This window comes from Hordeum vulgare, chromosome 2H (assembly GCF_904849725.1).
Source record: "Hordeum vulgare subsp. vulgare chromosome 2H, MorexV3_pseudomolecules_assembly, whole genome shotgun sequence".
Classification (NCBI taxonomy): Eukaryota; Viridiplantae; Streptophyta; class Magnoliopsida; order Poales; family Poaceae; genus Hordeum; species Hordeum vulgare.
In genome coordinates this window covers 314436843-314581021 of record NC_058519.1, presented here as the reverse complement: position 1 = coordinate 314581021, position 144179 = coordinate 314436843, and positions in this window count along the sequence as shown.

The window sequence follows — 144179 nt, the reverse complement described above, 5'->3', positions numbered from 1 at the left end:
AGCGGCCGTCCGCCGAGCTCCCATCAGTCCATCATCAGAGCAATCCAAGAACTTCGAGAGGCCTAGGCCGTGCTAGGCGGGGACTGCCCTACACCATCAGTCACAGTCGCTGTCGTCGGCACGGTCGGTCGGCCCCGCATCTCCATCAACACGCTCCCATAAACAAAGCCGCAGCTCAAGGCCCCTTCTTCCCCGCGCACAGTGACCATCAGTGGGTTTGCCTGAGCGCCGACACCCTCATGCACTTCGGGCCAGGGAACGCGACTTCTACCCACCGGCGGCTCCGGTAGGCCCTGCTCATGCCCAGCCTGCTGGGGCGTGGTCAGGAAGAGGAGGAGATGCTCGGGCCAAGTGAAGGTCCCGAGCCTCAAGAGACGGCGGACCCGTGAGGGTCGCGATCGTGGAAGCAGGAGATCGGGCGACGACGGCGCCCTCGGCCCTTCAGCGACATGGCCGTGAGGTGACTTTTTGTTGGCTGCTGCCAGCTAACTTTTTGGCTCACTCTGTGCGAGGGAACCAACAGGGCCATGTGGCCTCCAGGAGTTCAGGGCATTCCCCATCCGCCACTTTCATTTACGCATCCTTCAGTTGTTTCCGTCGAACCCACTTCGAAACCTAACGTTCTACCTTGCTTGCACCTTTGGCCGGTCGGCCCCCTGCTTGGGGGCTCCGGTCGAAGCTTATGCTTGCAGGCCTCGCGAGGCAGCAGGCACACTGTCTCACTCACGTAGAAGAAGAAGTCAGCAGGTTTTACCAATGGCCCAAATGGAATCAGGCGCCTATGCCTCGGGGGTAGGAACAGGCCAAAGTGTCCTCGCGACCTCCCAGATACACCCCCACCGTGACACTCTCACGTAATAACGAGCTGAGGCTGTATACGCTCGGGGCCCCCCGAGGACGCGGAGGGGTCCCTCGTACGCATAGTGGCAGCCTTATGCTCCATGCTGGGGAGAAGACCCTGACCCAAAAGGAATCAGGCGCCTATGCCTCGGAGGTAGGGACACTCGCGAGGCCAAACCGTCCTCGCGACCTACCAAATACACCCCACCATGACACTCTCACGTAACAACGAACTGTGGTTGTATACGCCCAGGGCCCTCGAGGATGAGGAGGGGTCCCTCCCACGCCTAGTGGCAGCCCTACACTCCGCGCTGGGGAGAAGACGAAGGCAATCAACTCAGTCCACCAATGACTATGACCGCAGCTGGCAAGAAAACCAACACAGTCCACCAATGACTATGCCCGCAGCTGACAAGGAAATCAACACAATCCACCAATGACTATATCCATAGCTGGCGAGGAAGTGAACCGAGTCCACCTACGACTACGCCCAAGCCCAGTGCGCGGGACAAACAACTGGAGGTACAGAGCCGCTCGCACATCAAGGGAGACCCCTGAGCATCGCGACTCAGGGGCCTAACTCCGCCCGTAGGCCCTTCCATCTTGTGCCGTCTGGGGAACCGGTCGGTTCAACGGCGGTGGAGGTACGCGCGGGCCGGGCCCTGCCGACGAACAACCTAGTGCGCTCAACAAGCTACTCAAAATTTCTTAGGGAGAACGCTGGAGTCACTCATACGTTAAGGGGGACTCTTGAGCATCACGACTTAGGAGCCTAAAGTGGACCCGTAGCCCCTTCCCTCTTGGGTCGTCCAGGCGGTCCAACAGCGACGGAGGTACGTGCGGGGCGGGCCCTGCTGACGGAGAGTGCTGAAGGAGTTTGGGAGTCTCAAATTGTCATTTTCAGAGGAGTGACAATGGAGTTGCTCGTACGTCAAGGGCGACTCCTGAGTATCACGACTCACGGGCCTAACTCTGCTCGTAGCCCCTTCCCCCTTTGGGTCGTCCTGGAATCCGGTCGGTCCAATCGCGATGGAGGTACGCTCGGGGCGGTCCCTGCCGACGCAAAGTGCTAAAGTTGTTCCGAAGTTTCAAAATCCTTGACATGTTCCCCACATGAGGGTTACTCGCATGTGAAGGCGGACTCCTGAGCATCGCAACTCAGGGGGCTAACTTTGCTCGTAGCCCCTTCCCATTTTGGGTCGTCCTAGTATCCGGTCCGTCCAATCGCGGCGGAGGTACGTGTGTGGCGGGCCCTGCCGACGCAGAGTATCACAACAAACATGAAGGAAACGAGGAGAAGAAAAATCTCAAACAGTCAGCCAGTTATTACAAGCCTTCACGAATTCTTGAAAATGCAAATGAGTTTGACGCCTCCACGACACGATGTGCCTTGCACGAAAAAAACAGGGGGAAGAAATCAGGACGAGCCGCCGCCGGTTGCTCCGTCTTCAGGGGGCTTGTCATTTGCGCCACTGGTGTTGTCTTCCCTACCGTAGGCTTTAGGGGCATCCAGAGATGGGGGAACGGTGACGTGGGCGAACCTCTTCACCAACGCCTCCACGGGGCCCCTCACCACCTCTACAGCGCGGTCGCGGGCCTTAGTGGGGACCGGCAGGATCACGGAGCCGAAGTCAAACCCCGGACCCCGAAGATGAAGGTGACTTAACATGCGTGTCGCGACCTTAGAAAAGAGGTCGCGACACTCACTGTCCAAGACCTTGTCCACCTGGATGACGGTGTCCTCCAATGCCTCAGCGAGCTCCGCCGCGACCACGGGTCAGCCGCTCTATGCGGTGGCCGGAGCCTCGTCCAACCCGTCCCAGCAGAGGGTGTGGAGTGCCGTACGTAGCCTGAGCTCAGCGTGAGGGAAGACGACCAGCTCCGCGGCCTTCTTCTACTTGATCGTGGCGAGGGCTTCCCCCTTAGAATCGAGAAGGAACTTCTTCAACGCGATCTCCATCTCCTGCTCGTCCAAGCACGCCTGCTTCGCGCCCAGGCGAGGTTCCTCCTAGGACAGCACTTCCTCCCGGGCGGTGAGCTTGGTTTTGCGGGAATCGAGTTCTTCCTCCTATAGGTGAATCTGCTCGGCTAGCTTGCCTTGTTCTACTTGCAAGGCCTTCAGGCGAGTCTCCGCCCCTTTGCAGCGAATGACAGCCGCCATGACTCCTTCCATCGCCACTTCGCGAGCGGCGCGAGTGGATTCGGATTCCTTCACCGCCTCCTCATGCGTGGCACGAGCGGATTTGTCTTACTAAAGCGCCTCCTCGCACCTAGCGCGAGCGGCCTTGGCCTCTTTCTCACCCACATCCATCACACCGCGACCTCGCCCATGGCAGCGAAGACTGTGTTCAGGACACCCTGGACATACACCGGAGTCCTCTGGATCTCCCCCTGAGGAGCATCTAGTATTGTCGTGGGCGGTGTCGTGAGAGGCAGCATCACAAGGGACAGGGGGCTCCGAAGGTTGCTTGGAGATTGCGAGCATTGGCGCATCAGCAGACTAAGGGCCCTCAAGAGCCTGCCCCTCGGGAAATGGCACCGCCACTCCGCCTCAGGATGCTTCGGGGGTTTGGGGGCTCGGCGACCAAGGCCTGAGAGGTCGCCCCGCGAGCCTCCACTTCTTTATCGGCTCGCGGCGACTTCTTGGGCAGGGCCAGCGGTGCGTCAGGAGTCTCCTTCGGCTTGATGCCCGCCTTCCCCTTCTTCTCCCCCACCAAGGCAACACCCTTGGACATCAGGCAAAAAGAGAATCAGCCATATGCGGGCGACGGATGAGCAGGGCGTGCCACGATGAGTCACTTACTCTTCGACGACGATCCATTTCCTCTCCCTCTCGGCCCCAGCGATGGCAGGGCGATAGGCCCCCCCCAAAGAGGGGGCGAGCCCGGCGCCTCACGCCATCATCGGCGGAGGCAAGATGAACCAAGGGCGACTCATCCCCGTGCTTCCGGGGGCGAGCACCCACGCGGACCGCGTGGTGCGCGAGGCCGAGGTGGGTCCCCTGGAGGACCTGGTTGGGCTCAGGGAGATCACCGCGGAGACTTCGTCGGTGACATCATCATCTTCAAGCTCGTATAGAAGGACGACCTGTAACAGGAGAGGCACGCTTGTCGGGTAGTCGTCAGCGGTCTTCTCCAAGTCCTCCCCACCAGAGGTGTCGTCCTATGAAACCTCTACCGGACTAGAGCCCTCGATCGGGAGGAGCCCCCACTCATCGAAGATAGGAAGCACGACGATCAGTTCAGCCAGGTTGTCGAGACGGTACACCAGACACAAAGCCTCAGGCAGGTCAGGAGGGTCACCACCCAGCAGGATCGCCACGACCCTGTTCAGCTCCCCAGTAGGAAGGTCCTAGGACCAGAGCTTGAGCTTGTCGTCACTGGGCTGGTAGTCCCATAGTGGCCACTCAAGGCAAGGCCCTTGCGAGGGGCCAAGCCTTGCGAGGGGGAATAGCATCAAGACCCACATGGGGCCTCCTCAGGACCCCTCCGGAGCGGCAGATATTCCGAGGAAGACTCGGCCTCAGGAGTCAAGGATGACGTAGAGAAACGACAGGCGAGCAACACACAGCAGGAAGGGGCACTTTTCACTTTAGTGCAAAGGGGCCAAGGACGTACCGGGGTTCCCAAGGCAATGGTTTCCTTCATGGTGCAACAAGACCATCGCTGCCCGCCAGCAAGACAGACGTCATCCCTGGACCCGTCCCTGCAACATTGGCAGCCACTTTGCAGGCAAAGACCACCTTTGGGCAGGAGAGCATCTTCTCTTGTTACCCTTCAAAATTGGTCGTTGTGGGATCCTTTCCTGCCGAAACGATAAGGGAAGAGGACCAGGGCCGCCACTATATATTGAGGGTAGGTTACTTCATAGAGAGGGGGATTCATTCATTTCCCCATCGGCACCACACAAAAGCCACCCAGCCTGTGGAGGCCATCGAACATTGTACTAGTTCATCCACGAACCTCCGCGAGAGGCAATCCACCAAAGAAGGAGTAGGGTATTATGCTTCTCAGTGGCCCAAACCTAGGTAAACTGTTGTGTTTTGTGTCTTCCTCACCATCGAGTGAGTTTTCTGCCCTCCCCAGCGAGTAGCGAGTTAGGTGCAGCGACCCCGCAAGAGATCTTCGTACACGCCCCTGAGTTCGAATCTTTAGGGTTTTATGGAGCCCGAAATCCGACACTGCACCACCCGCGTTGTTGAGACGGTTCCCGTGGGCCGCCGGCGCACGCCGGTCACCATCGTCCATGGTGAACGCCGCCACGGCCCCCGACGCTCAAGAACATCTAGGTTCGTCCTAGCTGGCTACCGAGCACCCCGACGGCCACTCCGTCGCTCGTCCAGGCTTCCGGGTCGGCCTCACACGCCCGGCCGAAGATGTCGCATTGCTGGCGTGCGCTTGCCATGGCCACCGTGCTGCTCCACTACCGGCCCTCCCCTGACCGCCACAACGACTGGCTCCAACGCATCGTGGAGCTCGTCGCCGCTGCCGGTGATTCCGTGGCGCTCTCCTCCTTGCTTTGACCCAGTAATCCGTGGCGAACGACGAGGAGCAGGATGTGCCACCCCACCTCCGCGGCGTGACGCACGCCCCGAGCCCAGGTAGGAAGCGCATCCCCGCAACCGGCCCCACGAACCCAGGGGTGAGGCCAGGAGATGAAGCAAGCTGTCAGGTGGTTCCTCAGCCACGCGCCGACGCGCGCACGCTGTCACACCCTGTTTTCCACCCTAAGTTTTCTGTATTGCAAAAATTAGAGCTTGTTAAAACTTTTCCAAATAATGTTGTGAGTGCAATGTCAACCCTTGTTTGACTGTATGCTTGCTTGTTTGATGACTCAACCCATGAAAAACGTATTATTTTGCTCTCATCAAAAACCCTTTTTCCTTTACATCAAGATCACCTTCATCATGTTGGGATACACTACTAGCTCATGAAGCCAAGTGGCACTCTCAACTAAAGCTGGTGATCTGATCCTAATATCATTTCATTCATTAAAAACAATATTTAGTGATTTAAAATATTATTTTTCTATTTTATATCTATGTCTATTTCAAAGGCCAGTAATGATATTTCCACAATGAAAATTACTTTCCTGCCTTAGGAAATTCTGAGTAAATTCATGGAAGCTCAGAAGGACATATATTTTCCATACATAAGATTTTCAACCCTATTTTATATTAATATTATTTGAGTAAAACCCTGAAAACCATTTCTATCTGTTTTAGCTTTTTGAGATGTTACCAAAGGAAAGTGTCTCAGTAAATTCGCATAAAATTACAGGAGCCCTCCCAAACCATATTAGGTGCTCACCTAAAATCTCACCTTGATCCAAGGTGGGTAAGTGCACTTAGAATGCCCAAAACCTTGTCTGTCCAAAGTAGAGTTGGAACAACTCAACATTTCAAAGTTTCTCCAATAGAGCTGAACCTTTGCAGAGGTGTTTAACACCCCAAATGAGGACTCCACACCAAAAATGGGATTTGTGAGACTCTGTTTTACCACACTTCCTTTGTAAGGGACAGTACTGGTCACTTTGAGACATTTTCAAGTTTGCAAAGCCAAACCTGTTCAGTGGAGCTCATATTTGGTGGAACCCCATGTTTTTACCCCAAGACCAAACCTGTTAAGTTTCATTTACAATGGTGGATTGGAAGCACCCCAAGTCACTGTCGAACACCTACTGACAGGAAGGTGAAAACCTTCCTAGCCACTGTTTTAACCAATGTGAAGGCCCCAAACTTGGTGGGTTAGAGTACCAGAACACCGTGAGCACCCAGCCAACCAGCCCCTCCCCAATTCCAAGCACAAGTGACAAGAACTCCAATTTGAGCTGCAGGACAGTACTAGCAACACTAGTGTTCCTTGCTCCCTTGACCAGCTCGAGCTCCCACTAAACCACAACGTCTAGGCACACTCCCAGCAACACTCAGGACATGGAGGACACGTCCCAAGTGCACCAGAGCGAGCCAGCATGCCGTGGCATGCCAAAACTGCGCTCTAGGCACGCTGCAGAGAGCAACCCGCAAGGGGCGATGCTCCGGCCGGTCCCAGCCTCCCCAGTAGTGTCCAAGCACTCCCCCGACAGCCCCTCAGTGCAAAGCTACCCCAGGGACCCTCTCCCCCTCACGCAACAGCTCAGGCGACGCGTGCCCGTGCGCGCCCGACGCGGCCGAGCATGCACGATCGCTGCAGCTCGTCCCCACTCACTTTCCCTCTGCGGCGTTGCATCAGGAGGCCCTAAACCACGTCCCGAACCCGTGGTTTCGCGGCCACCACCTCACTGTGCTTGCACGCGTGCCACGGTGAGTCACCGGCGTGCCCGAGTTGGGTCATCGCCGTTGGCCTATAAATAGACCCCCCCGGCACTCCAGCACCCTCCAAGCAGCTTCAGCACAACCAGTAGACACTCCCTAGCCGCTCAATCGAGCTCGCAGAGCCCCGGTGCTCGAGATCGACCGAGGCCCCTCCGCCTCGGAGCTCCGGTCGATCTCCGGCTACACGTCGGCTCCTGTGCTGCCCGACCTCTCATTACACTCCCCTCGACACCAGGAACATTTCCCCTAACTCTCCCGAGCAAATCCATACCTCTAGCCCCTAGTTCAACTCGAACCCGAAACCCTTCCGCCACGAGCACCTCGTCGCCGGCGACCCAAACCACCTCCGGTGACGTCCCGACCACGAGCAGGTAGTCGGAGGCACGAGGAACCCGTTCCCGTTCCTAGCTAGGCCTGAGGACAACGGCAGCCTCGCCGGCGTCCCTCTCCACCTCTCTGGCCAGAGGTAGGAAAAGGACCCGACAGGTGGATCCCACCTGTCGGTGTACTGGGGCAGCCAGCGCGCACAGCCGCTGGCGCTGACCCCAGGGGCCCGCAGGTCAGGTTTGAACCTGGCCCGCGCATGCCTGGTGGCCAGGCCTGCTTGCTGGGCCGGCTCGATCTGTTTCCCTGCCCTTTTTCTTTTGTTTTAATCCAGCAAACTAAATGATTTTTATAAAAAGATTTAGCCAGTAGAAAAATATAATTCTTCCGCCAGTATTTTTTCTAAAAATGAGTAGTATTTGATTTTGTAATAGTTGACATTTATCAATAACAGAAACTATTTTGGTATAATAAAATGATATTAAAAAGCACTTGTTTGCTTCTGTTTGCTTTTAAATAAATATGCTTAGCTAATAAAATAGTAGGGAACATTTTTCAAAATAATAACCTGGATTTATTCAAGCCTTGCAACATTTTTAAAAGCACTTTGTGAACTGTTTTAGTAAAAGCTAGTATTTATTTATTCCTTTCTCGACGGTAGAATTACCGAGTGACGGAGGATCCGGAGCAGAAGACCTCGAAGACCCCAGATACCTAGTTGACCAAGGCAAGCATGCCCTTTTGCCATGACTTAAGTAAAATGATGCATGCTAGAATAGCAAGTATTTTCCGTTGCATGTAATCACGATGTCGGTTCATCATTGATGTGATGGTACCGAAGGCTTCTTCGAAGCCCTTGCATTATAGTAGTGATTTCACATGGCTCCTCGGAGCACAAACATGATGAGCTTGATCCTACCATCTACGAGGATCTTGCTACTGTCATGTTGTCTAGTAGAGTTAATCACGGCATTGAGCTTGACCCTACCCCGTGAGGGTCATGATACTATCATGTTGACAACTAATGTTAAGGCACATCATGTTGACAAGTAATAATAGAGCATTCTATCATGAGCATGATGTGGAGTTAAATAAAGAGTTTATGAAAACCCCGTCGGGTGCCACTAATGCCCGAAGGTGATGATGAGTTGGTGATCACTTTTGGTGAAGTGAGGCACCGGTGATTTTGGTGTGAGTATGGTTTCGGAAATGGATTAGATTTATGATGTGTCGACGGTCCCAACCTTACCCAGTACGACCACGATACCCCTTTATGGGACGGGGCTTTGTTGATTACTCTGGTCGGTGCTAGCAAAGAGCCACATTACTAGTGGCGGGAGTGATTGGTGTCACTCTCGCGATGGGGTCGTGCCAGGTAGGACGACTATGCCATTATTATGAGTTCCAGGCACACCGTTGGTCCCTGCATGGTTGATACAGTCCAGAGTCGGTGCTCGTAAGACGTACAACATGTGGGCTAGGTACCAATCGAGTGGACCTCTTTGTCTAGTATCGTCAGGGGAAAGACGATGATCGGATACTTACCTCGGGTATATGTGATATACCGCGAGTCGTGGATGACACGGAAGTATTCCGTTTCGCGTGGGTCCAGCGTACTACCTCTGCAGAGTGTAAACTATTTGAATAGCCGTGTCCATGGTCAAGGACAGTTCGGTGGTGCTGCTTAAACTACGTCCTGAGTTTCCGCATAAACCAAGTGTGTGCGTGTGGTGTTAAAAATGTGTCGTTATAATCAAGATAATCACAATAATATGATCAAGTTCGGTGACTTGACATATCGGGTAAACCCGGATGGTTTAGCCCTCATTAATACCTTGAGATTATGACAAGTCCGATGACTTGGCATATAGGGTGAACCCAATGTGTTCAACCCTTAGCAGAGATGATGATATCTGTAACCTGTTCTTCAAAAGTAATTCTTTAACCTGATGAATATACATGATCATACCACCACATCGGATTCCACTAAAGATGCATGTTACTGCCATTCATTACCATTTATGTCATGGGCTGTTTGCGAGTACATTCAAAGTACTTATTGGCTTGCCACTGGTTATGTTATTGACCAGACATGGAAGGACCGGAGTTTGGCGATGAGTACGCCGTCGGAGACGGACCTGCGATCTAGGACGCTTCCGAGTCAGAATGCCTGTCGGTGTAGGCTTGATGGCATGGGCACCGCTTAGCCCTTACGAGTTTCCTCTACTCGCTGTATCCCTTTATTTGGATTTAGGCCTTGCTCTTGAACCCGACCTTCTGGTCATTTGATGTAATAATTTGGTACTTGGATGTAAGAAGCTATCATTCAGTATCTTTGTACAGTGAACATTGATCCTTGGGGTCACATGGCACGGCGAACTCGACTTGCTAGTCGGGGTCCCTGCGCTGCAAGCTCCGGGCCACGAGCGTGCCCCGCTTGGAGCAAACCCATTGGGGCAACAAGACCAGGTCGCCCCCCCGCGCGCAACACTCGTCGGGCGGTGGGGTGCCTCCCATCGCCCCTGAGCTCTACTCACGACCTCCGACTAGTCTGTGCCGAGCACTTAAGCACGCGCCCCGAACGGGGAGTCAGAGCTCCTGCTTGAGCTGGTGGTCGCAGTGGAAGCTGCTGGGACGATTGGGAGCCGCGTCTGTGGTGGCCCGAACAGCCTCATGAAGACCATTGGCACGGCCAGCCTCAGGAGGACCGCTGGCACGACCAGGCTCGGGACTACCACTGGCACGACGACCCTCAAGAGGGACAACGATGCGGTCAGCCTCGTGAGGCTCGCCGTCGAAAGGCTGGGCTGCCTCTGCTGTCTCCGCCACCCAGAAGGAGGGATGAAGACAAGCAGAATGATGGGACTAGGGGCTTACAGGAGGCCAGGGCAGTGGCCTCCATTCTGGGCAGCGCCTAGACCCCGACATCGAAACGCGGCTTCAAGGAGTTCGCCTGGGAGGTAAATGCCGCTCTCCCGAAGCCTACAGCGATGCTCCCCCTAAACTGGTCCCAGACCATCATCACCTTCGACCCAAGTGATCAGCACAGGTTCTCGTTAATAGCCGGCAAGCTCCCCATGTTGTGCACCCCGACCATAAGCAATGTCCTCGTCACCAAGACCCTTATCGATAGCGGATTGGGGCTCAATGTCCTCTTGATCCAGACCTTCGACACACTCCAGCTGCCGTTCGAACAGCTCGTGCCAACAGGGCCCTTCTCAGGAGTCATGGAAGGGTTCACCATGCCCATCGGGCAGGTGCGTCTGCCAGTCACCTTGGGCGAGCGCAAGAACTACCACACTGAAATCATCGTCTTCGATGTCGTGCACATCTACCTGCCATACAATGCAATCCTTGGGTACCCGACTCTCGCCAAGTTCATGGCATTGACCCACCATGGCTACAACATCCTCAAGATACCAGGGACCGGTGGAACAATCACCATCGCGTGCAATGAGAAGGATGTCGTCTGTACACTCGAGCACGCCTATCGCACCGCTGCAGCAGAACGCTCGGACGACGAAGAAGACGATCCACCTCATGAGGATCCACCGAAGAAGAAGAACCAGCTCCTCCCAACAGTGCGCCTTGGCACTTCGGACTCTGTGCCCGAGGACGAGGTCATGCCTCCCATCGCATAGGAAGATGTGCTCGGCACCCCCCTTGGGGCAGGCTTGAGGGCTCCCACCAGGGAGATTCCTGGCCTAACCAGTAAGGCGAGGGTGGCGTTCGAGCACAACCCGAGGGTGCACTCCGGCACGCGCCCTCCCAGCTCCCGTGAGTCCGTCATCAGAGCAATCCAAGAACTTTGCGAGGCCCAGGCCGTGCGAGGCACGGGCTGCCCCGCATCAGCAATCTTAGTCGCCATCATCGTAATGGTCGATCGGCCCCGCATCTGCATCAATGTGCTCACAATCGACAAAGCCGTAGCTCAAGGCCCCTTCTAGCCCTCGCACACTGACCATCGATGGGTGTACCCGGGTGCCGGCACCCCCATGCCCTAGTCTCCAGCAGGCCATGCTCATACCTTTCCTGCTGGGGCGTGGTGAGGAAGAGCAGGAGATGCTCGGGCAAGCGAAGGTCCCGAGCCTCAGGAGACGGCGGAGCCGTGAGAGTTGCGATCATGGAACAAGGAGATCGGGCGACGACGGCGCCCTCGGCCCTTCAGCGGCACGACCGCGAGGTGACTTTTTGTTGGCTGCTTCCAGGTAACTTTTTGGCTCACTCTGTCCGAGGGCGTCTATAGGGCCATGTGACCTCCAGGAGTTCAGGGCACTCCCCAGCCACCACTTTCATTTACGCATCCTTCAGTTGTTTCTGTCGCACCCATTTCGAATCTTAAGTTCTACCTTGCTTGCGTCTTTGGGCGGTCGGCCTAGTCCTGGGGGCTCCGGCCGAAGCTTATCCTTGCAGGCCTCCTGAGGCAGCAGAGACCCAATCTCACTCACGAAGAAGAAGAAGTCAGCAGGGTTTACCAATGACCCACAAGGAATGAGGCTATGCCTCAGGGGTAGGGACACTCGCGAGGCCAAAGCGTCCTTGCGACCTCCCAGATACACCCCGCCGTGACACTCTCACGTAACAACGAGCTGCCGCTGTATATGCCCGTGGACCCCTAAGGATGAGGAGGGGTCCCTCCCACGTCGAGTGGATGACCTATGGTCCGCGCTGGGTGAAGACCCAAAAGGAATCAGGCGCCTATGCCTCAGGGGTAGGGACACTCGCGAGGCCAAAGCATCCTCGCGACCTCCCAGATACACCCCCACTGTGACACACTCACGTAATAACGAGCTGCGGCCGTATATGCCCGGCGCCCCCCGAGGATGCGGGGGGGGGGGGGGGGGGGGGTCCATCCCACTCCTAATGGTATCCCTACGCTCTGCGTCGGGGAGAAGACGAAGGCAATCAACACAGTCCACCAATGACTATGCCCAAAACTGGCCAGGAAGTCAACCCAATCCACCAATGACTATGCCCATAGCTGGCAAGGAAATCAACATAGTCCACCAATGACTATGCCCACAGCTGGCCAGGAAGTCAACCCAGTCCACCTACGACTACGCCCACGCCCACTGCGGGGACAGACAACTGGAGGTACGGAGTTGCTCGTACGTCAAGGGGGACCCCTGAGCATCGCGACTGAGGGGCCTAACTATGCCCGTAGCCCCTTCCCTCTTGGGCCACCCAGGCGGTCCAACGGTGGCGGAGTACACGCGGGGTGGGCCATAACGACGCAGAGCCTAGTTCGCTCAACAAGCCACTCAAAATCTCTTAGGGAGAATGCCAGAGTCACTCAAACGCTAAGGGGGACTCCTAGGCATCACAACTCAGGAGCCTGAACTCCGCCCGTTGCCCCTTCCCTCTTGGGCCGCCCATGAGGTCCAACGGTGGGTGAGGTACGCGTGGGGCGGGCCCTGCCGACGTAGAGTGCTGAAGGAGTTCGGGAGTCTCAAATTGTCAGTTTCTTAGGAGGGACATTGGAGCCGCTCGTATGTCAAGGGCGACTTCTAAGCATCGCAACTCAGGGGCCTAACTGTGATCGTAGCCCCTTCCCCCTTTGGGCTGTCCTGGACTCTGGTCGGTCCAATCGTGACGGAGGTACGCGCAGGGCGCGCCCTGCCGACGCAGAGTGCTGAAGGTGTTCTCAAGTTTCAAAATCCTTCCCGTGTTCCCCTCATGAGGGTTGCTCGCACATCAAGGGGGAATCCCGAGCATCGCGACTTAGGAGCCTAACTATACCTGTAGCCCCTCACCACTTGGGCCGTCCAGGAATCCGGTCGGTTCAATGGCGGTTGAGGTATGCACGGGCCGGGCCCTGCCGACGCAGAGTATCAAAGCAAACATGATGGAAACGAGGCAAAGAAAATATTCAAGCAGTCAGCCAGTTATTACAAGCCTTAACAAGTTCTTGAAAACACAAATGATTTTGACGCCTCCACGAGGCACGATGTGCATTGCAAGGAAAAACAGGGGGCCGATATTGGGAGGAGCCGCCGCCGCAAGTCGTTCCATCTTCCAGGGGCTTGTCGTTGGCATCAGTGGCATCGTCTTCCCCGTCGTCGGCTTTAGCGGCATCCGGAGATGGGGGAACTGTGATGCGGGCGAACCTCTTAACGAACGCCTCCACGGGGCCCTTCACCGCCTCTACAGCACTGTCGCGGGCCTCAGTTGGGACTAACACGATCACAGAGCTGAAGTCAAACACCGGCTTGCAAAGATGAAGGTGACTTAAGATGCGTGTCGCGGCCTCGGAAAAGAGGTCGCGGTACACACTGTCCAAGATCTTGTCCACCTGGATGACGACGTCCTCCAACGCCATGGCAAGCTCTGTCGCGAGCACGGTGAAGCCGCTCTCTCGGTTGGCCAGAGGCTCGTCGAAACCGTCCCGACAGAGCGTGTGGAGCGCTGCGCGAAGCTTGAGCTCAACGCCATGGAAGCTGGCCAGCTCCGCGGCCTTCTTCTTCTCAGTCGCGGCGAGGGCTTCCCCCTTGGCATCGACAAGGTTCATCTTTGAGGCGATCTCCTTCTCCTTCTCATCCAAGCGCGCCGGCTTGCCTCCCAAGCGAGTTTCCTCCTCGGACAACTCTTCTTCCAGGGCGGCGATCTTGGTCTTGCGGGCATCGAATTCCCCCCCCCCCCCCCCCCGCAGGTGAAGCTGCTCGGCTAGCTTGGCTTGTTCTTCTTCGAAGATCTTCAGGCGAGCCTTCGCTTCTTCACAGCGTTTCCAGCCACCGCGGCTCCTTCCATAACCTCTTCGCACGCGGAGCGAGCGGATTCGGCTTCCTTGAGCGCCTCCTCGTGCGTGGCGCGAGCTGCCTTGTCCTCCTTCTTGCCCTTCGCCATCACGACTGCAACCTTGCCCAGGGCACCGAAGGCCTCGTTCAGGACACCCTGGATGTATACCGGAGTACTCTGGATCTCCGCTTGAGGAGCCTCTAGTGCTGTCGCGGGTGGTGTCCTCAGGGAGACATCATCACGAGGGAGAGGGGGCTCTGAAGGTTGCCCGGAGATGGCGAGCATTGGCACATCAGAACACTGAGAGCCCTCAAGAGCCTGCCCCTTGGGCAACGACGTTGCGACGACCGCCTCAGGACGCTACGGGGGCTCGGGGAGCTCGGTGACCAAGGCCTGATAGGTCGCCAAGCAAGCCTCCCCTTTTTTATCGGCAGGCAGCGACGCGTTGGGGAGGGCCGATGGTGCGTCAGGAGTCGCCTTCGGCTTGACGCCCGCCTTCTTCTTCCTCACCCCCAACAAAGCAACGCCCCAAGATATCAGGCAAAAACGGAATCAACCATGTCTAGACGATAGACGCACGGGGCGTGCCAAGACGAGCCACTTACTCTTCGACATTGACCCATCTCCTCTTCCTCTCTACCCCGACGCCGGCAGGGGAGGCAAGGCCCCTCATGGAGGGGGCGAGCCCGGCGCATTGGGCTTCCCGCCGGCGGAGGCAGGTGTTGGGTAACGTAGCATAAATTCAAAATTTTCCTACGCATATTCAGATCTTCCTATGGAGAGACCAGCAACGAGAGAGGGGTAAGAGCATCTTCATACCTTTGAAGCTCGTTAAGCGGAAGCGTTGCTAGAACGTGGTTGATGGAGTCGTACTCGCAGCGATTCTGATCTAGTGCCGAACTACGCCACCTCCGCGTTCAACACACGTGCAGCCCGGTGACGTCTCCCGCACCTTGATCCAGCAAGGAAGAGGGAGAGGTTGGGGAAGAACTCCAGCAGCACGACGGCGTGGTGTCGATGGAGAGACGAGGTCTCCCGGCAGGACTTCGCCAAGCACCAGCAGAGAGGAGGAGGAAGAAGGGTAGGGCTGCGCCAAGAGAGAGGCAAAAGTCTGATCTCCAATGGCCAAAAGTGCCCACTATATATAGGAAAAGCGAGGGGCTGCGCCCCCTTGAGGGTTTCCCTCTCCTGGGGGGGGGGCAGCCCTAGATGGGGGCTTGTGCGGCGGCCAAGGGGGGAGGAGGGGTGTGGCGCACCCCTGGTGGGCCTTAGGCCCACCTGGCTTAGGGTTTGCCCCCCCATTTCTCTCCCCCACGCATTGGGCTGTGTGGGGAGGCACACCAGCCCACCTAAGGGCTGGTTCTCTTCCCCACTTGGCCCACCTTACCTCCCGGGGTCGTTGCCCCGCTTCGGTGGACCCCCGGGGCCACCTTCGGTGGTCCCGGTGGTCCTGGTACATTACCGATGATGCCCGAAACACTTCCGGTATCCGAAACCATCCGTCCTATATATCAATCTTTACCTCCGGACTATTCCGGAGCTCCTCGTGACGTCCGGGATCTCATCCGGGACTTCGAAAACTTTCGGTAACCTTGTATAACAATTCCCTATAACCCTAGCGTCATCGAACCTTAAGTGTGTAGACCCTACGGGTTCGGGAGACAGGCAGACATGACCGAGATGCCTCTCCGGCCAATAACCATCAGCGGGATCTGGATACCCATGGTGGCTCCCACATGCTCCACGATGATCTCATCGGATGAACCACTATGTCAAGGATTCAATTAATCCCGTATACGATTCCCTTTGTTTGTCGGTATAGAACTTGCCCGAGATTCGATCATCGGTACACCTATACCTTATTCAATCTCGTTACCGGTAAGTCTCTTTACTCGTTCCGTAGCACGTCATCGTGTGACCAACTCCTTAGTCACATTGAGCTCATGATGATGTTCTACCGAGTGGGCCCAGAGATACCTCTCCGTCACACGGACTGACAAATCCCGATCTCGATTCGTACCAACCCAACACACACTTTCGGAGGTACCCGTAGTGCACCTTTATAGTCACCCAGTTACGTTGTGACGTTTGATACACCCAAAGCACTCCTACGGTGTCCGGGAGTTGCACAATCTCACGGTCGAAGGAAAAGATACTTGACATTAGAAAAGCTTTAGCATACGAACAATACGATCTAGTGCTATGCTTAGGATTGGGTCTTGTCCATCACATCATTATCCCAATGATGTGATCCCGTTATCAATGACATCTAATGCCCATGATCAGGAAACCATGATCATCTATTGACTAACGAGCTAGCCAACTAGAGGCTTGCTAGGGACACATTGTGATCTATTTATTCACACATGTATTACTGTTTCCTGCTAATACAATTATAGCATGAACAATAGACGATTATCATGAACAAGGAAATATGAAAAATAACCATTTTATTATTGCCTCTAGGGCATATTTCCGACAGTCTCCCACTTGCACTAGAGTCAATAATCTAGTTACATTGTGATGTATCGAACATCCATATCATTATGGTGTTGATCATGTTTTGCTCGTGGAAGAGGCTTAGTCAACGGGTCTGCAATATTCAGATCCGTGTGTACTTTACAAATATCTATCACTCCACTCTGGACATGGTCCTGGATGGAGTTGTAGTGGCGTTTGATGTGCTTCGTCTTCCGGTGAAACCTGGGCTCCTTGGCTATGGCAATGGCCCTGGTGTTATCACACAAGAGTGTCATTGGACCCGACGTGCTTGGAACCACTCCAAGGTCGGTGATGAGCTCCTTCATCCAAATTCCTTCATGAGCTGCTTCTGAAGCAGCTATGAACTCCGCTTCACATGTAGATGCTGCCACGACTTCTTGCTTGCTGCTGCACCAGCTCACTGCCCCACCATTCAACACATATACGTATCTGGTCTGTGACTTAGAGTCATCCGTATCTGTGTCGAAGCTAGCGTCAACGTAACCCTTTACGATGAGCTCTTCGTCACCTCCATAAAGGAGAAACATTTCCTTAGTCCTTTTCAGGTACTTAAGGATATTCTTTGCCGCTGTCCAGTGTTCCATACTGGGATCACATTGGTACCTACCTACCAAGATTATGGCAAGGTTTATATCAGGTCTGGTACACAGCATGGCATACATTAGAGAGCCCACGGCTGATGCATAGGGGACAAAACTCATCTTCTCTCTATCTGCTGCCGTGGTCGGCGACTGAGTCTTACTCAATCTCACACCTTACAAAACTGGCAAGAACCCTTTCTTTGAGTTTTCCATATTGAACTTCTTCAATATCTTGTCAAGGTATGTACTTTGCGAAAGACCTATGAGGCATCTTGATCTATCTCTATAGATCTTGATGCCTAATATGTATGCGGCTTCTCCAAGGTCCTTCATTGAAAAACTTTTGTTCAAATAGGCCTTTATGACTCCAACATCTCTATATTATTCCCACTCACTTTCTTGTACAGACAGGCTTCTCCGTAAACCTGTATGAACCCAAACGCTTTAATCACCTCATTAAAGCGAATGTTCCAACTCCGAGATGCTTGCACCAGCCCATAGATGGAGCGCTGGAGCTTGCACACTTTGTTAGGACCCTTAGGGTCGACAAAACCTTCTGGTTGCATCATATACAACTCTTCCTTAAGGTTACCGTTAAGGAACACTGTTTTGACGTCCATTTGCCAAATTTCATAATCATAAAAGGCGGCAATTGCTAACATGATTCAGACTGATTTCAGCTTCGCTACGGGAGAGATAGTCTCTTCGTAGTCAACTCCTTGAATTTTTCGAAAACCCTTTGCGTCAAGTCGAGCTTTGTAAACGCTTACATTACCGTTTGCATTAGTCTTCTTCTTGAAGATCCATTTATTTTCTATGGCTCGCCGGTCATCGGGCAAGTCCACCAAAGTCGATACTTTGTTCTCATACATGGATCCTATCTCGGATTTCATAGCCTCAAGCCATTTGTTGGAATCCGGGCCCGCCATCGCTTCTTCATAGTTCGAAGGTTCACGGTTGTCTAACAACATTATTTCCATCACAGGGTTGCCGTACCACTCTGGTGCGGACCGTGCCCTTGTGGACCTTCGCGGTTCAGTAGTAACTTGATCCGAAGCTTCATGATCATCATCATTACCTTCCTCTTCAGTCGGTGTAGGCGCCACAGGAACAACTTCCCGCGCTGCGCTACTATCCTGTTCGAGAGGGGGTGTAATTACCTCACAAAGTTCTACCTTCCTTCCACTTACTTCTTTTGAGAGAAACTCTTTCTCTAGAAAGGATCCGTTCTTGGCAACAAAGGTTTTACCTTCGGATCTAAGATAGAAGGTATACCCAATGGTTTCCTTAGGGGATCCTATGAATACGCATTTCTCCGCTTTGGGTTCGACCTTTTCTGGTTGAAGTTTCTTCACATAAGCATCGCAGCCCCAAACTTTAAGAAACAACAACTTAGGTTTCTTGCCAAACCATAGTTCATACGGTGTCGTCTCAACGGATTTAGACGGTGCCCTATTTAAAGTGAATGCTCAAGTTTCTAATGTGTATCCCCAAAATGATAGCGGTAAGTCGGTAAGAGACATCATAGATCGTACCATATCTAATAAAGTGCGATTACGATGTTCAGACACTCCGTTGCGTTGCGGTGTGACAGGCGGCGTCAGTTGTGAAACGATTCCACACTTCCTTAGGTGTGTGCCAAACTCGTGACTCAAATATTCTCCTCCGTGATCAGGTCGTAGACACTTAATTTTTGTGTCACGTTGATTCTCGACCTCACTCTGAAATTCCTTGAGCTTTTCAAATGTCTCCGATTTGTGCTTCATCAAGTAGATATACCCATAACTACTCAAATCATCGGTGAGAGTGAGAACGTAACGATAGCCACCGCGAGCTTCAGCGTTCATTGGACCACACACATCAGTATGTATTATTTCCAATAAGTCGGTTGCTCTCTCCATTATTCCTGAGAATGGAGTCTTAGTCATCTTGCCCATGAGGCATGGTTCGCATGTGTCAAATGATTCAAAGTCAAGAGACTCTAATAGTCCATCAGTATGGAGCTTCTTCATGAGCTTAACGCCGATATGACTAAGGCAGCAGTGCCACAAGAATGTGGGACTATCATTATCAACTTTACATCTTTTGGTATTCACACTATGAATATGTGTAACATCACGATCGAGATTCATCAAGAATAAACCATTCACCAGCGGAGCATGACCATAAAACATATCACTCATATAAATAGAACAACCATTATTCTCTGACTTAAATGAGTAGCCGTCTCGCATTAAGCAAGATCCTGATACAATGTTCATGCTTAAAGTTGGTACCAAATAACAATTATTAAGGTTTAACACTAATCCCGACGGTAGATGTAGAGGTAGCGTGCCGACGGCGATCACATCGACCTTTGAACCATTCCCGACGCACATCCTTAGCTCGTCCTTGGCCAGTCTCCGCTTATTCTGCAGTTCCTGCTTTGAGTTGCATATGTGAGCAACATCACCGGTATCAAATACCCAGGAGCTACTACGAGCGCTGGTAAGGTACACATGAATAACATGTATATCACATATACCATTAACGTTGCCGGTCTTCTTGTCCGCTAAGTATTTGGGGCAGTTCCGCTTGCAGTGACCCTTTCCCTTGCAATAGAAGCACTCAGTCTCAGGCTTGGGTCCATTCTTTTTCTTCTTCCCGACATCTGGCTAACCGGGCACGGCAACAGCTTTGTCGTCTTTCTTGAAGTTCTTCTTACCCTTGCCCTTCTTGAAACTAGTGGTCTTGTTGACCATCAACACTTGCTGCTCTTTCTTGATTTCTACATCTGCAGACTTGAGCATCGAGTACAACTCGGGAATGGTCTTCTCCATCCCTTGCATGTTGTAGTTAAGCACAAAGCCTTTGTAGCTTGGTGGGAGAGATTGGAGGATTCTGTCAATTATAGCATCATCCGGAAGTACGACTCCAAGTGAAGTCAAAAGACCGTGTAACCCTGACATTTTGAGTATGTGCTCACTGACCGAATTGTTCTCCTCCATCTTACAGCTAAAGAACTTGTCGGAGACTTCATATCTCTCGACACGGGCATGAGATTGAAAAACTAGCTTTAGCTCCTGGAACATCTCATATGCTCCGTGTTGCTCAAAACGCCATTGGAGCCCCGTGTCTAAACTGTACAACATTCCACACCTAACCAGAGAGTAGTCATCACTCCGCGTTTGCCAGACATTCAGAATGTCCTGGGCTGCTGCGGGAGCGGGAGGGTCCCCTAGAGGCGCATCAAGGACATAAGCCTTTTTAGCTGCTTCAAGGATGAGCTTCAAGTTGCGAACCCAGTCCGCATAGTTGCTACCATCATCTTTCAGCTTGTTTTTCTCTAGGAATGCGTTGAAATTGAGGTTGACGTTGGCCATCTACAATATTTATAAAGGCAACTTTTAGACAAATTTCATGACAATTAAGTTCCTTTAATAAAATTAAGTGTGAACTCCCACTTAAATCGACGTCCCTCTAGTCATCTAAGTGATACATGATCCATGTTGACTAACCGTGTCCGATCATCACGTGAGACGGACTAGTCACCATGGTGAGCAACTTCATGCTGATCGTATTCAACCATACGACTCATGTTCAACCTTTCGGCCTCTTGTATTCGAGGTCATGTCTGTACATGCTAAGCTCGTCGAGTCAGCCTAAGTGTTTCGCGTGTGTAAATCTGGCTTACACCCGTTGTATGCGAACGTTAGAATCTATCACACCCGATCATCACGTGGTGCTTCGAGACAACGATCCTTCGCAATGGTGCACATTTAGGGCAATACGTTCTCGAAATTTTAAGAGGGGTCATCTTATTATGCTACTGTCGTTCTAAGCAATAAGATGTAAAACATGATAAACATCACAATGCAATCATATAGTGACATGATATGGCCATTATCATCTTTGCTCTTTCGATCTCCATCTTCAGGCATCGCATGACCATCATCGTCACCGGCGTGATACCATGATCTCCATCATCGTGTCTTCGTGAAGTCGTCACGCCAACTACTACTATCACTACTACTATAGCTAACCGTTAGCAATGAAGTAAAAGTAGTAAGCACATGGCGTTGCATCTCATACAATAAATTAATACAACTCCTATGGCTCCTGCCGGTTGTCATACTCATCGACATGCAAGTCATGAAACCTATTACAATAACATGATCATCTCATACATTATACATGCAACATCACAACTTTGGCCATATCACATCACATGTCAAACCCTGCAAAAACAAGTTAGACGTCCTCTAATTGTTGTTGCACGTTTTACGTGGCTCATTTGGGTTTCTAGCAAGAACGCCTTCTTACCTACGTGACAGCCACAACGATGATATGCCAAAGCTATTTACCCTTCATAAGGACCCTTTTCATCAAATCCAATCCGACTAGAGTAGGAGAGACAGACACCCGCTAGCCACCTTTATGCATGGTGTGCATGTCTGTCGGTGGAACCAGTCTCACGTAAGCGTACGTGTAAAGTCGGTCCGGGCCGCTTCATCCCACAATACCACTGGAAAAGAAAAAGACTAGTAGCGGCAAGCAAATTGACAAATCATCGCCCACAACTTTTGTGTTCTACTCGTGCATAGAATCTACGCATAGAAAACCTGGCTCTGATACCACTGTCGGGTAACGTAGCATAAATTCAAAATTTTCCTACGCATATTCAGATCTTCCTATGGAGAGGCCAGCAACGAGAGAGGGGTAAGAGCATCTTCATACCTTTGAAGATCGCTAAGCGGAAGCGTTGCTAGAACGCGGTTGATGGAGTCCTACTCCGAGCGATTCCGATCTAGTGCCGAACTACGGCACCTCCGCGTTCAACACACGTGCAGCCCGGTGAAGCCTCCCGCACCTTGATCCAGCAAGGAGGAGGGAGAGGTTGGGGAAGAAATCCAGCAGCACGATGGCGTGGTGTCGATGGATATACGAGGTCTCACGGCAGGGCTTCGCCAAGCACCGGCAGAGAGGAGGAGGAAGAAGGGCAGGGCTGCGCCGAGAGAGAGGCAAAAGTCTGATCTCCAATGGACAAAAGTGCCCAGTATATATAGGGGAAGGGAGGGGCTGCGCCCCCTTGAGGGTTTCCCTCTCCTGGGGGGGAGGCAGCCCTAGATCGGGGCTGTTGCGGCGGCCAAGGGGGGGAGGAGGGGTGTGGCGCACCACTGGTGGGCCTTAGTCCCACCTGGCTTAGGGTTTGCCCCCCCCCCTTTTCTCACCCCCACGCATTGGGCTGAGTGGGGAGGCGAACCAGCCCACCTAAGGGCTGGTTCCCTTCCCCACTTGGCCCACCTTACCTCTCGGGGTCGTTGCCCCCCTTCGGTGGACCCCCGGGGCCACCTTCGGTGGTCCCGGTGGTCCTGGTACGTTACCGGTGATGCCCGAAACAATTCCGGTATCTGAAACCATCCGTCCTATATATCAATCTATACCTCCGGACCATTCTGGAGCTCCTCGTGACGTCTGGGATCTCATCCGGGACTCCGAACAACTTTCGGTAACCTTGTATAACAATTCCCTATAACCCTAGCGTCATCGAACCTTAAGTGTGTAGACCCTACGGGTTCGGGAGACAGGCAGACATGACCGAGACGCCTCTCCGGACAATAACCATCAGCAGGGTCTGGATACCCATGGTGGCTCCCACTTGCTCCACGATGATCTCATCGGATGAACCACGATGTTCACACGATGTCGGTATAGAACTTGCCCGAGATTCGATCGTCGGTATACCTATACCTTGTTCAATCTCGTTACCGGTAAGTCTCTTTACTCGTTCCATAACACGTCATCGTGTGACCAACTCCTTAGTCACATTGAGCTCATGATGATGTTCTACCGAGTGGGCCTAGAGATACCTCTCCATCACACGGACTGACAAATCCCGATCTCGATTCGTACAAACCAACACACACTTTCGGAGGTACCCGTAGTGCACCTTTATAGTCACCCAGTTATGTTGTGATGTTTGATACACCCAAAGCACTCCTATGGTATCCGGCAGTTGCACAATCTCACGGTCGAAGGAAAAGATACTTGACATTAGAAAAGCTTTAGCATACGAACAATACGATCTAGTCCTATGCTTAGGATTGGGTCTTGTCCATCACATCATTCTCCCAATGATGTGATCCCGTTATCAATGACATCTAATGCCCATTATCAGGAAACCATGATCATCTATTGTATAACGAGCTAGCCAACTAGAGGCTTGCTAGGGACACATTGTGATCTATTTATTCACACATGTATTACTGTTTCCTGTTAATAAAATTAAAGCATGCACAATAGACGATTATCATGAACAAGGAAATATGATAATAACCATTTTATTATTGCCTCTAGGGAATATTTCCAACAGCAGGATGTGCCAAGGGGGACTCAACCCAGTGCTCCCGAGGGGCGAGCACACACGAGGACCACGTGGCACGCGGGGCCGACGCGGGTCCCCTGGATGTCCTGGTCAAGCGCGAGGAGATCACCGCGGGGGACTTTGTGTGTGACATCATCATCTTCAAGCTCGCGCAGAAGGACGGCCTGGGACAGGAGAGGCGGGCTCGCCGGGCAGTCGATGACGGTCTTCTTCGAGCCCCCTCCACCGAAGGTGTCGTCCGATGACACCTCTACCGAACCAGAGCCCTCAGCCGGGATGAGCCCCCACTCATCGAAGATAGGCAGCACGGCTATCAGGTCGGCTCGGTCGTCGAGATGGTAAAGCAGACTCTTAGCCTCGGGGAGGTCACCAGGGTCATCCCCCAGGAGGATCTCCATGACCCTCTTGAGATCCTTAGTTGAAAGGTCCTGGGACCGGAGCCTGAGCCTGATGTCACTGAGCTGGTAGTCCCACAGGGCTACTGAAGGTTGCGCGCCTACAAAGGCCTTATAGTAGAAAGCAAAGACAGACAGGAGAATAATGGAGTTGGGCTGGAGGTGAGGGGCTTGGATCCCATAGTGGTTCAGGATGGCGGGGAAGAACGAGGAAAAAGGCGGTACCAGCCTGGTGAATACGCTACGGAGGAAGAAGGGGTATACCACCTTCGACACGGGCCGCTTCACAATGGCGCCAGGCTAGAGCAGGGTCCGCCCGTGCTCGTTGGACTAGGGCGAAGTCCAAGGGAGCATGGGGGTAAGGTCCGCAACCTTGGACAAGGTGCACTCCAGGAGCGGAGGAGCCAGGGCAGGACCTTGCGTCTCTGGCTTCTGCTTGCCGGCGGGCGCCATTGCTGAACCGACTATGGAACTACGTGGTGCTGGATCTGGAGACGCCGGTTGGAGTTGGCGAGCGAGGAGGAAGAGCGAGTGCGGGACAAGGGAAGGGAATAATGGGCCAATACACCGAGTCAAAATAAGAATTACCCGCGCACAGACAGAAGACAAGGGAGACCCGACATAAGTCGTGTGACGCGCACCGGCCTGGCGCACATGAATTTAGGGCCCGCGGCGCTTCAGGCCTCACCTCAAGGTTTTGCCCAAAAGACAACCCGAGCACGCGGTGGGCCCGGGGGCTACTGTCGGCATTCAGGGAATGGGGGTACCCACACCTGCCTGCTTGGGGCCCAGGGCTGACCCACTTTATCAAGCAAGCACAATTGGGCACATAAACCCTTCAAGGCAAGGCCATCGCGAGGGGCCAATCCTCGTGTGGAGGAACAACATCAAGACCCGCAGGAGGCCTCCTCAGGACCCATCCGGAGCAGTGGATTTTCCAAGGTGAGGACCGGCCTCAGGAGTCAAAGATGACGCGGAGGAAGAACAAGCGAGTAACAGACAATAGGGTGGAGCGGTTTCCCCTTTAGTGCAGAGGGGGCAAGGATGAACCGGGGTTCCCAAGGCAACTTCCAAAGGTTTCCTTTCTGGTGCAACAAGGACATCGTCGCTCGCCAGCAGGACAAACGTCATCCCTGGACCCATCCCTATAGTGTTGGCAGCCACTTTGTAGGTGAAGAACACATTTGGGCATGGGAGCATGTTACCCTGTTCCCCATCAAAATGGGCCATTGTGGGATCCCTTCCCGCCGAAATGATAATGAAAGAGGACAGGGGCCGCGACTATATATAGAGAGAGTAGGTTACTTCATGGGGGGATTCATTCATTCACCCACTGGCGTGACTCATAGGCCACCCAGCCTCCGGAGGCCCTCGAACACTGTACTAGTTCATCCACTAACCTCCACGAGGGGCAATCCACCAAAGCAGGAGTAGGGTATTACACTTCTAAGCGGCCCAAACCTGGGTAAATTGCCATGTCCAGTGTCTTCCTCACGATCGAGTGAGTTCTCTGCCATCCAAAGTGAGTAGTGAGTTAGGTGAGGCGAGCCTATGAGAGATCTTCGGACACGCCCCTGAGTTCGAATCTTTAGGGTTTTGCGGAGCCCGAAATCCGACAAAACTCATGTGGCATGGCACAACATTGGCGCTACATTTTCCTAATAACTAATAAAAACTATAGGGACCCGTCGGCACCTACGGATAATTAATCAACCCAGGGCGAGTGCTACTCATGAGTGTTTGTCCAAACTAGAGTCTTGTTCGGGGCCAACCCGGGGCAACTTGGCATATTTCTATCATGTCAGTGTACGCTGTGCTCATCAAATTGTGTCCTGAGAACGAGATACGCGGCTCCTATCGAGATCGTCGACACGTCAGGTGGCCTTGCTGTATTTGTTTTACCTTTCTCGAACGTCTTGTCCAAGGGATTCCGAGGATACTTTGGGCTATATTGAGGTTGAGGTTTTCCACCAGCAATCCGAGGAGATCACGAGTTTTCTGTAGCGAGGTTTCCGACGTAGTTTGTGGTAGTTTGTGATGGACTAGTTGGAGCATTTCTACAGGGTTAAATCTTTCTGAAAGCCACACCCATGGTTATGTGGCAACCTGGAAAGTTTGTTTAACACCCGGTCATAGCAAACTTGAAGTAAGCCTAATTAAAATATGTCAACTATGTGCGTAACCATGATTATCTCTTCTCGTGAGTTCTGCATCCGAAAGAGGACATAGTGGGGGTATGTATGCCGTAAGTAGGTGTTCAGGATCACTTCATGATCAAGACTAGTTCATGTCCATTATGCATAGATCATCCCCCTTTATTCTTGTACTCATAAGTTAGCCACTCAAAATAAATTGTTAGTCGCTTACTGCAGCCTCACCACTTAACCATACCTCACCCATTAAGCTTCGCTAGTCTTGATACCTTTGGAAATGAGATTGTTGAGTCCCTGTGGCTCATAGATTACTACAACAACAGTTGTAGGTACATGTAAAGCAATACTTTGACGTGACCATGATGATTGTTCTATTTGAAGTTTCTTCTTCTTCTTCTTCACCGATCATAGGATGGGTCCACGACGGCAACATGGGATAGCAAGGATGGTTGTCTATCTTTTATCATTTGATATCCTCCTTTCTCGGACCCTGATCTTCTACAAGGTTATTGAATATATTGTTGTATTGTGTTGTTCAGGCTATAGCTTGTGGCGAGTGTAAGCCAATTCCATATACTCATCTCTTTTGTACATCTACTTGTGACAATATCTATTCTTGCGAAATGACGAGATGCACTTCTATCCGTGTTGAGGCCCTCGAGTCAAAATAAGGATTGGATCACACCTTGGGCATTACACATGTATTCTCGCACACTGCCCAGATGCAAGCGGGCAAGCGCGCATCATCGTGACAAGGCATCTTCCACACATCATCTCCCTCATGGGGTCTCGTAAGGCGGGACCCTCAAGCAGCAACCACTCGTGCGAGCGGCAAGCGCGAAGAAGGCTAGCCCTGAGTGTCATGCCTCGGGAGCCTTCACACCCACGCTCAGGGGTTGGGCCCCAGCGCCATGAGGCATCGGAGCGACCACAAAAGTGGTGCAACATCTGCATGGAGTACTAAGGAGAATTTTATTTTCGACACAAAATAGCATTGAAATCAGTTTAAGGCGTGAAGGTCATAACCCATTTGACATGCCCCAGAGAGTTGGCATGTTGCATTGCAGGAAAAAGAAAGCAACGTGGAAGGAGGAAGATCGAGTTCCCGAAGCACCACCACCATGCCGCCCGGACGGGGCCCTCATGAGGGTATTAGCCTCGCGAGGACCTCAAACAACCGTTGCTGGGGGCCTCGCGGCGCGCCCGTGGGGCCGCATCGAGGGGATGCCCCCGAGGGCTTCGCAAGGAGGATGGCCAAGGGAACTTGAGGCTGGACGGAACTCGAGGTTGGCCGGTCCTGAGGCGCGGGCCATGGCCCGTTGGTGTGCCTCCTCGTGCGGCATCTTACCAGGGACTTCAGCCTCTTCACTAAGGCCTCTGGTGGTGGGCCCCTCGTGCTGGGCACAAGCGCAAGTTGACGAGCACGTGAAATCTGGAGGAGGGCACCTCATGCTGAGGCCCCTTAAATCTAGGCGCAATGCGAAGCAACCGCCTAACTAGGCGGGGGCAGACAATAAAAGCGCTTGGGGCGCATGTTGTGGGCCCTCGCCGGCCAGAATAGAGGAAAAACACGAGGAAAAATAGGAGACCACACAGAAGAAAAGAAGGCACCCCAAGCATAACATGCAACCACTACTCAAGGCAAAAGTATGTCACAAAATGTGTGACGCCCCCTGGGGCCAAAGGTTCTTGGTGTAATAGGAAATGGTTGGAGAAGCTTAAGCAGAGGAGGCATCGTCCTTGCCATGGCTCTCAGAAACTGTGGCGTCGAGGCTACCACCCTCATTGGAAGGGACCTCCTGGGCGAACCGCCCGACCAGGGACTCCACATGCCCGACCAGGGACTCCACATCGTGGGCGCCGGCTCCGTCACACATGAATGGTCAGACGCGGGGTTTTGTTAGGGCAGGTGGGAGAAGACGCGCGTCAGCATGCTGCATGAGAGGTCGCGCGCGTTGGACTTGATGTATCCTCCACCTAGGAGGCGCCCGACTCCAGTGCCTCCACCACCATGAGAAGGAAAGTCGGGGTAGCATCCGTCGCCATGCTCGCTGCAGCGTGGGGGCAACCCGAACAAAGTGGCGGAGCGTGCCTTCCTCGTGACGGGCTAATTCAGGGGACTGCTTGACGCGCTGCGCCTCCATAGGCCGTGCTTGTGCCGCCATACGTCGATCATGCACCGTGTCATCCTTGGTCGCGTGCATGGCGTCGACGGCATCATCGATCAAAGCCAAGAGAAAATTCATCTCCTCCTTGGCATCCCCCTCACTATGGAAGGCGACCTCCACGGTGATTTGAGCACCCTACAGTTGGGCCCTGAGCGCGCTCACCTCCTCTTGGAGCGCGTCGTACTTGAGGTGGAGGCAGGCTTCCTACCAGGCAAGCTCGTCGTGGTACTCCTCCAGGGGCGCCTACCCTATCTCGAGCCATCTTCGTGTCCGCATCGGAAAGGACCTCCTCGTGCGCTGCCATGGGGGCGGCCTCATCAGCGCGAATGCGCTCTTCCAGAGCCTCAAGGTGCCTGCGCTCCGCCTCTTGGTTGCGGCGGTCCGGGCGGCCTCACGCTCGTGGAGGGCCACGACCACCTCTCGCTCGATGATGGTGGCCTCCCTCAGGGCGAGGTCCGCCCCGCCATCCGGGCTCAGAGAGGCGAAAGCGGCAACTTCGGCCACGCGCCCCCATGGCTCTACCATTGCCCCCGGGGGGCGCAGACCCTCCAGGCCCTGCCAGGCTGGGTGCGGAGGAAGAGGCCTCAGCAACTAGCGGCGTGCGAGGGGACGCCCCCGGCGGGTCATCCCTGCGCATCTTGGGTGCGGGCACCCTAGAAACCCCGGTTGCCAGATTCATCAGACCAAACAGGACATGCAAGGGAAAGCGGTAACGACATGGCACTTATCATTGTTGGCTACCCAATGCCAGCGCGTTGGGGTAGGCTTTGGGGGCCGTCCCCGCTGACTCCATAGGATGACGGGGACATCGAGGGATGAGCCCATGCTGCAGAGCTCGTGGCATCCCCACTGGCCGCCATGGAAGGGAAGAAGGTTGTGTTTGAGCAAGGATGGAAGAGAAGCGTGGGAAGAAGGCAGACAGGCGAAGCAGTGTGGTGGAGGCTCCATCCCTCCGACGCGATGGCTTTGTAGGCACAACCACAATGCCCGACGAGCCGCGGGAGGTATAAGCGATGTATGCCCTATTGAGTGCCACGTGCCAAGCCCTGACCGTGGAAAGCTGGGGCTCACATCTCCTCGTTCCTCCAATGAGCTGCCCCGTGCGTGCCGCGGGCCCAGGGGAAATCTTACGTGAGAAGGATGGCGCAAGTGGGTGGCGCTTGTTAAGAGAGCAATGATGGCAGGCGCTCCATGCATGCTTTACGTCAACTCACTCGAAGCGGTTCCCAAAGCATTGCAGGAAGGAGAAAAGTTCCATGACGCGTCGGGTGCCACGCGTCGAGCCTAGCCTGCAGGTGATTTGGGCATGCGTCGCTTCGCCCCCCATCGGGCGAAGCCATGCACGACGTAGGCCCGGGGCCTACTGTCGTGCTTCTGGGATCAAGGGTACTCAGGCCCGTCGGACTGCGGCCCCAGACGTGACACGGCTGGGCAAGTCTGGTTCGCGAGGAAGACGCTCGCGAGGGCCCTCGCCTTGCAAGGCGGGCATCTTAGGATCGTTTCCAAGGACCGTAAGAGGGCGTTCGTCGTGAGGACAAGCCCTGAGGTCGCCCCTGAGACTCTCACGGGACAGTCCCGTCGAGGGTGGCCTAGCAGGACCCTACGGCCCTACGCCCACGTGGGTGACGCAAGTTGCACACGCGGCGCAGGGGCGGTGCAAGCAGGCACGGGCAGGAGATCTTTTCACTTTCAGGCTAAGGAAGGGGGGCGATCTGGTGGGCTCCCAAAGCAGCTCTGAAAGGTTTCATGATCGATGCCAAAGGACCAAGGTTGGGGTTTCAATGGGACCGAGGTCAACCTCGAGACTAGCAGCACATCACGACAAAAGGCTTTCACACGGGAAGACCATATATTTTAGGGCGGCCGCTATGGGGACCCCGACTTGTAAGTCGTGATCACCGAATGCACGTGTACAGTGATCCAAGAGATTAATGCTCACTGAACACACAGAAGCTGAATAACAATAGTCTTAAGTCCATATATAATATCTGGTAAACATAAGGGCCATTAAGGCCAACTATTACATATATAGGGCGTCGAAGGCCGACACACCAAACATAACTAACATCGGAGGTCTTGAATGAAAGCGTGAACCCAATCCATTTGTCATAACCCAGAGGCATTCTAACTGCGAAGCGTCCTAGATCGCATGTTCTTCACCGATGAACTCTTCTCCAAATTCCTGCTCTTCCATGCGTGGCCAATTAAATAACTATTGGCAAGCCAATGATTACTTTGAATGTACTCGCAAGCAACCCAAGATATGGAACAAGGCAATAATGAAGCATGATACTACACTAGTATGCTATTTTGCGGAAATCAGATTTTTACCTAATGCAAAAACATGATCAACTTCTCATACGGGCATGCATCATGAGGTAACTGGTAACCATGTGAACATGTTATGGGTACCAATATCAATTGAGGACTGAACAACCCATGTTCACCCATCATGCCAAATCATCTGACTTAGCTCAGCATTTGTACTACCACCATTCCCACACACACAAACTTGGTTTAAGCGGAAACTCTTGGACGTAGTTTAAGAAGTACCACCCAGCTGTCCTTGACCATGGACATGGATATTCGAATAGTTTTACACTCTCCAGAGGTTGCACCCTTTACCCACAAGACTCGGGAAACTCCGGTGTCAGGACACGCTTATGGCATTTCTAACACCCGAGGTAAGTACCCGAACATGACCCTTCCCATGACGGTACTAGCAAAGAGACCACTCATCGGTGATAGTCCCTTGTGATGTACATCACACATATCATCCACGAGGGCACACAACGGTGTGCCCGGTATATGTGAAAACAGCCCATGGTCGCCCTTCCTTGCCACGACCCCGTCTCGAGATTGAACATGTCACTCCCGGCTCTAGTAATTCGGGCTCTCTACAAGCACCGACCATAGTAATCAACAAAGACACATCCCATAAGGGGTATTGTGGTCGTAAATGTAAGGTTGGGAAGGTCGTCAAATCTTAAATCTTATCTGGTTTTTAGAAATCTCTCACACATATGGCCTCGGTATACCACTCCCTTATCAAGTGGTTACCTAGCTCAATACATCACCCTCGAGCATTAGCGGCACCCGACAGGGTTTTCATAAAAGCCTTTAAAATGATCTCCTTTTACTATCACCATGTATGTACCCAATCCCATGGGTAGCACTACTAGCAACCTAACTACACCCACCTGCACAACCCTCATAGGTAGGTAGGTTTATGCCCAAGTGCAAGACTAATTGGGGAACTATCGAGAATACCGCACCAAGGTAGTTACCGATTCAACAGTTCGGACCCCGACTTCTGAGTCGAGATCACCGAATGAACGTGCTCACTGATCCCAAAGATCAATGCTCACCGAGCACACAGAAACTGAATAACAAGAGTCTTACATCCATACATACCGTTTGATACAATAAATGACCTTTTCGGTCAAGTCTTACATATACAGGGCTTTGAGGGCCAACACACCAAGCTTGGCCAATAGAGAAAATATAGGTCGAAAGCGTGAACCCATGCCATTAGCCTTAACCTACATGCATTCTGACTGGGAAGCGTCCTAGCCCGGAGGAACGTCACCATGGTGCTCTTCACCATTTCCTGTTCTCTCATACCTGGTCAATGAATTAACTAGTGGCAAGCCAATGAGTACTTTGAATGTCTCGCAAACAACCTATGATGTGGATAATACAGTTGGTACGATAATAAGTGATATGCAACATTGGTGGGAAAGAAAGCTTGATTGTAAATAAACATGATCATAGATGGGTGTGCATCATAAGCTAGATGGTATTTAGAAGAATAGGTTACAGATTTCAACATATCTGTTGAGGGCTGAACCTTTGAGTTCACCCAATATGCCAAATCACCAAACTTGGTCATATCAACTCTTTCACATAACACCTTGAACACATACACACATACACACACGGTTTATGCGGAAACAACTAGATGTAGTTTAATCAGGATTACCCAACTGTCCTTGATCGTGGACACGACTATTTGAATAGTTTAACACTCTGCAGAGGTTGTACGTTGTACCCATGAGATCTGGGAAACTTCCGTGTCATCCTCGAGAGTGACCACATATCACTCCTGCCACTAGTAATGTGGCTCTTTGCTAGCACCGACGAAAGTAATCAACAGAGCCCCGTCCCATAAAGGGGTATCGTGGTCGTACATGTAAGGTTGGGACGGTTGACACATCATTAATCTAATCATGTTTCTGAAACCACTCACACCAAAATATACCCGGTGCACCACTTCTTCACAAGTGGCCACCTAACTCTTCATCTCCTTCGGGCATTAGTGGCACTCGACGGGGTTTTCGTAAACCTTTGATATTTACCATCATCATGCTGATCCTTCTACTATGCTTAGATCTACTTGTCAACGTAATATTACCGTGACCCTCATAGGTGGTAGGATCATGCTCAAATGCCAGTGTTCCGGAGGAGCCATCAAAAACATCATATCGATGATTTAACGAATAGTCGTGATCATATGCAAGAGGAATAATTCCTCTACTTAGCATGCAAATAATATTTTCCTCAAACTAGGTCAAAGGGCTGCTTGATTTTGCTGACATAAGTCCTCGGGGTCTTCGAGGTCTTCCAGTCCAACTCTGAGTACTCCGACTACTCCATCCACTATCGTCGGAAACAAACACAATAAGCCACACAGCAAGCAGAAACAAAAGTGCTACATAAATAGGATTTCTATTTTTCTTGGACCGCTCTGGTCAAAACAAAAATACCTGAAGCTTGCTATAGGAGATTTGGATCATCATGTATTTTGAATGCATGAATGGAGGAATAGGTGATCCTTCAAGAAGCCTATAGAAAGTATTATCATAAAAATGAGTGGAGACAGATATTTAGTAGAGCACAATTTTAGAAACACCTAGGAAGTTATTTCATGCGATTTGAGGTTGGTACGAATATTATAGGGATTTTCTAATATTGGATAAATTGCAATAGGAAGCTATTTATTTAATGCAACAGAATTGTGCCTGATATATAAGAATGTTGACTAAGTCTTCAAAAATAGAGCAGATATAAGAAGGCTCTGGAAATTGGAATCATCGCATTTGGACATGATTTGAATCCACTAGGATTTTTGAAAGGTGAGGCTAGAAGTATTCAAATCTGTATTTGAATAATAATACAACAAAAAAGTTGTTTGAAAAAATGTGCAAAACACATATTTGGATAGGCCTTGATTTTAGGAACCTGCAGGATTTTGAATCATCAATTTTGGAGCTAACATGTTTTTACTATATATTTCTGAAGTTTCTAAGAAAAAGAAAAATGTGAGAAAGGGGGCTTTACCCTGGAGCTAAGTTGCGCTCAGGCGGCCGATAGGCAGCTGGGTCGGCCGAGTTGCTTGGCCTGCCGGCAAGAGGGGCCACGCAGGAGGCGCCCTGGGCGTTTTACGCCTTCCTCGTGGGAAGGCAACCAACCCGGTACCCGCCTATACTTAAGAAGGCTGGGCCCGACCATTGGGGGCTGACAGGCCCTGTTTGTCACGCCCTTCTTCTTCGTCCCTCTTGGGCATGGAGGAGCAGAGGAGGCCGACCCGACTGGTTGCCCACATCTCCTCGGTGGCTCCAGTCACGCCTGGCGATGATCCGGCCACCGGCGCCCTCCGCGTGAGGCGTCGCGCCCTCCTGGAGCCTTATCTCCACCGGGGAGCACCTGGGGGAGGAGGGAGCTTCAATCGCGGGGGATGACGGCGATGCCGGCTGCGCGGGCTGGTGCCTAGGCCACCGTTGGACATCATGGGGCACGGGGAGAGTCCCTAGGCACCAAAGAGGCTTCAAGAGAGAGTGGAAAGACCCGTCTGGGTGCGTACGTGTGTATAGTTCGGCAGCATGGATTCGGACATTGCCGTGCATGCAGAGAAGGAGAGTGCGCAGGGGGCTCCAGGGTAGGAGGCAACAATGCCTTGGGGAAGAGGATAAAACGGAAGGGGCAGCCGAGGAAAGCTTGGGAGCTCTCGGTGCTCCCTGGCATGGGGGAAGACACACGTCCCTGGGGCACTTTGGAGGTTAGCCAGAGTCGGGAAGGGCTTGGATCAGTCAAGGGGGATGCCCTTGTGCTCTGAGACATGCAACAACCACTGGATACGACTTGTAGAAAGAAAACAAGGTGCAGAGCACTAGTTTTGCATGCTAGGGAGGTGGTCACCATGGGCACCCATGCCTACACCAATAGCTTGACCAGTCAAAGGTGTTTGGGGTGTGGGGCATGTTAGCTAGGCTATGACTGAGGAGTTTGGTCTCTAGTGGAGATGGTTTGAACGGGCTTTGTTGTGGTTAAGTTTGTAACAAAAAACTTAGAGCTAATAAAAGTGGGCCTCAAATGGGGAGTATTGGGGAAAATCAATGTGTGGCAGTGTTAGCTATACAAGGACTACAACACTACCAAATATAGGAAGAGCATGCCATCTATTGGTGTACAAAGCCACAATTCAGCCAGAAATCAACTTTTAGATGTGCTCCTCATTTTTCGTACATGAGCATGCCATCTATTGGTTTGAAATGATGCGTTGACATATTAGCGATGCCTTGGAAGAATATGCAGGCTTTTGATTAAGCAGAAATATAGGAAGAGGGGTTAAAATGGTGCTGCTATGGTGGAAATGAAGGGTAGTTTCAAGGCGTTCTCTCTCGAATAATTGACCAGAGGCCACGGCAAATCTATTGGTGGTAAGAGGTAACTAGGGGAGGTTGTGGTAAAAGTTTAAGCTCAATGGTAATAGTTGGCGGGATCAAAGTAGCCAATTTGGTGAGTGCACACAAGGTGTTTGATTAGTGTTAGGGCTACCAGATGGGCTTCAATTGATATGAAACTTAAGAGGATCAATTAATAGGTGAAAATAAGCTTGGACACCAAATTTGGGATTTGGTGGAGAAGGTTTCCAATGTAGACTTGGAAAACCCATGAAATAGGCAGAAATGGCCTTCTACTTACAAAACTATTCAAATCAATTCCCACAAATCCAATATTTTGCGTGGGAGCATTATTTGAGCATTAAAGCATGCCCAAAAAGTTTTGGATCAATTGGAGAAACTTTAATATGTGAAGTTTCCGAAAGTTAGAAATCAACAAAGAGGGTTTTGAGGGGCTTGGGACAAGTTCTCTATTCTCCTTGATGCACCACTTGGTGTGGAGGCATTATTGGAGACACTTGACAATGTAGAGTTGATCAAATTTGGATATCGACGGATAGGGTTGTAGAATAATTAGGGTAATCAAATCAACTTGGATTGAGATGAAACTTGGCAAGATCATCACATAAATATCATATCTGACATGCTAGAATTTTACAGGAATTTATTGAGAATATTTCTTATAGAAATATTCCAAAAGCTTGAAATAGGCAAGATCGGTTTTGAAGGGGTTTGCCCAATATTTTGAACATGACCATGTGTTGAAACTCATATATATGGAATATATATGTCCACTGAGTTTCCCCAAATTTTATCAAATATTTTGAAAGCAATAAAAATAACTTACCTTCATAAGAGACTATTTCTGGCCTCACACGAAGGCATTTAAATAAAATAGTAAGATAACTTTTAAAATAATAATATTGTGGTTTCGGGAAGTAATTTGGATAATGGGCTTTAAATAAAACCTTTGGTGAAAAATATCGTCCCTAGTTTGAGGCCTTGTAGTACAAATCCCAACTCAGGGGTTTTTGAAATCTTAAATCAAAGAAATGCTTTTTGGTGAAAATAAGGTGTGGTAAAAATAGTTTCTGGTCCTAAACACATGGCATGATCATTAGGCAAGGGTTTGGGTCAAGCAGTTCAGTTGGAGAGTAGTAGGAGCATTGGATTCAAACATAAGCATTAGGCAAGCAAGCAAACATCACATCAAACATCACAAGCATACACAAAAAAATTAATTGGTCCTAAATTTTGGGATAATCTAATTAGTGACGAGAGCTAAACACAGGGTGTTACATCAACATGGCCTTATGCGTCGGAATAAAATGCTAAATATGACATGCATAAAAGTATTCTCTTACACATGGTCAAGGGTCTGCTTGCCTTGCTCAACAAAGTCTCTGGATTCTTCAAAGTCTTATGGTCCAAGTCCATCGCCATCAATGCAATATATCATCGCAATATAAATGGGCAAAAATAAGCACTAAACGAAAAATAGAGAAAATAATCTACTCAGAAAAATGTCACACCATATTGTAAAATACTAGGGTGAGTGTAGGTAATGTAAAAATTATTGTGTTTTATTTTTGGGTTGTGAAAAGTTGTAGAAACTATTTAAACAGAGTGTTAAAATACCTAAAACGGGATTTTAAAATAAAATAGCGCATGCAACGTATTGTGAAAATTACACAAGTAGCACCCTAAAATACTACGTAATATTACAAGATTTGTGGTGGAGGAATATTTGAATTTTGATAAATATTTAAACCTAGAGAATTTTTGGAAGACTCTCGAAAAGAAATAAAAACAAAGGCCACTATTCCTCTTGGGCCAAACCAGCTCGGTAGAGCCGGCCCACAGGGAATCAGCTTGTGCCATGGGGCCACGTCGAAGGCGTCGGCGCACGTGCGGCTGGCGCTTTCAAACCTTTCCGATGGGCCCCAATGTTCAGTGAAAGAGGGAGCCAGAGATGAGGACGATAGACGGGCCCATGTCGAGGTCGTCTTCAACCTCTCGACAACAGAGAGGGAGAGATCACCGGTGGCGAGACGAGGCACGGCTGGTCTTCGCGATGATGGAAATGGAACCAACGTCGTCCCGCCGTTCGATAGGCGGTGGAGGGAGGTGCTGAGGTGCAGCGAGTCGTCGATAGCGAGGTCCCGTGACGGAGGCGCTTAGGGAGGGTGGTCGCCAGGGTACAATCCTGCAGCAAAAGAATAGGGGAGAGGGGGAGGCATCATGAAGGTGTCGTGATTCTGATGGGGAAGAAAGGAGAGCCGGAGCGGCCTTGTACCCGGGGGTTGTCGGAATCCCGATGAGGCAGATCTGGAGCTCGATCTCAAGCTTGGGAGCCTCTGGCGAGGAGTGTATGGTTTAGGAGTGTGATTAGGGGTTGCAGGAGGTCAAAGGGAGGGAGAGAGAGGCCCAGGTGGCGTTTTACAGTGGGGGAATGGTCCACCGAGAGCTCGTGCACCGGGAGACTGTGGTGATGGTGAGGGGAGGATAGGGAACCTTGGAATGCGTATATGGTCTTCATGGACGAGGTGTGGGATTGGAAAGGGAGCAAGGAGGAGCGGGAGCTAGCTCCTGGTGTGCCGCGGTGGTGGGCGCCATCCGATAGAGTCGGGCGGCCGGGGGCACGCGTCTGAGGGGAGGAGAAGGGGAGGAAGGAGAGAAACGACGTAGCACAGGGTCTCTGTCGTCCAGGGGATCTCGAGGGACAGACTAAGGGGGAAAGAACTGGTCGGGGCTGGCCTCCCAAGGTGCGGGTGCGCACTGTAGCGCATCCAGAGCATAGTTTTGGCATTCCATGGCATGATGGCACGCTCTGGCGCATTCCACCTTGTCTAGTAGTGTCTCGGGGAAGTAGACATGCTCTTTGGATGCCCTGGAGCCGAGGAGAGGGGTTGTGGTCAAAGGAGGAGTGGGAGGCAGTCTCTGCGAGAGTGAACCAGGGGGTTAATTGGGGTCTTTGTTCACCCCTAACATTGAACGAGAGCTGGATCTCTCTGCTGCAGATGAAGCGTAACACTGTGGGCTTGTGATAGAAGTTTGGAGTGAAGGAGAATGGTGGATGGGCTGAAAGTAGCAGTTTTACCAGATCACCAGCAGGTGTTTGATGCTAGTTTGAGCAAGATAAACATAACCATTTGCAGTAGGATTTAACAGGATTATTTGATGGGAAAAATTAGTAGGATTCTCCAAGTGTGAGGTCATTTGAGAAAAGTTGACAATGTAACCATGAAAACCCTAGAAATTGATAGAATCAGATTTCTGTGGACGAAGGTAATCAAATCAACTCCCACAAATGCACAACTTGCTGTGGCATCCTTATTTCGGGGCTGGATCACTCTTGTAAAGCTTGGGATCAATTGTAAAAACATGGCAATGTAAAGTTGCTCAAATTTGGTTCTGGACCCACAGTGTTTTGGGGATATTAGGTGGATCAAATCAACTTGGATTGAGATAAATATTTGCAGGATTACCACATTTATCATGTGTGACTTGTTAGAATTTTCCTAGGAATTAATGAGAATATGCCCTATGGGAATATTTCAAAAGCTTGAAATAGGCGGAAAGGGTTCTGAGGGGCTTTGTCCAATATTTTGAACATGACCATGTGTTGAAACTCTTATGTATGGAAAATATATATCCACTGGGGTTGCCTAAATTTTCTCAAATATTTTTGAAGCAAGAAAATAATTTTTACCTATGAAATACCATTTCTGGCTTGAGAAAAAGATATTAAAAATAGGAAAATAATTTTGAAAATAATTAGTTTTTGGTTTTGGGAATTATTTTGAATAATAGGGTTCAAATAAAGTCCTTGGTGTAAAACATCCCTCACTACTGGAATTCAGTTACTTGCCGTCTGCCAGATCTTTGCCGTCTGCTGGCTGATGGCAAAGAGTGTCTTTGCCATCAGCTTCCACAAAGCAGACGACAAAGAACTAGCTGATGGCATAGAAACGTCTTTGCCATCAGTCACTTCTTTGTCGTCAGCCGCAGACGGCAAAGAAACGCACATCAGACGGCAAAGTTACAGGTGGGGCCAACCTGACTGTCGGACGTTAGATTAAACTCAAGTGTCTTCTTTGTCGTTTGCTAGCGGACGGCAAATAGTCTGGAGACAGACGGCAAAGAGTCTAGACTCTTTGCCGCCCGCCAGCACACGGCAAAGAGCTAACGTCTGTAACGGCTGTTTGCCCCCACCCCAGCACCTCTCTCTCACTCACTCACACACGCTCCACCCACTCTTCCACTCCTCTCCCCGACACCCACCGCCGCTACCAGTGTCGCCGCCCCACCGGCCCAGTCGTGTTGCCGCCCCCACCGGCCCCGGTGCCTCCTCGGTGCCCCACAGCCCCAGCGCCGCCGCCCCACCACCCCCGACGCGGCCCCACCGGCCCAACACCCCTAGCGCCGCTGCCATAGCGCTTGGTAGCCCCCAATGCCCCCCCCCCCCCGCCCCCACCTGTGAGCCCCCCCCACGCATTCCAGTTTTTCCTTATTTTTATTTATGTTAAATTAGTTAGGTTAGTTTTTTAGTTTATTAGGTTTAGGTTAGTTAGTTAGCTTGTTAAATTAGTTAGGTTAGTTAGTTAGCTTGCTTAGTTAGGTTAGTTAGTTAGTTAGCTTAATAGTAAGAAGAGGAAGAAGAAGAATAAGAGGTGTAGGAGAAGAGGAGAAGAGGAGGAGGAGGAGGAGCAGGAGAAGAAGAAGAGGAGGAGAGAAAATAAGGAGAAGAAGAGAAGTAGAAGAGAAGAAGAGAAGAAGAAAAAAAGAAGAAGACAAGAAGAAAAAATAAGAAGGAGAAGGAGAAGGAGAGAAAGAAGAAGAAGAATATGTAAAAGAAGAGGATAAAGAAAAATAGAAATAGAAATAAGAGGCAGAAGAATAAGAAGAGGAGGAAGAAGAGGATAAGAGGAGGAGGAGGAGGAGGAGAAGAAGAACAAGAAGCGGAGAAGAAATAGGAAAAACGAAAAGAAGGAAGAAGAAGAAGAAGAGAAAAAGAAGGAGAAAGAGGAGTAGGAGAAGGAGCCCTCCTCCTTCTCCTTCTTCTTCTCCTTCTTCTCTCCTCCTGATTCTCTTTCTTCTTCTCCTTCTTCTTCTCTTCTTATTCTCCTCCTCCTTCTCATTCTCCTCCTCCTCCTTCTCCTTCTCCTCCTTCTACTTCTTCTTCTCTTCTTGCTTCTTCTCTTTCTTCTTCTATGTAGCCTATTTTTCCCAACAAAGACATACTTATCTAGTTATCCCCAAAAATGTCATAATTAGCTTAGTTAGGGTAAAAACATCATAAGAACCTTGGTTAGCTCACAACTCAGCTAATTATCCTCCAAAATGACATAATAACCTCCAAATGGCATAAGAACCTTGGTTAGCTCATGAATATTATATACTTAGCTTGTTTTCCTCTAAAATGACATAACTAGCCCATTTATCTCCAAAAATACATACTTGGCTAATTTAGCTCCAAGAAGAGGAGAAGAGGAGAAGAAATAGGAAAAATGAAAAGAAGGAAGAAGACGAAGAAGAGAAGAAGAAGAGAAGAAGAAGCAGGAGGAGGAGGAGAAGGAGCCCTCCTTTTTCTTCTCCTTCTTCTCCCCTCCTGCCTGCAGAAGAAGAAGAGAAGACGAAGAAGAAGAAGAAGAAATGGAAGAAGAAGAAAAGGAAGAAGAGGAAAAAAAGAAGAGGAAGAAGAAGAAAATGACACCCGGACACCGTGACACGATGCCCCGACACCCCGACACGACGCCCCGACACGACATCCTGACACCCCAGCACGAAACTCCGTGCAACTGTTAATACGCCGTATATTTGTGTTAGGTCATATATTTTTTGATTTCATTAATGAACACAAAATATTTGTGTTGATCAGGTGGATTTAGATGTGACAGTTGTCTCATCACTGTGAGGTCTGTTGTGCGAAGACCTCCCCGTGCATCCTACGAGCTCCGCCCCTGCATTCGTGGGTCAGTACAAATGTCATCTCCTCCTCGCCCCTTCATTTACTGTGGGTTGGTTTTTGGATGAAACTTGCTAGATGTAGGTAGTTAAATTCATTTATTAGTATGCGTGACCAGTATGCGTCTCCTGTTCGAAAGGGTTACAGTTATAAACATGCATGCACTTCATTATATTTATAACCGTGATTCTTTTGAGTTGTCCAACGTTATCCATGGACAGCCCAAGTATGTGTAGATTGGGTTCGTTTTCCCATATGCTTTGTTCCAGATCCGATGCATAATTTTGTCAGTGCATCCCTGTTGTTCTCCGGATACACATCCTCTCTGTTTATTGCGGAGACGTGTATCAGTAGAACAGCGGGAGGTGCTGCCGAAATTTTGCATTGGATCCAGAGTAGAGCATGGGAAAACAAACCCAATCTACACATACTCGGGTGGGATTAGGACCTATCTTTACCTATTAGCGTATAGGTTGCGTGGACATAATAAAACTGGCGAACTTGACTAACTAATGAATATATATGCTAAATTATATATAAATATATTTCTTGTGTGTTCAGTATCTAGGCAAGATGAGTGATTGTGCGTGGATGTACACCAGTCACCCTAGTCAAAAAGAGATGAAAGAAAGAATGGTTTCTAAAAACCAAGGACTTTGTGAAAGCCGCATTTGCAAATGGCCAGGAAACAAACTGGTGCCCTTGTCCTGAATGAGACAACTATAAAAAGAGGACACGGGCTGTAATGATTAAATACCTGCAGAGGATGGGTTTTAAGCCTAATTATACGGTTTGGACATTTAATGTTGAGTCTATACAATGCACCAGAGCTGACGTGGTTCATCGTCGCACCGACGAGCATGGTATCGGGATCGAAGACAGGGTGCAAGACATTGATGATGCTCGGGATTCGGAAGATGAGATGGAGGAATCTGCAAAGGCCTTTTATGAAATGTTGGAGTCTTCAAAATGTCCTCTCCATGAGCACACTGAGATTTGTCAGCTGGATGCAATTGCACAAGTAATGGCTCTGAAGGCTTAGTTCAACTTTGGAAGAGAATGCAACGACACGATGATGACACTATTTGGACGCTTCCTACCCAAAGGCCATGTCATGCCTGCAAACCTGTACCAGTCGGACAAAATACTTCGTGTACTTAAGATGCCCTATGAGAAGATAGATGCATGTCAGAAAAGATGTGTCTTATTTAGGAAGGAGTATGCACACTTGGACTATTGTCCCAATTGCGAGTCTTGCAGGTATCTTGCGGTAGACAACGGTATGGGTGAGAAGAGGCAGACCAAAATCGCAGTTAGTGTTCTTCGGTATATGCCAATCGTACCAAGGCTTCAACATCTTTTCATGGTCGAAGAGACAGCCAGACAGATGACATGGCACAAAATGGGCAAAAGAACCGAACTAGATGCGGATGGGAATAAGATGGCAGTACACTCATCGGATGGGGAAGCGTGGAAATATTTTGATGGATTGCATCAACATAAAGCGGCAGATCCAAGGAATCCTCAAATCTGCGTCGCCATAGATGGTTTTAATCCTTTCGGCATGACGGCAGCCCACTACAGTAGCTGGCCTGTATTTTTCATTCCATTCAATCTCCCCCCCTTGGCAGATTATGCAAAGAAAGAACATATTTCTGACGTTGATAATTCTAGGGCCCAAGTATCCGTGGAAGAATATGAATGTGTACATGCAACCCCTTAAGGATGAATTGCATGAAGCTTGGGATAATGGGGTCAAGACATACGATGTCGCTAGAAAAGAGAACTTCAAAATGCATGTGTGGTACATGTACTCTATCATGACTTGCCAGCATATGCGCTATTCTCTGGACGGTGTGTGCATGGAAGGTTCTCGTGCCCCACATGCAAGGCAGCTCGTCAGTTTCATTGGTTGCAAGAGGGTCGGAAGTATTCTTGCTTTGACTTGCATAGACAGTTCCTGGATCCTGGCCATCAGTTTAGAAAAGACAAAAAGAACTTTACCAAAGGTAAAGTTGTCAAAACCTTGGCACCACCTGCGTTGACAGGCCAACAGATCCTGGATCAGTTCAACGCCCTCGAGCCTGATCCAGAGCGTCAAGGGTATTTCAAGGGGTAAATTCAAAAGACGCCTGGACTCACAAGCCATGCTTCTGGGATCTACCTTACTTCAAAGACCTACTTCTTCCACACAATATCGACATGATGCACACTGAAAAGAATATAGGAGAGGCTATTTTTGGTACATTGTTCGACATAGATGGGAAGACAAAGGATAATACTAAGGCTAGAGTCGATCAAGAGACACTATGTCACATACCGTTACAAAACATGCGAGGAGTCAAAGGAAAGCAGAAGTGGTCGAAGCCAAAGGCCTGGTCCAATCTTGGAAGGCCAGCTATGAGGAAAATTGTCTTGTGGGTCAAAATGCACTTGATGTTCCCCGATGGATATGCAGCGAATCTAAAGAGGGGAGCTAGTATTGAAAAATAAAAAATATTTGGTCTCAAGAGTCATGATTGAACATATGGCTTGAGCGGGTAATGCCGGTGATGTTACGTGGCTTTATTCCTGAGGATGAATGGCTAGGACTGGAGGAGCTGAGCTATTTCTTCCGTGTTCTTTGTGCGAAAGAATTGTCACCTGGCGTTGTAGATGACATGGAGGAGTTTGCACAGGAGTTGTTGTGCAAGTTAGAGAAGATCTTTCCGCCGGGCTTGTTTAATCCAATGCAGCATTTGATTTTACATCTACCGACTGAGGCAAGATTGGGTGGGCCTGTGCAAAATCGTTGAAGCTATGCAACTGAGAGGATGTAGAAGATGCTCCGAACTAAATGTAAAAATAAGCATGGAATTGGGCATCGATGGCTGAGGCATTCATTACTCAGGAGGTGGCAAATTTGTGACAGCACACTACGAAGCCAAAAATCATCATTTGCATAATCCGAAGCCTCGACACAATGATGCACACCCTGAAAAAGGCGGGTCCAACCTCAGCCTATTCAAAGGAAAGCTTGTACTAGCCGGTGCTTTGAAACCAATAATGTTGGATGTCGAAGAATGGTGGAACATTTCATTGTATATCTTCAAGAACCTAACAGAAGTGCGTTCGTACATCGAGTAAGTTATCAACACATTTTCCCGTAAATTCTAATTCCTTTGAACTGCACTTATTCCCGGATATTTTATACAGCATATACATCGCCAAATTCTCGGATGGAGCGGTGATCCAAAATGATTCTGTCGAAGAGTATGAGATTCTCGCAAAGACAGAAGGCGGCTGATGGGATTATAGTCCCAGGGTAGGGTCATAGGCCTGCCCTATAGTTCCTACCCAAGGACTACCCTTCATAGAGGGCAAGGACCTTAGACAGTTCCGACTGAACTAAGGACCCCGCATCATACAGTCGGTGACGAGCATTCGGAGCATATTTATCGTACCCACTGAATTCCACTCTGTACATCGTAACCTCCCAGGAGGGCAACGGTCATACGTTTTCAGACACCATTATTAGCATTTAAGGCATACGTTACCTGTAACGTAGGCATTTATTCGCCACTACTCCACCCCTGTCCACCGGGCCGTTGTGAAGGGTAGCGCACTCTATATAAGCCGCCCTTCCCCACTGGTGCAGGGGTTGGCATTTACTTCAATCCTATATTCCACTCGACACTAAGCTCCAAAGAGCACTGAGACGTAGGGCTTTTAGCTCCACCGCAGAGGGGCCTGAACTCATACAACCTCGCCGTAGCTAAGGCTTTGCCCATCCTTTCGTACCCTACACATCTACTGTCAGACTTATACCCTCGACAGTTGGCGCCCACCGTGGGGCAGGCGTCTAAGCGACTTCCGGCGAGCTTGCAGCTTCATCTTTTCCTCATGTCGTCGGGCGGAGATTTATGCATGGGTAGGGAGATCCTCTTCAGCGCACTCTCCTTCATAGTCGATGATTCGGCATGGCTTCGGGATGCGTCTCTCAACGTCGAGGCACTCCCCAGTCGCGGGGCTACGCACTTCCGTGCCGGTGCCCGCGGCGTCCTTCTTCTCCAGCAGTTGGCCCCGGTGTCGACCTTCGCCCCCGTCACACGCCGCAAGAAGCGGTCCTGCCGTCCGCGGCTCCAGCGTTGGGTGCGACAAGCCCAGGCGCGCCAGAACGCGTCCTCTCAAGTGGCGGTCCTCGAGTCGGTTGTGGTCGCACCGCCGTCCTAGTGCTTGGACTCAGTTCCAACTGAGTTACCTTCCGAGTACTTGGGTCGCGGGCCTGCAGACGAAGTTCTCATGGCAAATTCCCATGAAAGTCCCCACCGGACTGGCCGGAACGAACACGAGGTCGGCGAATCGTCTGGCGCTCGCCGTCAACACCACCGTTCTGCCAGTCAAAGCACTCCTCAGAGCAACATCGAGGTGTTCCGTACACCCGTCCTCAACCTGGTTGCCGCTGCCAAGATAGTCCATTCCCTCCAACCGACCGATTCGGTGGTCTCCCAGTCGCACAATATGATCCACAATAGTTATGTTCACGCGAACATGCATCAGTCGGTTTACAGCCCCCACTCTCATCAGCGACGCAGAGGGGGCAGCCGTTCCACGAATCCCGAAGATCGTCGCCGTTCACGCACCCCTCCGCGGGGTGGGCCTTACGGGCCCCGACATCATGATGATCGGCGTTCAGTCGGTGACACGTATGATCCAATGCCCGACGCAAGAGGGTACATCGCCCAGAGGAAGGTCGACAGGAGTCGAGCCCACCGTGATGGTCACGATAGAGACCGTCCGAGTGGAAGCTGGACCATCGTCTCTGGACCCGAGTGCTTCAGTCGGGCCATCCGTTCAGCCGACACCCCTCCCAACTTCCGATTGGCGACGGGGATCAGCAAGTTCACAGGAGAATCCAAGCCAGAAACGTGGCTGGACGACTACCGAGTGGCGGTCCAGATCGGTGGCGGAGATGATGAGGTCGTCATGAAACATCTCCCCCTTATGCTCGACGGCTTGGCACGAGCGTGGCTGAATCAGTTGGCTCCATCAAGCATCTACAGCTGGGCAGATCTGTCCCGAGTGTTCATCAGGACCTTCGAGGGCACGTGCAAACGCCCTGCTGGTCTCGTGGAGCTCCAGCACTGCGTCCAGAAGCAGAATGAGCCCCTGCGTGATTTCATCCAGCGCTGGACGACCCTCTACCACACGGTGGAGAACGTCACAGAGCATCAAGCAGTCTGCGCATTCAAGGCAGGCGTGCGGTACAGAGATCTGTACCTGAAGTTCGGTGGGCAAGATGATGGATATAGCCGCACGCTATGGAAATGGCGAAGAAGAGGACCGCATACGTAGCGGCAAGCACAAGGCAGTCACCGACGGAGATGGGAACAGCAATCGGAAGCAAAAGCAGAAAGCTCCGTCCACTCCGCAGGCAGAGGCAGCTGCCGTTACAAATGCCAAGTTCAAGGCCAAGGGGAAAGCTCAGTACACCCCCAAGAAGAAGCAGTTCGGGAACTCCATCCTGGATCAGCCATGTCCAATCCACACGAAGATGGATGAAAAAGGCAACGCCATATTCCTGAAGCACACCACTCGGCAATGTCGCCTCCTGATCCAAGGGTTCGGCGAAGGGCAGCCGAGCGAAAAGGACAACGAGAAGGATGATGAGGACAAGGAGGATCCGTTCCCCCAAGTCCACGCAACATTGATGATTTTTGCTGACGTGGAAAGCAAGAGTCGACTAAAGCTGGTGAACAGGGAGGTGAACAAGGCCACCCTCACCAACCCCACGTTCCTCAAATGGTCTCAGACTGCGATGACCTTTGATCAGTTGGATCATCCAGCACACGTGCCCACCCCTGGGAGGCAGGCTTTGGTAGTCGACCCGGTGGTGGAAGGAGTCCGACTGCGCAAATTCCTCATGGATGGCGGCAGCGGCTTGAACATCATGTACGCTGACACTCTCAAGGGGATGGGCATTCCGATGTCCAAACTTAGTGAGAGCAGCATGCAGTTCCACGGAGTCGTCCCAGGACGAAAGGCCAAGTCACTCGGCCAGATCGCATTGGACGTCGTTTTCGGCTCCGACAAGAACTTTCGCAAGAACTGGGACATTTCTTGGTCGTCGTTTTCGAAGTGCATACCATGCAATTCTTGGCCGTCCGGCGTATGCACGTTTCATGGCCCGTCCATGTTACGTGTATTTGAAGCTGAAGATGCCGCGTCCCAAAGGTGTGATCACCATCACAGGGAATCGGCAGCGGGCCGAAGAGTGTTTGCAGCAGGGGTCGCGGATTGCCGATCAGCAGATGGCTATCCTCGAGCTGGATGAGTACAAGAAGACGGCCGACCCCGCTGACTTGATGCGTTCGAAGAAGCCAGCTTCGGAGTCCGCATTCCAGTCGGCGGGCGACACGAAGAAAGTCAACATCCACCCAACGGACGACACCGCCGCCCCGACGAACATCTCCACCACCCTTGATCCAAAATAGGAAGCCGAGCTCATCCAATTCCTCCGTGAGAACTGGAACATTTTTGCATGGAAGCTCGCTGACATGCCAGGTGTACCCAGGGAGTTGGCTAAGCACTGACTGCATGTGGATCCTACCGCTCGGCCCGTCCGAGAACGCCTGCGTCGGTCCGCCGCGCACAAAAGGAAGGCAATCGGAGAGGAGGTGGCTAAACTTTTGGCAGCCAACTTCATTCGCGAGGTACACCACTCTGAGTGGCTCGCCAATGTTGTCATGGTGCCCAAGAAGGACAAGTCCCTCCGTATGTGCATCGACTTCAAGCATCTCAATAAGGTCTGCCCGAAAGATCATTTCCCGCTCCCCCGCATTGATCAAATTGTCGATTCGACTGCGGGTTGCGAGCATTTATCATTCCTTGATGCCTATTCAGGCTATCATCAGATCCGTCTGTATGGTCCGGATGAATTAAAAACAGCCTTCATCACCCGATTCGGGTGTTTCTGCTACATCACTATGCCATTCGGTTTGAAGAATGCAGGAGCAACTTTTATGTGCATGATCCAGAAATGCCTCCTTGACCAGATCAGTCAAAATGTGGAGGCATATATGGACGATATCATAGTCAAGTCACGCAAAGGTTCCGACCTGCTGACTGACTTGGCAGAAACATTCGCCAACCTTCGAAGGTACGATATCAAGCTCAACCCTGCCAAGTGTTCATTCGGTGTTCCCAGCAGAAAGTTACTCGGTTTCTTCGTTTACGAACGAGGAATCGATGTCAACCCCGAAAAGATCGGGACCATCGTCCAAATGGAGCGCCGGTCAGAATACATGATGTTCAAAGGCTCACAGGTTGCCTAGCGGCTTTGAGCAGGTTTATCGCTCGACTCGGCGAGAAGGCGTTACCTCTGTACCGACTCATGAAGAAATCAGATACTTTCGAGTGGACAGACGAAGCCCGGATTGCATTCGACGACCTCAAAGCCCTGGTTTCCACCCAGCCGGTTCTTACTGCCCCGCTTAGTAAAGAACCCCTTCTTCTGTACATCACGGCTACAAATCAAGTCGTCAGCACTGTTCTCACAGTCGAACGTGAAGAAGAAGGCAAAGCGTACAAGGTTCAGCAGCCAGTATATTATGTCTCCGAAGTACTGACTCCTTCCAAGCAGAGGTATCCCCATTATCAAAAGCTTATTTATGGGATCTACATGAGTGCAAAGAAGGTGGCTCACTATTTCCAAGACCACTCGGTGTCTGTTGTTTCTGATGCTCTGTTGTCGGAAATCCTCCACAATCGAGACGCACAAGGCTGAGTGGCGAAGTGGGCTATGGAGATGTTATACTGCGACATCAAGTTTGAAGCCAAGAAGGCTATAAAGTCTCAAGCTCTGGCTGACTTCATAGCAGAATGGGTAGAACAACAGCAACCGACTCACATCTACTCAGCTCATTGGACTATGTTCTTCGATGGGTCCAAGGTGCTCAATGGCTCCGGTGCTGGAGTAGTAATCATATCGCCAAAAGGTGATAAGCTTAAGTATGTGTTGCAGATACATTTCGATTCTTCCAACAATGAGGCAGAGTATGAAGCTCTCCTTTACGGATTGCGCATGGCCATCACACTCGGCGTCCGTCGCCTGATGGTCTATGGCGATTCAGATTTGGTGGTTAATCAAGTGATGAAGGAGTGGGATGTCAGGAACCCCACCATGACTACATACTGCAACGTAGTAAGGAAGCTCGAGAAGAATTTTGAAGGTCTGGAACTTCACCATGTTCCGCGACTGAAGAACCAAGCAGCTGATGAGTTGACAAAACTTGGATCCACTCGGAGACCAGTCCCGAGTGATGTCTGCCTCGAGCACCTACATCTCCCTTCGGTGAAAGAAGATCCTTTTATAGAGGAATCAGTACAACTGAAGAGTTCAACAGATCCGACTGAAGTCGAGGTCCCCGCTGTTGTTGATTTGATCATGGAGATTCTTGCTATCATCCCCGATTGGACTGTGCCATTCATTGCATACATCCTGAGGCAAGAATTACCAGAGGACGAAGTCCAAGCGAGGCAGATCGTCCGCAGGTCGAAGTCCTTCACCGTCATTGATGGCCAGTTGTACAAGGAAAGTGTTTCAGGAGTCCTTCGGCGATGCATCTCCCGTGAGGAGGGACAGTTAATCCTGGGAGAAATTCACTCGGGAACTTGCGGCCATCATGCCTCCTCAAGAGCAATCGTCGCCAAAGCATTCAGAGTTGGCTTCTTCTGGTTGCAAGCGAATGGAATGGCAAAGGATATGGTCGACCGATGCGAAGGCTGTCAGTTCTATTCGAACAAGTCCCACAAGCCAACGTCTGCGCTGAAGACAATCCTTCTTGTTTGGTCGTTCGCAGTGTGGGGATTAGATACAGTCGGTCCATTCAGAACTGGCCAAGGGGGATTCACTCATCTGTTGGTGGCAGTCGACAAGTTCAAAAAGTGGATTGAATCCAAGCCCATCAAGAAGCTCGACGCCCTTACGGCCATCAAATTTGTCAGAGACATCATCTCCAGATTCGGAGTCCCGCACAACATAATCATTGACAATGGCACAAACTTTGACTCGGACAGATTCAAGGTTTTTGCACAGGCCAAGGTATCCGAGTGGATTTTGCATCTGTGGCGCACCCTCAAACCAACGGGCAAGCAAACCGGGCGAACGGACTTATTCTTCAAGGGTTGAAGCCTCGACTCCTGCGAGAAATTGGACATGCCGCCGGCGCATGGGTCACCGAGCTGCCTTCGGTGTTGTGGGGCCTCCGCACAACTCCGAATAGATCTACAGGGCGATCCCCGTTATTCCTTGTTTATGAAGCAGAGGCAGTCCTTCCGAGTGACTTGCTTCACAACCCTCCGCGAGTCGAACTCTTCTCTGAAGCCGAAGCGGAGCAGGCCAGGCAACATGGAGTGGATCTACTAGAAGAAGAGCGCGAGATGGCACTGACTCGCTCAACAATTTATCAACAAGATCTGCGGCGTTTTCACGCGCGGCACGTCAGGAGTTGCACATTCCAAGCAGGTGACCTGGTGCTTCGAGTGGACCAACACATGCCTCACAAGTTGGCTCCCGCCTGGGAAGGACCCTTCATCATCTCTAAGGTGCTGAACAACGGAGCATATCGACTCTACAACCTCGACAGGGAAACGGACGAGCCGCGAGCATGGAACGGAGATCTCATGAAGCGCTTCTACACGTGACCGCCGACGGAGGCAATGTAAGGAACAAGTATCATTGAAGTAATACAAAGCAGACTGATTTTTTGCAGGTCCAAAATTCTTCCGCGTTTGCACACTCCGGTCTAAAAAACTATCTCCGAGTGTGCGCTAACAGCCGCACTCGGGGACTTAGCTGCGACCAGAGTCGCCTAAGTAAAAAACTCTCTCCGAGTGTGCACTAAAAGTCGCACTCGGGGACATAGCTGCGATCCAGAATCGCCTAAGTACAAACTCTCTCCGAGTGTGCACTAAAAGTCGCACTCGGGGAATTAGCTGCGACCCAGAGTCGCCTAAGTAAAAAACTCTCTCCGAGTGTGCGCTAACAGCCGCACTCGGGGACTTAGCTGCGACCCAGAGTCGCCTAAGTAAAAAACTCTCTCCGAGTGTGCACTAAAAGCCGCACTCGGGGACTTAGCTGCGACCCAGAGTCGCCAAAGTAAAAAACTCTCTCCGAGTGTGCACTAAAAGTCGCACTCGGGGACTTAGCTGCGATTCAGAATCGCCTAAGTACAAAACTCGCTCGGAGTGCGCACCAAAAGCCGCACTTGGGGACTTCGCTGCGATTCAGAATCGCCTAAGTACAAAACTCGCACCGAGTGCGCACTAAAAGCCGCACTCGGAGACTTAGCTGGGATCCAGAATTGCCTAAATAAAAAGATTCCTTCGAGTGTATCCTCGAGATCCACTCGGAGGCTTAGCAGACCCTCATTGAGGCTCATGTGGATGTGAATACAACTGACAACTACATGAGTATCAACTCACTCCGAGTGCGCACGAGATGCCGCAGTCGGGGACTTAGCTATGATCCAGAATCGGCTAAGTAAAAACCTTCCTTCGAGTGTATCCTCGAGATCCACTCGGAGGCTTAGCAGACCCTCATTGAGGCTCGTGTGGATGTGAAGACAACTGACAACTACATGAGTATCAACTCACTCCGTGTGCGCACGAGATGCCTCACTCGGGGACATAGCTACGATCCAGAATCGCCTAAGTAAAAAGCTTCCTTCGAGTGTATCCTCGAGATCCACTCGGAGGCTTAGCAGACCCTCATTGAGGCTCATGTGGATGTGAAGACAACTGAGAATTACATGCTCAGCATGTTTTCCATTGGCTTCACCAAGAAACGCCAAACAAAAACCACGAGCCAAAATCGTGGCAGAAAATAAACTTGGCGAAAGAAGAGCAAAATATTTGATTCGAATTCAAAGTTGGATCTATGATAGTCGGCTCGGTGTGGATCAAGCTTATCCACACCGAACCACGAATGTGACGGCCAACAGCAGTGGCCCAAGTTTGATACAGATACCACTCGGCATACCGAGGTAAAGTTTTTCAAGCGTCATCAGGACTGGAACCGGGACTGGCAGGCTCCACAAAGGTCTCAAGGTCGATCCCGTCCGCGATACGAGTGGCTGTCTCGAGGAAGGTCTCCATGAAATCTTTGAATCGAAGCTTCTTGGTGTTGGCGACCTGCAACGCCTTCAGCTTTTCTTCGCGAGCTTCCTTGCAGTGCACTCGGACCAGCGATAGCGCCACGTCCGCACCACAACGAGCGGCAGACTTCTTCCATGCCTGCACTCTGTTCAGGACGTCCTCCAGCCGAGTCATCAACCCTTCTATTTCCTGCCGGGAATCGTCTTCGGGCCACAGCTCCTTGTCGATCCGGCCGATGACTTCTCTCAGACGGCCGATGAAAGGTCCCACTCTGCCAAGGCGAATATGTGCTCGGAGCATGTCCCGATTGGCTTCGTCGCCGAGTGGAACGTTCGGAACAACCGACCGTTCAATGTCGGCTGCTTCAGCCTCAGCGTCCAGACAAAAATCTGCAAAGAAAAGAAGAGCAGAAAGTAAGCGCAGAATGAATTACAAAGTCAAGAAGCACTCGGCAAAAAGCTTACCACGGAGCAGTGCAATCATCTTCCTTGCCAAGTCGTTGACATACTTCTCCTACGAAATGCATCGACGGTTCATCACCTTCATCTGACCCATTAGTTCAGTTCTTTGCTTGCCCATTTTCTCAATTTCGGCCACCAATGCCTTTTTGGTCTCCCGGGACACCTCCAAAGACTTCCCTCGGTCAGCAAGAGCCCCCTTCACACAAGCCAAGTCATTCACAGCCGCCTCTAATTCCGCAGCAAGCTGAACCTTTTCAGCATTCAGAGTATTGTACATGGATCCCATTTTGCAAGTCTTCTGCCAAATCAGGAGGAGAGGAGGAGAGGAAGGAGGAGGCTTGGAACGCGCAGGGAGCTACGGGAGAAGCGAGGCAAGTGCGAGTAACAAGGGCAGCGCAACAAGAAACCCCAGCCAGAGAGGCTTAAATAAGGTTCCGACTGGGTCACTAACAGGTGGCCCCGAAATCTTATCCCCCGACCGGCTGCTGCGATATTAGTGGAGAACATAAAGGCACGGTAATCGAGGCGACAGAAAGTACTCGATGACGATGTCGACATCCCCGCTGAGCGCGCGGCAACTGAAATTTGAAGATCCCAGAAAATCCGCCGCTGTCAGTTTGACCGGTCATATCGAAAGATTTCGCGGAAGCACTCGGTCCCTGACGGTTCGTTTCACTGGTATATTCACTCGGATCACTGGTCGAAAGGATAAAATGGATCGAGGCAAACAACGCCAAAGTCCCATCCAAACCAGTCGGATCCGTACTCCAGGCACCACTTCGACGTTCCAACCCCGATCCATTCGGGGACTAATGATGGGGTTATAGTCCCAGGGTAGGGTCATAGGCTTGCCCTATAGTTCCTACCCAAGGACAAACCTTCATAGAGGGCAAGGCCCTTAGAAAGTTCCGACTGAACTAAGGACCCCCCATCATCCAGTCGGTGACGAGCATTCGGAGCATATTTATCGTACCGACTGAATTCCACTCTGTACATCGTAACCTCCCAGGAGGGCAACGGTCATACGTTTTCATACACCATTATTAGCATTTAAGGCATATGTTACCTGTAACGTAGGCATTTATTCTCCACTACTCCACCCCTGTCCACCGGGCCGTTGTGAAGGGCAGCACACTCTATATAAGCCGCCCTTCCCCACTGTGGCAGGGGTTGGCATTTACTGTAATCCTATATTCCACTCGACACTAAGCTCCCAAGAGCACTGAGACGTAGGGCTTTTACCTCCACCGCAGAGGGGCCCGAACTCATCCAACCTCGCCATAGCTAAGGCTCTACCCATCCTTTCGTACCCTACACATCTACTGTCAGACTTATACCCACGACAGCGGCTATCCCGGTTTCATCTCTTGGTTGAAACAAAGGTAGTTATAAATAATGGACCATTTTATTTCTTGGTCTAACTTGCGGCTAATGCAAAAATCGTTTCATATTAAACTTGTAGGCTAATTCAGAGTCTATGGACGCCGAATTGAGACAAGCCGCTAATGGTTTTGACTATAAGGTCCGTTCATTTGAGAAATATAACATCAACGGGTATCTCTTTTGTACCTTTGGCAAAGAGCTATCTATGCCTGAGCAGAAATCTACAAATTATGGTGTCTCTGCTATCGGCGAAGGTGGTATCGAGTATTATGGAAGAGTTGAACCAATTTATGAACTTCAATTCTATGGTGAAAATCCACCAAACGTCGTAGTCTTCAAATGTTATTGATTCCATCCGAAGGAGACTAGAAGGACTCATGAACATATATGGCTAGTCGAAGTCAATCCAAACACCCATTTAGATGTTCCCGATGTCTATATTACAGCTTAACAGGCGACCCAAGTTTACTATCTACCGTGGGCATGCCAAACTGATAAGAATCTTAATGGTTGGTATGTTGTTTATGAAGTGTCGCCACGTGTTAGACCACCTCCCCCAAATGAACAGGATTATGAACCTCACATTAACCCAGACACAAATGACGATGGAGAATTCTTCCAAGAAACACATCTTTCCAAGAAACGTTTCAAGAACCGCCGTGCTTCACCCCAGAACATGGAAGTAGACAGCGACAATGAATCTGACTTCACCCCTGAGCCGGAACCAGCAGAGCTGGAACTAGAAGAGGTTACTGATGCGGATAACCTGTCAATGCTTGACCGATGAACACGTCATTCATGGAGACATGCGTGATACTGATGATGATGATGCATTTATTCATGATGATTATTAGTTTGTTTGATTCCCAACTTAAATTATATATGTACATATTATTATTCATGTCAGTTATTCAATTTTTTATGTTGTACTAATTGATTTTAATCTTTATCATTGCAGGTCAGCAGATGTTGAAAGATGGTGGGCGCGGGTCCAGATTGATCGACGGGTTCTTCTTCGGCGGCCCGCACGAGGGGTGGTACTTCCATTCAACCCCTATCTCTCCGTAGAGCCTTGGCAAACAGTCTGACGACACCACCCGCGGGTGCTTCTTCGTCGGCAACATTACCCACTGGGAAAGGTGTTGGTCGGGTAGGGAAGAAGGGGAAGGGTACATGGAGAGGTGGTGGCCGCGGAAGAGGTAGGCGGACTGTTGCGCCGTCCTCGCCACCGCCACCTGCTCATTCACCCATGAGACTCCGGTCCAGGATCAGCCTCGGGTCGAGGTGCCTTTGGCCCATGAGACTCCGGTTCGTGAGGCTACGTCCCAGGAGACTCGTGCCACACACGCTTCGGCCGACGTGGAGAGGTCCAGATGGGGTTCTTGGCCGGATCGACCGAGGTGCCGGATTGGACCAAGGGTCCGGGTGGCTGTTCTATTGATGGATGGGATGAGTCTACGGATAGTGAGGGCGACGTGCAGGTGGACGAGGCTACCGTGTACAAGCGTGGTAGTACACGTCTCCCGGTCGCGCCGGCTACCATTGAGCAGAGGCCGGTGATTAAGCCTGAAGGGGATAGGTAAGTACATTTACTCTTTTTTTAGCTTCTGCTTCAAGTTTCTTCAAATATCTAATGCGTTGACCTTATCATACTGCAGGGGATGGAAACACCTTGGTGGAGTCCGCAAGCCGAACAACGTCCTTGGTTTGCTTTGCCGGACAAATTTCCCGGGGTTTGTCACGTTGCCTGGTGAGGGTCAGGTTCCTACACTAGTATTTACCTAGGAGCACTACCAGGCTGCGCAGGCCCCGCCGGAGGAGATTATAGATGCTGATCAACAACTTTTGGGTAAATTATCCTTTTACCCAATCTAAAATTAACAATATAGCTATATATTGTACTAAGCGGTGTTGTCTCGTTTGGTTGCAGACCTTCTACAGGTGTGAGGAGCCATATGAGGAGGAGGCGGCCAAGGTTATCGAGGCCGAGTGTAGGCGATTATTACAGAACTTACGCCATGAGGCTCAGCTGCAGGCCATTCGAGACTACTACGCCACGCGTGGTATTAAGAAGCAGAAGAAGTAGTTCCGCGGAAAGTATCTCAAGAAGGAGCAGTACATGAAGGTAATTACCTATTCTTAAGGCCTTGTACGTAGTTTTCTTGAATTGATTCATAGGCGTAGCACTCAAAATTCTTTGTAATAACTTATAGGTGCCCCCGAGATGGTGTGCGGATAAGATGGAATGTTGGGAGGCGTTGGTGGATGAGTGGTGCACAGGCAACTGGCGAGCCATCCACGATAATGCGAAGGATCGGCATAGCCAAATGGTTGGTGTGCCAGACCATCAAGGCAGCGCCAACTTACCTAAGTTCGGACGAAACAGGGTATGTGGTTTGTCTCATGATTCATGCAATTCATTGTTCATGCTAGCTTGAGCCCCTTACTAATACTTTGTTCCTCTATTTTAGGCGCATCACAATAAGACGGAGATGCCAGAGTTGTACGACCTTTTTGGCATGGCCCATACCGCCTCGGACAAGAAGGTGAAGGAATTCTTTGAGTCTGACCTGGATGATCCAAATAACTTCACCAACATCTCATCCCACCACAAGCTCGTGAAATATAGGGACACGGGGAAGGCTTGGAAAGGGGAGGACTTTAACCCGAGCCAGGAACCTTTGGATCCAGAGTTGGTGATGATATCTGGTGGCGGGAGGCCCCATGGCTCGATAGCCATTGGAGATGGGATAATACGTTGTCCACTCACTCTCCCAGGGATCAAGGCGTGCCAGTCGAGCTCCTGTCCTAAGATAACGCTTCATCCACGGCCAGTCCATCTTGTCATCGAGGTTAGTTGTACGGACTCAGAAAACTTTCATCCATTTCATTATGTGTAAGGCCATCGATCATTACTCTAGTAACGAGGAATGTTGTTGCATCTAGCTCTTAAGAAAGAGAGAGCGGCAAATGAGGCTGCTCTTGAGAAAGAGAGAGCGGCAACCGAGTCAGCTCTTGAGAAAGAGAGAGCGGCAAGCCAGGCTACTCTTCAGGTTGCTCTTGAGGAGAGGGACCGGACCACGACTCGGTTGATTGAGGAGGAGAGGGCCCGGAGTGAGGCGGCTCACCTGGCCATGTACGAGCTTATTGTGGTAAGTTTCTTTTTCACATTAGCCAAATCATGTGTGTAATGTCTGTTTCATTACTAACTAATATGACTGACTCTTCAAAACAGAATGTGTAGTCTATGTACGAGAAGACCGGTCAAGCCCCTCCGCCGATGCCCGTATTCTCTGCAATTGGCAGGGTGAGTTTCATTTCAATGGTCATTATAAACTAGTATTAACAATTTAGTGTCATCATGCTAACTGAGACATTGCAAAATATCTTTTCTCTAGAATAACTCCCGACCGGCATCACACGACTCTTCTCCAGGGCAACCTTCTCCAAACGAAGCCGATGTGAGCAACCCCGGTGTTTCTCGTCCTTGATGATCACTGTGGTAAGTTTTCTCCAAAATGACATAGTAAGCTCCTACTTGATTTCTACTAGGAAAAATGGTTAATGAAACCACAAGTTTCATAACTTAGCTAAATTTAGCTCCAAAATTGTTAGTGAAACCACTAGTTTCATGACTTAGCTAATTTAGCTTCAAAATGACATAATAAGCTCAATTTAAATAGTAAAAATGAAAAGAAGGAATAAGAAGAAGAAGAGAAGAAGAAGAAGAGAAGAAGAAGGAGAAGAAGAAGGAGAAGGAGGAGAAGAAGGAGAAGGATCCCTCCTTCTTCTCCTTCTTCTTCTTCTCTCCTCCTTCTTATCCTTCTTGTTCTCCTTCTTCTCTTCTTCTTTTTCTTCTTCCCTCCTTCTTCTCCTTCTTATATTTTTTGTTCTTCTCTTTCTTCTTCAATTTAGCTTATTTCCCCAATAAAGACATACTTAGCTAATTATCCTCCAAAATGACATAATTAGCTTAGTTAGGTAAAAACATCATTAGAACCTTGGTTAGCTCATTAAAATTACTAATTAAGCTCCAAGAAGACATAATAAGCTCAAAATGGAATAAGAACCTTGGTTAGCTCATTAATATTATATACTTAGCTTGTTTTCCTCTAAAATGACATAATTAGCCCATTTAGCTCCAAAAATACATACTTAGCTTATTTAGCTCCAAGAAGAGGAGAAGAGGAGAAATTAAAAGAAGGAATAAGAAGAAGAAGAAGATAAAAAGAAGAAAAAGAGAAGGAGAAGAAGAATAAGAAGGAGGACGAGAAGAAGAGAATCAGGAGAAGGAGGAGAAGATGGAGAAGGAGCATTCCTTCTTCTCCTTCTTCATCTCTCCTCCTTATTCTCCTTCTTCTTCTCGTTCTTCTTCTCCTCTTATTTTCTTCTTCTCCTCCTCCTCCTTCTCCTTCTTCTTTTTCTTCTCCTTCTTCTCTTCTTTCTTCTTCTCTTTCTTCTTCAATTTAGCTTATTTTCCCCAACAAAGACATACTTAGCTAATTATCCTCCAATATGACATAATTAGCTTAGTTAGGTAAAAGCATCATAAGAACCTTGGTTAGCTCATTAAAATGACAAATTAATCTCCTAAAAGACATAATAACCTCAAAATGGCATAAGAAAATTGGTTAGCTCATTAATATTATATACATAGCTTGTTTTCCTCTAAAATGACATAATTACCCATTTATCTCCAAAAATACATACTTAGCTAATTTAGATCCAAGAAGAGGAGAAGAGGAGAAATGAAAAGAAGGAATAAGAAGAAGAAGAGAAGAAGAAGGAGAAGAAGAAGGAGGAGGAGGAGAAGAAGAAGAGAAGAAGGACAAGGAGGAGGAGAAGGAGAAGGAGCCCTTCTTCTTCTCCTTCTTCTTATCGTTCTTCTTCTCTCCTCCTTATTCTCCTTCGTCTTCTCCTCTTCTTCTCCTCTTATTTTCTTATTCTTTTCTTCTTCTTCTCCTCCTCCTTCTCATTGTTCTTTTTCTTCTCCTTCTTCTCTTCTTGCTTCTTGTCTTTTTTCTTTAGTTTAGCTTATTTTCCCACAACAAATACATACTTAGCAAATTATCCTCCAAAATGACATAATGAGCTTAGCAAGGTAAAAACATCATAAGAACCTTGGTTAGCTCATTAAAATGACTAATTAAGCTCCTAAAAGACATAATAAGCTCAAAATAGCATAAGAACCTTGGTTACCTCATTAATATTATATACTTAGCTTGTTTTCCTCTAAAATGACATAATTAGCCCATTTACTTCCAAAAATACATATTTATCCAATTTAGCTCCAAGAAGAGGAGAAGAGGAGAAATGAAAACAGGGAATAAGAAGAAGAAGAAAAGAAGAAGAAGAGGGGAAGAAGAAGGAGAAGAAGAAGGAGGAGGAGGAGAGGAAGAAGAGAAGAAGGAGAAGGAGGAGAAGGAGCCCTCCTCCTTCTTCTTCTTCTCTCCTCCTTATTCTCCTTCTTCTTATCCACCTCTTCTCTTCTTCTTTTCTTCTTCTTCTCCTCCTCCTTCTGCTTCTTATTTTTCTTCTCCTTCTTCTCCTTCTTGCTTCTTCCCTTTCTTCTTCAATTTAGCTTATTTTACCCAACAAAGACATAATTAGCTAATTATCCTCCAAAATGACATAATTAGCTTAGTTAGGTAAAAACATCATAAGAACCTTGGTTATGTCATTAAAATGACTAATTAAGCTCCTAAAAGACAAAATAAACTCAAAATGACATAAGAACCTTGGTTAGCTCATTAATATTATATACTTAGCTTGTTTTCCTCTAAAATGACATAATTAGCCCATTTAGCTTAGAAAATACATACTTAGCTTATTTAGCTCCAAGAAGTGGAAAAGAGGAGAAATGAAAAGAAGGAATAAGAAGAATAAGAGAAGAAGAAGAAGAGAACAAGAAGGATAAGAAGAAGGAGAAGGAGAAGAAGGAGAAGGAGCCTTCCTTCTTCTCCTTCTTCTTCTTCTTCTTCTCTCCACCTTCTTCTCCTTCTTCTTCTTCTCCTTATTCTTCTTCTTTTTCTTCTTCTCTCCTTCTTCTTCTACTTATTCTCTTATTTCTTCTTCTCTTTCTTCTTCAATTTTGCTTATTTTTGCCAACAAAAACATACTTAGCTAATTATCCTCCAAAATGACATAATTAGCCTAGTTAGGTAAAACCATCGTAAGAACCTTGGTTATCTCATTAAAATGACAAATTAAGCTCCTAAAACACATAATAAGATCAAAATGGTATAAGAACCTTGATTAGCTGATTAATATTATATACTTTGCTTGTTTTCCTCTAAAATAACATAATTAGCCCATTTAGCTCCAAAAATACATACTTACCTAATTTATCTCCAAGAGAGTAGAACAGGAGAAATGAAAAGAAGGAATAAGAAGAAGAAGAGAAGAAGAAGAAGAGAAGAAGAAGGAGAAGAAGAAGGAGGAGGTGGAGAAGAAGAAGAGAAGAAGGACAAGGAGGAGGAGAAGGAGAAGGAGCCATTCTTCTTCTCCTTCTTTTTATCCTTCTTCTTCTCTCCTGCTTATTCTCCTTCTTCTTCTCCTCTTCTTCTCCTCTTATTTTCTTCTTCTTTTCTTCTTCTTGTCCTCCTCCTTCTCCTTCTTCTTTTTCTTATCCTTTTCTTCTTGCTTCTTGTCTTTCTTCTTCAATTTAACTTATTTTCCACAACAAATACATACTTAGCAAATTATCCTCCAAAATGACATAATTGGCTTAGTTAGGTAAAAACATCATAAGAACCTTGCTTAGCTCATTAAAATGACCAATTAAGCGCCTAAAACACATAATAAGCTCAAAATGACATAAGAACCTTGGTTAGCTCATTAATATTATATACATAGCTTGTTTTCCTCTAAAATTACATAATTAGCCCATTTAGGTCTAAAAATACATACTTACCTAATTTAACTCCAAGAAGAGGAAAAGAGGAGAAATGAAAAGATGGAATAAGAAGAAGAAGAGAAGAAGAAGGAGAAGATGGAGGAGCCTTCCTTCTTCTCCTTCTTCTTCTTCTCCTTCTTCTTCTCTTCTTCTTTTTCTTCTTCTCTCCTTCTTCTTCTCCTCATTCTCTTCTTTCTTCTTCTCTTTCTTCTTCAATTTAGCTTATTTTCCCCAACGAAGACATACTTAGCTAATTATCCTCCAAAATGACATAATTAGCCTAGTTAGGTAAAAACATCATAAGAACCTTGGTTATCTCATTAAAATGACGAATTAAGCTCCTAAAATACATAATAAGCTCAAAATGGTATAAGAACCTTGGTTAGCTCATTAATATTATATACTTAGCTTATTTTCCTCTAAAATGACATAATTAGCCCGTTTAGCTCCAAAAATACATACTTAGCTAATTTAGCTCCAAGAAGAGGAGAAGAGGAGAAATGAAAAGGAATAAGAAGAAGAAGAAGAAGAGAAAAAGAATAGAAGGTGAAGGAGATGAAGGAGACTTGCTCCTTTTCCAGTCCAGAATTCCAGCTGCCGGTATTCTCCGTCTTCAAATAAATCTTGCAAAATAAGAGAGAAAAGGCATAAGTATGGTACCACAAAGTATAATAACAGTCCATAAAGCGATAAATATCAACATGAAAGCATGATGCAAAATGGACGTATCAACTCCCCCAAGCTTAGACCTCGCTTGTCCTCAAGCGAAAACCAAGATCCATAAACATGTCCACATGTTTAGGGATGCAGGTGTCGATAAAACATAATACGGACATGAGGGCATCATGATCACACATAGAACATCAATACATCATAAAGATTCTTATGGGAAATTAAAAATTCCTTCACAAAGCAAAGTATGAAACAAAAACCTTACCGAGAAGTAGCCAACAAAAATCCATAGTCATTGAAGCAATTGCAATTAATCATAACATCAGAAAGAGTCAAATAAGAGCTTGTAAAGCAAATCCACATACCCAATCATCTCTTTTGTTTTCCACAATTGTTACAACTCACGTGGTACTCATGGTATCAAAGTTTCAGTTGGACACGGAGAAAGGTAGGGGCTTATAATTTTGCCTCCCAACCATTTACCTCAAGGGTAAAGTCAACAATAATAAAGCATAAGTACTCATCTCCAGGTTGATATATGAATATAGATCTTTCCCTAGCATATGACGTTCACCAAGATGAAGACGGAATAGGGAATTGGTGTTGATCACCATGACTTTCACAAGGACAAAAGTAAAGGTACAAGATAGGTCCTTCGCAGAGGGAAGCAGAGGTTGTTATGCGCTTTTTAGGTTTGGATATACGACCTCTTAGTATAAAGGAACGTCACTTTATATTGCCCCCTGTGATAAAGAACTTTATGATGCAGTCTGTCGCTTTTATGTCTTCCTCATCACAGGTTCGTACAAAGTTTATTTTCCACACACTAATAAATCGTACATACTTTAGGTAGCAACTTTTTATTACTTGCACCGATGATAACTTACTTGAAGGATCTTACTCAATCCATAGGTAGGTATGGTGGACTCTCATGGCAAAACTGGGTTGAAGGTTTATGGATGCAAGCAAACACAATTCATTATGTTGTCTTCCTTGTCCAACATCTACTTCTAAGCATGTAATAGTTTGGTGAGTGCTCACAATTGTAAAAAGTGTCTAAGATGATATATTTATAAGTGAACCTCTCTTTCCTTATTACTTCTTATTAATTTCAACAATGACTGGGGTCTATGTTGGTCTATTCTCAACAAGTTTCAATCATCATACTTGTTATATGTGAAGCTATCACTTTCCATAAGATCATCTCACGATCTTTCATGCTATCGTTCTTTTCATACTTTTGATCATGGCACAAAACAAAGCCCTTGACTAAGATACTCTTTATTATATAGCTCGCAAGCTCGAATACATCGGGGGAGACACAAGGCAAAAGACTCAAACTAAACACTGAAGACTTATTCCACTAAGAGAAGAAATAAAAACTGGAAAAAGGAAAGTACTAAAACAAAGGTAAAAGAAAAAGATATAAAGGTGATACGATACCAGGGCAACTCCCCCAAGCTTGGCATAAGACAAAGGAGTTCCCATACCAATGCTTAGTTGTCTTCCTTCGGTGGTGATGGAGGTGGAGTCTTTCCCTTTGATTCCAAGAGAGCTATCAATCTTTGATTTAAACCTCGGAGATCTGCGACATGATTCTCAAGCAAAACAACTTCACGAGAAAGGGAAATATTGCGAGCACGAGTTGTTTCAAAAAACCTCAAGAGTTCAATCAAGGATGGAGACAGCATGTGTAGGAAGGGTTGGAGAAAATCCACTCCTTCAACGTCTTCAATGTTGAACATAGGTTGAACTTCCTCCCTAGCTTGGGTTTTCTCCTTAGCTTTGTCCCTGGCTTCCGTGACTTCCTCTCGTTTCAGATCAGCATCTACTTCTTCATGAACTTGAGGGAGATTATTCTCCCCAACAGATTCCTAAGACATCTTTGCTCTAAATCTGCGGCAGACAACAGGCTCGAAACGAAAACAGAGGAAAACTGCACGATACGGAGATCAAAACCCTCGGGCGTATATATAATGATTTTTTCTGGACCAGAAGGAGTGCTCCGCAAGAAAACGGAGTCCGGGAGGCACACGAGGTGCCTACCTGGCCGTGGCTACCAAGCTTGTGGCCGCCTCGTGCGCTCTCCGGACTGCTTTTTATTTTTCTATTTTTCCATAAATTCCAAAACGGAGAAAATTTCCTACTGGAAAAGTTTTGGAGTCCAATTACTTACCGAAACACATACCTCTTCGTTTTCAGAGTCTGAAACAGGCTGATAAACATCCCTTATGTACTCCTCTGGAGTTATGATGTTGATGATATTGCTCTCAACATTTATGGGAGTACCAGAGATATAAAGCTTGATTCTTTGCCCATTTACCACTCTAGGAAAATTACCTTCCGTGTTATTGATTTTGATGGCACCGGAAAGATATACTTCCTCGACAACGTAGGGACCTTCCCATTTAGAGAGAAGCTTGCCTGCGAAGAATCTTAAGTGAGAATTGTATAGCAGGACATAATCACCTACATTGAACTCACGTTTTTGTATTCTTTTATCGTGCCATCTCTTAACCTTTTCCTGGAACAACTTGGCATTCTCATATGCCTGGGCCCTCTATTCATCTAATGAGCTGATATCAAACAACCGCTTCTCACCGACAAGTTTGAAATCGAAGTTGAGCTCTTTGATTGCCCAATAAGCTTTGTGTTCTAGCTCAAGAGGTAAATGACAGGGCTTACCGTAAACCATTTTATACGGCGACATGCCCATGGGATTCTTATAAGCAGTCCTATATGGCCATAGTGCATCGTCAAGTTTGCTAGACCAATTCTTTCGAGATCTATTGACAGTCTTTTGTATGATCAATTTGATCTCCCTATTACTCAACTCCACTTGACCACTAGAATGAGGAGGATAAGGAGATGCAACTCTATGGTTGACATCATACTTAGCGAGCATCTTGCGGAAAACACCATGAATGAAGTGTGAACCGCCGTCAGTCATCAGATATCTAAGGACTCCAAATCTTGGGAAAATGACTTCTTTAAGCATCTTAATAGAGGTATGGTAATCAACATTTCTAGTGGGGATAGCTTCTACCCACTTAGTGACGTAATCAACAGCAACTAAGATGTGAGCATACCCATTGGAACTCGGGAAGGGTCCCATATAATCAAAGCCCCAGACATCAAATGGTTCAATGACAAGTAAATAGTTCATAGGAATTTCATGACGTTTACTGATGTTCCCTATTCTTTGGCATTCGTCACAAGACAAGACAAACTTACGGGCATCCTTGAAGAGTGGGCCAATAGAAACCTGATTGCAATACCTTATGAGCAGTTCTATCTCCAGCATGGTGTCCTCCGTAGGCTTCGGAATGACACTTCTGCAGGATCTGTCCCTGTTCATGTTCAGGCACACAATGTCTAATAACACCATCTACTCCTTCCTTATAAAGGTGAGGATCATCCCAAAAGTAGTGTCTCAAATCAAAGAAGAATTTCTTCTTTTGCTGGTAGGTGAAACTGGGTGGTATGTATTTGGCTACGATATAGTTTGTGTAATCAGCATACCACGGTGCACTATGTGAAGTACGGATGACATTCAATTGCTCATCAGGAAAGCTGTCATCAATAGGTCATGGGTCATCAAGGACATTCTCTAGCCTGGACAAGTTATCTGCTATAGGGTTATCAGCACCCTTTCGGTCAACAACGTGTAGATCAAATTCCTGTAGCAGGAGAACCCATATGATAAGCCTAGGCTTAGCATCCTTCTTCTTCATAAGGTACTTAATAGCAGCATGATTAGAGTGAATAGTGACCTTGGAGTCAACTATATAAGATCTGAACTTTTCACATGCAAACATGACTGCTAAAATTCCTTCTTCGTAGTGGCATAATTTATTTGGGCACTCTCTAGAGTTTTACTAGCATAGTAAATAACATTCAACTTCTTGTCAACTCTTTGTCCTAGAACAGCACCAACAACGTAATCACTAGCCTCGCACATGGTTTCAAAGGTAAAGTTCCAATCAGGTGGTTGAACAATAGGTGCGGTTATCAAGGCCTTATTAAGTACTTCGAAAGCTTCCTCACAATCCTCATCAAAAACAAAAGGAACATCCTTTTGCAAGAGGTTGGTAAGAGGCCTAGAAATCTTAGAGAAGTCTTTAATGAACCTTCTATAGAAACCAGCATGACCTAGGAAACTTCGTATACCTCTGATATCTATGGGGAAATGCATTTTCTCATTTGAATCAACCTTAGCCTTATCATTTTCTCATTTTCTGATATCTAGGAGTACAAGCATGAGTAGAAAATAAATCACCATAAACATGAATATCGTAGAGGCTATGTTGATTTTGTTTCAACTACATGCGTAAACATGCGCCAAGTCAAGCCACTTGAAAATATTAAAAGGAGGATACCATCCTATCATACTACATCATAATCATCTTGAAATACATGTTGGCATCCAAGACAAACCATTATAAACTCCTAGCTAATTAAGCATGGCATCAAGAACTATGATCTCTAAGTTGTCATTGCAAACATGTTTCTCTCATAACAATGTTGAATTAGGAACGATGAGCTAGTCATATTTACAAAAACAAAATAGGTCGAGTTCATACCAGATTTTCCAAGCTCAGTCACTTCATCAAATATCATCATTATTGCCTTTCACTTGCACGACCGAATGGTGTGAACAATAATAAGAGTGTTCATGCATTGGACTAAGCTGGAATCTGCAAGCAAACACAGAGGAGAAGACAAAATAATATGGCTCTTTGACGGATAAACAGATATGAATGTGAGAGCCACTAAACATTCTAACCATGGTCTTCTACCTTGACCCAAAGAAAAAGAAAACTATTTACATCGGAAAGCTCCCAACAAGCAAAAGAAGAACGGGAAATCATTTTGGGTTTTCTTTTTAAACACCACTAAGCAAACTGGAAATCAAACTTGTAACTATTAGTTGTTTTGTTTTTCTCAGTCTAAACAAACACATGAGAAGAAAGCAAGAAAAAGAAATAAACTAGCATGGATGATACAATGGAAAGGTGTGAACACCGACTATCAAAGTGAAAGTGTAAGCATGAATATAAAGTCGCTGAGAAAGATGTAATCCCCCAAGCTTAGTCTTTTGTCCTAAGTTGGTCTATTCCCAAGGAGGTAAGTACTCCAGAGTGGACTGAGGGTGCCACTGCTGGGTGAGCTCCTCTGGCTCCCACTGATATACTGGCGTCTAGTACTCGACTGGTAGCTCGGGCACGGGCGCCTGTGGTGGCGCTATGCCCCAATATGCAAAAATGTCCGAGGGGATAATAATGTACCTGCCTAGATGAAGATTGAACAAAGAAGGAGCACGCAAAGTAATAGTCTCACGAGTACCCTGACTAAATACCAAGTTATAAATCATCCTCTTATTTATATCTTTATCAAGAAAGTCATGGTGAACCATGCTATCATAATCTACATATGTCTCAGGAAGAAGCATATCTTCTTCCTCGTGCAGTCTAATAGGTATCGCAAAATGTCTAGCAAGACGGGTAGCATAGATACCTCCATAAACAGCGCCTTTAGTACGGTTCATGTTCAACCGTTGAGCCAGTATAGCGCCCAAGCTATAAGTTTTATCATTATAAAGGGCTTCGTGCAAAACCGCAAGATCTGGGGAGCTAAGAGCGCCAGCTTTCCCACGGCCAATCAAACATTTTCCCATGAATAATGAGAAATACCGAAGCACGGGAAAATGAACGCTAGCAACTCTAGCGCAAGATACTCCTCTCTCCTCTCCAGTTATGGGGTTTGATCATATATTGCTTGTGAGAGAGGTTTTTACTCAACGGGTTTGAACCTTTATGATTTGTGTGTACTTTACAAATCTCTATGTCATCATATAGATGCTGCTACCACGCGCCATTTGGAACTATTCCAAATGACTGCTCCACTATACGAATTTGGTTTATTACTTATAATTATCCGGATTAGTGTCAAAGCTTGGATCGACGTAACCCTTTATGACAAACTCTTTAATCAGCTCCATAATCGAGAAAAACTCCTTAGTCCACTAGTTACTAAGAATAACTTTGACCCATGTTCAGTGATTCAATCCTGGATCACTCTTTGTACCCCCCCACAAACTCATGGCAAAGCACACATGAGGTGTCGTACACATGATGGCATAATTTAGAGCCTATGGTCAAGGCATAGCGAGCAACCTTCATCCTTTCTCTTTCTTCTGCTGTGGTTGGGTCTTGAGTCTTACTCAATACTCACACATTATAACACGGCCAAGAATTCTTTCTTTGACTGATCCATTTTGAACTCCTTCAAAACCTTGTCACGGTATGCATTCATTTGAAAGTTCACTTAAGCGTTTTGATCTATCTCTATAGATCTTGATGCTAAATGTTCAAGTATCTCTATCTAGGTTTTCCTTTGAAAAACTCCTATCAAACAACCCTTTATGCTTTCCAGAAATTCTACATTATTTCCGATCAACAATATGTCAATCACATATTCTAATTAGAAATTCTATAGTGCTACCACTCACTTCTTTGGAAATACAAGTTTCTCATAAACTTTCTATAAAGCCAAAAAGTTTGATCATCTCATCAAAGCGTATATTCCAACTCCGAGATGCTTGCTCGAGTCCATAGAAGGATTACTGGAGCTTGCATACTTGTTAGCATCCTTAGGTTCGACAAAACCTTTTGTTTGTATCACATACAACCTTTCCTCAAGTAAATCGTCGAGGAAACAATGTTTTGACTGCAAGATTTCAAAAATAATGCACCAAATGCTAACATAATTCCAACATACTTTTAGCATTGCTACGAGTGAGAAAGTCTCATCATAGTCAAGTCTTTGAACTTGTCGAAAACATATTTGCGACAAATCGAGCTTTCTTAATTGTGACTTTTCACCATCATCGTATGTCTTCCTTTTAAAGATCCATCTGTACTTAACAGTCTTACGACCATCAAGTAGTTCTTGCAAAGTCTACACTTTGTTTTCATACATGGATCCTCTCTCGGATTTCATGGACGCGACCCATTTGTTGGATTCCGGGCCCACCATCGCTTCTCCGTAGTTCATAGGTTCATTGTTGTCCAACAACATGACCTCCAAGATAGGGTTACCGTACCACTCTGGAGCAGTACGCGACCTTTCGACCTACTAGGTTTGTAGTAACTTGATCCGAAGCTTCATGATCACTATCATTAGCTTCCACTTCAATTGGTGTAGGCGCCACAGGAACAACTTCCTGCGCCTTGCTACACACTGGTTGAAGCGACGGTTCAATAACCTCATCAAGTTTCCACCATCCTTCGACTCAATTCTTTGGAGGGAAACTATTTCTTGAGAAATGACCCGTTTCTAGAAACAAACTTTTTGCTTCCGGATCTTAGATAGGACATATTCCCAACTATTTTGGGTATCCTATGAAGATGCATTTATCCGCTTTGGGTTTGAGCTTATTAGGCTGAAACTTTTTCACATAAGTGTCGCAGCCCCAAACTTTTAAGAAACAACAACTTAGGTTTTTCCAAACCATAGTTCATACGGTGTCATCTCAACGAAATTAAGTGGTGCCTATTTAAAGTGAGTGCGGTTGTCTCTAATGCCTAACCAAAAAATGATAGTGAGAATTCGATAAGAGACATCATAGTATGCACCATATCCAATAGGGCACAGCTATGATGTTCGGACACACCATCACAACATGGTGTTCCAGGTGGCATTTGTTGTGAAACAATTTCCACATTGTCCTAATTGTGTACCAAACTTGCAACTCAGATATTCATCTCTATGATCATATCATAGACATTTTATCCTCTTGTGACGACGATCTTCACTCTGAAATACCTTGAACTTTTCAATATTTCAGACTTGTGATTCATCAAGCTAATACTCCTGTATCTACTCAAATCGCGTGTGAAGTAAGAACATAACGATATCCACTTCGTGCCTCAGCAGTCATTGGACTGCTCACATCAAAATGTATTACTTCCAGCAAGTTACTTTCTTGTTCCATCTCACTGGAAAACGAGGCCTTCAGTCATCTTGCCTATGTGGTATGATTTTCATGTCTCAAGTGATTCAAAATCAAGTGAGTCCAAACGATCCATCTGCATGGAGTTTCTTCATGCATTTATACCAATAGACATGGTTCGCATGTCTCAAACATTTCAAAAACGAGTGAGTCCAAAGATCCATCAACATGGAGCTTCTTCATGTGTATTATACCAATATGACTCAAGCGGCAGTGCCACAAGTAAGTGGTACTATCATTACTACTTTGTATCTTTTCGATTCAATATTATGAACATGTGTATCACTACGATCGAGATTCAATAAGCCATTCATTTTAGGTGCAAGACCATTGGAGGTATTATTCAAGTAAACAGAATAACCATTATTCTCTTCAAATGAGTAATTGTATTGCAATAAACACAATCTAATCATGTCTATACTCAACACAAACACCAAATAAAAATTACTTAGGTTTAACACTAATCCTGATGGTAGAGTGAGCGTGCGATGTTTGATCACATCAACCTTGGAAACAATTCCAACACATATCGTCATCTCGCCTTTAGCTAGTCTCCGTTTACTCCATAGCTTTTATTTCAAGTTACTAACACTTAGCAACCAAACCGGTATCTAATACCCTGGTGCTACTAGGAGTACTAGTAAAGTACACATCAATATCATGAATATCCAATATACTTTTGTCGACTTTGCCAGCCTTTTCATCTACCAAATATCTAGGGTAGTTCATCTTTAGTGACTATTCCCCTCAGTACAGAAGCACTTAGTCTCGGGTTTGGGTTCAACCTTGGGTCTCTTCACTAGAGCAACAACTGGTTTGTCGTTTGATGAAGTATCCCTTATTGCCCTTGCTCTTCTTGAAACTAGTGGTTTTACTAACCCTCAATAATTGATGCTCCTTTTTTATTTCTACTTTCGCGGTGTCAAACATCACGAATAGCTCAAGGGTCATCATATATATCCCTGGTATGTTATAGTTCATCATCAACCTCTAGTAGCTTGGTGTCAGTGACTTTGGAGAACCATCACTATCTCATCTGGAAGATCAATGCCCACTCAATTGAGGCAATTGTAGTACTCAGACAATCTGAGCACATGCTCAACGATTGAGGTTTCCTCCCTTACTTTGTAGACAAAGAATCTTGTCGGAGGTCTCATACCTTTCAACAAGGGCACGAGCCTGAAATCCCAATTTCACCCCTTGGAACATCACGTATGTCCCGCAACGTTCGAAATGCCTTTTGCGCCTCAATTCTAAGCTGTTTAAGCATTATGCACTGAACTATCATGTAGTCATCAAAAACGTGTATGTCAGATGTTCACAACATCCACACGCGATGCTCGAGATTCAGCACACCGAGCGGTGCATTAAGGACATAAGACTTCTGAGCAATAATGAGGACAATCCTCAGTTTACGAACCCAGTCCGCATAATTGCTACTGTTATCTTTCAACTAAATTTTCTCTTGGAACATATCTTAAACAGTAGAGTTACAGCGCAAGCTACAGCATAATTTGCAAAGACCTTTTGATAATGTTCATGATAATTGAGTTTAGCTAATCATACTACTAATAAACTCCCACTCAAATTGACATCCCTCTAGTCATTCGAGTGCGGCATGATCCAAATTCACTAACTCAAGTCCGATCATCACGTGACTTGAGTATAGTTTCAATTGTGCAGATCTCCATGTTGATCATATCAACTATATGATTCAGGCTCAACCTTTCGGTCTCTTGTGTTCTGATGCCCTGTCTGTACATGCTAGGCTCGTCAAGTTTAACCCGAGTGTTCCACGTGTGCAACTGTTTTGCACCCATTGAATGTGATCGTTGAGTCTATCACACCCGATCATCACGTGGTGTCTCGAAACGACGAACTGTCGCAACGGTGCACAATCGGGGAGAACACAATTTTACCTTGAAATTATAGTGAGGGATCACCTTATAATGCTATCGTCGTCCTAAGAAAAACAAGGTGCATGAAAGGATTAACATCTCATGCAAATCATAAGTGACATGATATGGCCATGAACTTGTGCTTCTTGATCTCCATAATCAAAGCACCGGCATGATCTCCATCGTCACCGACGCCACACCATGATCTCTATCGTCAGCGGCGCCACACCATGATCTCCATCATTGTGCTGCCATCAAGGTTGTCGCGCTAACTATGTTGTTACTACTAAATCTACTACTAGAGATAAAGCAAAGCATCGCCAAGCACAAAAACAATAAAAGACAATCCTATGGCTTCTGCCGGTTGCCGTAGCATTGACGTGCAAGTGGATATTTAACTATTACAACATGATCATCTCATACATCTAATATATCGTATCATGCCATTGGCCATATCATATCACAAGCATACCCTGGTGAAAACAAGTTAGACGTCCTCTAATTTGTTGTTGCAAATTTTACGTGGCTGCTATGGGTATATAGTATGATCGCATCTTACTTACGCAAAGCCACAACGGTGATATGCAAATTGCTATTTAACCTTCTCCAAGGATCGCCTCCGTCATATCCGATTCAAATAAAGTTCAAGAAACAGGCACCCGCCAGTCATCTTTATGCAACAAGTTGCATGTATCCAATAAGCGTACGAGTAAAGTTGGTCCGGGCCACTTCAATCCAACAATACCGCCGAATAGGGGTCGATTGAACCTCTATGTCAAGCATTCAGTTAATCCCGTATGATGTTCCCTTTGTCCTTCGGTATATTACTTGCCCGATATTCGATCGTCGGTATCTCCATACCTAGTTCAATCTCGTTACTGGAAAGTCTCTTTACTCGTTCCGTAATACAAGATCCCGTATCTAACTCCTTAGTCACATTGCTTGCAAGGCTTGTTGTGATGTTGTATTACCGAGTGGGCCCCGAGATACCTCTCCGTCACATGGAGTGACAAATCCTAGTCTTGATTGATGCCAATCTATCAGACACCTTCGGAGATACCGTTAGAGAACTTTTATAGTCACCCAGTTACGTTGTGACATTTGATACACAGAAGGCATTCCTCCGGTGTCCGGGAGTTGCATGATCTCATGGTCATAGGAACAGATACATTGACATGCAGAAAATAGTAGCAATAAACTCACACGATCATATGCTACGTTCAAAGTTTGGGTCTTGTCCATCACATCATTCTCCTAATTATTTGATCCCTTCAGCAAGTGACAACACTTGTCTATGGCCAGGAAAGCTTGACCATCTTTGATCAATGAGCTAGTAAACTAGAGGCTCATTAGGGATAGTGTGGTGTCTATGTATCCACACATATATTTGAGTTTCCAATCAATACAATTCTAGCATGGATAATAAATGATTATCGTGAACAAGGAAATATAATAATAACCAATTTATTATTGCCTCTAGGCCATATTTCTAATAGGCAGGGCATGGCAATTCACAACACTCAAATGCTACACATTAAGTGCAGCTCAATATTCAACAAGTTGCATATTGACGAAACTCCACATTTAATTATTTAGTTGACTCCCATTTATTTACACGGCAATATTAAATGATGTTAAACATGGCAAGGGGTGAAGCACAAATAATCTACCATTCTAGGGATTTTAAATGAGGCCGGAAACGACATATAGCAATTTGAACTGGCCCCATGTGTTAACTTCAAAATCTGTCCAGATCTGTCCTAAACATATTTTAAGTTTGTTAAATAGCAAAACAAGGTGGTTCACGTGATTCTACTCGTCGTTTCTAGTCGGTTTACAAATATAGCTCATTTCCAACGGAACAACGGTTAACTAGCTACGGATTAAACCGTTTTAGCCCGTTGTCACGCAAATCAATGCAAACAGCACGCTAAACAGTTTTCAATATGCATGAGAGTTGGAAAAATTAACTACGGGAAAATCTAGCCAAGTTACATATATAATTTGTCGCGATCTGAAGCACGGTTTAAAAACTACAAGCGTTTGAAAATATGTTTTTTTCCTGAAATAAGTAATTCGTTAAATGAAAAAAAAAGCAGGGAGGCTGCTGGGCCGGTGCTGCGAAGCGGGCCTGGCGCGAGGCTGGGCCTCGGCCCACACAGGCGACAGGAGGGGCGAGCAGTCAACGGGCAGGCGAGCGAGCGGCCTCCCCCATCCAGATCGGATCGTGGCGAGGCGGCGGCTGCTTCTGCCTAGCGACAGCTGGACTCCGACGAAGTGTAGGAGGTCCGACAGACAAGGGAATGGATAGCTCCACCCGGGATCTCCCAGATCCGGGTGTCGGCGGAGGAAGGGCGCCGACGGAAGCTACGCGGAGGTAGGCTGGAGCCGACGCGACCTCCATGGCCATGGCAGGGCACAGAGATCAAGGAGGCAAGGCGACACCGGGGCGCTCGGCAGCGGTCGATGGATGGTTCGCGCCGAGGTCAAGCACGACAGCTCCAGCGTCTTGAGGGCTCCGACGAGGGGCTACTCGTGACGAACGACACGGGATGAGAGGTAGCGGGAGGAGCTGCGGGGCTGCCTTGCGAGCTCAGGTCTGTGAGCGCGGCGGTGCGCCTGATTCGTGCCGAGGAGGACCCCGGATGGGCCTCCCTGGCCGCAACTCGAGGTGGGAGGTGGAGGCTGCTGGCGGCTGCGGCTGGTAGAAGGCTCCACGGATTTCGAGGAGGAGGACAGAGAGAGGCCAGATTAGGCATGTGGGGGTTTGTCTAAATAGGTAGGGGCTAGGGTTTAGGTGGTTTTGGGCGTTTGTCGACCCTTCGATCGTGATCGGATGGTTCAATCGGAGAGGTGGTTCTGGTGGATTGTGTTAGAGATGCTAGGTGGGGGCGAGAGGGACTGTTACCGACCCGTGACACGTGTATTTAAAACACCAAAAACGTCCGATAATAAACCGATTACGGTGCTGCTATGGTCGACAGTTCGGGTATCTAACGGACTCCGATTGGAACGAAATTTGGTAGGCGGCCTGCCTATATTAAAATAAGACCGCGCGCCAAGTTTCAACCCAATCCAATAATATTTTTTGGACACCTTTAAAAACAATATTTAAACGATGCCACGGACACGTGCGAGTATGGTCTGGCTCAAAACGGTCAACGACGAACACGGGGAGAACCGGCAACTAATAACGGATGCAAGTTTTGATAACTAGCGGCAACGGAGTGTCGATGAAATGTGGATGATGCGCATGATGCGATGATGAATGCGACAGACAATCTAATCACACGGCGGCAACAGAATAAAAGGGGAATCTTCTGAAGCGTCGGTCTCGGGCTGTCACAACTCTCCTACACTAACAAGAGATCTCGCCCTGAGATCTAAGAATGAAAGGTGAAGAGGATAAGAAATCAAGAGGTAGAACTTAGTTTCTTCTTGACAAACGAGTGAAACGAAGGAATCTTCAAGGTTGCAAGGATATGAAGAATGACATAAGAAACAAGCAAGAATTCACACAAATTTCGGCCGCATTTCGGTAGGAAATGAGGACAAAATTTCATAAGATGGAAAGATCTTGAGAAGATTCACAGCAACTAACTAAATTGGCATGCAATGAAAGACCGTGAAAGAAGACACAACACTCCGGTTAAATTAATTAGAAAGGAAAGAACATGATTTTGATGAGATGAGACGGAAGATTCAAAGAGAGCAATAAGATATGAAAACTTCTTACACCAAGAGGAAACATTGAAAGCTTGGATCAACAATAATCACGATAATAGCAACAATCCATAGGAAAAGCTTTAGGTGAAACCCGATCCAAGATAACTTCAATGAAGAAACCATGAGTTGAAAATATCTCATGGTCATTGAATCGGTGGTTTTAAATAACTCATTCTTGAAACAAACACTCTTCGAGACTCCTCCACTGACAAGAATGCTATAACACCACCTCAAAGGAAAAGGAGGAAGAATTGCACTTTGAAATGCAAGATAAAGAATACTTGAGGTACTACCACAAGAATCTTGAAGAACACCTTGAGAATGAAGAGATCATGATCCGCCTAATAGAAAACTTCAACAAGGCACCAGAATAATTAAGAAACGAACTAAAAGACAACAATTGAGAAGAATTTGGGAATGAAAGCTGAAAGCTGAGATCGAAGAAATCTTCTGAAGTGATGGCCTTCGGAGGATCGAGAAATGAACACAACACTGAAATGCACGAGATAGATATGGAAGGAATTACTCAAGATTGGAACCAACTGAGAAGATAACACGAAGCTGAGATGGCAATCTTGAAAGAGTGGACAAGATTTGAGAGAAACACTCCTTCAATCTCCCAAGATGAAAATGATGAGGAGAACACCACCAATAATAACAAAGACACTTCGGAATTAGAATATGAAAAGTTGAGCCAATGATGAAATAATTCAGATTGACCTTGAGGAAGGAATATGACTAATGGAATGCATACTTACGTAAAATTGAAAAGAATTAGAGATCTCTGGGAAAGATTGCAAGAGCCAGATAAGATCCTGGAAAAGTACATGTGGGTTATGGGGCCACTCAAAAGAAACGACCGATGAGAAGATTGCTAAGAAAGATTGACTGCACCGGTATAAATGAAAACTAGATGAGGTTGGGAACCTAACAATATCTTGAATGCTCCGGATATGATAGAAACTCAGAGATATCTTTAATGCTCCCGAGATAATAGAGATATCTTGAATGCTCAAGATATAATAGAGATGGATGAAAACAAGAAAGACTTGATATGAATTACAAACATGGGGAATAACTTAAAGGGTGAAAAGGATATGATGAACACCTATAACTTGAATTGAATCCACCGGAGAGACAACACGAATGAAGAAAGATGAACTCAAAACTCCCAAGAGTCTTCACAAGAATCACCAGAAACAACACAAAAGATAAGATAGCGAAAGCAACACTGAAAAGGAAGGCATTAGGATGATAATTCAATCACTAAAGAAAAGGGCGGGAGGGCGGGGAAAACGAAGACGATTTGGGACGGATGATATGAACTCATGAAAAAAATGAGACATTAATCTTGCAAAATTAGAGAGGATTGAATTCACTTGAAGAGAAGCACACCGGTTGAAAAATAATTGACATGATGACTCCAGTTGAGAAGAATTGAAAAGACAACTTGATTGAGGAAAAAAAAATTGCATTCCCATAAAAGACAGAACAAATTCATGACAGAGATTTCGTCCGATATTTTCGTGGATAGGATCGCACGGGCTCTATCCTATAGTAGCCATCTTGTACAAGGCAGTGATGTCAGATTTCGGGCTCCGCAAAACCCTAAGGATTCGAACACTAGGGCGTGTACGAACGTCTCTCCCTGCTTCGCCTCACCTAGCCTGCTACTCGATGGAGACGGCGAAGAACTCACTCGAAGGTGAGGTGAACTCAAAACGTAGTAGTTTACCCAGGTTCAGGCCGCTGCGAAGCAAAAAACCCTACTCGTGCTTTTGGTGGATTGCCTCTCATGGAGGTTGATGAACAAGATAGTATAGTGATGTTGAGCCTCCGGAGGCCAAGTGGCTTGGTGTGTTGTTCTAGGGTTACGATGATCCAATGTCCCCTCTCTCAGGTATCCTACCCTCTTTACTTATAGTGGAGGCCAGGGCCCTCTTCCCTTATCGTAGGCGGAAAGGGATCCCACAACGGCAGTTTTTGTGGGAGACAAGGGAACATGCTTCCCCTGTCAAAAGTGGTCTTCGCGTGCAAAGCCGCTGCCAGCGCTGTAGAGGTGAGAACAGGGATGACATCCGACCTGCCAGCGGGCGACCATGGTTTTGTTGCACTTGAAGGGAAACCTTTAGGAGACGCCTTTGGGATCCTGATTCACTCCCGCCTTCTTTGCACCAATAGGGGAAGCTGTCTTGTCCTGCCATCTTCTGACCGCCTGGCCTTCCATGGCATCAACCTTGACTCCTGAGGCCCGATCTTTCCTTGAAATATCGACTGCTCTATAGGGTTCCTAAGGAGGGCCCCCCGGGTCTTGATGTCGCTCTTCCTGGTGAGGCTTGGCCCCTCGCGAGGGCCTTGTTTAGGGTGGTGCTGCTCCTTGCCGATCTTGCACTGATGAAGTGGGCCAGCCCTGGGCCGTAGGCCGGCACGTCTGGCTACCCCCATTCCCAGAACGCCGACAGTAGCCCCCGGGCACAAGGCGCGCCTGGGTTGGCTTCTTGGCGAAGCCATGAGGACGGCCCGAAACACTGCGGGCCCCATTTGCCTGCGGTTCATAAGTCCCACGTGTCTCGAAGCTGCGCGGCGACACTCTCGCTCCTCGAGGTGCCCCGATGGTGCTAGTCCAAGATGACACGACTCCCAAGAGTTGCGCAGGCCATGACGTTGCTCATTGAATGTGACCACACCCAATGGCCCTCACGGATGTGACCAATTTGTGACAAGTGAGGCGACGTGGGTGGATGCGCTTCCGTTGGCCCTCTTTGCGGTCCTCGTGAGGCGTGCGACACCCACTCTCCTGCGACGGTTGGTGGCTAGGGCTCGCCCATAAATTTTTCCAGCCACCTGCGAGGAAGGCAGTGCAACCTTGAGCTCCTTCTCTGCCTCTCACATCCGTTGCAAGGAGAATTCTTCCCCTCCCTCGCTCTTTGTCTTCATGGCATCTCCCAGAGATGGCTCTGGTCGGGGAAAATGTGCGGTGCCTCTTGCGCCTTTGTCCACCCCTGGGGGCAGCGACGGAGGTCCTCCACGGCATGCGCTCTTCCGCCCGTGCTGGGTAATGGCTGACGAGTAAGTACTTCGTTGAGTTTCCTTTGTTTGTTGCTCCATCTGTTGTCCTTGGGTTGATTCTCCTTCTTATTCAACATGCCACCTCCGAGAAGCCGACGTTGGTAGGGCTTCAGGAGGTGGCAGAGGGGCTGCGAGCCCATCTTGCGGATGCCAAAGCCGCCCTCCGGACCGCTCATGGGAGGGAGGCGGAGGTCGTAGTGGAGTTGGCGTCACTACGGAAGCTGGTCTAGGAGGCGACTGACGCTATCCTGGCTGCCAATGCTGAGGCGTTGAACGCCTGAACGATGGCACACCAGCGTGCCAAGTGGTTAGCCGGCACAGCTGACCGGGCGGTTGGCCGGACGCATCGATTTGTGGGGGTGACCCCGGCGCTGCCCAATGTGACGAGCGATTGGGGCTACCTCACCTTATTCGAGAGGGTGGTGGAGGCGTTGGAGACCGGCGTCCCCCGCGTGGAGGAGGACAACGTGGCTGATACACGTGGGCTTCTGGGTCTTGCCCTGAAGATTGTCTTCTCCAACCTGTGTCGCCTTGCTCCGGAACTTGGCCTTCGGCGCGTTCTTGAGCCGACGCCGGTAGGGTCCCATCATCTCTCCTGGGGCGAAGTCGGCCCTCACAAGGCCACTTTGGAAGAGCGGTGCGCCCGGGTGCCCGTCTCCAGCGAGGAGGAAGACTCCAACACTGAGCACGTGGTCATCAAGGGTGCCGACAGCGATCCCTCCTCCGATGTGTCCTGCATCTTCAACCTACCTATTCCCGTGATGCCATAGAAGACCCTGCCCGGTTGGGCATTATGGTTTTGTTGTTATTAACTTTGTTGCTCTTCTCTTTTCTTTTGCTCTTGTGGTGATGGCTTCCGTGCTGGTGGTCGTTGTAGCGGGGCTGGAAAGCTTAGGGCCCGTCGCTGCAGCCGCCGTAGCTTGGGGTGATGAAGGAGGTATGACCTTATGGGAGTCCTGCCCTCCCGAGGCACCTCTCATGTTGCCGTGTGCTTGGGTGTTAGACTCGTTCCTTGCCGCTATTGAATCCTTAGGCCCTCCATCCTTCGTTAGTGCGCACATCTTAATTCATCGTTACTTTATCGTAAAGCGAGGGGGTCCAGGTCATGAATTATGAGGCTCTTAGCTCATGGATTTGCGTTGGTCCCTCGCGTAGTTCCTCCTGTGCAACTCATGTTTCGCAAGCGGGACGAAGTGAAGACCCTTTCGGCTCTCTACGTCTGCAGGTCCCGATCCCGCACATTTCCTCGGCGCCATGAGGTCCAACCTATTACCAAGGCTATCCCTCACGAGTCAAAGCCTTGACACCCTGGGGAGCCGAGTGGCTTTGCGACCAGTAAGGCTCCTGAGGCACACTGCTCAAGAGCCCCCTTTGACACTCGAGGCGCTCGACATCGTCAGGCCCCACTCTGAATGGCTGGTAAGGCTCTTGAGGCGTGCCCTGTAACCCCATTTCTGGCGCCCGAGTGATTTCGCACCTTGTCCCTTTGGTCATTGCCCGGGGGGAGCCCTGATGCCTCCCTCGACTCTTTGTGGTGTATCAAGTTTTGGTCCGGACCCCCGAGCGGGGGTTGATCAATGAAAAACGTTGCCCCTAAGGTGGTCAGTCGTTGCAGTCATGCTCCTTGACTCCTCGGGGTGGCGCGGAGTAGTTGTCTCCAAATACGTCCTCCGGACGGGAGGTTTCAAAGCCAATGAAATAAGAAATGCCAAAGAGAGTTTTCCCCCTTTTTTATTTTTCAAACATAGGGCATTAAGACTGGATAAAAGGAACTGAAGAAATCAGCCAGTTCAAACTGAGTAGAAAATAGTTCGAATCCAAGAGAAAGCAAGTGCCTCGTTCGGCATTTAAAGCTGGCATAGTCATTGGTGGACTATCTGGATTTCCTTGCCAGCTGTGAGCATGGTCATTGGCAGGCCATGATGATTGCCTTTGTCTTTGTACCCAACACAAAGCTAAGGTCTTCCACTAGGCATGGGGTGGACCCCTTCCGCGTCCTCGGGGGGCCCTGGGCGTATACAGCCGCAACTCATTATTACGTGACAGTGTCACGGTGGGGTGTATATGGGAGGTCGCGAGGATGCTTTGGCCTCGCGAGTGTCCCTACCCCCGAGGTATTGGGGCCTGAGCTTCTAGAGTCATTGGGGGAGTGTGTTGTACCCAGCGCGGAGCTAAGGTCTTCCACTAGGCCTGGGATGGACCCCTTACATGTCGTCAGGGGCCCTGGGCGTATACAACCTCGGCTCATTATTACGTGAGAGTGTCACGGGATGAAGTAGGTTCCGGAAGGATTGAAGGACGATGCAGACGTGCGACGGGTGGATGCGGGTCTTGCGTGCTCGCGCTCCTTCCTGGGAGGCCTATTTAAGGGCTTTTTATGAATCTACGTTGTGAGGTCCTAGTCCTGCACATTTCCCGACCGCCTTGCATGGGACCGAGTGAACGGATGTAGCTACGGGGTCGGGCCCTGCTTCCCCTCACACCAACCGGATCAGGGATGCTGTCAAGGGGAGTGAGTGGCTCCTGAGGCATGGTGCTCAGGAGCCCCCCTTCTAACGTTCGAGTGGCTCTACGTCGTTAGGATCCAGTCCCGCACATTTCTCGACCGTTGTTGCGTGTGACCGAGTGAACGGATGTAGCCACGGGGTCAGGCCCTGCCTCCCTCGATAATGGCTTGATCAATGACGTCGCCAAGGGCGGTAGGTGGCATTGCAATCGGTAATTCTCCTGAAGCACCATGCTCCGGAGCCCCCTTTTTGACGTTCAAGCGGCTCTGCGTCGCCAGGACCCGGTCCCGCACGTTTCCCGTCCGCCGCTACCTGGGACCGAATGGACCATCTCAGCCTTGGGGCCAGGCCCTGCCTCCCCTGATAACGACCGGATCACCAAGGACGATATAAGGGAAGAAGGTGGCCTTGTGACCGGTAATGCTCCTAGAGCACCATGCTCTGGAGCCCCCTTGGACGCTCAAACGACTCTGATTGTTTTTCTTCCCGATCATGGTCCTAGGGAGTAGCTGGGGCTTCCTGATACGTCTCCATCGTATCTACTTTTCCAAACTCTTTTGTCCTTATTTTGGACTCTAATTTGCATGATTTGAATGGAACTAACCCGGACTAACGTTGTTTTGAGCAGAATTGCCATGGTATTGTTTTCGCGCAGAAATAAAAATTCTCGGAATGACCTGGAAATTTACGAGGATTTTTTGTGGAATATAAAAAAATTACTGGCGCAAGAATCAACCGGAGGGGTGGAGCTGTGAGCCCACAAGCCCACTAGGCGCGGGCCCCCTGGCCGCGCCTGGCAGGCTTGTGGGGCCCATGAAGCTCCACCGCCTCCAATCTCAGCTCTATTTAGTCCGTTTCGTCCGGAAAAAAATCAAGGAGAAGAGTTCATCGCGTTTTACGATAAGGAGGCAGCGCCACCTCCTGTTCTTCCTCTGAAGGGCCTATCCAGAGTCTGTTCTGGGGTCTGTTGAGGGGAGATCGTCGCCATCGTCATCACCAACCTTCCTTCATCGCCAATTCCATGATGCTCTTCACCGTTCGTGAGTAATCTCATCGTAGGCTTGCTGGACGGTGATGGGTTGGATGAGATCTATCATGTAATCGAGTTAGTTTTGACGGGGATTGAGCCCTAGTATCCACAATGATCTGAGATTGATGTTGCTACTACTTTGCCATGCTTAATACTTGGCACTAGGGCCCGAGTGCCATGATTTCAGATCTGAACCTATTATGTTGTCGCCAATATATGCGTGTTCTTGATCCTATCTTGCAAGTTGTAGTCACCTACTATGTGTTATGAGCCGGCAACCCCGGAGTGACAATAGCCGGAACCACTCCCACAGATGACCATAGTATGAGGAGTTCATGTATTCACTAAGTGTTAATGCGTTGGTCCGGTTCTTTATTAAAAGGAGAACCTTAATATCCCGTAGTTTCCATTAGGACCCCGCTGCCACGGGAGGGATGGACAATAGATGTCATGCAAGTTCTTTTCCCTAAGCACGTATGACTACATACGGAATACATGCCTACATTACATTGACGAACTGGAGCTAGTTACATATCTCTCTGTGTTATAACTATTACATGATGAATAGCATCCAGGATAATTATCCATCACCAATCCAATGCCTACAAGTCTTTTCCTACTGGTCCTTGCTACGTTACTTTGTCGCTACTGCTGTCACTGCTCCTACTATTACTCTGTTGCTACTGCTGTCACTGTTGCTACTACTGTCACTGCTGCTACTATTACTCTGTTGCTACTGTTGTTACTCTGCTTCTACTGCTGTCACTTTGCTGCTACTGGTTACCATTGCTACTGTTGCTATCATACTACCTTTCTACATATACTAAGTCTTTCAGGTCTGGTTGAATTGACAACTCAACTGCTAATACTTGAGAATATTCTTTGGCTTCCCCTTGTGTCGAATCAATATATTTGGGTTGAATACTCTACCCTCAAAAACTGTTGCGATCCCTATACTTGTGGGTTATCAAGGCTATTTTCTGGTGCCGTTGCCGGGGAAGCATAATAATATTCTATGAGTCACATGGGATTTACGTCACCTGGTCACTATGAGGAGTCCGAAAGATCCAAGAACTAAAGTCTTGCCCTCAACTAGGAGGACACGTAAGGAACTGTCATCTAGCTCTCCACTTGATTCACCTTCCGTTATGAGTAAGTTTGCGACACCACCTCCTGCTAGAAATCTTGATATGTCGCTTGTGCTTGATGATGCCACTTCTGTTGTCCATGATGCTTGTGATGATGCTATGCTTGATACTGCTTTGCCACTAGGTGCATTGCTTGATGCACAAATTGCTAGAGTTGCTGCTAGATGTGATGATACTTCTGAAACTACTGATACTATTGAAGTAGAACCTGCTATTTTGTCTGTTAGAACTAGCTCTCCTAGATATGAATTGCCTGATATGCGTGAGTGTTATGTTATGGAGGGAAAGATAGTTGAGGATTTTCTTACGTGTAAGGATAGCTATGATGTTGAAAAATTACTGCACAAGTGGAAAGAAAAATCTTTGAAGGCTAGGATGAAATACGACCCGAAGTTTGCTACTTCGCCTATCTTTGTGACTGATAAGGGTTATGAATTCTCTGTCGATCCTGAGTTAATCACTCTAGTCGAATCTGATCCTTTTCACGGTTATGAGTCTGAAACGGTTATAGCCCATCTTACCAAACTGGACGATATAGCCACCCTATTCACGAGTGAGGAAAAGATCCGCCATTACTATATCCTCAAGCTATTTCCTTTCTCACTAAAGGATGATGCTAAGACTTGGTTCACTTCTCTTGCTTCCGGTTGTGTGCGTAGCCCCCAGGATATGATCTACTACTACTCTGAGGAATATTTCCCTGCCAATAAGAAGCAAGCTGCCTTGTAGGAAATATACTACTTTGCGCAAGTTGAAGAAGAGAGTCTCCCACAAGCTTGGGGGAGGCTCGTCCAGCTGCTGAATGCTTTGCCTGATCACCCTCTTGAGAAGAATGAAATACTTGATATATGCTATAATGGACTTACCGGTGCTTCTAGAGACCACCTAGATAGTTGTGCTGGTTGTGTTTTTAGGGAACGAACTATATAACAATATGAGATCCTATTGAATAATATCTTGTGCAATGAGAATGCTTGGACTATTCCTGAAACACCTCCTAAGCCAACTCCTAAGAAAAGAGGTATTCTATTCCTCAGTCCTGAAGATATGCAAGAAGCTAAGAAATCTATGAAAGAGAAAGGCATTAAATCTGAAGATGTCAAAAATCTACCACCTATCGAAGAGATCCATGGTCTCGATAACCCGATACAGGTAGTAGAGGTAAATTCTCTTCGTAGATTCAATGAATGTTCCTTTTGATAAACCTGCTAGGTTATGCCTAGATGAATTTCATAACTTTGTTGCCAAACAACAAAGTTTCAATGATTATGTTAGCAGACAATTGGAACAGAATGCTCGTATGCTTAGTCATTTAAGTGCTTCTGTGGGAATAAATGTTAATCATCTTAGGCTCTTGAGTAAACATGCCTCTATGGTTACTACTCAGGTAGAACAAGTACTTAAGGCTCAAAATGACTTGCTCAATGAGTTGAATGACAATTCTGTCAGAGTCGTCACTAGAGGCGGTAGAATGACCCAGGAACCTTTGCATCATGAGGGTCACCCTAAGAGAATTGAACAAGAATCTCAAGGAATTAGCACGGATGCACCTAGTCATCCTAGAAAGAAGAAGAAAGATGATAGGAACCTGCACACTAGGAACCGTGATGCTGTTACACTTGAGAATCCTAACGATTTCTCTGTCTCTAATGCCAAAACACAATCTGGTGATGAACGTGAGTCTAATGATAATATCAATAGTGATATTCATGATGATGCTCAGGCTAGCAACGATAAGGATGTGGAGATTGAACCTGTTGATCTTGATGTAAGTGCATCTAGTACGCCTTAGTGATTTTGGTGGTTTGAAGACTTATAGGTTAAGTATCTAATGTGTTTGTGAGTATACACAGGATCTATAAGTCATTGGGGAGTTTGAGATATTTGAAGAATATCGACCCCTAAAAATATATGTCTTCAGTTGAAGAAATTGGTCTGAAGTTGAAGAAATGAATCGCGAGGAATCTGCGATGAAATTGATATTCCTCATGAAGATACTGATATTGAGAAGTCCGGTGGTTCCTGAAGAAAATTATTCTGAAGAATTTGAAGCATGAAGATTTACACTTTCTGTTTTACTTTCTTCGCATTTGAGTAATAGGAAGACCGTACTGGTAAAGGGGGTCGAAGTTACACTATGGGATGAATTTCCTCATGATGCTCAACCCAAGCCTAATCCTACCAAAACCTCAAGTGAGGAATATGAGTGACATGAGGACTCTCACAGTTGAGGGTTCCGACCATTTCGATAACCACACCAAGTCATTGGTCTTATCCACTCCAACGGTCATATTATTTAAGGGCATTAGTGTCAAATCATGTCAGGATGCTCCCAGGCTATAAATAGCCACCCCCCACAACCACTAGCTCGTTGGCTGCTCCGTTCGAAACTGACACTTTTCATAAGAGCAACCCAAATTCCTCAGAGCCTTTGAGAGTAATTCATCAGTGAGGAAATACCCCATACACCGAAACCACAAACCAAACCTAGTGATTGAGCATCACTAAAGAAGTTGTTCCTGTGTGGGACTGAAGCCTTTTACCTTTGAGGACCGTGCATCCTCCAGACGGTTAAGCGTCATGGTCTAGAGCAATCCAGCAGTCAATTGTGGATCGCCGGGTGACCAAGTTTGTGAGGGTTTGGAAGTCTACCCTAAAGACATACCACGAGTGTTGGGCGAGGACTGTGTGTCCTTAGCTCAAGGAGATTACGGTAGGGACTGTGTGTCCCGGGACTGGGTGTCCTTTGGTTTCAATACCAAGCCGCTCCAAACCAGATGTACAACTGTCACAGTAGTTGGAACTGGGTCATCAACAACTATCTTCACTGAGAAACGGGTTCTAATTCCTCAACTCTTTACTTTCCTTGTATTGTGTGTTGATGACTTTCACTGTGACTGTTTGAAGAATTTGCTGAAGACTTCCTCTGGATTTCCTCAACCCCAAATTCTTAACGATAGTTAATCATCATCTGTATTCTGCATGCCTACTTACTGCGCAATCTGTTTTCACATTCTTCACTCTGAAATACTGCTATTGTGAACGTTTGCACGTCTGATCCTTTACTATCTCCGCTGTAAGTTAGTCATCAGTGAGGAATTTCCTCAAAAGGAATTTCCTCAGTGATGAAATTCTAAAAATCTCCTATCCACCCCCCTCTTGTCGATATAACGCACATTCAATTGGTATCAGAGCAAGGTACTCGCTTGTTCTATGTGATTTTGGTTTAACGACCTGGAGTTTTAGTTATGTCGACTGCAGGCATGTTTAAGGTGACTGCAGCATGTCCTACCTACGAAGGAAAGAACTTTCCCTTCTGGAAGAACAAAATGCAAATGCATCTACAAGCTATTGATAATGATCTCTGGTATATTGTGGAAAATGGCGTCCCCATCATCTCTGCTATTGTCACTGCGGCTGATGTGAAGAAATTCAAGCAACTCGATTCTCAAGAGAAGAACATCATCTGTGGCCATCTGAGCCCTGGCCAGTTTGGAAGAGTAAGTGCTTTGGGCTCTGCAACACTGATCTGGGAGAGACTGTGCAAGGTAAATGAAGGAGTATCAACCCAGCATGACTCGCGTGTTGATATTCTTCGCAATCTCTTCAATCGCTTCAAGAGACATGACAATGAAAGCTGCCAAGACAGCTTTGATCGCCTCACTGACATATCAAATGAACTGCAAGCACCGGGAGCTCGAGACATCACTAATCACGAAGTTGTGAAGAAACTTCTGAGATCTTTGGATTCTTCATTTGACACTTTAGTTCTGATGATTCAAGAAAGACCAGACTACAAGATGCTGGATCCAGCTGATATACTTGAAAGGCTAAATACTCATGAATTCCAGCTAGAAGAAAAGAGAGATCTATATGGACAAAGCTATTCCAGACCACGTGCACTGAAGGCTAGAGCAATTTCCTCATGTGAAGAAGAAGACACAGATGACAGCATTTGTGACCCTGAAGAATTTGGATAGGAGCTTGCAATGCTTGTGAGGAAATTCCAGAGATTTACACGACGTGGCCAGTTCAGTAAATCTTCAAGAAGAGACATGAGGAAATCAGAATCTTCATCTGAGGACTACAAGAAACGAACTTGTCACAAGTGCAAGAAATCAGGTCATTACATTGCTGATTGTCCCCGTTGGGGAAAGGAATCAAAGAAGAAGAAATACAAGATGACAGTTCTGATGACTCGAAGAAGAAGAAGAAGTCTTAAAAATCCTCATCTTCAAAGCCCTCATCACACAACAAGACTAGTTTGAGAAAGGCTCGGGCACTTATTGGCAAGGAAATGGACTCCGAGGCAGAATCAGAGGAATGTGATGAAGAAGAGGGTTCTGGAGAAGACTCGGAATCTGGACAGGCTAGTCTTGCACTAGCAACCACTTTCGTTAGCAAGTCAATCTTCAATCTTGAAGAAAATGATTGCACCATCCATACTGATGACTATGCTGATGACTTCGCTCCACCTATTGCTTCATGGCAAAAGGTTCAAAGGCATCAAATAATGCCTCCTCCTCTGATTTAAGTGACTGTGAACCTAATGATTATAAGAAACCAAGTTACAGTAAACTTGCTATCATTGCCACTAAACAACAAACTGCTCTGGAAAAGCTTCAGAAACTGCTAGACAAAAGTGATGATCTGTTGAATGATGAAATGAACCTTACCCAAATCCTCACTAATGACATGAAAAGTCTTCAGTCTAGATTTGATAATCTTCAGGATCGTTATGATACACTCCTCACTGATCATGAGAAGCTTTCCTATGAATTTCTTCAAAGGAAGCTTGATCTTGAGAAGCTGAGGATGTCTCATGATGATCTTCGTATGGAAAATGATTCATTACTAGCTCAACAGATCAGCGCTAGTCAAGTTGAATTTATTCCTCCATGTCTTAGATGCATTGAACGCGAAACTGCTAATTCCTCACCAGAATCATCAAATGCTACCATTCCTACAAATTCTTCAACTGCACCTGTTGTGTCTATTTCCTCACCTCAGGAAAACACAAATGTTAATGATGAAAATGCAGGGTTGAAGGAATTGTACGTGATAGGCATGTACAAAATCCTCAAAGGACATCAAACCCTTTGTGATGTACTCAAAAAGCAGATCTTGAACAAGAACCCGAGGAAAGAAGGAATTGCCTTTGAGAGGAAATTAAATGCGGATGGATCTTATTGGAAACCTGAGCAGTATCCCAAAACCTCATGGGTTGCTGCTACTGGGCCTCCTTTTGATCCATCTAATCTAACTGGCTTTTCATGTGAATTATCCTATTCCTCGGATGAGTCATTTGATTCCAACTATAAACTGTTCAAAAATCAATCTCGTGAAGTATTTGCTCGATATGTTGGAACTAACTACAGGAATGGCCCTCCTCTGAGGAAAATCTGGGTTCCCAAAAGTTGTCTTGAAAATCTTCAGGTGAATGTCCTCATGACACCACCACTGAAGAATCTGAACCCCAGATCAAATTCCACAGGAGGACCAAAGTCTTCAAGAGGATCAAAATCCTCAACTAGTCAAAACTATGCTCGTACCCGTGCTTATGCGTCTAACATGCAGGGAAACTACAAGGACTATGAATATGAGCGTTACTCCTCAAATAATTATGTTCATAAATCCTCAAACTAGTTCTCTGCATATTCATATGAGTACTTTAATCCCCCTACTCTTAAGAGAAGTGCATTAGCTTCAATGCCACCTTTCTCATATGGTGCTCACAGGATGATGAACGCTTTGCCACCCATTCAGATGTGGGTGGTGAAGAAATCAAACTAATCACTTCTGCAGGTCAGGTCTCCAGATGAAAATCATCATCTGAAGAATTTGCTGGAGACCTGAAGAAATGCTTGATAGGAAGCAAGCTAATGATTGATGAAATGGAAATATTTCACACGTCCTTACATTTCTGTTATGATGAAATTACTGATCTGATGAAATTAGTATCATATTCTTCAAATATGAAGCATATGAGATGGTAAGCTGTACTAATTCATCTGCAAGATGACAAACCCAAGAATACTGAGTGGGTTCTTGATAGTGGCTGCACACATGACATCACTGGTGATAAAAGTTTACTGATGAATATGCCACTAACTCCATCACCTCTGAAGCAAATCACATATGCTAACAAAGGTAAAAGCAAGGTATTGGGACTTGGCAAAGTGGCTATTTCCAAGGATAGGTACATGGACAAAGTGATGCTTGTTGAATCCCTTGGTTTTAACCTCATGTCAGTCTCCATGCTTTGTGATCTTGATATGATTGTCATCTTTGGTAGATATAGATGTGTAGTCATCATGGAATCTGAGAGATCCAAAGTCTTCGAAGGTGTAAGAAGAGGGGATTTGTACATTGTTGATTTTTCTACAGGTCCTCAACCATCCACTTGCTTACTAGCAAAAACCTCAGAAGGATGGCTGTGGCACCGAAGACTAGGTCATGCAGGCATGAGGAATTTGCACACGCTAGCGAAGAAGAAGCATGTCATCGGCATCGAATCAGTAAAATTCCTCAAGGATCATCTCTGCGGTGCTTGTGAATCTGGGAAAATGACCAGATCCAAGCATCCCTCTAAAACCATCATGACCACTACACGTCCATTCAAATTGCTTCATATGGATATATTTGGACCTACTCACTATGCCACACTAACCAATGCAGCATCTTTATATGGATTTGTCATAGTTGATGATTATTCCAGATATACTTGGGTGCATATCATAGTGTATAAAACTGAAGTGCAGGAAAGCTTCAAACGATTTTCTTCAAGGGCCTTGACGAACTTTGGCATCAAGATCAAACATATCAGGAGTGATAATGGAACCGAGTTCAAAAACACTGGTCTTGATGATTATCTTGATGAACTTGGTATTACTCACGAATTGTCTGCTCCTTATACTCCTCAGCAAAATGGTGTCGTCGAAAGGAAGAACAGGACTCTGGTTGAAATGGCTAGAACTATGCTTGAAGAATATCAGACTCCTCGTCGCTTTTGGCCTGAAGCAATCAGCACTGCATTGCATATCATCAACAGGGTCTATCTTCACAAATTCCTCAAGAAAACCTCATATGAACTCCTCACTGACAAGAAACCCAATGTAAGTTATTTCAAAGTCTTCGGTGCAAAATGCTGGATTAGAGATCCTCACCATAGCTCAAAATTTGCACCTAAGGCACATGAAGGTTTTATGATCGGTTATGGAAAGGACTCGCACACTTACAGAGTCTTCAACAACTATCACAACAAAGTTGTTGACACTGTAGATGTGCGGTTCGATGAAACTAATGGCTCGCAAAGAGAGCAATTGCCTTCTGATCCAGATAAGCTGTCTCCTGAGGAAGCAATAAAGCTTAAGCCTACTGAAGACATTGTTCCCACTAAGGAAATTGGTGAAGAAACGATCCCCATCGCTAATAAAAACCAAGAAGATGCTCCTGAGGAAATTGCACCAGCACCACTTCCTCAGCCCAAACAAAATCCTGAACCAGCTCATCAGATGATTGCAAGCGAAGTAGAACTTGACAAAATCCTCAACGACATCAACGCGCCAGGTCCTCTCACTCGCTCAAAAGATTCACACTTAGTTAACTTTTGTGGGCACTTTTCCTTTGTATCCATCATAGAACCCTCAAAAGTTGCCGAGGCTTTTCTGGAACCGGAGTGGATCCAAGCTATGCAAGACGAACTTCTTCAATTCAAGCTGAATGACGTATGGGAGCTCGTCAAACTACCAGATCCTCACAAGCACAACATCATCGGCACCAAGTGGATTTTCCGAAACAGGCAAGATGAGGACAGTCCAGTGGTGAGGAACAAGGCACGACTTGTAGCCCAAGGCTACACCCAGGTTGAAGTAATAGATTTCAATGAAACTTTTGCACCTGTTGCTAGACTTGAAGCTATTCGAATATTACTTGCTTATGCTAATCATCATAACATCACCTTATATCAAATGGATGTGAAAAGTGCATTCCTCAATGGTAAGCTTGAGGAAGAAGTATATGTTGCTCAGCCTCCAGGTTTTGACGATCCAAAGAATCCAGACAAAGTCTTCAGACTCAAAAAGGCTCTGTATGGCCTCAAGCAAGCCCCTCGGGCATGGTATGATACATTGAAGGAATTCCTCATGAAGAAAGGCTTCAAACCTGGTTCACTCGATCCAACTCTTTTCACAAAATCCTATGATAATGAGATGTTTGTATGTCAAATATATGTCGATGATATCATATTTGGCTGTACTGACAAAAGATACAATGATGAATTTTCCTACATGATGAGTGAAGAATATCAGATGTCCATGATGGGGGAGCTGAAATTCTTCTTAGGTCTTCAAATTCGTCAACAAAGCAATGGAATCTTCATATCACAGGAGAAATACCTCAAGGATGTTATGAGGAAATTCGAAATGCACGAATGCAAAGGTGCCAAGACTCTGATGCCTACCAACGGCCACCTCGGCACTGATGAAAATGGTAAAGATTTTGATCAGCAGGTATACCGTTCTATGATTGTCTCCTTATTGTATCTATGTGCATATTGTCCAGATATAATGCTTAGTGTTTGCATGTGTGCACGTTTTCAAGCAAAACCGAAGGAATCACACCATAAGGTTGTGAAACATATTCTTTGATACTTAGCTCACACACCAACACTAGGATTATGGTATCCCAAGGGCTCCAATCTTCATCTGGTAGGGTATTCTGATTCAGACTATGCTGGTGACCGTGTGGATCGCAAGTCAACTTCAGGCACATGCCATTTCCTCGGAAGATCACTGGTTTGCTGGTCCTCAAAGAAGCAGAACTGCGTATCACTCTCCACTGCCGAAGCTGACTACATTGCTGCTGGTTCTTGCTGTGCTCAATTGCTATGGATGAAGCAAACCCTCAAAGATTACAGCATCAACATGAAGAATGTGCCTCTCTACTGTGACAATGAGTGTGCTATCAACATTGCATACAACCCAGTACAACACTCGAAGACCAAGCACATCCAGATTCGTCATCATTTTCTTCGGGACCATGTCCTCAAGGGCAATATCATCATCGACCATGTGAAGACTGATGATCAACTGGCAGATATCTTCACTAAGCCCTTGGATGAGAAAAGGTTTTGCAAGTTGCGGTGTGAGCTAAATATCTTAGAATCTTCAAATGTTTTGTAAAAACATGCACACATCCTAACACTTATGCAAAGTTGATGACTTAGATGTCATACACATGATGAATCGATTTTCTTCAACCGATGAAGAATGTCACTCTGAATGTGAGGAAATTAACGAAGAAATTGATTCTCAGGGCCCTACGACAATTGTACGCGGAGTCTGTAATCATCATTCTTATATGGTGGGTAACGCCACCGCCCAATGTGAAATTCCTCAAGTTGATTTTCTTCAAATGATCAATTTCCTCACAATGCGTTTTTCTTCAAAAACAGCTGTTCTTCATTGTGATGATTTATTACAAAATCTTCAAAAACACTTGATGACTTTCATTTGACTAGATAGATTGTGATTTCTAGTCCTCAATAGCATTCACTTATTGCTATTTCTTCAAGTTGATGTTTCTGCTAAGTGAATGTGATCGGACCCTACTTTCCCTCTATGTGATACTTATCCAGTCTATTCAATTCTTCTTATGCGTTCTACTTGAAACTTTGTTCAAAATCCTCACTGCATCCTTGTCAGCTGATGATTTTGTAACGAAAATCCTCAAATCTTCAAAAATTGTTTTCTTTAAAGGCACAGTAACTGAACCCCCACTTCCCACGATCGGGTAACCACGATCTCCACTATCTCCACCGCATCGTACAGGAGCTACACGTGTCCTGCGGAGACGTAGAGGCAGGGGCTATTTGGTCCAACATTCTCGCACCAACAGTAACTTAGGGCTATAAAAATGTCCCTATCCCCCTCGGCATCCTCTTCTTCGCCTCATCGCTCTCCTGCCACAGCACACTCCACCGAATCCTAGCGCCAACGCTGGAAGTCTCGTCGCAGGTGAGGAAGAGCTTCACTGCCTCGACTTCTCCGTCGCCAGAACCACGCCGGAGTCGGACCATCTTCGTCCGCCGCCGCCGTAGACGTCCTCTGTCGCCGAGATAGGGTGCATTGGACACTCGACCGAAGAGCCTCTCCAAAACACAACTTTCTGTGTTCTTCGTGAGCACCTTCCAGGCGTTTCTGGAAGAAACTCTTCAAGGCTCATCAGAAATCCTCAAGAGTTCAAAATCATCAGCAAAATCCTCAACTGAGAAAAATGGAGGAAGACAGAAAACAGAAGGGAGGAAAGAAACTTGAGCAAAACACAGCTGCTGATATCCCTGAGGACATTTACTTGGACTATTGTACGCCTGATGAAAATGAGACAATGGCCAAGAGAAAGATACGGCTGCAGAAGATTGAACGCCGATGGGCGAAGGAATGGGAGCAGTACAGGTTTGTGACTCCTAAATATGCGAAGAAATTCGCTTTGAAGCCTCCTGGCAGAAGGGCCCCACTTGAGGATCATCAAGTAGCACATCCCTCAAGCCTCATGACAATTGATGACTATCCATATGAGAAAGAAAAGCATCTGGGCAAGCTCAAGAGGCAGGTAGAAGCTGCAGTGAGGAAATTTAATGAATCCTCAGCTGCTGCCTCCGGCGCTGCTAATTCCTCAGCTGCAGAAACTTCAGGCTCAGAAATTCCTGAAATGCAGTCTGTGCCATCAAAGCCAAGGGCTCCAAAGCCTCAAGAGAAGTCTGCTCAGGCTTCTGTCACAAAACCCTCAGCACGAAAACCCTCATTACCAAAACCTTCAACACCAAAACCATCAGCGCCAAAACCCTCAGCACCAATCTCCTTAGTATCAAAATCCTCAGCTCCAACCCCAAAGCCTCAAGAGAAACCAGCACAGAAGGAAGTCGTGAAACCTACGACCGCCAGCTCCAGCTCCTCACTCCCAGCTGCAACTAGCTTGGAGACAAAGTCTTCAACACCTCCTATGAAGACTTTGGCAACTATTGAACGTGCACCTCTGCCCAGCCCCAGCAAAATCATCGCAGTCCCGTTTGCATCAGAGAGAAGTGATGAATATGATGATGAAACCCTGCAAGCCATCATCAGAAACAAGCAAGAAAGAGTAGCTCAAGCATCAGGCAGTGCTATTCCTCTGGCCATGGACCCCAAGGTCCTCCTTGACTACATCAATATCAGGTATGAGGAACCAAACACTCCTCTTGATGATTTGAAACTTCCCCCTGGCATCGGCCACATGGTGGCCACTTTCATAAATGAAGCCAAGTGGAAAGAACAGCAGGCCAGGCAGGCAAAGGTTGCAAAGATCAAAAAGGAGAAATTCCTCATGCAGAATCTCCTCAAACTGACTCCTGATGCACTGGTGACAACACAGACAGAGCTGCAGAAATTGACTGACAAGTACGCCAAGTTGTCAGATCGCAAAAGCCTCAAGAGCAATTTCATCAAGCTGGCCACTAGTGCTGTTGATGACTACAACAAGAGAACCGCACCCCCAGCACCAACTCCTCAGCCCTTGGTTGAGGAGCCAGCAGATGCATCTCCTCATGAGGAGGAAACTCCTCAAGCTGAGAAAGTACACCAAGAGTGCCGTGTTGATGAACCGACCATTGAAGAAATCATCACGGAAACTCCAACTGATGAAATTGCTGCCGCTGATGAGACTGCTCCTGATCCAGCTGCTTCATCAAAGCAGGCTGATGACTCTGTTCCAGCTGGTTCCTCAATACCAGCTGAAGAAACTGTAGAGAGAACACCTTCACCAAAAGCTTCAAAGGTGAAGAAGATAAATCCATCTGCATCAGATGTGAAGAAAATAAGGGCTGCTGAAAAGGAAGCCAAGATGAGAAAAGCCTCCTCAGCAGTAGAAGAAACAGAGGCAAAGCGCCTCAAAGAAAGTGAAGAAACTGCTCCTCTGGACCAGGTGCCTCTCAATGTGGCGCCTTCGTATGAGATGGTCGTCATTGATGACCCAACTAAGAAGGCAGATGAGGAAATGAAGGATGTCGCCCCTGAGGAACACACTGATGAGGAAATTCAGATTGACGACAGTCCTCAACCTCTTATTCCTCAGACAGAAACTGCTCAAGCATCAGCTGCACCAGCTGATGAAACTGCTTCTGCCACAAAGCCAGCTAAGGAAAAAACAAGCTGAAAATCCTCATGCTGACGAAATTCAACACTCTGACAAGACTCCTCAAGATGAGGAATAGGCTGACCCAACTCCTCCAACTGAGAAAGAAGCAGAAATTCATCAGCCTGAAGCTCAGCGAGAGCAAGCATCATCTCCTCAGCATGAAGTACCAGCTGATGAAATTCCTCAGCCTGAGGAAAATGCTGAAGAAAATGTACCCGCCCAAGACAATGCATTCATTGTGCTCAACCCAGAGACTGCTATTGTTGTCTCCTCCCCTATTCCTCAGCAAAATCTTTAGCCAATTCAGCGTCAGCCATTCTCCAAGCGTCCAAAGTTTGAGAAAGAAAATTTCTTTGAAGAACGCATGTACTTCATCGGAGAGAACCCTTATGACAAGCCTCAAATGAGGCATCTGAAGTTTTGGACAAGGACTCAGATGAACTACTATGCCTCTGTGCTCTGTGGACGAAACAAGATATCCAACACAGGCATATTCCTCATGTTGAGCTTGAAGCAATACCTTGCCTGGAGCCAGTCCTCAATGTACTCCACGATGCAGGTTTGCTCCCAATGTGCTCAGACATATCAGACTGGAACAGCGAGCTTATTCTTCAGTTCTATGCCACTCTTCACATATCTGGCAACCCTGAAGATATCAACACTTGGGTATTAGACTGGATGTCACAAAACACTCACTACAAGGCTCTTGCTTCTGAACTTCTCAGAGAACTACCCGTACCAATTCACTCAGATGGGGCAGTGAAGCTTTATGGTGAGCGTGAGCTGCCAAATGGAATGATGAAAGTCCTCATGAAGCCTTTGGCTGCAGGCAAATCTTCAAGAACAACCTTCCTCGTCCACAAGCTGAAGTACACACCCCGGTCTATCTACAAAATCCTCTGCAGTGTGATCGCACCGATCAAAGGCCATGACGATGAAGAAGATGGTGTAGGCCTCATGAAGAATATCCTCTTCAACATCGTTCACGGTATTCCTATCAATATCCATGATTTCTTCTTGAGGACTTTGGCCGACAATGCCATGTGCCCCTTTGATCACAAGATATATGCCCCGTGGATCATGAGATTCATTAGGACAAGGACATGCATCAACTTTCACGCTGATTGTCAAAACCATGTTGGTTATATGCCTCCTATCCGGGTCAACAAGAAGACTTTCGAGCCCATTGAAGGAAAAGAAAAATCAGTGATTGAATCTTATTCTTCATGGGACGATACTGAGACTCGTCCAGCAAGCCCCGTTCCTCCTCACGTGCTGAATAACAGAGAGCTCCTCCTCAGTCTTCACCAGAAGGTGGATCGCAACCACAAATGGGTCAAACGCCAGTTTGGTGCCATTGTGAAAACCCACACTGAAACACAGAACTCTGTGAAGATTAACCATCACTATCTGCATGAGGTTTTCGATCGCACCTGGGCTACACTTGCCCATCTGAAGACTCAGACTCAGCTTGAAGAAATGGACTTTGAGGGAGACTTTGACTGGTCGTGGCCTCCCAAGAAGAAGTTCAGGCCCATTCTAGTGCCAGACCTTGAAGACAGGTCCTTTTCTTCATTCCGCACTGCTGAATCTGATGAAGAACAGCTCGACACTACAACCGGCCCAAGGAAGAAGACTACTCCCAAGAAGCATGATGGCTCTTCCTCAACCGCCAAGAAATGAAGTCTTCACGGGCGTTAGTCCTCAGTTTGTCCCTTTTTGTCACTTGATGACAAAGGGGGAGAAACTTTGAGAGTTAGTCTTCAAGCGGGATATTTTTGGGGCTTATAAACTATATTTAAGTTACAAACTCTTGGCTCTACTGAAGTTTTTATGTAATGAGTTGTAACTTAAGCCCGATGGTACTCTGACGCCTTTGAACGTTTTTCTTCGCATACTTATTCCTCATGTTTTAATGCACGCATGCTAGAATTCGTCAGATACCATTTGCCATCATGCATCTTCATTTTCTTCATATGATATGTTATATGTATGCATGATTTACAAGACTTAGGGGGAGATCTCCATGATATAAATCATCAATGTGCATTTGCTGTGAAAAGCAAAATCCACAAGATATGCACATCTTCAGGGGGAGTCTCTCTGAATCTTGGTTTCAAATTCCTCAAATGAGTATTTACACTTCATATTCTCGATCCCTGTTGAAGACTTAACCTATTTGTCATCAACCACCAAAAAGGGGGAGATTGTAAGTGCATCTAGTGCCCCTTAGTGATTTTGGTGGTTTGAAGACTTATAGGTTAAGTATCTAATGTGTTTGTGAGTATACACAGGATCTATAAGTCATTGAGGAGTTTCAGATATTTGAAGAATATCGACCCCTAAAAATATATGTCTTCAGTTGAAGAAATTGGTCTGAAGCTGAAGAAATGAATCGCGAGGAATTTGCGATGAAATTGATATTCCTCATGAAGATACTGATATTGAGAAGTCCGGTGGTTCCTGAAGAAAATCATTCTGAAGAATTGGAAGCATGAAGATTTACACTTTCTGTTTTACTTTCTTTGCATTTGAGTAATAGGAACACCGTACTGTTAAAGGGGGTCGAAGTTACACTATGGAATGAATTTCCTCATGATGCTCAACCCAAGCCTAATCCTACCAAAAGCCTCAAGTGAGGAATATGAGTGACATGAGGACTCTCACAGTTGAGGGTAATGACCGTTTTGATAACCACACCAAGTCAGTGGTCTTATCCACTCCAACGGTCATATTATTTAAGGGCATTAGTGTCAAATCACGTCGGGATGCTCCCAGGCTATAAATAGCCACCCCCAGAACCACTAGCTGGTTGGCTGCTCCGTTAGAAACTTACACTTGTCATAAGAGCAACCCAAATTCCTCAGAGCCTTCGAGAGTAATTCATCAGTGAGGAAATACCCCATACACCGAAACCATAAACCAAACCTAGTGATTGAGCATCACTGAAGAAGTTGTTCCTATGTGGGACTGAAGCCTTTTACCTTTGAGGACTGTGCATCCTCCAGACGGTTAGGCGTCATGGTCTAGAGCAATCCAGCAGTCAATTGTGGATCACTGGGTGACCAAGTTTGTGAGGGTTTGGAAGTCTGCCCTGAAGACTTACCACGAGTGTTGGGCGAGGACTGTGTGTCCTTAGCTCAAGGAGATTACCGTAGGGACTGTGTGTCCCGAGACTGGGTGTCCTTTGGTTTCAATACCAAGCCGCTCCAAACCAGATGTACAACTGTCACAGCAGTTGGAACTGGGTCATCAACAACTGTCTTCACTGAGAAACGGGTTCTAATTCCTCAACTCTTTACTTTCCTTGTATTGTGTGTTGATGACTTTCACTGTGACTGTTTGAAGAATTTGCGGAAGACTTTCTCCGAATTTCCTCAACCCCAAATTCTTCACGATAGTTAATCATCATATGTATTCTGCGTGCCTGCTTACTGTGCACTCTGTTTTCACATTCTTCACTCTGAAATACTGTTGTTGTGAACGTTTGCACGTCTGATCCTTTACTGTTTCCGCTGTAAGTTAGTCATCAGTGAGGAATTTCCTCAGTGATGAAATTCTAAAAATCTCCTATTCACCCCCCCTCTAGTCGATATAACGCACTTTCACTTGATAACCCACAACCTAAGAATAATAGATACGATAAGAACGAATTTGCTGCTAGGAAGCATGGTGAAGAAAGGGAACCATGGGTTCAGAAACCCATGCCCTTTCCTCCCAAACCATCCAAGAAAAAGTATGATGAGGATTTTGAGCGATTTGTTGAAATGATTAGACTTGTCTTTCTGCAAATGCGTTTGACAGATATGCTCGAAATGTCTCCGTATCCTAAGTACATGAAGGATATTGTGACTAATAAGAGGAGTATACCTGAGGATGAGATCTCCACCATGCTCGCTAATTATACCTTCAAGGGCCAAACTCCTAAGAAACTAGGTGATCCCGGAGTGCGCACTATACCTTGCTCCATTAAAGGAAACTACGTTAGAACTGCTTTATGCGACCTTGGAGCCTGTGTTAGTGTTATGCCTCTCTCTCTCTTTATCGTAGACTTGAACTGGATAAGTTGACACCCACTGAAATCTCTCTGCAAATGAGTGACAAATCAACTGCTTTCCCTATCGGCATTTGCGAGGATGTGCATGTTGTGGTTGCGAACGTTACTATCTTAACAGACTTTGTTATCCTGGATATTCCTGAGGATGATTCCATGGTGGTCATCCTTGGGAGACCCTTTCTAAACACTACAGGGGTTGTTATTGATTGCAACCAAGGCAATATCACTTTGCATATCAATTGTAATGATCATACGATGCACTTTCCGAAGAAACAATATCGAGTACATTGCATCAATGCTCTTGAAAAGACTTCATCGATTCTTATTGGGAGCTTTGAATGCCCTATACCTCCTATTAAGATGAAGTATGGTTTTCTTGTTGGGAACATGCACATCCCCATTGAGGTAACCCCCTGACTATTCGAAAATTCTCCGTTTCCTTTTGTGATTCGAAAAAGTTTGTCAAGGAGACTTGATCAACCTCATTGGTGGATTTCTTTCGATGGCCATGAGATGGATGAATCGAGGAGTCACAAACCTGTGTTCCAAGCTTTCACCTTCGGTTTCTTAGAAGAAAAATGATAGATTAGCTTTAGTTTTCCCTGTTTTCTGCTTTTAGCGTCCCGTGGAAAAGTACCCCGAAAATAAAAGTTCTCCGAATGCCGTGAAAATCAAGTATGATCTTTTCTGAAATTTTTGAAAAATACTGAGACGGAGAGCTAGTCAGGGGGCTGCACCACAGGGCTACAAGCCCTGGAGGCGCGGGCACCCACTGGCCACGCCTACCAGGCTTGTGGGGCCCACGTGTACCCCCTCCACTCATTCTAGCTCCCATCTGCTTCTCCTACCTCCAGAAAAAATCGTTTCACAGCTCAAACCCGTGTTCTTGCTCTTCTTGCTGGGATTTTCGATCTCCTTCTGCAAAGCACCATTCACCAAACTGTTTCGGGGAAATTGCTCCTTGGTAAGTGTAACGACTTAGATGCGGTCCTTTTCGATTTAGGGAACGAGGCCCCAAAATGGAAAGAAGCGCATCTAAGCGTTTCGCAAGCACGATAACATAGCACATACATAATAATAGAATGACAAATAGGGATTCATCTGCCACCTCATAAATAATATCAGAGTTGCATCACACATTTATTCAAACATGGTAGTTCCGCTACGGACTACATTACATGAGAAAAGGCTATGGTACCCTGCATGCTTGCCCACGATCACGACCTCGCCTCAGTCTTCTGGATAGTTCACGTACATGCGGTCGTTCTCCTCATCGTACTGCCACGCCAGTTGCGTGTCGTCGGGATCACCTGTGTCGGGCGTACCTGTACCTGTTGGTACGTTGAAGTCATCTGTGAGCCACGGGGACTCAGCAATCTATGACCTCGGTGCCAGAATAGTCAAGTTATGAGATAAGGAAGGTTCGGTGTTTAGGTTGCAGCATCCTAAGCACTTATGGTGGCTAACTTACGTAGAACAAGTTATTGATGTGGTCTATTATAGCGGACAAAGACTAGCTAATCAGTCAGTGATCCTGAACACCTACTTACGTCAATCATAACCCCACCATGTTCCCGATCGAAGAGAGGTCTTCGAAGGGGACAATCACGGTTACGCACACAGTTGGCCATTTTATTTGATTATGTTCAAGTTATCTATAACCGGATGTTAACAAATATTCCAAGTTGCCACATAACCGCGGGTACGGCTTTCCGAAAGATTAAACCCTGCAAGGGTGCTCCAACTAGTCCATCACAAACGGTCACGGGCCGCAAAGTAATCCTCTATCACGAATCTCGTGATCTCGTCGGATTCCTTAGAGGAAAACCTCAACTCTCGGGAGAACCGAAGCTTCACCGGAATTCCTATACGCAAGATATATTGCTAAGGTAAGACAAGACTAGCAAGACCTCCCGTCATGTCGACGGCCCCGATAAGAGCCGCGTATCTCAGTCTCAGGACATGACGGATGGCAAAGCCTACAGGAGCCAAACCTCAAGTTTCCCTGTGGTGGCCCCCGCATCTGTCCATTTTTGCACTAACACTCATGAGGAGCACTGGCCCGGGTTGTTTATGAATTCATCGGGGTAGCTATTCCCTATGGAGATTAATATTAAGTGATTAGCAAATTAACACCAATGTCGGGTCCTGCTGGACAAGACATAACACTACACAATTTATCAAGGGGGTCCCCATAACAACCCCGAACGTTATAGGAGCGATCAGTTATGGAATCAAACACCGGTAGCCGGAAACTATGGCGGCGATAACGGATCAAAACACCCGGCAAAAGGCCAGGCCTTCTGTTATTTACCAAGTATATAGGTGCATTAATTAAATAATATGTTTAACTTAATGATATCAAATTCATGTTATCACATGAGACAATTGCACCTGCAACTAACAACGCTAACATTAGTAGCTGGGCAAAGCCTACTTAGCCATTCAATATTTGCTAGGACGGGATAAGTGTTTGGGATTCATGGCAATATCAGGTGGCCATTATTTCAGTGGCAGGCAGCGAGCATATGACGAAGGAAACGTGAATCTAGCATAACAAGTCTAGAGATGGAATCAAGGTCATATCATCTTGCCTGTGATATCTTCAGGTTGGAACTGCTCTTGTTCGTCATGTACGTACTCCCCCGGATCCACGTAATCGTTCTCTGATCCTGGTGCTACCCAACATAAAAATAGGATCCAATGAACAACAGCACAACAAGATGCAACAAGCACATGATGCATGAGATGAAAATGAACATGCATCTCTATTCCAGTCACTTGCACATGCCTGAGAAGAAAATACAAGCTCCTGTACAGAACTGTACTCTAAGCTATCTTGACATGCATGAAGATGTCATGAATAGATGCATCACGCGAAAACAATGCAAAAACATATAAAGAACGTTACGAACGGAGCTCCGGATCATCCGAAAACAACGAAACAAGAAATGGAGTCCTACGTATCAAATCCATTACAACACACTCCAACGACATACTTCTGGTATTCCCGGGTTTCCAAATCACAAAACAAAAAAGTAGGGATGGGATGGCGCAAGGAATCTCACCACACCAATAACCATGCACTCACAAGCATCAAAACATCAAAACAATACACTCTGTCCTAAATAGCATCATAACAGTTTGGGAGCTACATGCAAAGCACCTACAACCACCCAAATGTGCCAAAAAGGATATGTGGCAGAAGCTATTCAAAATATCTACAAGCATGAGCAAGAAGATAATACAAAGGAGTTTCATACAGGAAGTTCTAGAGCTGCTAACTTGGACGAAAATATCAGTTTTCAGGGACTTAGTGAAAATCTCAGATTCTCACTAGCTGTTTATACTCTGAAGCATTTTGACAGCACCCAAAACAATATCTCCACGAATCCAAATGGAATGAAAATTGAAAGAAATCTAGACAAACACAAAAGCTACAACTTTCCAGTTCATAGCACGGGCTGATTCCCAACACATGAACTTTTACACGCACAACTACATGAGAAGAAAATGTTGGCAGTTTCTCAAACTTAGTGAAAATCACAGATTTTCACTAAGCTGAAATTTCATCCACATGCCTACTTTGACTAAGCACCACTTTCACATATGAACTCCTAAGCATGAAACAAAACCAACATGATATAGAGGGGTTCACCCTCTACTTCCCTAACAAGGAGTCAACCTCTTGGGCTCATCACATCACATGGAACCAAGCTCTAAACATTGAACAAAACAGAAATATGACATTCCCAGAAATTGTTCCAAAGGAAAAACTGATTCCACCAATGGATTCCTAGGATGATTATACCCCAAAAACATATATAATACATAGGCACTTGCATATAACAGTTGGGCACAAAGCTAAGAAGAAAATAAGCATGGAATCACACACTGGTGAATAGTGCATCATCACATGTGCTTCTCACTAGATTATCACCTACACATGCACTTGCACATATTCACAAATCCAATGGTGACATGAGGGTTTAGACATCATGTATGTGTGCCATAGCACATCACCATTCACACACACACACATCAAGCACAACATAAAACGAGCACCTACACATGCTAGTTGGAAACACAACACTACTTACACTCTCAACATGCACTCCTACACCTACACATATAAACTTGCACATATGTGCTTATCAAGTCACACCATGCCTTGGGCATGTGTGTGACACACACACACAAGCACACACAACACCTCAAGAATACCTACACTACACACAAAGTATGTGGGGGGGGAACCCACACACACACACACACCACGAGCTATGGTCAGGTTCATCCTCATGCACATAAGTAACACACACACACACACACATACATGGGACATGCACCTACACATACATCCCTAGTGCATCACACACTTACCTACACATACACATACATGAGCTAGCTCACACCTACACATATGCTCATAAAGCCTACACATGCATATCTACACTTGCTAGCAAAATACTAGGAACACCTACTTGGTGTGAGGAGAAAAAAATATCACACAAGGTAAGCTAGTACACCACAACAACTACATAGCAAACAAAGAAAACAGCAAAAGAAATGGCAACAAGAAAATAAAAGAAATGGGGTGGGATTCGAACCCAAGACCCCCCTGGTCACCAACACACAAGCAAACCACTCTGCTACTGTCCACTTTCTCGACAGAACAGGGATGGCAAGCATGGTAAAGTGCTACTGAAGCTGTTGTTGCTACTCTGCCGAAATAACTTAGCAAAAAGGGGGTGGCGCCGCGGGGTTTCAAACCCACGACCACCTGATGCAACAACATGCCACGTACCACTACGCTGCGCTACGAAACATGACAGAGTAGGGGAGTAAACCCTATTGAGCAACCACCTCTTGTATTTCCTCTGCCCAACGGTGGCCGGAACAGGGGAAGTACCTCGCCGGCGTTACACACTAAATTAGCATACGGCTCGTCGATGGAAGGGAATAGGGGTTCCCAGGGTTCCATTTTACTAACTATCACGCCACGAGACGGCCTACAGCTATAGCTCCTCGTTGCACGGAGGCGCCAGCGACAGAAAGGGGAACGGCCACGAAGCTACGCCCTATGCGCTGGATCTATCGACGGGAAGGGGAAAGGAAGGCTTGGGCTCATCCACTGGACGAGGGCGTCGTGCCTGTCGGAGAGGACGTAGAGGAAGGAGTGGAAGAAACCACGTCGGGGAAGAACGTCGGGGAGGAAGCTGCCCTCGTCGAAGAAGGGGAAGCAGAGCAGATCCGCTTCTCCTAGGTGCGGGATGGGTTCCTTGGACGTCCCGCGAGCACGCCGAGGGTTGGGAGAGGACGCAGGGATACGGCAGCGACGGCGAGGACCTCCTCAGCTTGCGGCCATGGCGGAGGAGCTCGTTCCCTTACCTGATGCCGATGACAAAGAGGGAGGAGGAGATGGGGAAAGAGGTGGCGTCGCAAGGGAGGAACCCTAGCCTTGCACGGACGCCAAGGGGGTTTATATGGAGGAGGAGGAGGCGAGGGACGTGTGCCTCGACGTCCGTGAGACGGCGTTGCTTGCTGGCACGCTGTCTCTGTCTCTCTGACGAACTGATGGAGGAGGAGGAAGGCGAACGCCGTCAACAGGAAGGCCTGCGCGCGAGGAGGTGGTTTGGGCCACGCAGGGGGAGAAAGCCCACTAGGTGGCGCAAGATAGGAAAAAGAAAATCCCCTTGGATTTTCTAATTTAACACAAACAGAGAAAATAAAAAAACATAGGCAAATCTGTTGGAGTTAAAAATAAAACAAAATACCCCTGGTCATAAGGGAATTATGACCCACTTAAATAAAATGGAAAAGGAATATTTGGAGCATATAAATATTTATAAAACAGAATTTAATAGATCTGTTTTGTGAATATTTGCACCACCAAACATGGTTTCAAAACAACAAATTCATAGCATCACATCCACCACAAATAATACTAAAGCATGGGCATTTTTGAAACAAGGAAGGAGCAATTGAAGCTTGAGCTTGAGATAAATAGAGAAAGGGACAGTTTTGAATTCTATTGCAATCCACATAGTGCTTCCTACTTTCAAACAACACACATATCATCATCACATCATCACATGTCATCACACCACATACATATGATCACAAGGCAACAAACACAATAGCATGGATGAATGGATGCATGAATGCAAAAGGGAAACAAGACAAGGTGACATCACATGATATAACACATGGAATATACTCTCATGGCACTGACAAGATGGACCCACATACAAAAGGTTCCAATAAGGCAAGTTACACTCCTGGGGCATTACAGTAAGTGACTCCTCCATTGGTACATTTATTTTTTGCTCTAGTGCCTTACACTTCGCGTATTTTTGCTGCATTGGTGACCCTGTGATTGAGCTTTGCATGCTAATTTTAGCTGGTCCCAAGTAGTTTTGATGCGTAATATGGCCTCTAGGCACTTGTGGGAGTAGTTGCTACGAGTTTCGTCAGGCCTTGTTCGCTTTTCCGTACAATCACTAAAAAATTAGAAATTTTCAGAGGTAGAAAAGGGAAAAGATGAGGAGGTTCTTAAGAGGCTCTTCAAGCCGTGACCCCAAGGATGATGGGAATGAGAAGAAGAAACCCAAGTATCCGGTCCCTCGAGTTGTAGAGGTTCGATCGTGCGAGTGGCCAAGCAATGTGTTCTTACGCGTCGCCGGACTTTATGAGGACTTTTATTACTTGGTGGAGAACGCAGGCCTAACCGTCTTCGTTGAAGATAAGTGTCCGCAATACCTCCTCCTGACTAATATTTTCATGCAAAGCTTTAACTTCTATCCAACGAAGAATCCTCCTATTGTTGAGTTCAAATTATATGATATCCCCCAGCGCATGTCACTTTAGAATTTTGCAATATTAGCAAATTACCTTATGTTGGGGACATTCATGAACCTCGTCCACGGGACTTGGAGGCTTTCACAGATACTATTGTTGTAGGAGAGGAGAGAGGAGTGTCTTGCGCCAAAGCTGCTAGCATACATTTTCCCGTGCTTCGGTACTTCTCATTATTCATGGGAAAATGTTTGATTGGTCGTGGGAAAGCTGGGTTCCTTAGCTCCCCAGATCTTGCGGTCTTGTGCGAAGCCCTTTATAATGATAAAACTTATAGCTTGGGCGCTATAGTAGCTCAACGGTTGAACACGAACCGTTCTAAAGGCGTTGTCTATGGAGGTATCTATGTTACTCATCTTGCTAGACATTTTTAGATACCCATTAGACTGGACGAGGAAGAATAGATTCTTCTTCCCAAGAGATATCTAGATTATGATAGCATGGTTCGCCATGACTTTCTTGATAGAGATATAAATAGAAGGATGATTTATAACCTGGTATTTAGTCAGGGTACTCGTGAGACTATTACTTTGCCTGCTCCTTCTTTGTTCAATCTTCATACAGGAAGGTACATTATTATGCCCTCAGACATCTACGCATATTGGGGCATAGCCCAACCACTGGTGCCCTTGCCCGAGCCACCAGTCGAGTACCAGACGCTAGTTTATAAGTGGGAGCCACAGGAGCTCACACATCAGTGGCACCTTTAGTACACTCCGGAGTACCCAGAGCCGATTATTTCCCTCCTTGGGAGTAGACCAACTTAGGCCAAAAGCCTAAGCTTGGGGGAGTACGTGTTTCTCACTGACTTTATATTCTTGCTTACACTTTCACTTTGATAGTCGGTGTTCACACTTTGTCACTTTATCCTCCATGCTAATTTATCTCTTTTTCTCGTTTTCTTTTCGTGTGTTTGTCTAGTTTGAGAAAAACCCAAAAAGATTTTCTTGTTCTTCTTTTGCTTGTTGGGAGCTTTCCCTTGTAAATAGTTTTCTTTTTCTTTGGGTCAAGGTAGAAGACCGTGGCTACAATGTTTAGTGGCTCTCGCATGCATATCTGTTTTTCTGTCAAAGATCCATATTATTTTGTCTTCTCCTTTGTGTTTGCTTGTAGATTCCAACTTAGTCCAATGTACGAGCACTCTTATTATTGTTCACATCATTCGGTCGTGCAAGTGAAAGGCAATAATGACAATATATGATGAAGTGACTGAGCCTGGAAAAGCTGGTATGGACTCGACCTATTTTGTTTTTGTAAATATGACTAGCTCATCGTACGAGATTCAGCTTTTTTATGAGAGAAACATGTTTGCAATGACAACTTAGAGATCATAGTTTCTAATGACATGCTTAATTAGCTAGGAGCTTATAATGGTTTGCCCTGGATGCCAACATGAATTTTGAGATGACTACGATGTAGTATGATAGGATGGTATCCTCCTTTGAATGATTCCAGTGGCTTGACTTCGCGCATGTTTATGCATGTAGTTTAAACAAAATCAACATAGCCTCTATGATATTCATGTTCATGGTGATTTATGTCCTACTCATTCTTGCACTCAATGTTGGTTAATCTCAATGCATTTTGATGACTGTTGTCGCTCTCTAGTTGGTCGCTTCCCAGTCTTTTGCTAGCCTTCACTTGTACTAAGCGGGAATATTGCTGGTGCATCCACTACCATAAACCCAAAGTTGTTCCATATGAGTCCACCATACCTACCTATATGCGGTATCTACCTGCCGTTCCAAGTAATTTTGCATGTGCCACTCTCTAAACCTTCAAGAAATAATCTGTTTTGCATGCCCGAACCGCTCATGTGTTGACAAGGGGCGATCAATATCTTCCATGCTAGGCATGTTATCCTCTATATGTGTTTATTCACTATCACTCACGAGAAAGGGGCCGGTAATTGGAATGCCCAGTTCCTTGCTCAAATCGAAAAGATAATTGCAAACAAAACTCCCCCTCGATTGTTGTTGGTACGGACGGCATCCGAGGATTCCGCTAGTCGTGGAGTGTGATTGATCGTTGGTGGGGGAGTCAAAACTTTACTTTTCTGTTTGGGAACCGCCTATAGCATTGTAGCATGGAAAATGGTGAAAAATCTTGGTCATTGCGTTGACAATGAAAGCATGCCACCCATAATTATTATCTCTGTTTTAAAAGCTTGAGCTCTGGCACCTCTACAAATCAATGCTTCCCTCTGCGAAGGCCTGTCTATTTATGTTCCTGTTGAGTCGTCCTCTTCTTATAAAAGCACCAATTAGAGAGCACCTCTCTCATTTTTATGCTTTGCTTTTGACTGATATTGAATATGACTATGACTGGATCTTCTTTGCCATGAATTACAATGTTTAGTCGGCCCTTGGTCTTTGAAGGTGCTCTGCATTTATGTTTTGCGGTCTCAGAAAGAGCTAGCGAGATACCACCTGTTCGTACTGCTTCATGATTGTTTTGATTGAAGTGTTGACGTCTGAAACTTATTATTATTGCTCGCTAGTTGATTATGTCATTGATATGAGTTTACCGTGAGACCTAGATGTCATTTGCTTATGTGGTTAGCTTGTGATCTTGCCGAAATTCTGGATATGAGTTAGACATAGTTGCAACAACAAGATCAAACAGAGTTCGTAAAAGTTTTTCTTTTGTCTCTTTCATTTTGTCAACTGAATTGCTTGAGGACAAGCAAGGTTTTAAGCTTGGGGGAGTTGATACATCTCCATTGTATCTACTTTTCCAAACTCTTTTGCCCTTGTTTTGGACTCTAATTTGCATGATTTGAATGGAACTAACCCGGACTAACGCTGTTTTCAGCAGAATTGCCATGGTGTTGTTTTTGCGCAGAAATAAAAGATCTCAGAATGACCTGGAAATTTACGGGGATATTTTGTGGAATATATAAAAAATACTGGCGCAAGAATCAACCGGAGAGGTGGAGCTATGAGCTCACAAGCCCACCAGGCGCGAGCCCCCCCCCATGGCCGCGCCTGGCAGGCTTGTGGGGGCCGCGAAGCTCCACCGCCTCCAATCTCAGCTCTATTTAAGCTCTTTCGTCCGGAAAAAAATGAAGGAGAAGAGTTCATCGCGTTTTACGATACAGAGGCGCCGCCACCTCATGTTTTCCTTTGGGGGGCAAATCTGGAGTCCGTTTTGGGCTCCGCAGAGGGGAGATCGTCGTCATCGTCATCACCAACCTTCCTTCATCGCCAATTCCATGATGCTCTTCACCATTCGTGAGTAATCTCATCGTAGGCTTGCGGGACGGTGATGGGTTGGATGAGATCTATCATGTAAGCGAGTTAGTTTTGACGGGAATTGATCCGTAGTATCCACTATGTTCTGAGATTGATGTTGCTACTACTTTGCCATGCTTAATGCTGGTCACTAGGGCCCGAGTGCCATGATTTCAGATCTGAACCTATTATGTTGTCGCCATGTGTGTTCTTGATCCTATCTTGCAAGTTGTAGTCACCTACTATGTGTTATAACTCGGAATACATGCCTATATTACATTGACGAACTGGAGCTAGTTACATATCTCTCCGTGTTATAGCTGTTACATGACGAATAGCATCCGGCATAATTATCCATCACCGATCCAATGCCTACGGGTCTTTTCCTACTGGTCCTTGCTACGTTACTTTGCCGCTACTGCTGTCACTGCTGCTACTGTTACTCTGTTGCTACTGCTGTTACTTTGCCGCTACTGCTTTCACTGTTGCTACTATTACTCTATTGCTACTATTACTCTGTTGCTACTATTGTTACTCTGCTGCTACTGTCGTCACTTTTCTTCTACTGGTTACCGTTGCTACTGTTGCTATCATACTACCTTGCTACTGATAATTTGCAGCAGATACTAAGTCTTTCAGGTGTGGTTGAATTGACAACCCAACTGCTAATACTTGAGAATATTCTTTGGCTTCCCCTTGTGTCGAATCAATAAATTTGGGTTGAATACTCTACCCTCGAAAACTGTTGCGATCCCCTCTACTTGTGGGTTATCACTCACCTATCCCCTCTTTGGGGTGATGCATTGCAGTCGGTGCTCCGGAGCGAGGAAGGTGGGTTGCCGAAGGACGCAAGCAAGGCAGCATGTCAGGTTGCTAAGTGGATGTAACGGAAATTGTAAAGGATGCGATTTGCAGAAGTATACCCCAGGGTGTTGGAGTTCCTGCGGTCAGCAGAAACTCCTTAAGGCAGTAAATTCAAAACATTACCTCGTCGAATAGTTGAAGCCCCATTTGCGCGTGAGGAACGCCTCACGAGGCATGGCCCCAGCGCCCACGCTTGCATTTTGGTCGTCGCGGGTGATCCGTGCCGATAGCGTCTCGTCGCAGTACTCGACTTGTCCTCGTGAGGCCCTTGAGTTTGGCCTCGCGTAGTATTTCCGCGGAGAATGTAGCTGGTGCCACGCCCTCTGGCCTGAGGGTGCCCTCCTGCCCGGGCCCCTAGGGCCCGGCTCAAGGAGGAGCCTCCAAAAACTCCTCACCCCTGAGGAGGGTAGGCACCCCAGGGGGATGCCTGCAGCTCTTCCTCGTCGGGAGGGTGAGGTAGTGCTGCATACTCTAGCACATATGGCTCCACGTAGGCGCTTGCCCGTCCCCCGCGTCCGGCCATCAGCGAGATGGTGGCGGTACCTCTTGGCGCCGGAGGGGGATCCTACCGGCCGTGCTGCTTGAAGATCTTCCTACGGTAGGCCTCCACACGAAGTCGCTTGTTCCTGCTACCACCGTCGGCTGGTCCCGGCGTCGCCCGGTGCTGACTTCCGCCTTGATATCCTCTCGTATCACTGTTATCGTAGTTCATCCGCGCCATCGCCTCTGCCTCTGCTGGCTGCGTCGGATGGAGTGCTCCGGTTGGGCCGCCCCGGGCTGACGAGGGCCGACCTTGTCTCTGTGATGCGTGCGACCGTGCGCGTCGGTCGTACTACCGTTAGCTTCACGTCCCCGTTGGTTGTCGGTGTGGTGCACTTCAGGGCCGGTCACTGGGGTCTGGAGAACGTGGAGGGCAGCGCGAAGCGCGTCTCTCTCGGCCCCGCCCAGAATGGGCAGGGCCTCGAAGCTTGCAGGCTCGGGGGCTGGCACGCGGTGCAAACCACCGGCGCCCGGCGCGTGTGGCCTTGAAGATGTGTCAGGCTGGATGGTCTTCTGCGTGATGGCGATTAGCTCCATGATGTGGTCCGCCAAAGCGTCGAAGCTCCGTGGTGTCGGTCGTTGGCGGAGCATCTCTCTTTCCATCCACAACGCGTCGTGTGCGCTGAGGTGCCCCAAGTTGATGCGGCGCACTGCGGGTGCCCGGGCCGCCGCCCAGCCCCATGCGCTTGGGTGGAACGGGTGGCCGTCACGGTGGAGATGATGTTAATGGCCTCGTATGAGCCGCCAGGTCCCGTGACCCCGGTATGCGAGCTTTCAGCCGTTGTAACGTGACGGTCGGAGACTAGCTCAACGAGGCTCAAAGAAGCCGGTCGATCACCGACCGTCGGTGCAGCGGTCTGGGAAGGAGGAAGCTAGAGGAAAGCCTTCACGCGCCCCCTACCTGGCGTGGCAAATGTTGGATTTCGGGATCCGCAAATCCCTAAGGATTCGAACACTGGGGCGTGTACGAAGCTCTCTCCCCGCTTCGCCTCACCAAGCCTGCTACTCGATGGAGACGGCGGAGAACTCACTCAAAGGTGGGGTGAACTCAGAATACAATAGTTTATCAAGGTTCGGGCCGCTGCAAAGCGTAAAACCCTACTCCTGCTTTTGGTGGATTGCCTCTCACGATGGTTGATTAATGAGATACTGCAGTACTCTTGAGCCTCCGGAGGCCAAGTGGCTTGGTGTGTTGCTCTAGGGTTACGATGATCCGATCTCCCCTCTCTTAGCTGTCCTACCCTCTCTATTTATAGTTGAGGCTAGGGCCCTCTTCCCTTGTCGTAGGCGGGAAGGGATCCCACAACGACCAGTTTCGGTGGGAGACAAGGGAACATGCTTCCCCTATCGAAAGTGGTCTTTGCGTGCAAAGCCGCTGCCACCGCCACAGAGGTGAGTACAGAGATGACATCCGTCCTGCCAGCGGGCGATCATGGTCTTGTTGCACCGGAAGGGAAACCTATAGGAGACGCCTTTGGGGTCCTGATTCGCTCCCACCTTCTTTGCACCAAAAGGGGAAGCTGTCCTGTAGTGCCATCTTCTGACCACCTGCCCTTCCATGGCATCATCCTTGACTCATGAGGCCCCATCTTGCTTTGAAATATCCGCCGCTCCTGATGGGTCCTGAGGAGGGCCCCCCTGGGTCTTGATGTCGCTCTTCCTCGCGAGGCTTGGCTCCTCGCAAGGGCCTTGTTCAGGGTGGTGCTGCTCCTTGCCGATCTTGTTCTCACGAAGTGGGCCTGCCGGTCTGGGTACGGCCGTTCCCAGAACACTGACAAGTGCACACGATATACAAAGCATCCTCGAGTCATAGCAAGCTACAAGGACTCTTTAAGACACAACGAGAACCGCTGTAAGACGACCTGAACAAACAAATCCACTAGATGTCGAACCCCAACCTCACATCATGCATCTGTTGGAAGATTATCCTATAAGTAACTACTTGAATTCCCACCTAAGAACCCCTGAAATTTCTAGTCATGCAATCAGGTCTACGGATACAAGGAGAAAATTTCACTCAACTCCTAGCATCTGACCCATCAAGTGTATCACATCCGTCAACACATAACCAGAATATTGGAACCTCGTCTATCTCACACCCTCGTAATCACAATGATTCTAAGTATGGCGGTACACCCAAAATCTCTGCACCAGTACTAGGGATGTCGGTCTTATCTCGCCACTACTAGTATTGAAGCAATTTCGAACATCCTCCGTCCTGAGATACTAAGAAATCTAAATGATAACGACGTGCTCATGAATCCCCTGGAGCTCAACTACCTGGAATAAAATCAACACAGCAGGAGGCACCTAGTCAGAACTCCGTCACATCGACATCATATAGGTTCCAAGAATATCCACGTGATCCAAAAAAAATGAGTGAGAAGAGCAGTAGAATTAAATTATTATGTCAAGATTCATCACCACAACATAGAAGAGGAGAAAAACAAATCCTACTCTCCGATATATAACTAGACTCAAAGCAGTTTTTCACTAGACTCGACTCGGCCAAGTTCGATGCATCAAGAGGGCTCCTAGGTCGGTACTGCTCTGATACCAACTTGTAACACCCAAGATGCGGTCCTATCTTTATTTTGGTGTGAGGGCCTCGACAGGGATAGAAACGCATCTCGTCGTTCCGCAAGAATGGATATCGTTACAAGTTCATGTACTGAAAAGCTGAATATAAGGAGTTGGCTTACACTCGCCACAAGCTACATCAAGATGACATGAATACAGCAATATCCAGTCAGCATGGTCCGTCTATGGACGAAAACAAATGATAAAAGTACGACGTCCATCCTTGCTATCTTAGGCTGCCGGCCTGGAACCCATCCTAGATCGATGATGAAGAAGAAGAAACTCCAAATAGCACAATTAGCGCGCTCACGTCAACGTAACTGTTTACTTCTACCTGCAACTGGTTTTGTAGTAATCTGTGAGCCATACAAACTCAGCAATCTCATTTCCAAAGGTATCAAGACTAGCAAAGCTTAATGGGTGAGGTATGGTTAAGTGGTGAGGCTGCAGCAATCCACTTAGCATTTATATGAGGTGGCTAACTTACGAGTACAAGAATAATAGGGGGATGATCTACACACAGCGGACGTGAACTTCTCATGATCAAATGAATTATCGTGAACACCTACTTACCTCACACATAACCCCACCGTGTCCTCGATTGGAGAAGGAGCTCACGAGAGAGACAGTCACGGTTACGCAATCAGTTGGCAAATTTTAATTAAGTTTACTTCAAGTAATCTAGAACCGGATGTTAACCAAAGTTTCCATGTTTCCACATAACCGCGGGAACAGCTTTCCGAAAGATTTAACCCTACATGGGTGCTCCAACTAGTCCATCGCAAACTACCACACGTTGTGCCGCAATGACCTTGATTAGGGAACCCGTGATCTCCGCGGGTTCCTATTGGAAAACCTCAACCTCGAGATAGCCCAAACTATCCTTGGAATCCTACGCACGAGATGCTCGACAAAGGTAAAACAAGTCCAGCACGGACGCCCGGCGTGTTAACGGTCCCGATAGGAGTCGCGTATCTCGTTCTCAGGAACATGACGGATGAGCTACGCGTACAGTGGCCTGACAGACATCACTCGAGTTGCCCCGGGTTGGCCACACACAATGCTCTATTTTGGACCAACACCATCAGCACTGGCCCTCCTTGTATTATGTTGAATTACTCCTCGTGTTCATGATGCCCTATGTTTTCAATATTAGCAGAATTATCATGTTGGGCAAATATAGTTCCAATGTTGGGCCTTGCCCGACGAGCTTTGTCGCAGAACAAAAGTCAATGGGGTCCCCATAACAACCACAAGCATGTTAGGAGCGCTCATTTGTGGAACATAACACTAGTAGCCGGAACTAAGGCGGCAAAGGTGGAACAAAGCACCAGGCTAAAAGGCGAAGCCTTCCACCGTTTACCAAGTATATAGGTGCATTAAATTAATTAGCAATAATATGGTGATATAGCAGGAACCCGTGTTTTCATATGGAAGCAACTGCACCTGCAACTAGCAATGCTATCAAAGGTTGAGCAAGCAGTAACATAGCCAATCAATGGTTTGCTAGGTGGTAGAAAGGTTGAAGGTTTTTCATGGCAATGTTGGTAGGCATATTAAATATGTGGTACACAACAAGACACAGCAAAAGAAACGAGACAACTAGCATGGAAATGATAGTAATGGTATCTAGGAAAATGATCATCTTGCATGTAATCCCGCTTGGAAGAAGAACGACTCCGTGAAGCAGACAAACCGACGTAGTCGAACGGATCCTCAAATTCTGACATGCTTGCGGAACTCTATCGACATGAAGCAAACTGGAAACAAGAATCGACACATGATATTCACCACATCACATGCACGACATGATGCAATTCACATATGATGCATGATCTCTTTCAGATATGCAAGGCAGGGCATGGCAATTCACAACAGTCAAACGCTACACATTAAGTGAAGCTCAATATGCAACGAGTTGAATATTGATGTAACTCCACATTTAATTATTCAGTTCATTCCCATTTATTTGCACGACAATATTAAATGTTGTTAAACATGGCAAGGGGTGAAGCACAAATAATCTACCTATCTAGGCATTTTAAATGAGGCGGGAAACAACATATAGCATCTCTGAACTTATCCATGTGTTAACATTGAAATCTGTCCAGATCTGTCGTAAACATATTTTAAGTTTAAACGGAAAAAGATGGTGGTTCACGTGATTATATTCGTAGTTCTAGTCGGTTTACATATATAGCTCATCTGCAATGGAGCTACGGTTAACTAGCTATGAATTAAACCGTTTTAACTCGTTGTCACACAAACCAATGCATACAACATGCTAAACTGTTTTAAATATGCATGAGAGTTGGAAAATATTAATCTACACAAAAATCTAACCAAGTTAAATATATATTTTTCCGTGTTCCGACGCACGGTTTAAAAACTTAGGGCGTTTGAAAATATATTTTTTTCCTAAAATTACGCAAATTCGTTAAACGAAAAAAAAGGAATCGGGCTGATTTCCCTCCACCAGGCCGAAACAAGGCTGGGCGTTGCGACCTCTTGAGCTTGCGTTGGTTTTTCCCTTGAAGAGGAAAGGGTGATGCAGCACAGTAGCAGTAAGTATTTCCCTTAGTTTGAGAACCAAGGTATCAATCCAGTAGGAGTATCAAGGCAAGTCTCCAAAGTAGCTGTGCAAAAACAACAAACTTGCACCCAACCACTATAAAAAAATATGCTCATACATGACGTTTTTTAAGATGTCCTTGATGAATTCGTCATAAATCTATGACGATTTCATCTGAGATCGTCATAAACCGTTTGAGGGGATAAAATCTACACATAAATTACGATGATGTGAGTCAAAAACGTCGTAACCGCATAAGATGAGATCGTCATAACTTCTACGACGATTATAAAAATGTCGTAACACGTTCTAACTATGTTGACATGTCACTCGTGGGTCCATTCTATCCCACCTCATCCTAGTTTGTGAAGCAACCTACTATTCTTTCATTCTAAAAATTCTCGAAAAATTCTCATAAATACTTTGGATCATATATTTCTTAAATATGTGAAAACCCTTCCTTCCATAGTTCAAAAATAATTCAGCGATATTCATTTCCCTATTCTGTTCAAAATAGCACTTTGTGAAGGAAGTGCTATTTATATTTCTTTGATTACCCTCATATTTTTTGGGCACTCTTTCCTATCCAAATCATTGCCTCATGAAAACTTTCGTAACGATTTGCCTAGTAAATCTTTCTCAGCAAATTTCAAAAGTTTGTGTTCTGCTAACAGCTTTGTGAAGGAAGTACTAGATAGGAATATCCTGATGAGTTGAATTTTTTCCACAGCATCTATGTACCCAAAACATAGCTCTACATAAAATTTTAGCCACATCGAACAATCCATGTGACCTCATCATCCAATCTTTGGTTGTGGTAATATTTTGATTTGGTGAAGCAACTACATTTTATATTGCTTTATAGTTGATGACAATTTACCACGGGATGACACTGACCATATAACCTCACTCCACCAAATTTTAGCTCGTTTTACTTCAGCCAGTTTCGCTCAATATTTTTCCCAATATTTTGTTCAGTAGAGAGCATTGTGAAGGAAGTACAATTTTTGTTTATCCAAATTTTATGAAATTTTTACAATACCTTAATGTGCCCAAATTATCCTCCTCCTCGAAATTTCAGCTCAGTCCAATCATGTATGTGAGCCCAGTTTCAATTACCATTTTCTGTCCAGATTGGCACATTGTGAAGGAAGTGTCACTTTGGCATGTCCAAATGGTATAATTTTTATACAGTGCCTTCATATGCCCAAATTAACATTATACACCAAATTTCAGCTCAATCCATTCCTTCATTTGATCCCAGCTTCATCATCCATATTTCTGCACAGTGTGTTACTTTGCAAAGCAAGTGACACCTAGATTCATCCATTTGAGCTAAAAAATTGCCAAGAGAGTCCCCTTAGTAGATGATCATCCTCACCCAAAATTTAATCACATTGGTTATGTGAATTACCCGCACCACTAATCAAACACTTGGCTGCTAATTCATGTTTGAGATTAGATCAGTCTCCTTGTGAGAATCTTCTATCGTATTCTTCTTGCTAACACCTACCGAGGGATTGTCCAACCCACCATACATGCCTATTCCACCTAGAACGCGTGGCAACGCAACGGTCAGGCAGTGACCATGCGGCTGGCATGCAAGTTCACGCGCTCTGGAGTTGGGGCCCTCGACCACCATCCAAAGCTCGACGTCAAGGCACCACACCATGTATTTCTGATTAAATAGACACTTATATACCTATAAATTATTTTTGGGAAAAATAAAGAGAAAACTATAATGCAACTGCAGTTCAAATTTAACCCGCTTCTAGCTGAATCGATATAAATTTGTCTTTTTGACGAGAGGTGGATAAAAGCTTTTAAAACCCAACCATTTTGTCAATTGTACATGAAATATGGACTATTATTTTATAAAAATGATTTGGTCCAATTTTGAAACAAATATATGGTAGGTCCTTCACAAAAAAACTCATTTTCGTCACTTGGAAAATGGAAAATGAATTTTTCATACAAGGAAAATGAAAACTTCCTTAATCAACATTGTTTGCCATTCCAATATGCACTCTTGTGCATAATATTATATCATTTCAACAAACTATGTCACGAATGTGGCCATAACATTGATCATTTGCTTTGAAAGCCATGAATCTTCACACATGATAGCCCATTTCTAAGAACACATATTCAAAATAATTGTCGCATTACTATTTTATTATTTTTCCTCGAAACTTTGTCACATATAATGACACAATGCAATGGTTTTCCATTTTTTGGAATTTGTTTTGAATTTTTCATGGCCATTTCAAAACGCGGTCAAAACAGCGGGTATGACCGTTCCTACATAGTGGTTGAATCTTGAAAATATTTTGGTGTTTCTATGATTAAATAGATACTTGTGTACCTAGAAATGATTTTTAGGAAAACTAAAGAGCAAACTATAATGTAGATGTAGTTCAAATTTGACCGTTTTCAACTTATTCAACGGAAATTTGTCTTTTTCACGAGAGGTCGATAAAATCCTTTAACACCCAACCATTTGGTCAATTGTACATTAAATATGTACTAGTATGTTAGAAAAATGATTTGGTCCAATTTTGCTACGAATAGATGGTAGGTCCTTCACAACAAAACTCATTTTGGGCACTTGAAAAATGGAAAATGAATTTTTCATACAAGGAAAATGAACACTTCCTTAAGAAACATTGTTTGCCATTCCAATACACACCCTTGTGCACAATATTAGATCATTTGAACAAACTATGCCATGAATGTGGCCATAAGATTGATCATTTGGCTTGAAATACATGAATCTTCACAGATGATAGCCCATTTCTGAGAACACTTTTTTTAAATAATTGCCATGTTACAACTTTATTACTTTTCCTAGTAACTTGGTCACATATAATGACACAGTGCGAAGGTTTTTCAGTTTTTTGATTTTTTTTTTCAATGTTTCATGCCTATTCCAAAATGTGGTCCAAACGGCGGGTATGACCGTTCGTAGCTAGGGCTTGACTCTTGCAATTTTTTTTGGTGTTTTTATGATTAAATAGATAATTATGTACTTAGAAATGATTTTTGGGAAAATTAAACAGCAATCTATCAAACAGTTGTAGTTGAAATTTGACCTGGTTCGAGCTGAATCAAAGGAAATTTGTCTTTTTCACGAGAGGTGGATCAAAAGCTTTTGGCACCAAACCATTTGGTCACTTGTACATGTAATAAGACTTAAATTTTTAGAAAAATAATTTGGTCCAATTTTGCAACAAATATTTGGTAGGTCATTCACAAAAAAACTCACTTTGGACACTCGAAAAATGGAAAATGGATTTTTCGTGCAAAGAAAATAAAAAGTCCCTTGGGCAACATTGTTTGTAATTCCAAGATGCAAACTTTTCTGCTCCAAAAGATTATATTTATATTTTATCATGTGAAAAAGTAGAAGCAAAACAATAGGAAAAATACAATTACATATGCTTTATTCTAATTGGTGGAATTGGTTGTGACATGGATCGATGACATGGCGTTCATCCATCCATCCATCTCTCCATCCCCATCCATCCATCCATCCCTCTCTCGCGCGCACAGGAACCCTAGCCCTCTCCCAGATCCAAATACGCCACCCACCTCCCTATCCCCTCGTCACCGCCTCCCACCACAGCTCCTTCGACCGCTCCCTTCCACCAACTCCCCTACCACCGCCGGCTGCCAAACGCACCACCACCTTCTCCACCAACTCCTCTCGATTGCGCCGCTCGCGGGGGCCGCCGCGGACTGGGCCGCGCTCGGCTGGGGCCAGCTGGGACACCACGCGCGCAATTGCGGCTATAGGGGCCTCAAGAAGGCCGTCGAGTTTGACATCCAGCTCGAGACGGCGGAGTGCGTGGGCAGCCGCCCCACCCCCGCCGCGCGATTGGCCCTGCTCGCCGCCGTCGGGGCGCCCCGCTCCGTCGATCTCGAAAACGCGCACCGCGAGCTGGAGGCCGAGCTCCGGAAGATGGCGCCGCAAACAAAGGCAAGGCCACCGGTGCCACAGTCGCCGCATCTTCGATCTTGCCCGCCGCCGCTGCAGCCCTGAGAGATGGCGAAGGCATCTTACGTGGTGGGGTTATGGATCCGGGAGACCGGTCAGGCCCTCGACCGCCTCAGCTGCCTTTCTCGCCCCGTTGGTGTCAATGCGTTCCCCCCGTTCCTAGATGCTCACCCTCCTGACTGTTTTCATCCTCGCAGAAGCCGCCGGCCCTGAATCTGCTCAGGCTCTTCACATCCCTGGCTGTACGTTTGCTCCAAAGCCCCGCATCTCAGGTATTAACCCTTGTTAATTACTTCCGCATGGTGTGATTTGTTTGGCAGCGCTCCCACCTGTATGCATATCACAAATCGCTTGTGTGTGGTAAATTATGTTTGTCTCTGTTGTGTAGCGTGAGGTTGACATTCAGAAATACTTGGTACTTTTGCTTAGATGCAGGGTGCTGTCTCTGAACTCACTTGCTAATCGGAGGGGCTTGGCCATGCCATTCTCTGATCTGAAGGCGTTGCTCGATTGATTTTCCAGTTTGGAGGTGGTCCGGGTTGGCTTGATCTTAGATTTGAGTTGTACAATCATCGTCTCCTTTGTTTAAACAACACAGTGCATGCCCATTTTGGAGCATTTAGTTAATAGTTAATTGAAATTAAATTGAACCATCATGATACTCTCTCTTCATCTACCCATGGGTGTATTTTTAACTTGAAAATCTCTGGTGCACTGCCATGATGATGTACTGGGAGTACAAGCTCTCTTCTTTTCTTTGCACATTTGCTTGTTGTGATTTGCTTGCACACACCTACTGGGAGTAGTCTCTTCTTTTCTCCCGAGATTCAGATTATCATGTGCTTGCTTGTTACTATCAGATTTTCATGTTCTTGCTTGTTTGCTTGAACTACTTGTTTGCTTGCAGTAGCATTAGCATGTTCTGTTACTTTAATTAAACATGCAGTGGAGAAGCGTATTGCAATGCATGTATTTAATTTAGTCTAATTATTGAACATGATAGCTACTCAAAGAAATTTTGTATGCTGGTGGCAAACTGCTATTGCTGCTGTCATATTCATTCTTCTCTAATATCTGATGTCGCTGGTGTTAAACTGATCTATGAAGACTTGTTGGATCAAATAAATGGATTTGTTCGATAGAACATTGTCCTTAGCATAAGTTGTTGATCAAAGAAATGGAGTAAATTGAAGCTTCCTGGGAGTATGTCAAACTGCCGTTGTTATTGACCTGCTGTTGCAGGAGAAGAAGGGGCATGCCCAGGAAAATAAGGAGTAGGAGATGAAGACCCTGCAATCAGCAGTTTCTTATGCATGTATTTTTTCAGTAGCAAGTCAGTAACTATGTCCTGCTTTAGAGTGATGCACTTTTAGGTTTTATGCAGTAGTCCACAGTTAATGTTTGCCCCCAGTATGGTGGATGTATGGTTGCATGTCAACAACTACCACAAGCATTTATATCAACGAAAAATGGGTGTACTGTACTCGGGCTATAAGAAGACACTGGCATACCAACTAAGATATGTTTCATTGTTGTCCAATCAATAATTGCTAGTCAGATAAATGTAGATTGCATGGTCCTGTTCTGATATGTTGACGAATAAATTTCAGACTGCAACTTAACTAGACTATAGATGCAAACAGTGTCCTCATTCACTAGCCTGCACTCCCATCGACAATCTTTGCATTGGACGTGTAGCGGCAAAGTTAGGTACACGTGGGACTGGCTTATGCAAAAAGTGTTTAACTGTTGTTGAGATTTCTTCACCTATTCAGGTCAGTTTTTTCACAAACTGTTTTACCATCCTATCTCATCTCATGTAATCCTGATACATGATCAACGTACCCAAATTGCAGAATAGGACAGCTAAACTGATCTCAAAGTACGAGAAACAGATTGAGGACCTAACCAGCCAATGCACCAGGATGTCCGACGAGTGCTCCATGGCGTGGTCTTTAGTAGAATCTACCAATCAAGAACTTGATAGGCTGAAGATGGAGCTTCACCAAAAGCTTGTGCCAAGTTATAATTTTGGTAATTACCAGATTAATGCATTAAGCATCGTCCTGTCCTGTTTTTTCTTCATATAGGTATCATTGTTCTAATATATAATACAATAACTTGCAGAACAAGTCCTTGATACGCAAACAGACCAACTTAGCCTGCCGCAAGAACATACAAGGTCAGTAGCAATGATAAACCTACACCAATCCTCAGTTTCCATGCTACAGAATTTGCGTGTTCACATACTGGCAAATTGGAATTACCAAATCACAGACTACATGTTGAACAAGCGTCAGATTGAGGAGAGCCTAAATCTGTTTATTAGATGCTGTTGTTACATAGTACATCATGCACTAAATCTGTTTTAGTGTGAGCTATGCTGCTGGCTGGTATTGCTTCTGGAAAATATATAGATAGCTGTTGTTGTATTACACCTTCGCTCCTACTGCACCTGTAAATGGATAGTGTAACATGTCACAAGATGACTGCATAATTAGAGTTGAATTTTCTAACCGAAGCATTGCGTTGTTATCACCTCCAGAACAGTTACAATCACTGCAAGCATCCTTGATAGGAACTCACTGCAATTTCATATGCTCCACAAAGGCAAATTTAGCGTGAGCTAATTTTCTGCTAATTTGGTGATTTGAAGTTACTGATCTTGTAAAATGGATATATTTTGTGATTTGAAGTTACCGATCTATGCTCTAGTGTAATATTACGGTCTAATGTTTTTTCTTTTCTCTCTTTTTCTGTTGCTAGGAAAGTGGTGAGAAGGTGTCGATGATGCCTACTTGGGACATTCAAATCAACACAACATACAAATTTCTGAACCTATGTCTCATAGGAGAGTGGAATGAACTCTATTGTTAGTAGATGTTCCATTGTTCTATTGTGCAATTTTGTTCGTTTTTGCTATATTCCTGTGTAAAGAAATGTATTCATGAGATGAGTTATTGTGTTATGTAAACCTGCGAGATGTACTATGTGATGGTATATGATGGATGATTTTAATTTGACTTGGAGTTTTCTTGATTTGAATATAAAATAGTGTTGGATTTAATATTGTACAAATAATTGGGTTGACAAGTCCCAACAAATAGAAATGAAACCAAGTTCTGAAACAAAAAGTTGCTAAATTCAAAAATGAAAAAAGGCCAAAACCGAAACTGGACCAAATGTATTTGGGCACTAAAAGGCGAGGGCCCAAAAAAATTCGAAAAAAAACTAAAAGTGGCTATAAATGGGCTAAGGCCGAAAAAGAAGCCTAATAAGAAAAAGGCTAAAAAAATAAAACCAGCCCATGTGCTCAATTGAAATGGGTTGGGCTGATTTCAACCATGACGTTTCGATTTCGTTAATTTTGCCACGTAGGACTGGGTTAGATTGCCCACGACGATTTACGATCGTCGTAAACCTTACGACAATCCAGGAATCGTCATAAAGGTTACGACGATTTTGATCAAAACGTCGCTTGGTTTTTCATCGTGAGATCATCGTAAACTAAAAACCGTGACGATGTAGCGACGAAAATATAGCGTCGTGTATTAGCATATTCCTTGTAGTGAACGCTACAAAGGGGTTTTCAATCCCTTCACGGTTAACTGCAAGGTGAGAACTGAAGGCCGAAAGTGCAACAAAGTAAAAGTGTAGAGCTGAAAATATGATGTGAACTAGACCCGGGGGCCATAGTGTTCACTAGAGGCTTCTCTCATGATAGCAAATATTATGGTGGGTGAACGAATTACTGTCGAGCAGTTGATAGAACCGTGCAAAGTCATGACGATATCTAAGGCATTTATCATACATATAGGCATCACGTCCGAGACAAGTAGACCGATACTTTCTTCATCTACTACTATTACTCCACACATCGACCGCTATCCAGCATGCATCTAGTGTATTGAGTTCATAACAAATAGAGTAACGCCTTAAGCAAGATGATGTGATGTAGAGGGATAACTTCATGCAATAGATATAAACCCCATCTTTTTACCCTTGATGGCAACAACATGATGCGTGCCTTGCTACCCCTTCTGCCACTGGGTGAGGTCACTTCACGGTATGAACCCAAAACCAAGCACTTCTCCCATTGCAAGAATCATAGATCAAGTTGGCCAAACAAAACCAACAACTTGAAGAGAATTACAAGGATATGAAATCATGCATATAAGAGATCAGAGGAAACTCAAATAAGATCCATAGATAATCTGATCATAAATCCACAATTCATCGGATCTCGACAAACACACTGCAAAACAGGATTACATCGGATAGATCTCCATGAAGATCATGGAGAACTTTGTATTGAAGATCCAAGAGAGAGAAGAAGCCATCTAGCTACTAGCTATGGACCCGAAGGTCTATGGTGAACTACTCACGCATCATCGGAGAGGCAATGGTGTTGATGAAGAAGCCGTCCGTGTCCGAATCCCCCTCCGGAGGGCACTAGAACGTGCCCCAGATGGGATCTTGCGGAGACAAGCTTGCGGTAGAGGAAAAGTATTTTTGTGGCTCTCTCCCGTGGTTTCATATTTTTTGGGGATTTATAGGCGGAAGAAGTAGGGCAAAGGAGCCACGGGGGGCCCACAAGCCTGCTAGGCGTGCCCCCAAGCCGCGGCTAGGGGGCTTGTGGCCTCCCCCGGGAGCCTTTGCCTTGGTTCTCAAGCTTCGTCCGTATGTTCTGTTCTGGAAAAAATCTTTTCGGAGGTTTTATTCCGTTTGGACTCTGTTTGATATTCTCCTCTAAAAAAGGTCAAAAACACGGAAAAAACACGAACTAGCACTTGGCACTGAGTTAATAAGTTAGTCCCAAAAAAGATATAAAATTCATACAAAACATCCAAAGTTTGACAAGATAATAGCATGGAACCATAAAAAATTATAGATACGACGTATCAAGCATCCCCAAGCTTAACTCCTGCTCGTCCTCGAGTAGGGAAGTGATAAAGACTGAATTTTTGATGTGGAATGCTACCTAACATATTTGTCCTTTGTAACTTCTTTCTTGTGGCATGAATGGTCAGATCCGTAAGATTCAAAACAATAGTTTGCTATTGACATGAAAACAATAATACTTCAAGCAAACTAGCAAGGCATCATGAACTTTCGAAATAACAACGCCAAAGAAAGTTATCCCCACACAACGAATTTAAATAATGCACAACCCCGGTATTGGCCAAGTAATTGTTTTCGCACTCTTACTTTCTGAAACCTTTTTCAACTCTCACGCAATACATGAGCGTGGGCCATGGATATAGCACTATAGGCGTAATAGAGTGTGGTGTAGGTTGTGAGGCAAAAAGGAGGAGATGGTCACATTGACTTGGCGTATTAATGGGCTATGGAGATGCCCATCAATAGATATCAATGTGAATGAGTAGGGATTACCATGCAACGGATGCACTTAGAGCTATGAGTGTGTGAAAGCTCAAAAGAAGAACTAGTGGGTGTGCACCCAACTTGCTTGCTCACGAAGACCTAGGGCAATTGTGAGGAATCCCATCATTGGAATATACAAGCCAAGTTATATAATGAAGATTCCCACTAGTATATGGAAGTGTCAAAACAAGAGACTCTCAATCATGAGGAACATGGTGCTATTTTGAAGCACAAGTGTGGAAAAAGATAGTAGCATTGTCCCTTCTCTCTTTTTCTATCTTTTTTTGTTTGGGCTCTTTGGCCTCTTTTCATCATTTTTTTGGTGGGCATCTTTGGCATCTTCTCATTTTTCCTCACATGGGAAAATGCTCGAATAATGATGATCATCACACTTTTATTTACTCGCAACTAAATACTTAGAGAAATGATGACTCTATAGGAAATGCCTCCAGCATTGTTCCGGGATGTGCAACAACCTAGCTTAGCGTATGACGTTGAAACATCTCGCTAGCTATTTTACGATCATGCAATGGCAATATGAAAGTGACGGCACATGTCATGAGACGAAACGGTGGGAGTTGCATGTGAATATATCTCGGAATGGCTATGGAAAGGCCATGATAGGTAGGTATGGTGGCAGTTTTGAGGAAGGTATATGGTGGTTTTGTGCACCGGAGAAAGTTGCGCGGCACTAGAGAGGCTATCAACGGTGGAAGGTGAAAGTGCAACTATACCATGGACTCACATTAATCATGAAGAACTGATATACTTATTGCGAAAGTTTTATTAGTAATCGAAACAAAGTGCTAAACTCATACTCCTAGGGGAAGGGTTGGTAGGTGTAAACCATTGCATGATCCCAACCGCAACACAAAGGATGACAATCAATAAATCAATTATGCTTCGACTTCCTAACATAGCGGTTCACCATACGTGCATGTTACGGGAATCACTAACTTTAACACAAGTATTTCTAGATTCACGACACCCTACTAACATAACTCTAATATTACCATATCCATGTCTCAAAACTAATTGAGAGGAATCAAACTTCTCTTTACTAATCAATGCACATGAATATGGAAGTTCCATTATATCCTCTTTGGATGCCTATCATATTTAGGACTACTTTCATAGCACAAGCCAGCTACCAAGTTACTCAAAGAGAGCACTCTCAAAAACATATAAGTGAAGATCGAGAGTTCTTATTTCTCCAAAATGTGACACCGCCGTGCTCTCAAAATGTCTAAGTGAAGCACTAGACCAAAGTTATCTAGCTCAAAAGATATAAGTGAAGCACATGCGAGCTAAATTGCCTAACTCAAAAGATATAAGTGAAGCTCAATGAGTATTAAAGCAAATTCACGAGTAGTGCATGTCTCTCTCAAAAAGGTGTGCAGCAAGGATGATTGTGACACAACAAAAAGAAAAGACTCCTATAATACACGACGCTCCAAGCAAAACACATATCATGTGGTGAATAAAAATATTGCTCCAAGTAACGTTACCGATGGATTGAAGACGAAAGAGGGGATGCCTTCCTGGGGCATCCCCATGCTTAGGATTTTTGGTGTCCTTGACTTTGGATTGGGATGCCTTGGGCATCCCCAAGCTTGAGCTCTTTCCACTCTTTATCCCATTGTTCATGAGAACATCACCCAAAACATGAAAACTTCACAACATGAACCTTAAACAGAAACTCGTGATATCATTAGCAGAAGAAAACAAACCACCACCTCTTTAGGTACTGTAGAAAACTTTATTTATATTTATATTGGTTTTATATTACTGTATTCTCACTTTTCCATGGCTAGTAGCCCCCGATACTATCCATAGTTTCATCAAAATAAGCAATCAACACAACAAAAACAGAATCTGTCAAAAACAGACCAGTCTCTAGCAATCTGTATACTTCGTATACTTCTGGTATCTCAAAAATTCTGAAAAACTACGCAAATTTGGGCAATTGGCATATAAACTAGAAGCAAAAATATTCAAAATCTCTTTCTGGATAGGAATTAAAAATAATTTCGTGAGCGCAAAGTTTCAGTCTTTTTCAGCAAGATCAAACAACCGTCACCAAAACTAGTCATAAAGGTTTTTCTTGGCACAAACACAAAAAGAAACACAAAAAACACAATCAAAACAGAATTATGATGGTGTGGACAGAACAAAACAGAAAGCAAAAAGAAAAGATAAAGTCATTGGGTTGCCTTCCAACAAGCGCTATTGCTTAAGGCCCTTAGCTAGCCATTGATAATTCAATGATGCTCACATAAAAGATAGCAATCGGACATGAAGAGAGCATCATGAAACAGGTGACAAACATATCTAAGTCTAACATACTTCCTATGCATATGCATTTTACAGGAAAACAAATTGTGAAGACAACAAATAGTTACCAATTGCAAGGAAGAAGAAAGAGACAATAGCAATCTCAACATAACGAGAGGTAATTTGGTAACATGAAAGTTTCTACCAAAATATTTTCCTCTCTCATAGCAATTACATGTGGGATCATAATCAAATTCAACAATATAGCTATCATAAAGGATATTCTTTGCATGATCCACATGCATGCAAAGTTGACGCTCTTCAAAAATAGTGGGATTATCATCAACTAAAGCCATGACTTCTCCAATCCGACTTTCAATATTATTGCATATATCATAATCATCATGAGGCTTAAACAAATTTTCAAGATCATAAGAAAAATCATCACCCCAATCACGATCATTGCAACAAGTAGTGGACAAAGCAAAACTAGCATCCCCAAGCTTAAGGTTTTTCATATTTTTAGCATGATTGTCATTAATAGAATTTATAATAAAATCATTGCAATCATGCTTTTCATTCAAGCATCTCAAGCAAAACTCCATAAAGATAGTCAAGTGCACTCAACTCACTAGCAATTGGATCAACATAATTGGCTCTCTTAAAGAGATTAGCAAGTGGATGAGGATCCATACCAATAGATTTTCAGCAAGCGAAGATGCAAGCATATTGAAGGCACATAGCACACAAGCAAAGGAAAGGCAAATGAAAAAGGCAAATATTTTTGTAAATTTTTGTTTTTCAGAAGTGGGGCAGAGGAAAACGAGAGGCAAAAAAGTAAACGCAAGAGATGAGTTTGCGACAGTTACTTGGATAAGCTTCACTTAGAATAGTCCCCGGTGCCACAAATTGACACGTTGAAGGAAGACTATTCTTAACTTGATACTCCCTGGCAACGGCGCCAGAAATTGGCGCGTTGACGAGAGACTATTCTTGACTTGATCCTCCCCGGCAACGACACCAGAAATTCTTCTTGCTACCTCTTGAGCTTGCGTTGGTTTTTCCCTTGAAGAGGAAAGGGTGATGCAGCACAGTAGCAATAAGTATTTCCCCCAGTTTGAGAACCAAGGTATCAATCCAGTAGTAGTATCAAGGCAAGTCTCCAAAGTACCTGCGCAATAACACCAAACTTGCACCCAACACTACAAAGGGGTTGTCAATCCCATCACGGTTAGCTGCAAGGTGCGAACTGAAGGAGGAAAGTGCAACAAAGTAAAAGTGTAGAGCTGAAAATATGATGTGAAGTAGACCCGGGGGCCATAGTGTTCACTAGAGGCTTCTCTCATGATAGCAAATATTACGGTGGGTGAACAAATTACTATCGAGCAATTGATAGAACAGCACAAAGTCATGACGATATCTAAGGCAATGATCATACATATAGGCATCATGTCCAAGACAAGTAGACTGATACTTTCTGCATCTACTACTATTACTCCACACATCGACCGCTATCCAGCATGCATGTACTGTATTGAGTTCATATCAAATAGAGTAACGCCTTAAGAAGATGACATGATGTAGAGGGATAAATTCATGCAATAGATATAAACCCCATCTTTTTACCCTTGACGGCAAGAACATGATGCATGCCTCGCTACCCCTTGTTTCACTGGGCGAGGTCACCACACGGCATGAACCCAAAACAAAGCACTTCTCCCATTGCAAGAATCATAGATCAAGTTGGCCAAACAAAACCCACAACTCGAAGATAATTACAAGGATATGAAATCATGCATATAAGAGATTAGAGGAAACTCAAATAAGATTCATAGATAATCTGATCATAAATCCACAATTCATTGGATCTCGACAAACACACCGCAAAAGAGGATCACATCAGATAGATCTCCATGAAGATCATGGAGAACTTTGTACTGAAGATCCAGGAGAGAGAAGAAGCCATCTAGCTACTAGCTATGGACCCGAAGGTCTATGGTGAACTTCTCACGCATCATCGGAGAGGCAATGGTGTTGATGAAGAAGCCCTCCGTGTCCGAATCCCCCTCCAACAAGGCACTAGAACGTGCCCCAGATGGGATCTTGCAGAGACAGAAGCTTGCGGCGGTGGAAAAGTAGTGGCTCTCTCCCGTGGTTTCAGATTTTTCGGGGATTTATAGGCGGAAGAGGTAGGGCAAAGGAGCTACGGGGGCCCCACAAGCCTGCTGGGCGCACCCCCTAGGCCGCGGCTAGGGGGCTTGTGGCCTCCCTCGGGAGCCTTTGCATTGGTTCTCAAGCTCCCTGCGTATCTTCTGTTCTAGAAAAAATCTTTTTGGAGATTTTATTCCGTTTGGACTCTGTTTGATATTCTCCTCTGAAAAAGGTCAAAAACACGGGAAAAACAGGAACTGGCACTTTGCACTTAGTTAATAAGTTAGTCCTAAAAAAGATATAAAATGCATACAAAACATCCAAAGTTAAAAAATGCACGGAATCATCAAAAATTATAGATACGTTGGAGATGTATCAGGCGTCAGATAGCTACATCGCGCACGAGGCGTCAGACAGAGAGGTGGCGCTCACCTTGGGCCTCGGGTCGGCGGATCTGGAGCTGGAGTTGGGGACGCCGCTAAGTGGGCTGTGGGGAGGCTGTTGGGCCGGTGCTGCTGTCACATCCCTGGAACCCTAACCAAAGTTTAGCATTGTGCTCATATCTTCTTTGCATTGCATCCAAGAAAATTGCAACAAGATCAAAGCAAGTGGTGAAGCAAAACCCAAAAACCCTAGCCTCTTCTCCAATTCAAAGATATTCCAAACTTGTTAAAATCAATGAACCCAAAATGGCCTCAAGAAAAGTTCAACTTTTCTGATAATTCTTGAAAGCAAATCATCAGGGAAGAATAAATTCAAAAAACTACTGAATTCCAGTTTAAATTTGAATTCAAATATTTTCAAGTTTCAAAAATGTTACAAACCTCAGGAGTGGTTGGAAATATTCCAACTAATATTTCAGTGGGTTCAAAATGATTTTTGAACCAATATTTGAGCCAAAATAGATAGGAATTCAAATCAGTGGATAAAACAGAAAACAAAACAAACAAAAATAGCAAAACACTTACCTGTCGCTCATCTGGCCCAGGCCCAGCTCCCCTGTGTCGTCTTCCTCCTCGCCAGTGGGCAGCAGGAGGTGGCCGCCGCGTCGTCCGGCGCCTCCACGCAGCTCCCTGCCTGCCTGGACGCCTCGGTGCGCTGGCAAGGCGAGGATAACCTCCCCGCAAACGTGCCCGAGCCCAATCCCTCCTCATTCTCCCCCCTGCTTCGTTTCCCCACTGCCGCCATTGGAGCCCGAGCAGAGCTCGAGCTCGACGTCGTTCTAGCCTACCCCCTTCCTTCCTGAGCCGCGTAGAAGATCCGCCGCAGCTCCCTGAAGCTTTCTAACCACGAGCCCGACGCCAAGACACAGTGAATCGACGAGACGCAGTCGTCTCCTTCCTTGGGTCACCGAAGTTCATCGCCGGCGTTCTCCCTCTCCAGGCCGTGCCCGATCAAGCTAGCGCCAGCACTGCACTCCCCGTGAGCCTAGCAAGCTCTCCCCCAAGTTTCCCCCTTCGATCTCTTCCTCTAGCCTTGATTTCACTGGAGCCCAACGAGATCCGCCGCGGGAGCTCGTCGCCGGTAGCCCTTCGGTGAACGGCTCGTCCATCTGAGGCCACCAGTGGCTTCAGGGCGTCGGGTAGATGCTGTAGGAGCTCAGTCCCGTGCGTAGCTCCCTCTGTTTCGATGACCCCGATGATGCCTGAGCTTTGGCCGCCGCCAAGTCGTCGCCCGCGTCATCTCCGGCCAGATTAGCCCCGGCTAGGTGCAAAAATGAACCTGCGGGAGATGTGTCGTTCCTTTGGTGCACTCCGCGCAGAGTTTGGCTGCCTGTGCGCCATTTCCGAGCCCCTCCGCCGTTCTGGTGGTCGCGGGAGGCTCACCGCCGGCGAGGACGACCTCGCCGTCGGTGAATCTGACCCCCCTTGAGTCTATGACAGGTGGGGCCAGCCTCTGGTTAACCAATATTAATAAAAATAAAATAAACCTAATTAAATTAACTTAACCAGTCACTGACATGTGGGTCCAGTTCTGTTAATTACTAATTAAGTTTAAACTTAATCTAAAACTGGCCAGAGTCACTGACCAGTGGGTCCCACTGGCCAGGTTTGACTTTCAACGACCAGTTGGACCTCCTGATGTCATGCTGATGCAGTTAAGAGTTTTCTGATTTAAAAGAATTCCAGAAAATGCCCAAAACTTCTAAAAATCATAGAAAATAATCTGTAACTCCAATGAAAATAATTGATATATGAAAAAGTATCACAAAAATCCAAGGAATCTGAATATGTCATTTTCATCCATGTTTGAAAATGTTAACTTGACCAAACATGTAAAATGATGAATAGGTTAGAAATTTAATAAATGCTTTGGAGTAGGAATTTTAAAATCATTTGAATTCCACTTCAAATGCTATGATCAAACAATGTTCAACAACAACCAGCAACCCATCATAGCATTTCCATGCATGCTAAAACAAGATGATGTGAGCATCAGGGCGAATCAATTAAAAGGGTATTTGAAAATACCTCGTTCGAAGTAATAATTTGAATCCCGAATCAAATCAACTTCAACTTAATAAATGATAGCTATATTAGCACACCACCTTGCATCTTCATGTCATGCTCATGCATCATTTTGTTGCATATGATTGTTCTTGATTGATGTCATTTCTATCGGTAGGCTCCGCTCCTCCGGATTCCACCGAATATCTGACTGACGCATATTGTACCTCTACTGAGCAACAAGGCAAGCAACCATTTTGATCATCCCGATAAATCCCATGTTCTCGCTCCTGCACTTACTTATTGCCTTAGGATCAAATGCTTCAAATGCTTTTGCCACGTTAGTTGAACCCACTTCCTTTGCATGAGCTGATTTGTCACAGTAAATAGCTGAAGCTTGCAACCTACTATACCTGGTAGTTGCTTGAGCCATGATGTGCCTTATCCTGCTATGCATGCTATGCTTAGAGTTGTGTATGGTCTGTCATCTGGGTGATGAACAGAATTGTGAGAATGTGTTCAGTAAGTAAAGGTTGTGCGTTGAACCTGATTTGGTAAAGGTATCGGTGAAAGGCTACGTAGGAGTACATGGTGGGTTGTTTCATTGGAACCGTCCTTAGGAACTGAGTTCTGTGTATCTAATCCAAGACTAGATACTACCACACGTTGGGATACTTAATTGACCCTCTCGACTTACTAATCACTTAGTACTCGGTCCAGGAGTTGCAAGTAGTTTCTGGTGTTTATAGTCATGCTGGAGGCCGTGCATAGCGCTGACCTGAGAGGTGGGCTATGATGGGATAGGCAGTGGCACGGTGTACCAAGTGGCACCCGGATGGTAGGCTTGGGAACCCTGCGCACATCGTTTGGGGCCGTGGCGGAAACCTCGGCCGGACTTCCGTGCGGGTTACCCTCAGATAGGCGATAGACCTGGACTAAGTATTAGCGTGGTTAACGGTCGTGGCCGACTCCCTCGCTAGGCTTCCGCTTGAAGGTTGCCGAGGTGCATGACGTGCACATGGCGATAAGTGGCGAGAGCGTGTGTGAAGAAGTACACCCCTGCAGGGTTATGATCTATTCGAATAGCCGCGTCCGCGGATATGGACTACTTGGAGACATATGTTGTTCATAGATAACTTTAATGGCTACTCATAAAATTGTCAAGATAAGCGTGAGTGTCCTGGAGGGCATTTCCATATGGAGACGGAATGATTCCACGATGGAGTATTGTTGTGGTGTTAGTCGACTCGCGTGCGAGAAATCAATGTTGTCAAAATTATTTAAAAATGCAAGTTGTCTAACCATGAGTCAAATGTTGTCTTTCCGCATGAAACCCCACAATTCCTTATTGATACTTTGCATGAGTAGATAGCTTATCCTAAAGTCTTGCTGAGTACCTCCATACTCACGTTTGCTTAATAATTTGTTGCAGAGGTTGTTAATGACCCTAATGGAGGGTTCTACCTAGACATCGACGACGACAAGTAGCTGGTATCCCAGCTACGATCTGGCCCTAGGGTGGGTCTGTAGTATAGTCAGGCCATGTGCCTTCTAGTTTCATCTGTCTGTACTCAGACAGTTTAATTACTTCCGCTGGCTTGTAACTTTAATGACTGTTATGATGGGTCGTGAGACCCCTACTGTGTAATATTATGTGTGAGGCTCTTCTGAGCCTTCTAAATAAAGTTTTTATGTTTATGGTTATGTTGTGATGCCATCGATGTATCTATCCATATCGGTATGCCATGCGTACGTGTGTTGTACTTGATATGTATGGGGTTCGATTACCTAGCTGTAGGCTTTAGTAGGATTCCTTACAGGGAAATGCCCCTTTGTGATCCAACGAGCCATGGTAGTTCGCTACTGCTCTAGACACATTGTTGACCGGCATGTGTCCTTCTGAGCTGCTGTGTCTGTCCCCGTTGAGGAAATGTCATGCGATGTAATTGAGTCCTTGTAGCTTGCAACGACTCGTCTACATTCGCTGGTGACCGACACCTGCTTTGTTGGGTCATGTATGCTTGTCCCTGTGCGGAACTGCCGCTTTGGTTTATGACTAGACATGTCGATCCGGGTTCTTTGTCATTGGATTGCTAGCGACACAATTGCATACGCGAGTCAAAAGGCGCAAACGGTCCCGACTAAGGTAAGTCTGCAGCCGTGGGGATAACCGTGCGTGAGACCGCAAAGAGATGCGATGTGTTACGGGCTGGATTCCTATGGCTTAGGATCGGGGTCCCGACAGCTGCGAAGCGGGCATGGCGCGAGGCTGGTCCTCGGCGCACGTGGGATACAGGAGGGGCAAGCGGTCTATGGGTAGGCGAGCAACCGACCTCCCCCGATCCAGATCGAATCGAGGCGAGGCGGTGGCTGCTGCTGTACGACGACGGCGGTGAGTCGGCGAAGTGCAGGAGGTCTAGCAGACAAGGGAATGGACAGCCCCACCCGGGATCTCCCAGATTCGGGCATCGGTGCACGCACGGCGCCAACGGAAGCCACGCGGAGGCAGGCCGAGGCCGGCGCGACCTTCATGGCCATGGCAGGGCGGAGAGCTCGAGGAGGCGAGGCGGCACCGGGCGCTCGGCAGCGGTCGATGGAGGGGTCGAGCAGTGGTCAAGCGCGGAAGCTCCGACGTCTTGAGGACTCTGGCAAGGGGCTGCTGGTGACATACGACGCGAGACGAGGGGCTGCGGGAGGAGCTGTGGGGCTGCCTTGGGAGCTTGGGTGTGCGAGCGCGACGGCGCGCCCAATTCGTGCCCGGGAGGGCCCCAGATGGGCCTAGCAGGCTGCAGCTAGAGGTGGGAGGTGGAGGCTGCTGGCGGCTGTTGGTGGGAGAAGGTTGTGCGGATTTCGAGGAGGAGAGAGAGATATTAAATTAGGCAGGTGGGGGTTTGTCTAAATAGGTAGGGGCTAGGGTTTAGGTGGTTTTGGGCTTTTTCGACCCTACGATCCGATTGGAGAGGTGGTTTTGGTGGGCTGTATTAGAGAGGCTAGGTGGGGACGAGAGGGAATGTTAGCGGCCCGTGACACGCATTTTTAAAACACCGAAAACGTCTCACGATAAACCGATGATGGTGCCGCTACGGTCGACCGTTCGGGTATCAAACGGACTCCGATTGGGACAAAATTTGACTCGCCGCCTACCTATATTAAAATAAGACCGCACGCCAAGTTTCATCCCAATCCGAGAATATTTTTCACAAACCTTTAAAAACAATATGTAAAGGATGTCGCTGGCGCGTGTGAGTGTGGTCTGGCTTAAAACGGTCAACAACGAACACGGGGAGAACCAGCAACTAATAACGAATGGAAGTTTTGAAAACTGGCGATAATGGAGTGCCAATGCAATGCGGATGATGCGATGATGAATGCCACAGACAATCTAATCGCACAACTGCAACGAAATAAAAGGGGAATCTTCTGGAGCTTCGGTCTCGGGCTGTCACAATGAACATGGAGTTGTGTGGTTTGGGAATCGCATATGCGTGCGGAACAAGGCTGAACTCAAGGATCTAATCTTGCAAGAATCCCACGACACTCCATACTCAATTCACCCTGGTGGGACTAAGATGTATCAATACCTCATAGAAAGGTTTTAGTGGCATGGAATGAAGAGGGAAATAGCTTCATATGTCGCCAAATGAGACGTATGCCAGCAAGTCAAAGCTGAGCACCAGCGACCTGCTGGGCTGCTACAACCTCTCCACGTGCGTGAATGGAAGTGGAATAAAGTCGGCATGGACTTCATCACCGGCCTGCCTAAGTCAAGCAAGGGGCACGGCTCCATATTGGTCATTGTAGACCATCTAACCAAGGTGGCCCACTTCATCCCTGTGAGCACCACGTATGATGGTAGCCAGCTGGCCAATCTATACATCCATCGTATCGTGAGTCTTCATGGGGTTCCCAAGGAAATTGTGTCCGACCGTGTAAGTGCATCTAGTGCCCCTTAGTGATTTTGGTGGTTTGAATACTTATGGGTTAAGTATCTAATGTGTTTATGAGTGTACACAGGATCTATAAGTCACTTAGGAGTTTGACATATTTGATGAATATCGACCCCTGAAAATATATATCTTCGGTTGAAGAAATTGGTCTGAAGATGAAGAACTGAATCGCGAAGAATCTGCGATGAAATTGAGATTCCTCATGAAGATACTGAAATTGAGGAATTCGGTGTGTTCTGAAGAAAATCATTTTGAAGACTTTGAAGCATGAAGATTTACTCTTTCTGTTTTATCTTCTTCACATTTGAGTAATAGGAACACCGTACTGTTAAAGGGGGTCGAAGTTACACTTTGGAATGAATTTCCTCGTGATGCTCAACCCAAGCCTAATCCTACCAAAAGCCTCAAGTGAGGAATACGAGTGACATGAGGACTCTCACAGTTGAGGGTTCCGACCGTTTCGATAGCCATGCCAAGTCATTAGTCTTATCCACACCAACGGTCATATTATTTAAGGGCATTAGTCTCAAATCATGTCGGGATGCTCCCAGGCTATAAATAGCAGCCCCCCACAACCATTAGCTGGTTGGCTGCTCCGTTAGAAACTGACACTTGTCATAAGAGCAACCCAATTCCTCAGAGTCTTCGAGAGTAATTCATCAGTGAGGAAATACCCCATACACCGAAACCACAAACTTAACATAGTGATTGAGCATCACTGAAGAAGTTGTTCCTGTGTGGGACTGAAGCCTTTTAACTTTGAGGACTGTGCATCCTCCAGATGGTTAGGCGTCATGGTCTAGAGCTTTCCAGCAATCAGTTGTGGATCGCCAGGTGACCAAGTTTGTGAGGGTTTGGAAGCCTGCCCTGAAGACTTACCATGAGTGTTGGGCGAGGACTGTGTGTTCTTAGCCCAAGGAGAACACGGTAGGGACTGTATGTTCTGGGACTGTGTGTCCTTTGGTTTCAATACCAAGCTGCTCCAAACCAGATGTACGACTGTCACAGCAATTGGAACTCGGTCATCAACTAGTGTCTTCGCTGTGAAATGGGTTCTAATTCCTCAACTCCTTACTTTCCTCAGATTATGTGTTGATGACTTTCACTGCTACTGTTTGAAGAATTTGCTGAAGACTTTCTTTGAAATTCCTCAACCCCAAATTCTTCACGCTAGTTAATCCTCATCTATTTTCTGCGTGCCTACTCACTGTGCAATCTGCTTTCACATTCCTCACTCTGAAAAACTGTTGTTGTGAAACTTTGCACTTCTGATCCTTTAGTGTTTCCGCTGTTAGTCATCAGTGAGGAATTTCCTCTAAAGGAATTTCCTCAGTGATGAAATTCTAAAAATCTCCTATTCACCCCCCTCTAGTCGATATAACACACTTTCAATTGGTATCAGAGCAAGGTACTCCCTTGTTTTGTGTGATTTTGGTTTAACCACCTGGAGTTTTAGTTTTGTCGACTGCAGGCATGTTTAAGGTGACTGCAGCATGTCCTACCCTCGAAGGAAAGAACTTTCCCTTCTAGAAGAACAATATGCAAATGCATCTACAAGCTATTGATAATGATCTTTGGTATATTGTGGAACATGGCGTCCCAGTCATCTCTGCTAGTGTCTCTGCTGCTGATGTGAAGAAATTCAAGCAACTCGATTCTCAAACGAAGAATATCATCTGTGGCCATCTGATCCCAGGCCAGTTTGGAAGAGTGAGTGCGTTGGGCTCTGCAACACTGATATGGGAGAGACTGTGCAAAGTAAATGAAGGAGTATCAACCCAGCGTGACTCTCGTGTTGATATTCTTCGCAATCTCTTCAATCGCTTCAAGAGGCATGACAATGAAAGCTGCCAAGACACCTTTGATCGCCTCACTGATATATCAAATGAACTGCAAGCACTCGGAGCTCGAGACATTACTGATCACGAAGTTGTAAAGAAACTGCTGAGATCTTTAGACTCTTGATTTGATACTTTAGTTCTGATGATTCAAGAAAGACCAGACTACAAGATGCTTTATCTAGCTGATATACTCGAAAGACTCAATACTCATGAATTCGAACAAGAAGAAAAGAGAGATCTATATGGACCAAGCTATTCCAGACCACGTGCACTGAAGGCTAGAGCAATTTCCTCATCTGAAGAAGAAGACTCAGATGACAACATTGGTGACCCTGAAGAATTTGGACAGGAGCTTGCAAAGCTCGTTAGGAAATTCCAGAGGTTTACACGACGTGGCCAGTTCGGTAAATCTTCAAGAAGAGACATGAGGAAATCACAATCTTCATTTGAGGACTACAAGAAAAGAACCTGCCACAAATGCAAGAAATCAGGTCATTGCATTGCTGATTGTCCCCGTTGGGGAAAGGAATCAAAGAAGAAGAAATACAAGGATGACAGTTCTGATGACTCGAAGAAGAAGAAGAAATCTTCAAAATCCTCATCTTCAAAGCCCTCATCGCACAAGAAGACTAGTTTCAGAAAGGCTCGGGCACTTATTGGCAAGGAAATGGACTCCGAGGCAGAATTAGAGGAATGTGATGAAGAAGGGGGTTCTGATGAAGACTCGGAATCGGGACAGGCTAGTCTTGCACTAGCAACCACGTTCGTCAGCAAGTCAATCTTCAATCCTGAAGAAGATGATAACACCATCCACACTGATGACTATGCTCATGACTTCGCTCCAACCTATTGCTTCATGGGAAAAGGTTCAAAGGTACCAAATGATGCCTCCTCCTCTGATTCAACTGACTGTGAACCTGATGATTATAAAAAACCAAGTTACAGTAAACTTGCTATCATTGCCACTAAACAACAAACTGACCTCGAAAAGCTTCAGAAACTGCTAGATAGAAGTGATGATGTGTTGAATGATGAGATGAACCTTACCCAAATCCTCACTGAAGATGTGAAAAGTCTTCAGTCTAGATTTGATAATCTTCAAGATCGTCATGATACACTCCTCGCTGATCATGAGAAGCTTTCCTATGAATTTCTTCAAAGGAAGCTTGATCTAGAGAAGCTGAGGATGTCTCATGATGATCTTCGTACGGAAAATGATTCATTACTAGCTCAACAGATCAGCGCTGGTCAAGTTGAATTCATTCCTCCATGCCTTAAATGCATTGAACCCGAATCATCAAATGCTTCTATTGCTACAAATTCTTCAACTGCACCTGTAGTGTCTATTTCCTCACTTGAGGAAAACACAAATGTGACTGATGAAAATGCAGGGTTGAAGGAACTGTATGTGACAGGCATATACAAAAGCCTCAAAGGACATCAAACCCTTTGTGATGTGCTCAAAAAGCAGATCTTGAACAGGAACCCGAGGAAAGAAGGAATTGCCTTTGAGAGGAAATTAAATGCTGATGGATCTTATTGGAAACCTGAGCAGTATCCCAAAACCCCATGGGTTGCTGCTACTGGGCCTTCTTTTGATCCATCTAATCTAACTGGCTTTTCATGTGAATTATCCTATTCCTCAGTTGAGTCATTTGACTCCAACTATAAACTGTTCAAAAATCAATTTGGTGAAGTATTTGCTCGATATGTTGGAACTAACTGCAGGAATGGCCCTCCTTTGAGGAAAATCTGGGTTCCCAAAAGTTGTCTTGAAAATCTTCAGGTGAATGTCCTCATGACACCACCATTCAAGAATCTGAACCCCAGATCAAATTCCTCAGGAGGACCAAAGTCTTCAAGAGGATCAAAATCCTCAACTGGTCAAAATTATGCTCGTACCCATGCTAATGCGTCTACCATGGAGGGAAACTACAAGGCATATGAATATGAGCGTTACTCTTTAAATCATTATGTTCATAAGTCCTCAAACCAGTTCTCTGCATATTCATATGAGTACTTTAACCCCCCTACTTCTAAGAGAAGTGCATTAGCTTCAATGCCACCTTTCTCATATGGTGCTCGCAGGATGATGAATGCTTTACCACCCCTTTAGATGTGGGTGGTGAAGAAATCGAACTAATCACTGCTGCAGGACAGGTCTCCAGATGAAAATCATCATCTCAAGAATTTTGCTGGAGACCTGAGGAAATGCTTGATAGGACGCAAGCTAATATTGATGAAATAGAAATATTTCACACGTCCTTATAATTCTGTTGTGATGAAATTCTTATCTGATGAAATTGATATCATATTCTTCAAACTTGAAGCATATGAGATGGTAAGCTGTACTAATTCATCTGCAGGATGATAAACCCAAGAATACTGAGTGGGTTCTTGATAGTGGATGCACACATCGCATGACTGGTGATAAAAGCTTGCTGATGAATATGCCACTAACCCCATCACCTCTGAAGCAAATCACATATGCTGACAAAGGTAAAAGCAAGGTATTGGGACTTGGCAAAGTGGCTATTTCCAAGGATAGGCATATGGACAAAGTGATGCTTGTTGAATCCCTTGGTTTTAACCTCATGTGAGTCTTGATGCTTTGTGATCTTGATATGATTGTTATCTTTGGTAGATATAGATGTGTAGTCATCATGGAATCTGACAGATCCCAAGTCTTCGAAGGTGTAAGAAGAGGGGATTTGTACATTGTTGATTTCTCTACAGGTCCTCAACGAGCTACTTGCTTGCTAGAAAAAACCTCAGAAGGATGGCTGTGGCACCGAAGACTAGTTCATGCAGGCATGAGGAATTTGCACATGCTTGCGAAGAAGAAGCATGTCATCGGCATCGAATCAGTCAAATTCCTCAAAGATCATCTCTACGGTGCATGTGAATCTGGGAAAATGACCAGATCCAAGCATCCCTCGGAGACTATCATGACCACTACACGTCCATTCGAATTGCTTCATATGGATCTATTTGGACCTACTCACTATGCCACTCTAACCAATGCAGCATCTTTATATGGCTTCGTCATAGTTGATGATTATTCCAGATATACATGGGTGCATATCATAGTGTATAAAACTGAAGTGCAGGAAATCTTCAAACGATTTTCTTCAAGGGCCTCGACGAACTTTGGCATCAAGATCAAACATATCAGGAGTGATAATGGAACAGAGTTCAAAAACACTGGTCTTGATGATTATCTTGATGAACTTGGTATTACTCACGAATTATCTGCTCCTTATACTGCTCAGCAGAATGGTGTCGTCGAAAGGAAGAACAGGACTCTGGTTGAGATGGCAAGAACTATGCTTGAAGAATATCAGACTCCTCATCGCTTTTGGCCTGAAGCTATTAACACTACCTGCCATATCATCAACAGGGTATATCTTCACAAATTCCTCAAGAAAACCTCATATGAACTCCTCACTGATAAGAAACCCAATGTAAGTTATTTCAAAGTCTTCAGTGCAAATTGTGGGATCAGAGATCCTCACCATAGCTCAAAAGTTGGACCTAAGGCACATGAAGGTTTTATGCTCGGTTATGGAAAGGACTCGCACACTTACAGAGTCTTCAACAACTATCACAACAAAGTTGTTGAGACTGTAGATATGCGGTTCGATGAAACTAATGGCTCGCAAAGAGAGCAATTGCCTTCTGATCCAGATAAGCTGTCTCCTGAGGAAGCAATAAAGCTCAATCCTACTGAAGACATTGTCCCCACTGAAGAAATTGGTGAAGAAACGATCTCCATCACTGATGAAAATCAAGAAGATACTCCTGAGGAAATTGCACCAGAACCACTTCCTCAGCCCAGACAAAATCCTCAACCAACTCATCCGAGGATTGCAAATGAAGTAGAACTTGACAAAATCCTCAACGACATCAACGCGCGAGGTCCTCTCACTCGCTCAAAAGCTTCACACTTAGTTAACTTTTGTGGGCATTTTTCCTTTGTATCCATCACAAAACCCTCAAAATTTGTTGAGGCTTTTCTGTAACCGGAGTGGATCCAAGCTATGCAAGACGAACTTCTTCAATTCAAGCTGAATGACGTATGGGAGCTCGTCAAACGAGCAGATCCTCGCAAGCACAACATCATCGGCACCAAGTGGATTTTTCGAAACAAGCAAGATGAGGACGGTCAAGTGGTGAGGAACAAGGCACGACTTGTAGCCCAAGGCTACACCCAGGTTGAAGGAATAGATTTCGATGAAACTTTTGCACCTCTTGCTAGACTTGAAGCTATTCGAAAACTACTTGCTTATGCTAATCATCATAACATCATCTTATATCAAATGGATGTGAAAAGTGCATTCCTCAATGGTAAGCTTGAGGAAGAAGTATATGTTGCTCAGCCCCCAGGTTTTGAGGATCCAAAGAATCCAGACAAAGTCTTCAGACTCAAAAAGGCTCTCTATGGTCTCAAGCAAGCCCCTCGGGCATGGTATGATACATTGAAGGAATTCCTCATGAAGAAAGGCTTCAAACCTGGTTCACTCGATCCAACTCTTTTCACTAAATCTTATGATAATGAGCTATTTGTGTGTCAAATATATGTCGATGATATCATATTTGGCTATACTGACAAACGATACAGTGATGAATTTGCTTACATGATGAGTGAAGAATATCAGATGTCTATGATGGGGGAGCTTAAATTCTTCTTAGGTCTTCAAATTCATCAACAACGAAATGGAATCTTCATATCACAGGAGAAATACCTCAAGGATGTTCTGAGGAAATTCGAAATGCATGAATGCAAAGGTGCCAAGACTCCAATGCCTACCAACGGCCACCTCGGCACTGATGAAAATGGTAAAGATTTCGATCAGCAGGTATATCGCTCTATGATTGGCTCTTTATTGTATCTATGTGCATCTAGGCCAGATATAATGCTTAGTGTTTGCATGTGTGCACATTTTCAAGAAAAACCGAAGGAATCACACCATAAGGCTGTGAAGCATATTCTCTGATACTTAGCTCACACACCAACACTAGGATTATGGTATCCCAAGGGCTCAAATCTTCATCTGGTAGGGTATTCTGATTCTGACTATGATGGTGACCGTGTGGATCGAAAGTCAACTTCTGGCACATGCCATTTCCTCGGAAGATCACTAGTTTGCTGGTCCTCAAAGAAGCAGAACTGCGTATCACTCTCCACTGCCGAAGATGACTACATTCTGCTGGTTCATGCTGTGCTCAATTACTATGGATGAAGCAAACCCTCAAGGACTACAGCATCAACATGACGAATGTGCCTCTCTACAGCGACAATGAGAGTGCAATCAAGATTGCATACAACCCAGTACAGCACTCGAAGACCAAGCACATCTAGATTCGTCATCATTTTCTTCGGGACCATGTCCTCAAGGGCAATATCCTCATCGACCATGTGAAGACTGATGATCAACTGGCAGATATCTTCACTAAGCCCTTGGATGAGAAAAGGTTTTGCAAGTTGCGTGTGAGCTAAATATCTTAGAATCTTCAAATGTTTTGTAAAAATATGCACACATCCTAACACTTATGCGAAATTGATGACTTAGATGTGCAACACATGATGAATCGATTTTCTTCAACTAATGAAGAATATCACTCTGAATGTGAAGCAATCAACGAATAAATTGATTCTCAGGGCCCTACGACAATTGTACGCGGCGTCTGTAATCAACATTCTTATATGGTGGGTCACGCCACCGCCCAACGTGAAATTCCTAGAGTTGATTTTCTTAAAATGTTCCATTTCCTCAAAATGTGTTTTTCTTCAAAACAGTTGTTCTTCATTGTGATGATTTATCACAAAATCCTCAAGTTACTCAAATCTTTAGAAACACTTGATGACTTTCGTTTGACTAGATAGACTCTGATTTTAAGTCCTCAACAGCATTCACTTATAGCTATTTCTTCAAGTTGATATTTCTTCTAAGTGAATGTGACCGGACCCTACTTTACCTCTATGCTATTCTCATCCAGTCTATTCGATTCCTCATATGCGTTCTACTTGAAACTTTGTTCAAAATCCTCACTGCGTCCTTGTCAGCTGATGATTTTGTAACTAAAATCCTCAAATCTTCAAAAATTGTTTCTTTAATGCACAGTAACTGAACCCCACTTCCCACGTTCGGATAACCATGATCTCCACTATCTCCACCGCCTTGCTCGGGAACTACACGTGTCCTGCGGAGACGTAGAGGCAGGGGTTGTTTGGTCCGAATTCTTCGCGCCAACAGTAACTGTCTGGCTATAAATATGTCCTTATCCCCCTCGGGA